Source organism: Lineus longissimus, chromosome 19 (genome assembly GCF_910592395.1).
Source record: "Lineus longissimus chromosome 19, tnLinLong1.2, whole genome shotgun sequence".
NCBI classification, from domain to species: domain Eukaryota; kingdom Metazoa; phylum Nemertea; class Pilidiophora; order Heteronemertea; family Lineidae; genus Lineus; species Lineus longissimus.
This window is the reverse complement of record NC_088326.1, coordinates 6,928,416-7,072,594: the sequence shown is the minus strand read 5'-3', so window position 1 is coordinate 7,072,594 and position 144,179 is coordinate 6,928,416. Positions and strand designations below refer to the sequence as shown.

Sequence of the window (144,179 nt, the reverse complement as noted above, 5' to 3'; positions counted from 1 at the left end):
ATCAACTATGTTTCAGATACTCAGTTGAAGCTGCATTGTTAAATATCCCAAAGAACACAGAGAGGGTAACAAACTATAACAGACCTGAATTTGACCACATGTTCAAAGGTCTAGAATACCCAGTTACCCTCAAAGATATTGACAAATTTGAGAAGAACAATCCTGACATTGCGGTCAATGTATTTACATTTATACCTAGACAAGTAGAGAATAAAAATGGAGAAGAAACTACCATTTATCCAATTTCCCCAGCTAGAATTTCAGAGAGAATTTTATCAGAAGACAAGTACATCAATCTTTTACACTACAAAGAAAATGACAACATGATAGACGATCCTAACGCTAGCGATAAGTTCTTCGAGTGTGAAAAAATAGAAGAAATCAAAGATAATGCCAATTATCACTATGCATGGATCAAAAATTTCTCAAGGCTTGTATCTGCATCTCATTCAAAACAAAAAGGAGCAGTTAAAATATGTTACAGATGCATGAAAGTTATATCGGCACCAACGAGTGAACTTCGCGATAAAAGATACCATGAACATCTTGATAACTGTAAACAATTTGAATGTGTTAAAGTCAAGATGCCTTCAGATGAAAAGAACACCTTGCTATTCACTAACTTAAGAGCACAACAAAAACATCCAGTTGTGATCACCGCTGACTTCGAATCTACATTAAAGAAAGTCAGTCAAAATCTTGGCAAAAAAACAATTCAAACACAACAACATATTCCAAACAGCTATTCAATCTACATCCAATATGATCAGCCACAAATAGCAGAGAAAAATAAAATATTTACATACATTCAACAGTCAGAAGATGAAGACATTGGTGAACACTTTGTAGATTCAATCACTTCTATCTGTGAACAACTTGGGGAAAAATTTCTATTCAACCCTAAGCCAATGGATCCTTTGACTCACGAGCAGAAATATAGTTTCTTTTATGCTACAAACTGCTATCTTTGTAACAATGTCTTCACAGCACAAAATTACAAAGTTCGTGATCACAATCATTTCACAGGTCAATACAGAGGAGCAGCACATAGAATATGTAATCTACACTTTAGCTCACCAAACGTCGTACCAGTGTACTTTCACAATCTGTCAGGCTATGATGCACATCTGTTTGTGAAAAATTTAAAAGGAAGACTGAATGTGATAGCCTCAAACTCTGAAAATTACATATCTTTTAGTAAATTTATTGATGTAAAGGAAAAGCCTTTTGAAATTCGCTTCCTTGATTCTTATAGACTCATGCAGTCTTCGCTAGCAAATCTAGCTAAGAATTTACCTAACACAGAGAAAAAATATCTGTCAGAAAATTACAAAGGTGAACACTTTGACCTCTTAACAAGAAAAGGTGTTTATCCTTATGAATGGGTAGATTCTTACGAAAAATTTGAACAGACTGAATTACCTCCAATTGAAGGATTTTATTCCGCATTCAATAATACAGGAATAACACAAGATCAATTTATTCAAGTTGAAAATGTGGTAGGAATGTTTAATTGTAAAACTATGTTGGAATATATTGAGTCATGTAAAAATGATTTCAATAATACCAATGACCAAATTTTGCAAATATTTAACTGTAATACAGATGAAGAACTGAAATATTTACAATATCATTTTGACTCATACAAACATGCACAACATGTGTGGCATAAGTTCAACTGTCAAACATTCAGAGATTACCACAAGTTATACCTTGAAACTGATGTTCTACTACTCGCTGACATTATTGAAAATTTTAGACAGACCTGCATGGACATCTATAATTTAGATCCAGCATTCTTCTACACATCACCAGGTTTGTCATGGCAAGCGATGCTAAAAATGACTAAAGTTGAAATTGAACTTCTCACAGATGTAGACATGTATAACTTCTTTGAATTAGGTATTCGTGGTGGAGTTTGTCAAGCAAGTCATAGATATGCACAGGCAAACAATCCATATTTAGAAAATTTTGACTCAGAAAAACCTACAAGTTATATCACATTTGTCGATGCCAACAACCTTTACGGCATAGCGATGGGACAAAATTTACCACTTAGAGATTTTCAATGGATAGCTGACAATGAACTTGAAAATTGGCAACAAATTCCATGCACACTTGAAGTTGACTTAGAATATCCTAAGCATTTGCACAACTTGCACAATGACTATCCTCCTGCTCCGGAGCACATGAATGATAAGCTCATTCCTAACTTACAGGACAAGAAAAAATATATAGTGCATCACAAGGCCTTGAAATTCTACTTGAGTCAAGGGCTCAAATTGACTAAGATTCACAGAGGTGTAAGTTATGAAGAGTCAAACTTCTTGAAAAAATATATAGACTTCAACACAAGTCAACATGCAAATGCCAAAAATGACTTTGAAAAGGACTTCTTCAAATTGATGAACAATGCGATATTTGGTAAGACCATGGAGTCAGTCAGGCGTAGAAAAGACATTACATTAGCTACAACTGCCAATCAGCTTCGAAAATCAGTCGATAGTAACAACTACAGATCACACAAAATTTTCAGCAAAGTTCTAGTCATCATAGAACGCCAAAAAGCAGAAGTCTATCTCAATAAGCCAATATTTATGGGACAGGCTGTACTGGATATTTCTAAAGAGCATATGTATGACTTCCACTACAATCACATGCTAAAGAAGTATCCTGAAATAGCTCAACTTTGTTACACTGATACAGATTCATTAGTATATAACATCCAGACTGATGATATCTACAAAGACATGCAGAAAGATGCACACTTGTATGACTTCTCTAATTTTCCTAAAGATCATCCATTGTTTGATGAAACGAACAAGAAGATCACTGGCAAGTTCAAAGACGAAGAGGCTGGCAAAGTGATAAGTGAGTTCATCGCTTTGAGGGCTAAATTATATTCTTATACAACTGACAAAGATGATGAAGTGAAAAAGTGTAAAGGAATTAAGCGTCAAGTTGTGAAAAGTGAAGTCACATTTGAAGACTACAGGTCTGTCCTTCTGAGTAAAATCCCAATCGAAAAAAGGATGAATGTGTTTAGAAGTCGGAATCATCAACTTTACACAGAGCAAGTCACCAAAGTAGCGCTTGACCACGCAGACGATAAAAGGCATATATTACCTGATGGAATTAAGTACATTGGCATTAGGACATTATAAAATTGAACAGTGTGAACAACATGAACAATGTGAACAAGAGTGTGTTGAACAACAAGCGCTAGCAACGAGCGCAGCGAGTGTGACTACTACAAGTGAACAAGAGTGCGTTGAAAAAATTTGAAATGTTAAAATAAATGGACTTTCCATCCTATTTAAAATATAAGTCAAATGTAAAGTATCCTTTGACCTATAAGAATAATTCTTTGACCAAAGATCCTTTCATTCATCAACAGATTACTGTGGACACTCTCGCTTTGCTCGCTCCACAAAGTTTCAACTATGATACAATTGATATTTTTCCTAACAAATCATCACCACGAATTTTTTCAACTTATGCACAAGTACAAGAGTACTTAAAAAATGCAACCATGGATAACTGGGAAAACCAATTTAAATTTGCATTATGTTGTGCGACATCTGGCTGTGGTGTATCATGGCATAATCATATTAATCATGCCGACCCTTTAGTAAGAAGCATCTTTAGATTTCATGTGTACTTTACCATTAGAAAAATTTTACACGAGCTAAAAATTCCTTTACCAGGAAATCCTGACTTTAATTCAAAAAAGAACCCCTATCACACACAAGCATATGAAAATTTAAAGCTTGAATTTTGTTCAGCGAGCGGAGCGAGCGTTGACTTCAATTATTTTCACAAAGGCAAAATGCAAGCATTAGATATCATGATGGATAATGGTAACTATTATTTAAGTGACCCTAGTAAGTTCCCCTTTAATGCAGACAAAAAAGGGTATGTGTATGCTGATCATCACAGGCTTTATATTGATACATTATCTTTCATTTATTCAGACGATTGGACAAATTTCATCGCTTTAGACGGTCAAGGATTGACAAAAGCAGGCATGAGTAGAATCAATGAATCGATTAGAACGTATGTGTATTGCATCCTGGGTGCACAAACCATGATCAGGCAAGATATTTTAGACTCCTTAGATGCACAAAAACAGTTTGGAATTTTAGTGGAAGATGCGATCCAAGGTCAAACGTTAGTCGATTCCATAAAAACATTCCAGTCGGCTAGTGTATTAATTCGCTCAAAACAATCGTATGCGAACGCCTTAGAAAAAGTAGGTACACGACTAGATTTTGCTGTTGGTTTAGGTTTACAACTTGTACCGAGTCATATGCGTTTACATATTGGTACGATAGTAGGGTATAATAATTCTCTGTTAACTGCCACGGAACATACAAATTTTGGCATCAACTCACATATCAATGTTAGAAAAAAGCGACAAGCGCTCGCTTCGCTCGCTACACCAAGTACAGCAAGCACATCAAGTACAGCAAGCACAGCAAGCACAGCAAGCACAGCAAGCGAGAGTAAAAAATCTATAGCGCTAACGACGAGCGTAGCGAGTGAATTAGCTACAGCGAGCGCACGAAGTGCTGCGAGCGTCAGTGAGAGTAGTCATCTACCTTTTACAATAGGATTAATTACTATAGGTCTTTTAGTTCAAAATATTCTCTAAAATAAATATGACATCTGTGACGCCCACGAGCCCAGCGAGTGTGCAAGAAGAATATGCGAAGTACTATTATCCATCTGCTTTAAAATTTTATAAGATCATGAAGAAGAAAGATCCTAGCATAAAATTTGATGACATTGATGCATTTGTAAAACAGCAAAAAAGTTATCAGCTTCACAAAAAGCAGCCACAAAAAATACAGGGGCACATTATAGCCTATCGTGAAAATGCACTATGGTTCATGGATCTTTTAGACATGTCAAATTACTCAAGACAAAATAAAGGTTACAAATGGATACTTCTTGCTATTGATACATTTACTAGAAAAGCCTATGCTGAAGCTTTAAAAAATAAGACAAAATTTTCAGTGAAAAATAGGTTTGAACACATGTACAAAGATTCAGGGGCAATAAAATTAATTATTACAGATTCAGGCAGCGAATTTTTAAACAGGCCAGTACAAGACCTATTCAAAGAGTTAAACATCAAGCATGATACAGTGGACATAGGAGATCATCATGCGCTAGGACTTATTGACAGACTTTGCAGAACCATTAAAGAGATGATATTCAAGGACTTTACAGAACGAAATTCAGTTAAATGGCTTGATCATTTGCAAGAGTACATTTCAGCTTACAATAGTAGGCCACATAGAGGAATTTTAAACTATGCTCCTAATGAAGTGAATAGCGCTGCTAGTGAGCGGAGCGAGCGTGATAAAATAGAGACTGAATTAGTTGAACACAATTTAGAAAAGTCTATGTCAGTTGAACACAATTTTAAAGTGGGTGAATGTGTTAGGAAAAGATTAAAAAGACCTATTTTTACCAAAGGGTACAAACAAATATGGTCCAATAGAACGTACACTGTAAAAAATATTGAGGGTGTTCATGCAATATTGAATGATGATGAAAGAGTCAGACTTGACGACTTACAAAAAATTACACTCGCTGCTAGCGCTAAAGATTTTGAGTCTGTTTCTTCTGAGGTTGATCGCGTTGAAAAAGAAGCTAAAATTGAGTCAACAATTAAACACAAAGAAGGCTTAGATCCTGAAAATATAATGGACTCACGGTTGAGAAAGAAGTAACTTTATAGATTGTTTAATACAGCCTATAAGGTTACTTCTAATTGTGTAATAAGATCATTTGTTTTATTTTCAACCTCTTTCATATATTGCAGTGTTGCTATTTCATTATCATTAGTTCTATCACGGGTAAGCTCATCAAACATTGTTTGTGTAATAGGGTAATTATGTGCTTTAAATAAGGTCAGAATAAGTGCTAATAATAATTTATATCTCACATTGTTAGTTCTGCTTGATATTTTCATTTGTTCTTGAATATCAACTAGTACATGGCCAACCTCATAATCCCACAAATTAAATCTATCTTTCATCTTGAGAATGTCTTCTTTAACCTTGTCTTGAATGTCTTGAATTTGATCATATAATTCTCTCATATCTTTCTCATATTCACGATCATTTGAAGAAAAGTTTGTAAATAAATTACTCATTTATTTTAATTATTTTTTTATATAAATAAATGGAGATGTCCTACGGTAAATACTTAGATCCTTATCGAACAACTAAAGAATCAAGAGGCTTAAAAGCCAAAAGAAATCTTGAGGTCATTACGCATAACCCTAATTCTGTGAATCCAGGAGAAACACTTTATGTGAAAATTCCGAAGCTTGAAAAAGGACAAGTGATTGTCCCTGAAAGCATGAAACTCACGTTTAAACTTTCTACCACATCAAAAGCAAGCAATGCAGCCAATGCAGCTGCTGCTACATTTGTGGCTAATGTAGGTCGAAATATTGTAGAAAGAATCACCACAAGCTTGGGTGGTAAAACCATGAGTGAGGTGAATAAAGCCTTCATCTACAACACCTTCAAGGATTTTTGGCTCACCGAAAAACAGCGAAAAAATCGTGTACAACAAGGGATTGTGAAAGATCAGAGAAAAGATGGCATTAAAACTGCCTTTGAGGATCGTTACTGCATCCCCATTGAATCAGAACTATTTGATACTCATGCGCCCTTTTACCCATCTGCGATTTTGGAGTCCATTGAGTATGAGATCAAATTCAATGAGGCTAAATATGTTGTCGCAGGAACGGCTACGAATAAAACCTATGCTGTGACTGATATTCAGCTAGAATATGAAACAGTCACCTCTGATGTCCTGGCTGAAACAATTGAATCTGTGTATAACTCTGAGATGAGATGGATGTTTGAAGACGTCCATCTTTTGAGGACAGAGTCAATTGGAAAGAATAAACGGGTGAATATCAATGTAGATGTCAATCGTGCCTCTACAAAAGGCATCCTATTATTTTTCCAGAAAAATTTTAGTGAGTATGATGCTGAAAATACAAGTTTTCAAAATCCTGACATCACTAATGAGAGCATTACTTCAGAAGGAATATCACATTGTATATTCAAGTCAGGGTTGAAAGCCTATAATCAGTTTGATGAAGTCAAACGACATTATATGACGGAAGACCTTAAGCACACTGAAGGGTGTATGATGGATGTCGAAAAATTCTACGACAAACATAAATATGCCCTGTGGATTGATCTGAGAAGTACAGAAGATAACACAGTGCATGGATCAGGAACAGCCATGAATAATATCAAACATGGTTTACAACTTGAACTCACCAGAAGTTCTGACACAGAATATGATATGCTTGTATATATTGTAGCAGATGGACTAGTAGGACTTGAGAATATGAAAGTGAAAGGCATTGTACATTAATGGTACTTACACTCGCTACGCTTGTCGCTAGCGCTTGTTCAACGCACTTACCAGTGACACAAAAATATTTCGCATGTGCTGACTTTCTTTCCTCGTTCTTCAAATTTGAAGAATGAGTTTGTGCTTCTTCAAAGGTAATTTCTTTGTAGTCAGTTCCTTCTTCAAAATGTTCGAAAAGTATGCGCTTGTAGCGCTTGTTGTTAAAATAAATGGGCGAATTTTATTGTGATGTACCTTTCAACATGCTAGTAATGACTGATTGTGGCAAGTCATATTTTATACTTGATTTACTAGAACATGAATTTCAAAAAAAATTTGATGACATCGTGATTTTTTGTCCAACGATTGACATGAACAAAACTTATCAAGATAGAACATGGATTACACAAGATAAAAATATACACATTTACCCATCTAAGTTAGTGTTAAGTGATTTAAATGCATGCTTAGAAGATGCTGTTAATGTTTTAAAAAGTCAAGATCATCAATCATTATTTATCATTGATGATTGTGCTAATTTGTGGGAAGCAAAGAATAAATGCACTAAATTGACTGAACTAGCTTTCTCAGGGCGACACTTTGGAATTTCTGTCTGGCTCAAAAATATAATGCAGTCGTAAAAGACTTTCGTGAAAATTGTAAACATATGGTCATCCATACTTTAAATGACCAATGTTCTCTGGATCAAGTGTTTAAAGAAAATCGTTGTATTCCTAATAGTGAAAAGGATACAGTGCTTGCGCAGATTGATGCAGGTAAGCGACTTTTACTGCGCAGAAAGATTCCTTTTGCGTACTTGCTGCACTCGTAAATGTTATAAAATTTTGTAATATAATAAATGGACACTACTATTGACACAAGTGTAGACAACCCGTGTGATTCTGTGACAGAGATGCGCTCAGAACTTTTAGCACATTATCAAAGCGGTCTTTTAACAAAATTAGGCATGAAAGTAAGTGAAGCGACTATTAAAAAAACAAGTGGGAAAAACCTTGAAAAAATGAGCAATGAATTTCAAGTCAAATATAATACACAGATTGCTGACGATTAAGTATCTAATTTGCTATTTGGATATACACAAGCTGTGAAGGTGATGTTCCCAAATTTAGACCAGAAAAAACTTCATGCCAAATTAAATGACAATGTTATCATCAACAATGAAATAAAGAAACAACTGGGTCAATATATGAATCCTACGCTTTTAGCTGCAGGTACAATTGTAGCAAATACCGCAGAAACTGCAATGGAAGCACCAGCGAGAAGTGTAGCGAGCGAAGCGAGCGAGTGTTGAAGACGCTCAATAATTTTATAAGGTCTAGCACACTTTATAAAATTAGTGAAAGTCGTTAATAGTTGTTAATAGTTGTTAATAGTCACTTTAATAGTTGTTAATAGTCGCTAATAGTGTCTTTAATAGTCGCTAATAGTGTCTTTAATAGTCGCTAATAGTCACTTTAATAGTGTCTTTAATAGTCGCTAATAGTCACTTTAATAGTGTCTTTAATAGTCGCTAATAGTCACTTTAATAGTGTCTTTAATAGTCGCTAATAGTCACTTTAATAGTCGTTAATAGTGTCTTTAATAGTCGCTAATAGTCACTTTAATAGTCGCTAATAGTCGTTAATAGTCGTTAATATTTTTTCATATAAATAAATGACAGACACTAAAGAGATTACAACAACAGAAGAAAAGTCAAAGAACCCTAAAAGAGTTGAATGGGGGAAGAAATTAGGTCAGTTGAAATAAGGAAAGAAGAAGCCTGTCCAACAAGACGTCACACTCGCTGCGCTCGTCGCTAGCGCTACGAACTACTATCCTTTAATTGTGGTAGGTGGTATTGGTTTAGCTGCATTTGTGTGGTATTACAGCACAGCGAGCGCAGCGAGTACTAGAAACTCATCAGAAAAGCCTATTGTAGACTCTCAACACGGTTAGCCTGCTTTAAAAAATAAGACAAAGCTTGAAATTTAATTATTTTTTATATAAATAAATGGGCACAGTGATCGATACGAAAAATATTGGAAATACAATTTACCACTCTGCAGTTTTAGCAGCACTTGTTGTTGGTTATGGAATGGCTGCTAAAAAGCTATTAAAGTCAAATATTGGAGATCCTAGTAAACCTGACCTAATGGAAGCTGTTAAGCTCACTGGTGCAGTGTCGCTTGCTATTATTACAAAAGGATATCTTGAGAAAAATATGAGTCTACCAAAGAACATCACTAATTAACTGAATTTTCCCTATAATAAATGGCTGGAATGATATTAACAACGATTTTTGGTGCTGTAGCTAATGCTACTGCTTTCGTTGGAGGTTCTGCCTTATTTCATGCATTTGATAAACAGAATGCTGCAGAAGAGCGTAAGCGTCATGACATAGCATTAGAAAAATTACAAAAACAATCTGCAACATGGTCGCAGAATAGAATAAAACATCTAGACTTCCTTGCAGAACAACGACAGAAAAAACATCAAGCAAAATCAGACATGTTAGACATGGAAGATTCTATTCGATATTATGACAGCATTCATCCTGAACCTACTTTAAACCACTTTTATACCCCTAGTCAGACTCAGAAAAAGTATGAACAAATGTACATTGCAGGCAGTGTCGTGGGATCTGCGGTTTTATCAAAATTTCTTTGAAATAAATGGACAATGTTATGGAAATTGAGAATCCTGTCTTTGAAGACAATGAGCCTGTATTTGAGGATGCGAAAGATACCTTAGGAGATGGTATGAATGACTATTTAAATCAACAAGGAGCGAATAATGATATTCTTAGAGATGAATTGGCTGGAGGTGTACCAACAGTTTATTCTCCTACTGTTGATATGCGTGTTGATGCCATTGTTGTAAAGACTAATTTTTTAGAGAAATTTATGGATAGTAATGGCTTTAAATTGAAGGAGGGGAAGACTATAAACGAACTGCGCAACAGACTGACAATTAAGGGAAAAGATATAATTTATCACAGGTTAGACGGGAAGGGGGTAAGGCTAACAAGAAATAATGGAGAGCCTTATGCCCTAACCTCTGTAAGAAATGTAGCAGGAGGACCAGACTTTTTGAATTTTTTTAGTGAAAATAAAGTGGGGGAAACTCCAATGCGCGAAAATGTGGGGGAAACAACAGGTAGAAGACAATTGTTTCCCGAAGATGGAGCAGGAACTAGTACACCAATTCCTCTAGAACCTAATGTTATTGATACTTCTGAAGACACCAACCTTGTACAAGACACCAATCTTGATACAAATGAAACAAAGTTTGTTCATGTTGACCTTAATGATGTTGATGACATTCAAGAGGCCACTTTGAATTCAAACGAACCAATGAAAACAAAGAATTCTAAATTAGATGAGATCATTGACTACTTCAGAAGACAGTATAAATCGACTAAAGAAAGATATAGACGAGCACGTGACAGAATAAAAGATAAAATAAACACATTGAGGCAAAGTGATGATCTTGAAATGGAGCCTTTAATTGAGCATGAAGAACAAAATCTAAAAGAAATCGATGAAGCAGAATCAGATGAAGTGACTAATTTGACTGAAAGAAGCAGGGAACATTTTAAACAATCAGCTGAAAATTTTCGGGATACAGTCAATGATGCAAAAGAATCCTTAGGAGACCGATTAAAAGCTTTATTCAAATTGAAGGGCTTTAAACTTGCTACTATTGTTAGTGCAGTTATTTTAGCTTTATCTGCCATTGGTGCGAGTTTCGTGTATGGTATAGGCTCTTTAGTAAAACCAAGTGGGCCTTCTAAGCCTGGACCTTGAAGACCTGGAAGACCTGGAAGACCTGATACACCTGGAAAACCTATAGGACCTGGAAAACCAGATACACCTAGTACAACTAATAAAATTACGCAAGGTCTGATAAAATTTAAAAATTGGTTACTTTCCTTAGGTTCAAAAGCTCTAGCAGCACTCCCTGGAATTCTAGGAACCGTTGTGTCCACTATCTTAAAAGCAGCTGCAGGTATAGTAGGTTTTTTAGCGGAGCATTTGATTATCGCAGTGGCTGTCACTATTCTTGTCATTGTTCAGGTATTGACAAACAATATAGGAAGCATTAAACATAGAGCAAATAAAATTTCTCGTAAAATAAATGAACATTAGGTTCCACAACACATTTAGATGTGAACTCCCTGTGAGCATACAACCATTTAAAACCGTAAAAGTTGAAAAGGCTATTATTCCTATGACTTACTATAATATTTCAAGGGAATTAAAAAATGACCATCTGCGATTTGCGTTTGCTAATGAAGGAGCCTATACGGAACCTGACTTAATCACTATTCCCAATGGATTTTATACTCCAGTTACCTACAATAAAGCAGTACAAGAAGCACTGAGTAAAAAAGGACATTCTGATAAATTTGAGTTAACTTATTTACCCAATGAAGGTAAAATTAATATTAAACTCGACCCTTCATTTGCAGTATATCTCCATAAAGAACTAAGTGAATTATTAGGTATAACTTTTGTAAATAATGCCTATCTACGCACTGAAATTACGGGTGATAAACCTTGTCAATTTTTACCTCATCATGAGTATAGAATTTCTTGTAATATTGTTGATGCGAGTAAAAATTTAGTGAATGGAAAGCGTAGTGAACTTATTACTACATTTGTTCCCAAAAGTAAATATTACGGAGATATCCATGAATATACCTCCCTGCAAAAAGCAAAGATCAATCAGTATGACTATTCTTATATAGAAGTTAAAATCAAAGATCAGAATGATGAGCCTATTGAATTTTTAACACATGTTTCAATTGATTTGTTGTTAGAATAAATGACAAACATTTGTACTGGACTTAGACAAACTAACCAAGACATCATTGAAGATTTAGAAGACCTTCAGATTCAGTGTAATTCAAACATTGATAATATTAATTTAGAATTTGACTCAATAAACACTCAAATTCAAAATTTTATAAGCAAACCTGTTATCACAATATATGCAGATGAAAGAGGGGTTCTGCATGGTGATATTGCAGATTTTAGCTTTGGTGATGGCAGTCAAACTAGTACAACAGGTTATACCATGATGACTCCTGGTAAAATTATTCGCATGGGAATTACTACAGATGCAAGAAAAGCCTATAAAATTCATGTTATTGTTAATGGGGTTAAACAAGCATTTACTAGAACAATGACAAAGCAAGTAGATGTTCCTTTAAATCAAAATGATGTGGTTAGTTTTCTCAATGAAATTAGAGCATCTGCGCGGTCAACGATTATCTGTCTATTGATTGAATTAGATCTATAAATAAATGGACGAAGCCGATGGTGTTGGGGTTGAAGAATTTAGACTTGAAAAAATTCAAGCCAAAATTAGTGAATTAGAGCTGAATATTGGGAAAAGAAAAAAATTACATAACAGATATAAAAAAGCCAGTCAAATCTTGCATGGTTGTGAAATTGGGATGTATATCACCAGCGTCACTGTAGCATCGATTGGTGCAGCGACAGTGATTGGAAATGTTGTTAGCATTCCAATTTCTGCTTTTTGTACAGTTTTAGGCTTGACTGGAAAAATTGTGGTCCCTAAGTTAAGGAAATGAAATGGCCAGGGCCATTGTGCTCACCTCATGTGGAGGAAAGATGGATAAAGAGCATGGTCTTGTGTCATGTAGTGTTAGGTTTGATGTAGGTCCAAGCAATTACAATTTCCCCAAAATGGCCAATTTACAGTACATTCGACCTCTGTGACCTTGAAAAGTAGGTCAAATCAAAGAAGACCCGGGTGACACATTGAATGGTTGTTAGAATTAGATGTACCTATGATATAAAATTGGTGCCAATCGGGCAAGTCATTACTAGGAATAATGGCATTTTGAAGAATTTAGGATTTGGCCCCTTCCCTGGAGGCCAAACGGCAAATCAGATCGCACCAAACTTCGGTACCTGAGATCACCTGACCAAGGGGTACATGTGTACTTAATTTGTGATCAATAGTCATTGCAGTTAAGAAACGTGCCATAGTTACGGCCCGACGGCGAATTTACGCCATTTGACCTCTGTGACCTTGACAAGAAGGTCAAATTAAAAACCTGTGTGACATATACTGTATGGTGGTTAGATGTACCCATGATATCAAATTGGTGGCAATCGGGCAAGAAGTTAAGGAATAATCACATTTTTAAGGTTTTTGGATTTTGCCCCCTGGTGGTCAAGTGGTGAATCATATTGGACCAAACTTCGGTCCCTGAGATCACCTGACTAAGGGGTAAATGTGTACCAAATTTGGTATCAATAGTCATTGCAGTTTAGAAACGTGCCATCGTTACATCCTAACGGCCAATTTACACCATTTGACCTCTGTGACCTTGAAAAGGAGGTCAAATCAAAAACCCGGAGGATATATGATGCACCTTTGCTAGAAGTACCTACCATATTTTTTTCAAAATTTCCCGACTACTATTAAGGGAGATATTGCATATTTTCACTTTTAACGTTTGGCCCCCTGGTGGCCAAACCATGAAACGAATCGGACCGAAACTTGGTCTCCCAGGTGTCATTACATAAGGGTACATGTGTACCAAGTTTCAACTCAATAGCTCTAACAGTTACGAAACGTGCCCTGCTAACGGACGACGGACGACGACGACGACGACGACGACGACGACGACGACGACGACGACAACGACGACGACGGACGACGGACGCCACGGTATGGGATAAGCTCACCTCTGCTAAGAGGTGAGCTAAAAAGAGAAAAAAAATCTAGATATTTTAACCAAGAAAAAAGCATGCTTAAATAATATCAATAATTTGCTTTCAAGAGTCATTGACAATGGAACTATTTCTGCGAGTGAATTTGAGCTCATCATTACATCCTAGAATCCGAAATGACATGACTTTCATTTGAGATAATCAGTTTGGGCTATTTTAGCGAGTCAGACAAAAGTAGTGTGGATGTAAATTTATAAGCTTACGAGCTTATAAAATTATTCCACCAGGTCAAACCCGTAGTAATTCTTACCATTGTGTCCCTCTTTCATACCTGTGGACCTTATATACTGGTGTTCAGGTGTGATTTTTTGCTTGATCACACTCGTTGACCACACGGTGACATTGTCACCTTTTGAATCTTCGAGGTTGAGCAACATTGACTCACCCACTTTCGTTGTTAAATTTGTGGTAGAGTTGATTTTGTACCATGTGTTCAACGGGAGCTCTTTCCACTTTAGATAATTTGTTGATCTTGTGATACGTGATTCAAGTTCTGCGTTTGACGGAAAATTTACGAGCGGGGTGTCCATTTTATTATATACAAAAAATAATTTTTATTAAGTTATGTATTTTGTGTCCTTCCCGACATTTGTGTCCATTTACTCTAATGGAGCGATGGCGACGAGCGAAGCGAGTAAGGTTGTGAACTTTTGAAGGATTGTTGTTCAGCGAGCGAAGCGAGCGGTTGAATGGACGCGGGTGAAGTGTAAAATAGTTTGACTGGTGTTTGACTGTGAGTCTATTCTTCAAAATTGAAGAGGGGTTTGACTGGTGTTTGACTGAAAGAAGTTGAATGATGTTTTGACTGATGTTTGACTGAAAGAAGTTGAATGATGTTTTGACTGGTGTTTGACTGAATAATTGTTTGACTAGGATTTGACTGAATAAAGTTGTAAAATAGTTTGACTGGTGTTTGACTGAATAAAAAGTCAGTCAAAACATCATTGAGTTAGGCTCCCTATTTATACCCTACTGGGGAATGGTGGTTGTGACATTTTGAGAGACAATGAATTTCTTATGCTTGGGAACAAATCCAAGAAAACCAAAGCTATGTCCCAGGATGAACTTGATATTCTGGCAAGGTTAGCAGTCAATTTAACAGTGAATGGAGATAATAAATCAACTGTGATCAAGAAAATTATAAAATGGTGTGGAGTGGGAAAGAAGACAATCAAGGGTATTTTTAAAAGATTAGACAATGGGGAATGGCCAACAAGCAGGGATAGGAGGGGAAGGCGACCTGCAGAAATTGACAGAAAGGCAGTATGGTATATCCATGAAATATGTCAAATGAAATGGCCAGGGCCATTGTGCTAACCTCATGTGGAGGAAAGATGGATAAAGAGCATGGTATTGTATCATGTAGTGTTAGGTTTGATGTAGGTCCAAGCAATTACAATTTCCCCAAAATGGCCAATTTACAGTACATTCGACCTCTGTGACCTTGAAAAGTAGGTCAAATCAAAGAAGACCCGGGTGACACATTGAATGGTTGTTAGAATTAGATGTACCTACGATATAAAATTGGTGCCAATCGGGCAAGTAATTACTAGGAATAATGGCATTTTGAAGAATTTAGGATTTGGCCCCTTCCCTGGAGGCCAAACGGCAAATCAGATCGCACCAAACTTCAGTACCTGAGATCACCTGACCAAGGGGTACATATGTACTTAATTTTTGATCAATAGTCATTGCAGTTAAGAAACGTGTCATAGTTACGGCCTGACTGCCAATTTACGCCATTTGACCTCTGTGACCTTGACAAGAAGTTCAAATTAAAAACCTGTGTGACATATACTGTATGGTGGTTAGATGTACCCATGATATCAAATTGGTGGCAATCGGGCAGGAAGTTAAGGAATAATCACATTTTTAAGGTTTTTGGATTTTGCCCCCTGATGGTCAAGTGGTGAATCATATTAGACCAAACTTCGGTCCCTGAGATCACCTGACTAAGGGGTAAATGTGTACCAAATTTGGGATCAATAGTCATTGCAGTTTAGAAACGTGCCAATTTACACCATTTGACCTCTGTGACCTTGAAAAGTAGGTCAAATCAAAAACCCGTATGATATGTGATGTATCCTTGCTAGGAGTACCAACCATAAAATTTTTATTGAAACGGAACATTAATAAGAGACATATCACACTTTTTATGTTTTAAGTTTTAGCCCCCTGGTGGCCAAGTCATGAACAAGACCGGACCGAAATTCAGTGTCAGAGTACCTCTGACCTGGGGGTCATGTGTACAAAGTTTCAAGTTCATAGCACAAGCGGTTAAGAAACGTGCCACACAGAAGACGGACGACGACGACGACGACGACGGACACAGGGCTATCGTATAGACTCCCCTAACGGTGAGCCAAAAATGTATGACAAACAAGTGAAGCCAACAAGCGAAAAATTCGAGAAAAGTTGGACTGGTATCATGGCATCATCATTGGCCATCACGCTCTTGTTCGGCTGATGCACAAGTTGGGATACCAGTATAAAAGGCCCTCCAGCTCCAACAAGAGATTTTTCGAGATGACACCGGAACTGAAGCTGCTCCAGAAAAAATATATTGCGAAGATTGGTAGCCTACGTCATGATGGCCGGGACATTATATATATAGATGAAACATACTGCAATGAAGGTCATGTAAGTATACTGCAAGTCAAGGGAAACATGTCAGAATTTTGTCCTATTTTTCCAGCTCCATGTTAGCTCTCAACCACATTATTTTGTTTAGGAGTCCGGGTGTATTTGAAAATCCACATTTACTGAGACTGTCAGATACTGATCTTACATTTTTTGTTTTATAGGTTTCTGACTTAGGATGGTTCCAAAAGGAAAGCTCAGTGAGAGTGCCCAATGGAAAAGGACAACGATGGATCCTACTCCATGCAGGATGTGGTCGCTATGGCTGGATCGAAGGATTGATGAAACTCTTTTCCAACAAGTCAAGCAAGGGAGATTATCACAACCATGTGAATGACGAGACATTTTATGAGTGGTTTGAGAGGTTATGCCAGATCCTACTAGTTGAAGAAATATTTGCAGTCATCGCCATGGACAATGCAGGCCATCACAAAGTCTTACAGGTACAGTAAGACATAAGTCTTCACCGGATTGCCAACTTGATGCATGTCTTCAAAACAGAAAGCAAACATGATGAAGGTCAATTCAGAAACCTGTCCAAAATCTTTATGAAAGGAGTATCTAATTCACCTTCCTAAAAAGCATCCTAGCATAGGGCTTACCGGGGTTATGACAACTTCTGATGTCCACAGAACGCCTCCTTGTGGCAAAAATATTAATCGCAGTGGTAATTTCAATTTTTCTAAATTTTAAAATGCATTTCTACAACCTCAGGAACCAGAAAAGCACAGAATCACTCACTGGTCAAAGATGTCTGCTGAAGATTTACGCACCAAGTGGAGCCAAGGAGACATCCCGGGTACGAAAAAGAGAACAGTCTTTTGAATTTGACGGTACAACCTCAACACACACCATCATTGAGCCAGAGTGCCCTCCTATTAAAAAGCTCATCCTTCACCACATCAGACAAAACCTAGATCCAAATCCTGGCTTGACAAAGATAGAGCACCAAGCACATAAGTATGGCCAAGATGTCATATTCCTTCCACCCTACATCCCTACCACCCACAACTGAATCCTATCGAAATGGCCTGGGGTATTGTCAAGAACCATGTTGCAGCAAAAAATGAACTGCACACTTCCTTTGGCATGGTAAAAGCCCTAATTGAAGATAGTGTAAAACATGTAACACAAGAGGTTTGGGCCAGGATTGATGCCAAGGTTCAAAGGCGAGAGGTAAAGCTCAGAGAGGACCATCCAACTGAAGCCACACTGTTAGAGGAATTCCGCCAAACCAATAGAGAGGTAATAATTCAACTTGGAGAAGACTCTGACACAGACCTCTCTGACATTGGGTGATATGAATAAAGACTAGCAAATGCTTTTATCTAAAACTCCATGTACATTTACACTAGGCCTTTCTGTACAAAATTGAAGTAAAGCATTTGCTAGTCTTTATTCATATCACCCAATGAGGATGACGACCAAGTTGATGGCCCCATCTATGATGGTCTGGATGGAGTGGACCATCATCTGCTGAATCTGGCAGATGATGACCCTTCCGAAGAATAACCAAAGGTAAATTTTATTTGATAAGAATTTGTTTAACTTGTGCTTTGAAATTAATTGTGATAATAATTATATTTAGTCTTTCTCATAAGGATACCTCATTGTAATCACTGTAATGAATGTTGTGAAGCTTGAATTTGGCATGACAGGGAATACAAAAGTATACCCTTGTCTTTCTTTTTAATGGCACGGAGGACATTTTTCTTACATTCCTTAATTCTATCACTTTCAGATGTAATTCATTTCCCTGGCAAGTTGAAAGACACTTCGCCGGGATGGAGGGAGCCTGGCCGAAGCCAATGTCATTCAACCTTAAGGTAAGTGAACTCAATAATTCTTTTTTCAAATATTTTGTCCACTTCATCATTTTTCTTTCATCAAGACATAATTACCCCATTATCTCTCCATACAGGAGTTGACATCTTCACTCAATGACAAAGTAAGACAGGGATTTAGAGCGATACATAATTAAAACAAGTAAGTATTTTTTCTTCATTGTTTATGTTTTTGGCAGGCCTCAAGTGCTTTTCAATGGTCTAACCTCAGTTTTGAATAGGCTCCCTTGGGATAAAAAAAGTTACCAATCACTTTCTTCATCGCTTTCCAGGCATTATTAATTTTTTGCTGTTATTATTACTTTCATATCAGATTAAAGCTCTGTGTGCACCTTTTCTCCAAGACAAGGACAAGGACTTGGCAACACTCGAGTCAAAAGTAAGAAAATTCTGGCACTGGCATTTGCATTTGATATTTGCTTTTTTCATGTTTATGTTTTATGTTGTTTATTCATTGTTATTTATTATACCCCTGGGTATATAGGACAGAATGACGAAATAAGCAGCATGGACAATACATTCTATTGTTGAGGCATCAATCCTTCCGATAAGGGACTCCAAGAAGCCTAGACATAGACAGGCTGGTGGTAGGGTCTAGGGCCAAGTCCAACTCAGATAAATTTTTGATTTTCATCAGATTACAGTGTCAGTGTAGACATTGTCGATATAGGTATACTAGTCGCCTACGTAGACCTTAAGGTACCTACCAGTCGGTAAATCAGCAGGTTGTGACAACCTACTGATTGATCGACTTGTAGGTATAGTTTTCATACACAGTCAGTGTCACTATCCATGGAGAGTGACTATGGCACGCCAAAGCGGTATTATTTCAACCCTGAAAAAATATTAGCAACTACAAATTTCTTGGCAACAGAGAAGGAATACTATTTAAACTTTCAAAAATATACCCAACAATCTTTTAAAAAAGATAAAATTTTTTAGACTCATGTCAACATTTTGAAAAAACAAGGCAACAATTTTTTTTCGTGATATTTCGAAAAATTCGTTTACATTTTTTTCTTCTCTTAAAAATATTTTCCACGCAATTTAAAAAAAAAAATCTTGACAAAATTTTACTGCAACATTTATTTTCGTTCAAGATTTTTTTCTTGGCAACATTTTTTTCGTTCAACATTTTTTCCGTTCAACAACGAGCGTCACCTTTGAACTGCTAATAGAACTCGCGCGCAGGGACGAGGTTAAGCTGGGAAGATCTCCGCAGTTCTCTCAGCAAATCTTCGAAATCGCTAGCTAATTTAAATTGTTTGCCATGATTGTAGGGGTTTAACTTATGTAATTAAATGACGGTAAAAATCTGACACTGACACATTCATGACGAGTGACAACCACGTGCGTAAGATATTCGTGTAAAGAAACATGCCAGAAGTACCCCGTAGCTAAACCTCGTCTCGAGGGGCCCGTAGCTAAACCTCGTCTCGAGGGGATATAGTTCAATTAGTTGTTCACAGGTGGCGCTCGATGTTGGACGAAAAAATTGTTGATGAAAAAAAATGTTGCAAGAAAAAATCTTGAACGAAAATAAATGTTGCCGTAAAATTTTGTCAACATTTAAAAAAAAAAGGTTGGCTTGTTTTCTCAAAATGTTGGATCTTTTTTTTAAATAATGCTTATATTTTGTACAGGGTTGAAATAATTTCGCTAATGTTGGCTTGTTTTCTGAAAATGTTGGATCGTTTTTAAAATGTTGCTAATATTTTGTACAGGGTTGAAATAATTCCGCTTTGGCGTGCCTTAACCCTTTCGCTGCGGATGTACGCATTTTTGCGACCAAAAAAAATTTCCGATCTGTGCGGATGTACGCAGAACTGCGACTTGGGAGAGACCTGAATCAGACGATGTTTTCAATAGCTTCTTCTTCTTCTTCTTCTTCGCGTTCACTCTGCCTCTGGAGGGGTCATTCTCCTGGGAGTATTTCCCCTCCAAGGCGGGATGAGCGGTAATGCGTGCCACTACGGTTTAGCGCCAATTGGGTTTATTGGCCTAGTGACTCCGACTTCGGCTTCGTGGCATAGACACCACAAGTTGAGGAGGGGTAGTCCACCACAAGCTACAGTCCACTTGGATGGGGTCTTTTACTTGCTCTGGAATAGACACCAGATACAAGGAACCTCGGTTTTACGTCTCATGCGAAGGACGGAGCAATCGAGGTAAATCAACTTGCTCAGGGTTGAAAGCAGACAGACCGGTGCGGGAATCGAACCCATGATCTTCGGATTGTGAGTCTGAAGCCCTAACCACTCGGCCATGCTGCCCCTTGTTTTCAATAGCAAATTAGTACAGAAACTTGTCGCTAGGTGTCCTGCCATGTTGTTTACCGCTAGAACTTCCGATTTCTAGGTGAAAACTTCGGTGTTTTTATTCAAAGTTTAGGCGATATTTTGAGTCCAAAGTTTTGTAAACAAATTTAAGTGCCTCAGTCACGTGTTCGACGAACTGCAGAATCAATAATTGATGAAATAGTGAATTCGAGGCGTTAGAAGACGAGTCTGATTAGTGATTATGATTCTGAACATAATGCCGATGTACACAGCGTGCATGGGGATTGAAAGTGTGCATGATTCAGGGTCCGAGGGGGATGATAGTGACAGCCTGGGTCAAGATGAAAAATGGTGTTTTTCTCCTCGTTGATTAATACTAATTAGCATTATTTAATTAATTAACATAATTTCAGGTGATTGACAAATGCATAATTTGAAAGTCCATGCTGTCCCCAACAACATTTTCCAATAGTCCAAAGCTCTATCTCTTCTCTTTCAGGCTGTATATTGGCCTAAAAGTTACCTATGTTAAAATTGGCTTTTACAGTATTTTGGGGGCAGCAAGGAATCAATATTGAAATAATTTTGAGCGGCGCAGCGAAAGGGTTAAGTGACACACACACTGTGTGGTGCAGTCCAGTGATGTGTATTATACATTCACATTCACATTGACATTGTGCCTGCTTTGCATGCTTCAAACATGTCATATTTACCCCCGACCTACCTGGCTACCACTTCTTTCAGGCTGGCAAGACATAGGGCAGTTCACGACACCATATTCTATCAAACAGACAAATAAATACCTCCATTCTCACCATATTCTTTGCATTATTCATTCATTTTTCTCAACAAGTTTCGAGCTGTGCCCTTGAAAAAACAACACATGCGCGAAGAGCATTAGGTTTGGGGTTTCCCCAGCACGGAAAACACGATAAATTTTTCACCGAGCCCCATCTGTAAAATATTCAGCAATTGCTGCATTACTTATAATTGATCCATCTTTTCATTTAGCAATTTCATTTTTGCTGTTTATCTGTCAATTTATCAAATCAACGGAGAATTCGGCGAAGTTCCAGCGAGCATGAAACGGTTGCGCTGCTGACCATTAGCGGGAACGCGCCGTTACAAGTTGCCGAATCACCCAACAGTGGCAACACCCTCCGCCAGCCTACCTCTCTGGCTGGGCACCACCTCCACAGCTAGGAACCTCTCTGACCAGGAACCACACGTGACTGGTAGTATCACTTCCAACCGTTTGAAGAAATGGCGGTGCTGTTGGTTGATATGTTGGCGTGCAGTAGTAGCTCAGCTCATGCTCCGCGTGCGGGTGTAAAAGAAATACTGGTCCCCATGAATCTAAGTCCAGTCTAGAATTCCTTTGTGAGGAATATTAGTTCTTGTGGGAAAAGGGAGATATATTGTTCCGCTGTGATAGAATCAAATGCCCTCCCTTTCCTGATGCCCGCCTGTATTGTTCTTCTTCGGATGAAGGGTCTTGGCCTCTTTAGAGTCCTATTGAATGGTGCCGGTGTAATGTTTTTGAGTGTTTCTAATTTTGAGTGTTTCCCCTCATTGTTTGGGAACGCTAAAAGATAGATTGACAAGTTTTTCTGTGTTTCCCCCTATTGAAAAGTCATGGTCTCTCTAGCTGCCTATTGTTTGGAAACACTGACACATCGGAAACAACCACAGATGTTACACCGGTGTTCTATTGTTGAGGGCATTTAATATCAGGGGGCATCTGATTCTATTACACCGGCACCTTTAAATCATATGTTAGGTTTCTTTGTTATAGAATATAATAGGGCCTACACGCAGCATAGCACCTTTCCTTATTGCCCTGCCCTTACTTGGAGTAAATTATACAGCTTATCAGCTAATTGATAAGTGAATCCAAGTAAAATAGGGCTTAGAATAAAGATAAAATACTACTGATTCCATTAAATGATTGAAAGTGATAAAAATCAATTTAAATGTAGTTGACGCTCTGAATGGTGCGTTTTCTTGAGGTCGATCACTTTTGTGATGCATTAGCAAGGTCCCAATCAATCGCGCACATCTATATAGTTACAAATTTTCTGCAAGGGGGTGTTTTTGAAAGAAATGTTAGAATTCTTTAAAACACCCGCACTTTGACTTTGACGTAATAGTTGTTTTATGGGGACGGGGACTAGCTTTCTGTACAATATGTCGATAAGATTCAAGCACAGGGAGTTGTACCAATACCATGGAGGGCTAATGCCCTCCAGAATGATTGGGGGCCGAAGGCCCCTTGTGAGGCGCTCCCACAAAATCAGTCGCTTGTCGCACGGCCCCGTTTCGAGAAACAGGCCATCAAAGTCGGGAATCCCGAACTGGGTCAAATTTTCATCAAACTTTTTTATCACATAAATTGATAGAAAAAGGTCTAAATTTCGCTATAAACTGTGTAATATTATCATGAGATAATTAAAATGTTGTCTTTACCGTGATTTTTGATGAGGTACCTTAAAAAAAAGCCTAAAACTACGTCTCAAACTGGGCAAAAAACATCGATTTTCAACCCGGCAGTTTTGTTATTGTCACGTGCCATACATCATGAACCTTGAAATGAAGCTTGTGACGTCAATTTTCCATATAGGGGCAAGGATGGAAACGCTTTTTTTCAAGCATACACAAAATGCAGCATAGGAAGCAATATTTCGAATATGCCACCCTCAGAAGCACACGATTTCGTACAGAAGATCAAACTTTTTTGCACATCAAACAGTTTTTTCGTCATTTTTTCGTCAAAAACCCTGAGCATTAGTAGGCCTATGCCACTTTTTTTACCACCAAAATATATCGTCATTATGCCAAAAATCGAGTATTTATTGAGAGAATTGGAATGGAATATGACAGCCAACTCAATTGAAAAAGTCACTCCGCGATCTTGGCATGCTTGGGGAATTCCTGATTGGTCTAATAATATAATTCATATGATTGGCTTGTTGCGTGAAGGGCGAAATCCCCTGGTGATTCCCGCTACAGGTGATCTCAGTGTGTCGCACGAATATGGTAGCACGTGTCTCCGAAATGTCGATTTGAATTCAGAGCAGCTGTGCATGCCATGCCATGGAAATAGCACGGACTGGTCACAGTTTGTTGCTAACTGGTCAATGTCGATCCGGCAAGACGTTTGTAATGAGGTAAATACAGATGAACATCGCCGCACTGACTGACTTACGCCGGAAAGGTAATTTCAGTGGGGGATTTTACAGCCAATAGACTGAACAGTGCAGCCACAGGCATGGTACCGGTACTAGTACTGGCCTACTACATGTACTAGGCCCAATCAATAACGTTGCTCCGTATGTATTTGTCATCCCATGGAGGTATAAAAATTCTTATTTATACCTCCATGGTCATCCTTACTAAATTCGAGAAAAGTTTGTTTGTTTGTTTGTTTGTTTGTTTGTGCGCTCATCTCCCATACCGAATGGCTGAGCGACCCCAGATTTTGCATGTAGCATTTAACGGGTCCCGAAAGTGTCCTTACGAAGCCCGATTTTGGGGGTGGGTGTGGGGGGGGGGGGGGGGTATATAGTTAGCATGATGCCATCATGGCAGTTGAAAGAAGAAGCAGTTGGCTAGCACACAATGGCAATGATGGCGAGTAGTTGGTGGTTGGGAGAGGGGAGAGGGGGGGGGATATAGTTAGGATGATGCCATCATGGCAGTTGACCCAATAGACGCTGTCGCAGTATAGAAAATAGGTGGGGAGAATGTGGGAAACTAAACACAACAGGAGAAGGATAGGTATTTTTGCCCGGAGATAAGTAATATAATGATCCCAAGACCCAAGTGTAAGATTTGAATTCAAAAATACCTTAGCCGACCCCCCTGTCCTGAAAAGTTTGAGGTCTCACTAGCCAGTGGTGATCAGGTGTTAATTTTGAAGTAATAAGGCATAGAGGTGAAATTTTTCAAATTTGCGCTATACAGGGTGTCTCATGCATTGTGCTACATCAGTCTATGCATGACTGTATGTCTAGACAACGTTGAAACTTGGTCAGATGTATTATACAAGCTATTCAGAAATGTATAGGTTTGTGTGAGAGTAAGGTACTGCCAAGTCTACAGCCGCTGGAACAGGGGTATGCATGAAATGACGTCGCCTCATTTTTGGAGGCAGGTAGGCCTGGCCTCCGCACCGGCTAGTGAAACCTGAGGGTAGTGCGCGCGTTTGAGTTAGTGCGCATGTGCTTTCTACGGAAAATTGAAATGACTTGTGTTGTGGACGAGTGGTTTCAGGTTTTACGGTGGGATTTTGTCATGGAAACGGGGAAATAGACATTGAGACCAATGTACTTTCAAGATTATTGCATTATAAATGGGACCAGACCGTCAACATCTTGCCACACCCCATGATATTGGCGAAATCGTCGTCGAAACAGGCAGCCCCGGACCGATCATGTTGGTGCGCATGCGTACTACGGAAAAGTTAGCAGACTCAAAATCTTTTGCGGAATTTTGCCAGTTCAAAGCACGATTTCTTCGCGGAAAGAGAAAAATAATCTCTGGCAGCAAGCAGATTGTTGTTTGATGCATTTCGATTCGCCCCAGGGTATCGTCACACTTTGATTCGGCCCTGTTTTGAAGAAATCTCCAACCGAACAGCGACCACTCTGCGTAAACATCATTGCGTCCCGCTCTATTGTTTTGGAAAAAGAAAATCTCTCCCCAGGTAAATTGCTGTGCATTGGCGTGTACGATTCGCGTGCAAAAATGTCACCTGGGCGTGGTGGAGGTTTTCTGGTTCCGGGTCAAGTTTTTTTTTTCGTTGACGGTATACACACACTCTCTAACCATATAGCTCGCTCAAAAGCGCCCTAATATGAGGAAGGCTCAGGCCTTGATAGGGAGCTCTTCGTTAATAGGGCTGGTGAGCGAGAAGACTCGGGTGCCGGGTGGGGGTGGGGGGGGGGGGTATATAGTTAGGATGATGATGCCATCATGTCAGTTGACCGAAGAAGAAGTTGGCTAGCACACAATGGCAATGATGGCGAGTAGTCGGTGGTTGGGAGAGGGGGGGGATATAGTTAGGATGATGCCATCATGGCAGTTGACCCAAGACCCTGTCGCTGTATAGAATATAGGTGGGGAGAATGGGGGAAGGAAACTAAACACAACAGGAGAAGGATAGGTATTTTTGCCCGGAAAAGAGCTCCAGGTCTCACTAGCCAGTGGTGATCCGGCCCCTGCGAAATGAATTTTACCTCAGGTGGATTTTGTTGGAAATAGCTGGAATTTCCAGCTCTTGGCTGGAATAAGCTGACACTTTGAATTTAGAGAGTTTCATCGAAAAGTTATAGCTGGCAAAAGCTGACAAAAACTGGAACTTTATCCATGGGGTGGAAATTCTTGGCATTTTCTGGAACTTTACTTTTCGTAAAAGTTCCAGCGCTGGAAATCTCTGTCACTTTACTATGAGATTGTCAGAGCTGGAATTAGCTGGAAATTTCAAATTCGATGTTTCTGATAATTGTTGGAAAAAGCTGGCATTTGCTGGCATTATGCAAATTGCTATTATGTTATGCAATTCTATCATGTGGTCTTATCACCTGACCTATCCCATGATGCATTACACCTCAGACAGGAACTAGTAGGTTTGAATTTTCAAGTCAAACAAAGAAATCATGCGGGAGCTCTTCTTATTTCTTGATTTTTACCCCGAATTCGATATCAAGATATCCAAAGTTTACACAAATTGAATTGGAACACATAAGGATTCAAATGAATGCCAAAAGGGTAATCTGGACAGGCCTTAAGGTTGTTTTTTTAGCATATGAAGAAGTCTGAATCAGTGCATTTGCTGTAAGCCTGTATTATTGTATGCATGATCGTGGACCCGGACGGTATCATAACTGTAAGATTTTGCATGGGAGATGTCCACAGCTCATGACTCATGTAAGTGATGGAGTCAATCAACAGCCGGCTTGCTCCATCGTTCTTTTCAAGGTCGTGCAGTGATGTTATTTGGACATCCAATTTGGACGTCAGTCCCCGTCTTTAACCCTGCCCTCCAGACATCAAAGTGACAGAGTGTGCTATGTGTGGTTAACATCATGTTGATGTCACGGTTCCAGTTAAAACGGCACCTCTTTTTTATTTGGCTCACCTTGTGAGCCTATGCGATGATGTGGCGTCCATCGTCGGTGGCGGCCGTATGTTAGCGCGGCACGTTTCGTAAAGTCTGGACTTAAAATTGGTACACATATGTTCCATTGGGCCCTGGGGCAATTCACACCAATCTGGTCAATCCATGATCCTCAAACTTACGAGCCTAATATTACAATGTGAATACTTTGCACTATCTATATTTTGAAACAAGAGGCAAAATTTTCCTGTCAGTGATTGTCAATGACGTCATCGTATCAACTGATCACAATTAGCTAAGATGTAAATGACGTGCTGTCTCCAGGATGGGCATTGAGCCCTGACGACGCCAGTCGGCATTGACGAGCACTCCAACCCAGGTCATGTGGCAACTTAAACCATCTGCATCTGGGGAAGTGTCCGCCTGGCAGAGGTGTCTGCAAGGAGCCTCTGAGTGAAGCAATAATCTTACGTTTTATATGATGGGCCTCTTATGCTCGTGTAAGTCTATTCAACACACACCAAGAATGATATTTACATTATAACAGTGTGACAAGATTGTGTCAGAAAACTAAGGGATTAGGTCAGTGGCATATGCTCAAAACTTGATAATGCCACAGCAATCATGTTTGCAAGTGACATAAATCACTTGTTTGCATAGATAATTTCAGGTGCCCGCAACAAGAACTGGTCATCCTAGCAACCTCTGTTCGAAGCAAAATCAACCTGCAACCTTTAATCATATTTCTGTGTGACAGAAATTGCTTGTTTGCAGTTATAATTGCAGATGCCATCAAAATTGAATTAGAAATGGAAATCGCATGGCCAGGGATCAAGCAAAATCAACATGCAATCATGTTTGCATGTGAAAAATTGCCTGTCTGTGGTGATAATCGCAGGTGCGTGTGACAAGATTGCAATCAGCAAAGTCAAAACCAAGCGATTATCGGTTTTACTCCACGACAAGAGATCTTCTTGTTGCATATCACAACGATTCTAATCATAGTCACTGTTGAGTGACAAAAAACGCCTGTTAATTAGTGTGCAGCGCTCTGATCGATTCAAACGTAGAGCAGGTCACATACTCAATATTAAATTTCCAGCTAATGTCAACTAATGCCAGCTATTTCCAATAAATGACAGCCCTGACATTCGTCGTTGCATGCTGAATTTGTAATTTCCAGCTAATGTCAACTAATGCCAGCTATTTCCAATAAATGACAGCCCTGACATTGGCATTCAGCTGGAAGGCCTGGGTCAAGATTTTTCCACCTAATTCCAGCTCTGGAAATTATAAGGTTCCAGCTAATGCCAGGTTATGCCAGCTTTTTCCAGAGCTGGCATTTTCTGGCACTGCCATTTACCAAAATACCGCCAAACTCCAGCCCTGACATTTTCTGGAATTTCCAGCTAATTCCAGCCTCCTCAGGCAAGGAAAAATAGTTTGGAATTAGGTGGAAATTGCCGGCTTTTGCCGACAATTTCCAGTCGAATTTCGCAGGGGGAGGTCGAGATTGTACAAAAAAACTAGTTCTTCAATCTCGAGTGATTACCATGGATACAGATGGGCCTACTCTATCCCTATTGCTACTTGTTCAAATGTAAATGTCCGATGTTTTTTGTTAAGGGGTGCTCTGACGATTATTTGGGGAATATACCAGTTTTCTCTGTGCACTTACGCGGTGAGCAGGCCCTGCATGCTATTTATAGCTCAAGAGGATGTTGACATCGACTGGTTCCTGTGAGATTGCATATGTTCTCAAGGTAAAATTTCGAGGGCAAAAAACTCAAACAAAAGACTCAACGACAGCCTATTTTTATATGAAAGATTGAAATAAGCGTCAATTGGCTTTCTCAAGGTGATGAGTAGATGTGTATGAAATTGTTTTTTCACCATCCTTGTTAATCTTGAAGTTATAAGGCATAGAGGTGAAATTTTTCAAATTTGCGTTAACATACAGGGTGTCTCATGCATTGTGCTACATCAGTCTATGCATGACTGTATGTCTAGACGACGTTGAAACTTGGCCAGATGTATTCTACAAGAGACAAGCTATTCAGAAATGTATAGGTTTGTGTGAGAGTTAGGTACTGCCAAGTCTACAGCCGCTCCAACAGTGGTATGCATGAAATGACGTCGCATCATTTTTGGAGGCAGGTAGGCCTGGCCTCTGCACCGGCTAGTGAGACCTGGGGGTAGCGCGTGTGTTTGAGTAAGTGCGCATGCGCTTTCTACGGAAAAGTTAGCAGACTCAAAATCTTTTGCGGAATTTTGCCAGTTCAATTCAAAGCACGATTTCTTCGCGGAAAGAGAAAAATAATCTCTGGCAGCGATGCAGATTGTTTTTTAATGCATTTCGATTCGCCCCAGGGTATCGTCACACTTTGATTCGGCCCTATTTTGACGAAATCTCCAACTGAACAGCGGCTACTCTGCGTAAACATCATTGCGTCCCGCTGCATTGTTTTGGAAAAAGAAAATCTCTCCCCAGGTAAATTGCTGTGCATTGGCGTATATGATTCGCGTGCAAAAATGTCACCTGGGTGCGGAGGTTTTCTGGTTCCGGCCAACTGGGTCAAGTTTTTGGCTCACCGTAGGGGAGTCTTTACAATACCGCAGTGTCCGTCTCCGTCGTCGTCCGTCGTATCCTAGTTCAAAAACAGTGGCACGTTTTTTAACCGCTAGGCCTATGAACTTAAAACTTTGTACACATGACCCCCTAGGTCAGATGACCCGTGACACTAAATTTCTGTCCGATCTGATTCTCTACTTGGCCACCAGGGGGCCAAATGTGGATATCTAAAAAGTGTGATATCTCGCTTATTAGTGACTTGTTTTCGATAAAACTTTTGTGGTAGGTACTCATAGCAAGGATACATCATATATCGAACGGGTTTTTAATTTGATCTACTTTTCAAGGTCGCAGAGGTCAAATGGCGTGAATTGGCCGTTTGAGTGTAACTATGGCACGTTTCTCAACCACCAAAGCTATGAGCTTGAAACTTGGTACATATAACCCCCTATATCAGATAACCTCTGGTGCTGAATTTCAGCCTGATCTGATTCTTGACTTTGCCACCAGGGGGCCAAAACAGAAAAAGTAAGAAGTGCAATAGCCTTCTTATTAGCAAATTGTTTTTGATGAAATTTTTATGGCAGGGACCCCTAGCAAGGTTACCTCAGATGTTGCACGATTTTTCGGATTTGACCTACTTTTTAAAGTCGCAGAGGTCGAATGGCGTAAATTTGCCGTTTGAGTGTAACTATGGCACGTTTCTCAACCGCAACAGTAATGAACTTGAAACTTTGAACAAATGACCACCTAGGTCAGTTGACCTTTTAAAGTGAATTTTGGTTCGGTCTGATTATTGACTTGGCCACCAGGGGGCCCAAACTCAAAACTCAAAAAGTGTGATTTCTCGCTGATTACTGATTTGTTTTTGATAAAAGTTTCATGGTAGGTACTCCTAGCAAGGATACATCACATATCTTAAGGGTTTTTGATTTGACCCACCTTTCAAGTTCACAGAGGTCAAAGTTGAAAACTTTACCGTTCTTGGTACGTTTTGTCGTTGTTCAATGTAAAGAGTTTTAATTTTGTGTAATGATGCATCTAAGAAGCCACTATTTGTATGCCAAGTTTCAGCCAGATCGGAATTCAAATATGGCCGAAATTGCATGTTTTGTGGGTTTTTCCTCGTATTGTGGCAATCCAAAGGTCGTGAGTTCAAACCCCGGTCAAGAACAGCCAAAAATATTTTTTATTTTTCATCTTTTCCTTTTTTCTTTTCTGAGTTCTATCTTACATTTTTGTTATGATATTACCTATTACTCGTTATACTAACCATACTAACCATATACCTTATATAGCTTACTAATCATCACGTGACCTGTATCTTTATATATCTTAGTTACTTTAATAAACTGGCTTATACCTGTCGACCGTTGTGCGTGTTGCATCTATGCCTGAGCAAGAAACAGAATATGGTGACAGAAGTGGTCACTCTTCGACGATCATAACGTTCTTAGGGTGGACTATCAGTATTAATGGACTATGTCATCCGATGACGAGACAGAGGAGGAAAACACGGGCCCACAAATAGTCATGGCAGAACGTCCAAATCTCAAGCCGCCGGCACCTCTTGCTCTAACGGGGAATATTTCGGCGAATTGGAGGCGATGGAAGCAGAAATTTACGATATTTCTAACGGCATCTCGGATAACGGAGGAACCTATCAAGGTCGCTCTTCTTCTCCACTCAATCGGAGATGAAGGACTGGAAGTTTTCAATTCATTTGGATTACCTGATGATGTCGAATACGCCCCGCTTATTCAAAAATTCGAGGAATATTGCACGCCTCAGAAGAATGTAACATTTGAACGCCATAGATTCAATTCAAGGATACAGCAGGAAGGCGAGTCCTTTGACTGTTTCCTCACGGATATAAAAATAAAAGCCAAGGACTGTGAATTTGACACTCTAAGAGACTCCTTAATAAAGGATCGCATTGTATTTGGCATACGAATGGATCGCACGAGGGAACGTCTGCTTAGGGAGAAGGAACTCACCCTCACCAAGGCGATAGATGTATGCCGAGCAGCTGAGTTAACCAAGGAACAGATGAGTTCGCTGTCTAACGAAAAGCGGCGTGATGAACAGACTGACAAAACAGTAAATGCAGTAGGCCGACAAGGATACAACAAAGCCGCCTCGGGTTATCATAACCAATCAACGTATAAAGGCAGCGGACCCAAGTGCGGGAATTGCGGGACTTTTCATCAACCACGGCAATGTCCTGCCTATGGCAAACAATGCAAGGGTTGCAAAAGGCTAAATCACTTCATCCGCTGCTGCAGGTCAACCAATAAACAAGTCCACAGCGTAGAGGAGGAGGACGATGACGGTACGTACGAGTCTTTGTTCATTGGCAGCATCAATCAGTTAAAGGGAACAGACGAGTCTGATCAACAAGGGCTAACGAAACTGAAGATGGGTCAGCGGCAGGTTTTCGTGAATTTGAAGATAGATACGGGAGCACAGGCCAACGTGCTGCCGTATGACCTATTCAAGCGGATCTGTAACAAACGAGATCTCATAAAAACGAAAATACGGTTAACCACTTACGATGGAACACCGCTACCGGTGGCAGGGAGTTGCAGGATTCGATGCATATACAAGGATAACACGTTTTACGAGGATTTCGTAGTAGTGGACAAACGCAGTGATCCGGTCCTAGGGCTTCGCACGTCTGTCAAGATGAATTTGCTTCAACGTATCGATGCGCTTAATAGGCCTACGTCCGATAGTGAATGCATACTCGACGAATATAAGGATATATTCGAAGGTCTTGGTTGTCTAGATGTGCCAGAGCATCATATTGAAATTGATCATCAGTGAAACCAGTGATTCATGCGCCGAGGAAATTTCCCATTGCAATGCAGAATAGATTCAAAACTCAACTTGATCGATTGGTAGGTATGAATGTGCTCAAAAAAGTGGATGAGCCCACTGATTGGGTAAATTCAATTGTGTTAGTTGAAAAATCAGATAAATCGCAACGTATTTGTTTAGATCCGAAAGATTTAAACACTGCTGTGAAACGGGAGCATTTTCCATTGATCACATTGGATGAAATTAGCACTAAACTCGCTGGGGCGAAGTACTTTACTGTTCTTGACGCGTCCAATGGATTCTGGCAACAAAAGTTGGATACGGAAAGTTCTATGCTCACAACATTCAACACATGTTTTGGGAGGTATCGCTTTCTCCGTCTTCCGTTCGGAATCTCCTCGAGTGCTGAAGTGTTCAATCAAGCAGTGACGCAAATTCTGGAAAATTTGGAGGGAGTCATCAGCTACATCGACGATTTGTTAGTCTGGGGACGCACGAAAGAGGAACACGACGAGCGACTTAGGAAAGTATTGGATCACCTACGGGAGAAGGGGTTAAAGCTCAATAGACGCAAATGCAGAGTTGGAATCTCAGAGGTTGTTTACATAGGAGGATTACTAAGCGCAGATGGGGTCAAACCGGACCCGCAGAAAGTGCAAGCAATCGTCGATATGCCTCAACCAGATTGCAAGGCCGCATTACACAGATTTCTAGGATTAGTAACATACTTTGGAAAGTATTTGCCGAACTTGTCAGACATTACGTCACCGCTCAGGCAGCTTCTTCCAGAAGATGCTGAGTGGGCTTGGCTGAAACAGCAGTCCGATGCTGTAGCGCAATTAAAAACAATGTTGACAACAGCACCAACGCTGAAATTCTATGATGTAACAAAACCAGTGACATTGACAGTTGATGCATCTCAGAAAGGACTGGGTGGCGCCATTTTGCAAGATGGGGCACCGATAGCTTATGCGTCAAGGGCATTAACGCCAACCGAACAGCGTTATGCCCAGATTGAAAAAGAAACATTAGCAGTTGTGTTTGGGTGCGAGCGTTTCCACCAATTCTTATATGCGCGGAATTTTGACGTCGAATCAGATCACAAACCACTTGAGTCAATTCTTAAGAAACAACTTGGGCAGGCACCGCCCAGAATTCAGAGATTTCTACTGAGGTTGCAAAAGTACACTTTCAACTTGCGTTTTGTGCCTGGTAAGGCAATGTATGTAGCTGACGCGTTAAGTCGAGCATACTTGGAGGACTCAGATCGTGATAATGAACTCTCACAGGAAGCCCAATTACAAGTTCATGCGCTAGTGTCTAGCTTACCAATAACCGCAGGAAAAGCTGATGAGCTAAAACGTGAAATACAAACTGACTCTGAATTGCAGACATTGTATAAAACTATAGAATCAGGTTGGCCGGAAAATTGTTCTGAAGTTCCAGATGTCGTGACACCATACTGGAACTGTCGCGATGAACTATACATTACTGAAGGATACATATTCAAAGGACACAAAATTGTGATTCCGCCATCAATGCGCAAAGACATGCTGCAAAAAGTGCATGAGGGACAAATGTGTCGAAGACGTGCGCGGGAGGTCATATATTGGCCAGGACTAAATAGTCAAATTGCTGAAATGGTCTCAAAATGCACAACATGTCAGAAACATTGCAATAAACAGCAAAAGGAACCGCTCATGTCGCATCCCATACCGCAAAGGCCGTGGCAAAACATATCTGGTGATCTATGTGTGGTCTATTGGAAAGACTACTTAGTGATAGTTGATGCGTACTCAGGCTATTTCGAGATAGCACTGCTTGATGACACTACAAGTGAAACCATAATCAAACATTGTAAATCTATATTTGCGCGCCATGGAATACCTGACGAATTCTTCACAGACAATGGTTCTAATCTAGTTAGCCGGAACTTTCAAGCTTTCGCAAAAGCATGGGAATTTAAGCTGGTGACATCATCACCAAGATTCCCACAATCAAATGGCCTAGTTGAAAAAGCTGTGCAGACCGTCAAGAAAATTCTCAAGAGAAGCTTCTCCACAGGAGAAGACCCGTATCTAGGACTTTTAGCATACAGGAGTACACCACGTGAAGCAGACATGGCATCGCCTGCCAAGTTGCTTATGGGTAGAAACCTGCGCACGAGGTTGCCAATGGCAACTTCACAACTCCTACCAGCGGATGCAGTCAAAGTTCAGCAGCAGATACAAACGCGACGGGATACGGCAAAGGCATTCTTTGATGGGAGGTCTAGAGCACTCAAACCCCTAAACCCCGGGGATAATGTTATCATAACCTCTCCGGATAAACAGGGATCCCCAGGAATTGTGGAACAGCAGACATCTGATCCGAGATCATATCTGGTCAGAACAAGGAATAACACTTTGCGACGTAACCGTAGACACCTCCGCCAGATGCCCAGGGGCAGTATCCAGGAAAATGACCTGGAACAGGAAATTGAAGATGTAGACTCTGACGCAACAATCTCTAATGAAAGACTAGAATCTCGTGAGAATGAACTCCTCATAAACACTACGCCTGACACCCCGCAGTTAGTTACAACAAGGTCAGGTCGTCTTGTCAGACCACCGGATAGATATGGTCATTAGTTCAACTTATGCTAAAGTTACTCAACTCAACAGATGTGAATAGACTGATTAATGAGAGCAGACCAGCCTCTAATCTCTTGTGTTTAGGTTTCGGAAAATGCGTGTGGTTCTTATATAACTTTTAAATGTTTATGTTTTAGTATTAGCGTGACCTTAGTTCAGTTCATAGTTATTTTCATTCAGACATAACAAGGTGATTTACTTGCAGACTATTTGGATTAATCTTTATTCAGCGTCTCGTGCGATGTGTGTTTTTGATGTTTGTAATTGACTCTTGGATTTGCAGTTAACTATTTTGTGTTGCTTTGCTTCCTCTCCGTAAGGGGGATGTTATGATATTACCTATTACTCGTTATACTAACCATACTAACCATATACCTTATATAGCTTACTAATCATCACGTGACCTGTATCTTTATATATCTTAGTTACTTTAATAAACTGGCTTATACCTGTCGACCGTTGTGCGTGTTGCATCTATGCCTGAGCAAGAAACAGAACAATTTTCTTCATTTTTTGATTTATTTGGTGCCATAGATTTAATTAGGCGGCCATCTTGGAAATCGTTTTTTGCCGATTGCTGTAGTGTAACGAGTGATGAAATTGGTATGGTCAGGTGGATGTGTCTACATCACATATCACCCTGGTTTGTTATTTGACCTACCTGTCAGGGTCACTGAGGTCAAAGTTAAATATATATTCACCATTGTCATACTGTAGCACTTTCTGTAACTGTCTACTAAAAATACTTACGGTGAGCACAATGGCCCCTGGCCGTTTCATTTTCGTTGATGGTATACACACACTCGACTCTAACCATATAGCTCGCTTAAGAGCTCCCTATTAAGCTTTGTCGGTTGCCGTATCCACCTGGCGTATTCGCAAGTAATAACTAACGAATAATGTTACATTTATATCGGCTACATGATTACACACTTATGCCTAAAGGAAGCCTCGACTGGAGAGTTCTGATTGCATAAGTTCAGCGAGAAAATATGTGCTAGTAGCACAGTGTCCGTACAACACAAAATCTAAATAAATAATAATAATAATAATAATAATAAATAATAAAATACCAGATATTATAGTGCTTCGATCATGCATTGCATGCTCCGAAGCACTTCACATAAAAGTAAAAGGATTATGTATATATTATTTAAAAGAAAAAAAAGAAACATTGATGATAAAAGATTATATAAAACATTAGGCCTAGATGAGGAGATAAAAAAAATATAAACACAAGTAAGAGCGACTGTCCAATAAAATATGTCTAAAGAATTGACTAGATACCATAGGTGTTCTTAAAAAGAAAAGTTTTCTAGTGGTATCTAGTGGTAGGCCTACGTCCATCTTAAGTCAGCTCAATATGAACAAATAATTCAAAATGAATTATGTGTGGGTAGCACGACAGCAAGTATATAGTGTCAGTATATGGGATTAGCGTTGCGACCCCCACCCCCCGCCGGCTGATCAATTGCAAAAAATGATAATTTACCCCTTTTTCCGTTCATCAATCCGACTTTCAACGATCCAACAGCTAGTTTAGGCAACGCTAATCCAATACTACAACCTTAAGTCGAAAAACACTAAAATACATCAGTCCTGAATTTCCCATAAAACCATCAAAACCAATCATCAAAACCATTTTCTTCACCAAAAACGTTAATCTCAAAATCCTACACATCCAAATCTCAAATATTCCCGACTTTTCCACGTCTGAAGAACGCTCCGAAAATGAACATCACGTAAACGCACCTAAGTCAGATATTTTACCAAAAATCCCAAACCTATCACACCTCTAACAACAGGGTTTCCGCCAGAGGGGGGGGGGGATGGGGGGATGAATCCCCCCCAAATATTTCAAGGTGGGATGTCCCCCCTTAATTTTGAGCACTAAAGTTTGTTTTACTGTCAAATGAGCTCTTATTTTACATATCAAATCATGAAAATTACTACATTTGGGAGCCAATTGTAGCGGTTTTAGGGCCAAAAAACGTCTCGGGAGGGGTCATATACCCTTTTTATGAAAAACAAAATTTTAGAAACAAATATTTTTTTTTAGAGAAAAAAATATTTCTTTTGCTCCCTCTCAAATTTAATCCTGGCAGAAACCCTGAACGAATAAAGATATATTCGTAGTTTTTAGCTCACCTCTCATGAGTCTGGGGAACTTACACGAAACCGTGGCGTCCGTCGTCAGTTAGCCGAGCACATTTCGTCACTGCTGGGGCTGGATGGCCTTATGGTGTGTTGGTAGCTTTTGGCAATATGCGCAGACATATTTTTCGTTTTCGCAATATGACCTTTTTTCTGGCCTCCAGGCGGCCGACTTGGTAATTGTTTTTTTTGCTTTTTTGAAGCTAATTGTTGTACGTAGAGTGACGATGGTGGGTATCTAATAAGGTTTTACATATCACCCGGGGTTTTGCTTTGACTAGGATGTTTAGGTCAGAATAAATCATTGCATATATAATTATCATTGCAGGCCTAATTCAAGTAGCAGCTATTATAAGCATTATAGCTTTTACAGAATGGAAAAATTCATGTCCAGTCCAAAGTTATAGACATTTGAACTAAGCAAGTTTGGGACATTTTGACCAAGGGGAGACAAGACCACTAATGAATATTCATAGGTTGGAGGGTTGAGGCCTATCAATTAGACGAGTGCATGTTTTTAACTCTCAAGTACATATTTGGAGAGGTATTGAAAAAATATTTGTTGTGGCAAGTCTACAGATATAAAGAAATTATTTGATGAAAAAATTAATTTCGAATTTTGCTAATTGGGTAATAGGGGGCGTGTTTTGAGTTTTTTCTGCCAGTTGGCTGAAAAGAGTGGAAATATCAAAGTCTGTCTAATTTGTCGATTATCAAAAAATTTCCGTGGTCAATCACCAGTTTATTTTTCACCATTTACTTGCCCGACTGTCCGGAATAACATAATCTAAATTTCAGATTCACAACCCCACGCAGTATTTGATGAGTCGCGGTCAAACATTGACAATTTAACTGCTAAAAGGCTTAAAAAATCAATTGTGGTCTTACCTCCATTTACACTACATTTTGGGTCAATTTAGTGAAAAATTTGAATGTGCTCAAATCACTCTAATTCATTTAGAATATTGTATTGCTGATAATTTAACCTCTTCAGTACCAGGGCTAAATGTCCCCAGAATAGTATTTTTTTGCATTTTTAGCTCACCTCTTAGCAGAGGTGAGCTTATCCCATACCGTGGCGTCCGTCGTCCGTCATCCGTCGTCGTCGTCGTCGTCGTCGTCGTCCGTTAGCAGGGCACGTTTCGTAACTGTTAGAGCTATTGAGTTGAAACTTGGTACACATGTACCCTTATGTAATGACACCTGGGAGGCCAAGTTTCGGTCCGATTCGTTTCATGGTTTGGCCACCAGGGGGCCAAACGTTAAAAGTGAAAATATGCAATATCTCCCTTAATAGTAGTCGGGAAATTTTGAAAAAAATATGGTAGGTACTTCTAGCAAAGGTGCATCATATATCCTCCGGGTTTTTGATTTGACCTCCTTTTCAAGGTCACAGAGGTCAAATGGTGTAAATTAGCCGTTAGGATGTAACGATGGCACGTTTCTAAACTGCAATGACTATTGATACCAAATTTGGTACACATTTACCCCTAAGTCAGGTGATCTCAGGGACCAAAGTTTGGTCCAATATGATTCACCACTTGACCACCAGGGGGCAAAATCCAAAAACCTTAAAAATGTGATTATTCCTTAACTTCTTGCCCGATTGCCACCAATTTGATATCATGGGTACATCTAACCACCATACAGTATATGTCACACAGGTTTTTAATTTGACCTTCTTGTCAAGGTCACAGAGGTCAAATGGCGTAAATTCGCCATCAGGCCGTAACTATGGCATGTTTCTTAACTGCAATGACTATTGATCACAAATTAAGTACACATGTACCCCTTGGTCAGGTGATCTCAGGTAACGAAGTTTGGTGCGATCTGATTTGCCGTTTGGCCTCCAGGGAGGGGGCCAAATCCTAAATTCTTCAAAATGCCATTATTCCTAGTAATTACTTGCCCGATTGGCACCAATTTTATATCATAGGTACATCTAATTCTAACAACCATTCAATGTGTCACCCGGGTCTTCTTTGATTTGACCTACTTTTCAAGGTCACAGAGGTCGAATGTACTGTAAATTTGCCATTTTGGGGAAATTGTAATTGCTTGGACCTACATCAAACCTAACACTACATGACACAAGACCATGCTCTTTATCCATCTTTCCTCCACATGAGGTGAGCACAATGGCCCTGGCCATTTCATTCAAGATTTGATATACAGTGGAACCTCCCTTAGCGGACACCCCTCTATTAAGGACAACCTGTCTATTAAGGACACTAGTTTTGGTCCGCAATTGGTACTTTCCATTCAATTTGACCTCTCTAATCAGGACACCTCTCTATTAAGGGCAGCATTTGTCAGTCCGGAGGGTGTCAATAATAGAGAGGTTATACTGTAGTTTGTTTGTAAAATCCGTAGCAACCAAGTCTTTGGAGATAGACCTAATAAAGTATACATTTTCGGAAAGGGGAAAGATAGGGCTATCGATTGGTATTGGTTGCTAGCTCGTATCTGTAAATTGGTGATCAATTACCAATATCGATTGATTGGTTTTTTGATTTTTGTGATTTTCATAAGAAAACAATGATTTTTTTGGTTAAACTATGACTTCTTTTATTCCTTCCTGAACAAAGAATCAATTATTGATAAGTCTGATCATGTACATCTACATGTAACAGAAATCGATTCGAAAATGTTCCACCACGTGGTAAAATTGGTTTGACTTGCACTGTGTATAACTGTGTATAGAGCTGGCATACAGCCGCCAAAACCCGGAACCGAGGCGCCATCTATCCAGGCAAAGGTCTAACTGGCCCTAACGAACATCAAACACGGTAAAACAAGCAATAGTTCAGCGTACCAGGCTCGAGAGAAACAAATTCTTTTGCGACCGACTTGTCGGTCGCTGGTAAAAAACCTTATTTGAGAACGACCGACTTGTCGGTCGGCGGTACTTAAGAGGTTAAAGGCCATAACTCAAGGTTTTTTTGCCATTTTCTGCTGTAAGACGATTTCAAATGTGTACCTAACACTTTATACAATACAGAAAACCAAATGCAATTAGCTCCATCCATTTTGAAGATATAGCCAATTATGTGTTTGACAACTTGATTACCTAATCAGGCTAGCAACTGGCTTGTTAGAGCCAGGCGGCGGGTTCAGCAAAAGTTGTGATGTAGATCAGGTTATCTGTACATGTCATGCAATCATAAAAGCAGGAGGGCCTTAATTAATTATGCACACCTGGAAGTAATGTGTTTCATTCACTATGGTGTATTGTGTGGCTCCAAATTGTGTCAAGGATAGCACAAAGAACAATCGAATGACGGATGGGACCCATTTTCATGAATTTCCAAATCCAGTTGAACGAGAGAGGAGGAAGCTGTGGATTCGGAAGTGCAAACGTTTGGAGTGTTGGAAGCCTGGGCCTTCGGCCAAACTTTGCAGTGATCACTTTATCGATACGGATTATCACATGAAGCCGGATATCTGCATCCAACTGAATATTAAATGCCACTTGTTAAAAACAGCTGTTCCATCTGTATTCGATTTGACCAACCCCACTTACATGCGACAGCCTCCAAAGGAACGTTCGTTAGCCAAAAAACGTAAACATCAAGAAGTGAGTTGAACACTATTTCATGATTTATACACTGCTGATGCACACAACACTCATACTACCCAAATGGCACATGTCATCCACTTTACAGTGGCTACACAACCATGTCAATTGCATTTAATGCCCGAGGCTGCTGAGGTCGGTTGTTATACATAATGTGTTCCAGCCATAGCAAGGTGACAGCGACACAGGTCAGTGTCAGTGACAGCCACTGTCAATGACAGATTATTGTCATCTGACATCTAGGCCTATCTAACGTTGCACGGCATTATATCGTCACGTCAAGATGATTGTGCATAATACCGTCACTTTTCAATAGTAGTTCAGCGTCATGACATAACTGGCGATACAACACAGACGAGGCGAAACAATATTGTGCAACATTAGTCTGTTCAAAAATCATACATGTTATGCATCTGCAACCGTATATCAATGTCTTCTTTGCTATATCGGCAGGTCTGCCATGCAAATTGATTAACCACAAATTCTAATCACTTTTGTCCGAATGATCACTCTCATTATGATCTAGTGATATTAATGGCTCGAACATGTACGGCTCAACGTTTAAATATCCTTCTGTATCGACCAAAACATCCTCAAATTCACTGCTCTCTCTCTCTGAACTGTATGCGGAAGCCATCTTGCTTTGTTCTGACTGGCCTGATCTACGTCATCAAAAAATCCCTAGCGGCCACATGTGGAACTAATCTAAAGTTGTGTGAGGTGGGAAATTCAAATAGTTTAAAATTGAAAATTGAAATAACTAAATAATGACTTTATTATTAGAATTTTTTTAATGTCTGGGATCTTGTTTTTTTAACCCTCAACATATTTCATGAGTATCAAGCATGTTTTCAAACCTTGATATATGGCCTTTAAGGTCAAAACAAGCTAAAATAATGAGAAAAAAACTTAATTTGACCCAAATATGAGTCAACCTAGCCTCGGTCTAAGTTCGGTTTCATTTTTACAAGTCTTGTTGTGTTGCCATTCCTTTTGTAATTTCTTTGAAACTACTTAAGCCTTGATTCTGAAAGTTGTGCCCTAAGCAGCAAAGATATTCCTTAATCACATCTTAAACTTTCAGCTCCATTGCTTGCTTATTCTGGCCAGGGCTGGTCTTTGAATTTGGTGCTGTTGGCTGCAAAATCATGACTTTTTGTCGATTTTGTCCTCTTTCGTCGCTTTTGGCACAGTGTACGACTCTTGGAAATGTCTCTCATTTCTCCCAAAATGTCCAGATATGACTTTCCTTTGTTGGAGAGTTGTGGGATGTCATGTACATTGGTTTGAAAAAATTCTCAAAATGTTAACCCCTGAAATGTACCTTCATTGAGACAAGACCACTAATGAATATTCATAGGTTGGAGGGTCGAGGCCTATCAATTAGACGAGTGCATGTTTTTAACTCTCAAGTACATATTTGGAGAGGTATTGAAAAAATATTTGTTGTGGCAAGTCTACAGATATAAAGAAATTATTTGATGAAAAAATTAATTTCGAATTTTGCTAATTGGGTAATAGGGGGCGTGTTTTGAGTTTTTTCTGCCAGTTGGCTGAAAAGAGTGGAAATATCAAAGTCTGTCTAATTTGTCGATTATCAAAAAATTTCCGTGGTCAATCACCAGTTTATTTTTCACCATTTACTTGCCCGACTGTCCGGAATAACATAATCTAAATTTCAGATTCACAACCCCACGCAGTATTTGATGAGTCGCGGTCAAACATTGACAATTTAACTGCTAAAAGGCTTAAAAAATCAATTGTGGTCTTGCCTCAGGGCTCCAAAGGGAAAATGCCTTACAGGGTCAAAGGTCAAATGCTTTCCAACATGGCTACCAGGGTGAAAAAATGATCAGTATTTTAGCTGTACAGGTATCTTATTTATGGATATTTGTCAGCAAAATTTTAGAATGGAGTCATATTAATATTATCAGTGCAGTGCCCTAGTAAGCGCGCAGCGCCTTTAGGTTGGGGGGAAACCCCCCAAACCCCCTGGTTGGGACCCTGCTATAGTTCCTTCCGCCAATTTTTTGTTTTGATAGACAGTTTTCTCCGTGTATCGCATTAGCAGTAACTCAACTCCATCGTCATATTAATAGCCGGCAAAGAAATGGAAAATGTCCCCCCCCCCGAAAGGTGTCGAGACTATCGTAGTCTGGGACTCTGGCAGAATCTAATGTAAAGTGCAAGCTCTATTGAACTCGCGCAACTGTCGCCATGGAGAGCCCCCCCCCCCCCCCCCCCCAACCCCCGTCCTTCTGACATGTTTTAGCCAGTGCATTGGGCGGAAGGCCCCTCAAGCCCCCTATTGGCCTCTCAATAAGTCCTTCCGAGCTGCTTACCCTGGGGCGCTCGAGTGGAACACCGAAATCTTCATGATGGTGCAGTCCTTTGACACGTTTAACCCAGAGCGAGGAAGAGGTACTCCTTTGATGGTACCCTAACTGCAACCCTCAACCATCATCACCCTTCCTTTTCACTGGCATGATATTGGCAAGACTCCCAAGAGGTCCTACCGGTGGCTTCCTTGAGACAATTGCTTGTGGTCGTACCTGGGCAACCAATTCAAGGGGTCAGGGATCCAGGGATCAGTTTTTTATTCCCCACCAACATGTTGCCGGATTGTTAATGCTAAAAAATTGGTTGGAAAGGGTTTTTGCTGGCCAAGAGACTTGAAGACACTTGACTCTTGAGGAACACCAGACTGATGAACAAAGAACCTGAGGATCATAGAACCCTCTTCATACCTGGGAGCATAAAAAGCCTGCTAGCGAATATTGATTATTCTTTAGAAAAAAACAGAAGATCTGCAAAACCAATGGTACCCCATAAAAACATACATTCCTCCTTAAGGTGTCTTCGGATCCCACCACGGCCCATGTGGAATTCGTTCAAAAGGTTTATTGAAATCTCAAAATAAATTTTTTTTCTCGCAACGCCTGCCCGTCTTTTGGTTCATTATTTCGGGATTATATCCATTTTAAGCATCTTTTGGATACTATCACTAAAGTATCAAAAATCAAAACACATATGTCGGGGGGTAAACCCCCTGAAATTGAAGTTTGATTAAAAAACAGTGAGAATAATCGTGTGGTTCTCTCTCGGAGCTCAGAATAGTCGAGTTACTACTTTCGCGCGTTTATCTCTTCTGGCGGCCATTTTAAGTCAAATTTAAGCCATTTGAAACGAATCCATGGACTTGAGAAACATTGTTTACATTGGATACGTCGTATGCACGTTAACCATAGTAGCGCTTCGCAGAAAAGCCTGCGGCTTTTCTGCTGCGCGCTTATGATGTCCGTCCTAACAAAATCAAAAATGGCCACCAAAATCCAAGATGGTACTAATAATCCAAGATGGCCACCAAAACTTTGCAACCTTTTCTGCAGCTCTGACTCAGATTGCAAGCCATAGGAGTAGTAAAACTTGATTATTATGGATCTTGGTTTGGAATTCAATATGGCGGCGTTCCAAGATGGCCGCCAATGACAAATATTGAAATATGGCCGCTAATGTAAATAAGGACGTTGGCAAAAATAATTTCAGTCTCTTAAACTAAGACATTGGTATGATATGCAGCTCGAGGTCAGTCTTTCTTTGAGACAAGACCACAATTGATTTTCCAAGCCATTTCCAGTTATTTCAAATGCCCGCCATCAAATAATGCGTCGGGTTGTGAAACTGAAATTCGGATATGATATACGGGTTAGTCTTGCGAGTAACTGGTGCGATTTAAACTGGTGATTGACCACGGAAATTTTTTTTTTAATTGACAAGTTTGACACAAGTTGACATTTTTACCCATTTCGGCCATTTTCACTCCAAATTTGAACCACCCCCCTATGGCCAGGTTGTCAAAATTCAAAATTATTTTTTTACCAAAAAACAATTTATATATATCTGTAGACTTGCCAGAGCAAATATTTTTTCAATACCTCTCCAAATATGTACTTGAGAGTAAAAAACATGCACTCGTCTAATTGATAGGCCTGGACCCTCCAACCTATGAATATTCATTAGTGGTCTTGTCTCAATGAAGAGGGATCATCTTGAGATATCAATGAAATATGCCTTTTCCCAAGCATTTGAGATGTCCTGACTAACATAACCAAGTTTCATAAAAAAAAATGGCCAGGGCCATTGTGCTCACCTCATGTGGAGGAAAGATGGATAAAGAGCATGGTATTGTGTCATGTAGTGTTAGGTTTGGTTTGGTCCAAGCAATTACAATTTCCCCAAAATGGCAAATTTACAGTACATTCGACCTCTGTGACCTTGAAAAGTAGGTCAAATCAAAGAAGACCCGGGTGACACATTGAATGGTTGTTAGAATTAGATGTACCTATGATATAAAATTGGTGCCAATCGGGCAAGTAATTACTAGGAATAATGGCATTTTGAAGAATTTAGGATTTGGCCCCCTCCCTGGAGGCCAAACGGCAAATCAGATCGCACCAAACTTCGTTACCTGAGATCACCTGACCAAGGGGTACATGTGTACTTAATTTGTGATCAATAGTCATTGCAGTTAAGAAACGTGCCATAGTTACGGCCTGACGGCGAATTTACGCCATTTGACCTCTGTGACCTTGACAAGAAGGTCAAATTACAAACCTGTGTGACATATACTGTATGGTGGTTAGATGTACCCATGATATCAAATTGGTGGCAATCGGGCAAGAAGTTAAGGAATAATCACATTTTTAAGGTTTTTGGATTTTGCCCCCTGGTGGTCAAGTGGTGAATCATATTGGACCAAACTTCGGTCCCTGAGATCACCTGACTTAGGGGTAAATGTGTACCAAATTTGGTATCAATAGTCATTGCAGTTTAGAAACGTGCCATCGTTACATCCTAACGGCCAATTTACACCATTTGACCTCTGTGACCTTGAAAAGGAGGTCAAATCAAAAACCCGGAGGATATATGATGCACCTTTCCTAGAAGTACCTACCATATTTTTTTCAAAATTTCCCGACTACTATTAAGGGAGATATTGCGTATTTTCACTTTTAACGTTTGGCCCCCTGGTGACCAAACCATGAAACGAATCGGACTGAAACTTGGTTTCCAAGGTGTCATTACATAAGGGTACATGTGTACCAAGTTTCAACTCAATAGCTCTAACAGTTACGAAACGTGCCCTGCTAACGGACGACGACGACGGACGACGGACGCCACGGTATGGGATAAGCTCACCTCTGCTAAGAGGTGAGCTAATGAACTTGATTTGAGCGAGCTATTAACGTTTTAAAATTTTGTCCGATACGGACAACCTACCTTATATTTCGTCTTCAAATTGTATACAGACTGTCTTCAAGTTAAGCGACATTAACTTGTAGGATTCTTAATCGAATTGTACCGAATCTTCGACAAGTCACCAGTGGTCTACAGTCAATTTGAAATAGGAATTTGAATTGAAACAATTTTAATTCATGACAAAAATTTCAATTTTTTGGAAAAAAGTTGTCTTTTTAAAGGATGTTCCAAGGTTGTGACAGTGGTATCGTGCTCAAAATGTCAAAATTTCAAATCGAACAATATTAACTTTGTCTGAAATTTGAAAAACAACAAATATGTGATGCATTATAAGCATGGAGTCTTGTTAGTTAAAAGTAAGGTGTGAAATGACAAAAAGATTAACCCATATGTTATCTCCCTGTCTGTCACATCCAAGTCTGACACTTCCACAACAGCAACCATTGTCATCGCTATTGTCCTATCAACATCCACCCTTTTGTAATCTCTTGTCCTTTCTTGTGTATTTTCAGTCTGTTGAAGGAAGCATCCCGAAATAGACATCTCCTAGGAGTACGATTTTAAGCAAAGAAAGACAAGTTACGAAAAGAAATGACAAGATGAGGACAAAGGCGAGGAGGTTGATAGGAAAACGGGGTTGTACGAGGCGCCATAGGGCATCGAATGCAGCAATGAGAACAATGTTCAAGAGCGGACATGTGCGGAGTGGAGGTGTCGAGGTGGTGAGCGACGACGAACGAGAAGAAGGCCTACAACCTGCATGAGAGTTTCGTTGTTCAGACAACCAAACTGATGGATGTGCTCAACGACGTTAACAGGGCCCATAGTGAATATCACGTGAACTGTCACCCGATATTCAAATATGGAGAGGTACGGAAGCAGGGCGTATGTTGTTCAGTCACTATGGTGTGTAAAAACTGTGTAAAAACTGTGTGTTGAAAATGTGACAGATGAACACAAAATCATTGACATTGAGGTTAAAACAAAACTCTGCTGGATAGGGGCTGCAATGCGGGCGAAAGGTTTCGAAGTTAAATGTGGTGCCACTGGCACAAACGTTGACGAACGACACTCGAAGTTCACGGCTAACTTTCCTGAGGCAGATGCATTCAGAGAATATGATCTTGGGGTTGCATTTGTCGAGACTTTTGAGAAACAGGGCCTACATGTAGAACATTTGACTACAGATGGTGATTCCAGTTTATTCAAAGGGTTAACTGATGCAACAAAAAAGCTCTTCGGTGGCTTGTTCACGGTGAAGCATCAACTTGACTCTATACATTTGCATCAAGCCCAGACGCGTGCAGGACATAGAGCTGAATTCAGTAAAGGTATGTTCCCGGGACGTACTGCAGAGGAGAGAACACTGTTAAAAACAACGTTTCTGAATGATCTTAGGGTAAGGTCATCCAAGATTTTGCAATCTCTATTCAAGCGCTGCAACGGTGATCTCGACAGGATCATGGGATACCTGTATGACACTGTTGCCTGTGTTGTGAACTGTTATGGTGGTGACTGCACTGGTTGTCCACAGAACGAATTCTCACTGTGCTCAGGCACAACTGGTTTTCGGTGGCACAAATCAACACGATGGTCATCTTACGGCGAGATTCCCAAGTTTAAAATGACAGTGATTGACAAGAACTTGGTACATCTCGTTTTGGAGGTATGCCTTAGTAAAGGAGCGTTGCAACAGCTGAGTCTTGGAGTGACAACCCAGGGAGTCGAGTCCAAGAATCGAGGTCTGTCGGCCAGCGATCCTAAGATTGTGACCAGGAGCAGGAACTCAACCACTCGTATCCATTCAGCAGCCCACAGAATGAACCATAACATAGCCGAGAGCGGGCGACGGAAACTAAAGTGGTTCAACATCGAAGTCGATACTTGTTGCCGCCCAATGATAGCGCTGGACAGAATTGCAATGAACAGGCAGTACACAGTCAGGTACAAACGGAGTGCTAGACACCAGAAGTTATCTGGTGTTTTGAAAAACATCAGGGCAACAGATTACTTCACAAAGAAGAAAAACAAAACCAGGGGTGGTGACTACAAGAAACATGTGATGATAACAATGCCGGACTTGCGAAGGAAGGCTGTCAAGAAGGCTGTTGCACGACGAGACAGACCGCCTGTACCAGAGTGGAAATGTCTCGACCCAAACAGCAGAAACTATGACCACTCCTACTTTTGGCGATCCTTCAAGGTCCAACCAGCCATCAAGACAACCAAGAGGTTGCCATCGCGGTAAGAAAACTTTCAAATGTCAATTCAATATAATGATATTTTCTTTCTACTTCAACACATAGCTTACCAGGAAAAACGCATTTAGGCCAGTTGCCATGGCCTGCACAAACTTTCTTGGCATTGCACCTTTTTCTACTTTGATTGACCCTTCCTCTTTCTATTGTTAAGTGCTCGACTTTCACGCACAGAGGATTATGACACAGATGACTTATATGATAACCTGCGCTAGTTTTGAATTTCAATTCATCATGGTCACATAAAAACATCGCACGGTGTGCTGTCATTGTGACCGGCTTCTCCAAAAAACTTACTTTAACAAACCCGTATGTGACCCCCCCCTCTTTTTTTGTTTAGCCCCCTCCCAATTCAAACAAAAACCGTCACTTTTAGTCTTTTCTAACATTATCGCTCGTAATTCTGATACTTTTCTCTTGAATTCACCTGCTGAAATAAAAAAATTAGTGAAAGCTTGGTACCCTGCCAACCAACGTGCTCTGTGCCCGAAACCTCCCAAAATGAAAATAACATGCAAAACCATCAACACTCTCATTACTATTCACAATTGATGATTGTTATGAAACATATCTAGCCCAAAAAAGTAGAAATTTTTTTAATTATTTGAATTTTTTTGAAAATTTCAATTTTTGGCATTTTCACTTAAAAGCCCTGTAGGACGGGGGGGGGGGGGGGGGGGGTAAATTTGAGAATTTTCTTTTTTTCCTCATTTTCCAATTTCCATGATACGTCCACACATTCTCAACACATTTCAGCCAATTCCAACGGTTTTTGTGGATTTCAGAGCTCATTTACTATTTTTGACCTGTAACACAAAACCCTCTAAATGGAGACAAGACCACAATTGATTTTCCAAGCCATTTCCAGTTATTTCAAATGCCCGCCATCAAATAATGTGTGGGGTTGTGAAACTGAAATTCGGATATGATATACGGGTTAGTCTTGCGAGTAACTGGTGCGATTTAAACTGGTGATTGACCACAGAATTTTTTTTAAAAATTGACAAGTTTGACACAAGTGGACATTTTTACCCATTTTGGCCATTTTCACTCCAAATTTGAACCACCCCCCTATGGCCAGGTTGTCAAAATTCAAAATTATTTTTTTTACCAAACAATTTATTTATATCTGTAGACTTGCCACAGCAAATATTTTTTCAACACCTCTCCAAATATGTACTTGAGAGTAAAAAACATGCACTCGTCTAATTAACTTTCGTTAACTTTTGACAAAATCGTGGCACGTTTCTTAACCGCTTGACCCAGAAAGTTCATACTTGTGTGTGGGTACCCCTAGGCAAGACCTTCCTTCAGAATGAAAATCAGCGCAATTTGACTGCTGGTCTGCCATATAGGGGGTGCTCTTTGAAAACCTATTTTTGTCATTTTGAAGCTTATGGTTAAAGCTAGAGCGATGAAAATTTTATGGTGGGTGTATCCAATAAAGGTACATCACATATCACATGGGTTTTTGATTTGACCTTCATTTCAAGGTCACAGAGGTCGAACTCTAAAATTTCTTTGATCATGGCACGTTTTTTTGCTATTGGTCATAGACTCTCTAAATTTGATATGTAGACACCTATTGGGCATCTCTACATGTTGACACAGATTTAGGTCAGTGTGACCTACTATTCAGATAAGATAAGATAAGATAAGATAAACTTTATTTTTCATCGGTATGGGAATACATAAAAAACGTGAGCTGTGGTGGGCTCTTCAACCGATATCTAACATGATTAAAATAACAAAAGAATAAATAATACAGAGTTATCACAAAGATTAATTTACAAATAGTAAAACAATAGCCCTACAGGGTTATGTCTCTAAAAGGCAATAGTACAAACACAGTTTAAAAAGCGCACATAGCACATTTACATTTATCACCCTTCCAAGTTAATAAAAGTTTACGAAAAATGGTAAAATTATTGGCATCACGGATATGGTTTGGCAGGTCATTCCAAATCCGTGAGGCTTCATATATAAAACTATTTTTACCATATGATATACTGTTAAAATGATTGATCTGCACATTATTGCTACGAAGGTTGTGCGAGTATAAGTAGGTCAAGGTTAAAAAACGCCCATTTTCTTTATTCCAGCAGATTGAAGTTTGAAATGAAGTTTAAGAGGTCGGCCTGATATAGAGGTTTCGATATTAAATAGATTAATTTCGTTTCATATCACTAGGTGGCGGTATTGTGCAAAAATGTCAGTTGGCACATTGCCAGCAGTTTTGAATTTCGCGGTTCGAGGCAATCCGTCGGGATATCCCAGATGCGCAGTATTGTACTGCGCCACTAGATCTGCATACTACAAGTATGGAAGACAGCCATTTTATGAATTTTGAAGCGAGAAGAAGAAGGAATTAAATCACCTTGAATTAATGCTAAAACTTAATCATCAGCTCTTCGGATGAGGTCGTATGTGTTGATTACATTCCTGTGATTGGTTTGAGATTATTAGTTTGTCCTCATTGCCGGTTGTTTTAGAAAATTTTGACTGTGATTGGAAGGTAAAATGAGAAACTTGTCACACTGTTCTTCGGCTTGGAATGGGGATAGTCAATGCAGAGCCAGTTGGTACAAGCTGCCTTGCGAATCGGGGTGGCGTAATAATACTGTGAAAGAACAATAAAATGATGAATTGTAGCAGTGTGTGTCAGAAATTATGTGATTTCCATTGCATTTGACGATCCCTAAGTTTCGAGAGTATGGCAAAATGGCGGCTGCCGTCAGTGGAGATTAGCATCAAGCCGGAACCTTTCGTTACAATGTGGGCTCTTAAACACAAGTTAATTGTTTATAATCACCCAGACGCTACTCATTTGGTAAACCTCTACTAAAAACACTTGCTTTAATTTTTGTAAACATGTCACGAGTGCTTAAAAAGAACCATTTTTGTGATCGTTTTTCGTCGCTGTAGAAATGTACACAGTCGGAGTCAGTCAGTGTGTCAACACAACAACGGTGTTTTTAGTATACACATGAATCCATGATACACGGAGACACGAATGTAAACATTTGCCTGTTGGGTCGGAAGGAGTTCACCGTTACCGATCACTGCCCCAAGAAAGGTCATCTGAGCTGGTTGACTAAAGTAGATGATGATAATGATGAAAATGTAGCGTAACTGTCATCAGTGCTTTTATAGTTAGGCCTATAGTCGGATTCATAAGTAAATGTCACTGACTGCCCTTTGGGTCGCTGTGCAAAAACTATTGGGCCGATTTCTTCAAAGTTTGGTTTTTCTTGAATCTAATTTTGGGACCCAACCCAATTTCCAGGTTAGAGATTTGCAAATTATAAAGAAAAAAATTGTCAACTTTGGAGCCCTTTGGCCATTTTGGGGGAATCTGGAGGGCCCGATATTTTTTTATGGATAGTTCTAAATGAAACTTGGCAGCTTTGAAGATACACACGAAAAAAAATTAACCTGAACATTTCAGCAAAATGCATCCAGAAATAAGCAGTACAGAGGAGAAAATGTCAAAATCAATACACTACGTCAATGTACACCAATACATACAAAAAAAAATATTTCGTAACCATGGTTACTGAAATATGAAAATCCTCTTGGGTTCCGAAATTAGATTCAAGAAAAACCAAACTTTGAAGAAATCGGCCCAGTAGTTTTTGCGCTGTGGCCCAAAAGGGCAGTGACATTTACTTATGAATCCGACTATAGGGCTGTCTTGTAACTATGTTATTGTCTCAAAAATGAATACAAACTGCTACCTAGTTACTCAGTACATCATATTCTATACTGTGCATTCCTTGCTTCAATTGTTCTTGTATCATATTTTTCAACATTTCTCTCTAATCGCAAGCCGAGGATAAATACTCCTCTCAAGATAGCGTAATCACACGCAATTCCACAGGTACATCCCATTCATTTGAAATTTCGGCCAATGACAGCAGGTTTCACAAAATATAAATGCGCTGTTTATTTTCAATAGTCACTGAATAGCTAAGACACATGTAAACCCGTCTTAATTGACCAGTAAAACATCTCTCAGCTTCTCCCACAAATAACGATTCACTTATTCCAACGTCAGTAACATGTGTACGCGGAAAACAATACGACTAACTCCACTTTTTCAAGACAAACCACACCATCCCACAACTATTGCATGATTAACCCCTAACAATGACAAGTTGTTCCTCATACTCTCCCTTTCATATCGACAGGTGAGCACAATGGCCCTGGCCATTTCATTTTCTTTTCTGCCATTGAGCCAAGAAGAAGAATATTATTCAATGGAATCAAAACTTGTGAAACTAGCCAGAAACTGTTCTCCCCATATCCAGTGCAAATGACATGCATTACATTATCCGAGGTGAGCACATGGTCCCTCGACCATTTCATTCATTTCCCCACGTGGTTGGTAAAAATCTTTTAGTTCCGGTTTCTTCCTATGTTGCACTCTATTCTCTGGGTGAAGTTCGTTGTAGGGAACAAAAAATGCACCAACACTCCTAAAATCAATCGCACTTTCATTTTCTCTTTTCAATTGAAGTTTAAAGAAATCAATGGTTTGTTTTCGATGTTCATCCCGAGTCCATCTGTTCAACTATACCCCGACGTTTTGTAACGACTAAAACCAGACACTTCAGATTTATAGTAGTTGTAGATCTTGGTGAACTCTGATCAGAAATAAAAAATGAGCGCGATTCGACCTACTTCCTGCGAGCGAGACGCCGTAAAAGAAATTGGCCTATCTCGGCCTAGGCACATCAGAATCAGTCACAATATGCTTTAATATTATGATAAAAATTTTATATAATTATAAATTTTTAAAAAAGTTGAAATTTTGATCAGGAGGGGGTGCAACTTGCTTTAGAATATTTTTCGTCAATTCAAATTCCCGCCCAATGACGTCATCTATCGACAAGGTTTACTATTCGCCAGGTATCAAAATGGCGGCTGCAGATCAACGCTTTCGTTGTTGATGTGGTAAGTAAAATATCAAATTTTTATCCAGCTGTATCTTCGATGTTCATGACCATCGGGTGCATATGTTTTTATCAAAATGTCGAGTAGTGATGGATCTTTTCAAATTTGCCTATAGTTTTTGGCTCACCGTAAGGGGAGTCTATACGATAGCGCTGTGTCCGTCGTCGTCGTCGTCGTCGTCGTCGTCGTCGTCGTCGTCGTCGTCGTCGTATCCTAACAGTGGCACGTTTCTTAACTGCTAGGGCTATGAACTTGAAACTTTGTACACAGAATGCCCTAGGTCAGCTGACCTCTGACACTGATTTTCGGTCCGATCTGATTCTCTGTTTGGCCACCAGGGGGCCAAATGTCGATATCTAAAAAGTGTGATATCTCGCTTATTAGTGACTTGTTTTCGATAAAACTTTTGTTGTAGGTACTCATAGCAAATATACATTTTATATTATACGGGTTTTTAATTTGACCTTGTTTTCAAGGTCACAGAGGTCATATGGCGTAAATTGGCCATTAGAGTGTAAACTATGGCACGTTTCTTAACCACTAAAGCTATGAACTTGAAACTTGGTACATATAACCCCCTATATCACATAGCCTCTGGTGCTGAATTTTGGTTTGATCTGATTCTCCACTTTGCCACCAGGGGGCCAAAAGTGGATATCTAAAAAGTGTGATATCTCGCTTATAAGTGACTTGTTTTCGATAAAATTTTTATGGTAGGTACTCTTAGGAAGAATACATCACATATCTTACGGGTTTTCAATTTGACCTACTTTTCAAGGTCACAGAGGTCATATGGCGTAAATTGACCGTTAGAGTGTAAACTATGGCACGTTTCTTAACCACTAAAGCTATGAACTTGAAACTTGGTACATATAACCCCCTATATCACATAGCCTCTGGTGCTGAATTTCAGTTTGATCTGATTCTCAACTTTGCCACCAGGGGGCCAAAAGTGGATATCTAAAAAGTGTGATATCTCGCTTATAAGTGACTTGTTTTCGATAAAATTTTTATGGTAGGTACTCTTAGGAAGAATACATCACATGTCTTACGGGTTTTCAATTTGACCTACTTTTCAAGGTCACAGAGGTCATATGGCGTAAATTGGTCGTTAGAGTGTAAACTATGGCACGTTTCTTAACCAGTAAAGCTATGAACTTAAAACTTGGTGCATATAACCCCCTACATCAGATAACCTTTGATGCCGAATTTTGGCCTGATCTGATTCTTTATTCGGCCACCAGGGGGCCATAATGGAAAAAGGAAGAAGTGCAATATCTTGCTTATTTGAGTGAATTGTTTTCGATAAAATTTTTATGGCAGGGACTTCTAGCAAGGATACACCACATGTCCTACGATTTTTGGATTTGACCTCCTTTTCTAGGTCACAGAGGTCAAATGGCGTAAATTGGCCATTAGAGTGTAACTATGGCACGTTTCTTAACTGCTGAAGCTATGAACTTGAAAGTTGGTACATGTAACCCCCTACATCAGATAATCTCTGACACCGAATTTTGGCCTGATCTGATTCTTGATTTGGCCACCAGGGAGTCAAAACTGAAAAAGTAGGACATGCAATATCTCGCTTATTAATGACTTTTTTTCGATGAATTTTTTATTGCAGGGACTCTTAGCAATCACACGATATTGATCTTGTTGATGTCATAGACAATTATTGGTTGGATCATAAACTTATATATACTGCCCTGTCTTATTACTTGACATCAATACACATCTAAAAAAAGTCTTCATGCCTGATTGTGTTCACCATATTCACCTCTAAACTAAGCATGATCCTGCCTACTAAAAGATGTATACGGTGAGCACAATGGCCCCTGGCCGTTTCATTAATCAATTGAAGCCAGAGGTTTTCTTTTGGTACCCGGTTTTATAATTTTCAGAAAATTATTGAAGTGGTGGTTGGTATTTTAGGTGAAATAATTTCGACATTTTGTCAGTAACTTTGCGTTGGATCCCCATCAATTATTATTTTAGCATTAAGGGTTGCATCAAAATTAGAAATGGCCAGTTTTTACAAACACGACTGAGTGGCGCATGAAGCGGTAATGGGGTAGTTTGGATCAGACAACGAACGAGAAAACAAGTTTATCAGTGATATCAACAGAAACCAAGCAACAGTCCTGTGTCGGATCTGCATAATATCGTTATTTCGCCGTCCAAAGCATGATTCAATATTTATTTTGTTATTTTACTGTTATGTCATGGGTAATAATGTATCTGAAAATACAAACATTTTCTTATTATTTTGAGATTTAAAGAAATACAGACTTAGACACCATGGTCCGCAATCAAGTGTTTGGTCATCCACTGATCGGCAGAGTTTGTATACACGGCCCGAATTTCCCAGAATGCTGCATTCTCTCCACCATTATTTTTCCTCGTGGTAAGTCATTGTTTTTGTGCAGTGTTTCATGAAGCAATTATTGTCAAATTATGTTGCATTATGTCCTGATGAATTCGTATATTACGAAGACTAAGATTGATCAATAACAGACTCAATTTCTATTCCTTTAGCTTCGACCTTCTTCAAGACATCATATCATCATGACAAATTTGGCAATGCATATAATAGGCCTATCACGTGTGGGCTGCACTGTATCAGATCAGCTGATCGATCAGTGCATACACTGTGCACTGCGTGTGTGTGTATTGCGGTTATACTGTTATACTAAACCACGACCAATAGAAAACATCTGATAAGAGACATGTAGCCTAAAGGCCTTCGCTTATCATGCATCTGAAGAAATGCTGTCAGTTTTGGAGCTTAGGTTTTTGGCTCACCCTGACATTGAGTTTTGGTCCGGTCCGATTCTCGACCTGGCCACCAGGCCAGGGGGCTAATTGTCAAAACTGAAAATATCGTTTTCTCTCTTAATACTGGCTCAAAAAATTTGTAAAGAATATGGTAGGTACTTCTAGCATCACATATCCTCTGGGTTTTTGGCTCATCGTTAGGGGAGTCTATACAATAGCCCTGTGTCCGTAGTCGTCCGTCGTTGTCGTCGTCGTCGTCCGTCGCCGTCCGTATCCTGTGTGGCACGTTTCTTAACCGCTTGTGCTATGAACTTGAAACTTTGTACACATGACCTCCTAGGTCAGAGGTACTCTGAACTGAATTTCGGTCCGGTCTGGTTCATGACTTGGCCACCAGGGGGCCAAAACTGAAAACATAAAAAGTGTGATACAGTGAGTGCTCTGGGTAGCCAAAGTGTAACTGATATCCAAAGTGACCCAGTTGCTGGCAGATTATAGCCTCGGTTTAGTATACCTGGTTAGCATAAACTTGGCCGCCCACTGACATAGATTCATGCATAATATGTCCTAGTTTACCTATATTAGGTATGTAAACAATAATAGTGCCATGCATGGAAAGTGGAGTTGTCCATCTGAAATGTGCATTGAATTCACTATTGCAGTACAATAAATAAAATCACCCTCCCAACATCCCTAATCCATTGAATCAAGAATATCCAAATATCCAAACAATTATTTCATTCCATATTCCTTTTTTGGTCGAAAAATATAAATCAAAGTAAGGGTCACTGAATGAATATAGGCCTACACATGTGAAACATTAATAATCCAAAAGAAGTTAGAATATCATCCACCAAAGGAACAACAAAATAAGTTTAACCTGTTCAGAAGAACTGGAACCAGGAAAGATGTAACAAAATTGACAAGGCAGGAAGCACTTGATCTTCACCACCACGTGTTTCATCATGGTTACTAGGCCAATATGCTAATGAGCGGCTGATAATGAGCTGGACAAGCAACATCAAAAATGTGATAGCCACTTCGTTGATGACCAGAAAGGGTGTAAATTGTACTCATTCACTACAGTAATACATGGTCAACACCATGGAATTGACCTTCTGCACTTGAAGTATCAGAAACAAAATCTATCCCTATTACAAGATCAAAGGAATATGCCGCCTTGCAAACAAGCAGCCTGCTGAGTTTGAGAGATTATAGCAGACAAGTGTATAAACAAATTAACCCAAATGTGTGTAATTAATCAAGCAGAAAGGTCCCTGTACCAGGCTGTATCATGATACCATACACAAGTTGACCACCAAGAATGTTATTGACAGTTTAGTTGAGGGGGAGGGGGCTGTGCTGGGTGGACTCCAGCCATTCATAAGCCTCATACATCAAGGGATGTGCATATTCATTGAGAAAAGTGGTTGAATTCCACAGCCAAGATGTCAATCAAAGGTCTCCCATCAACGGTCTCTTGTTTTAGACATAGAAACTTTTTCTATCCCAATTAGAAGTTGGGGGTGGGGTGTGTGTTGGACAGTACTCACAATGAAATGCATTTTATGCTCTCAAAAGTGCTTAAATGGAATACATGTTGCATTAGGATTGTAGTGTGGTATGTATCTAACAATATTAAGCATGTTTATTGGGGTAAAAAAAGATTTGGGCTGTGTCAGAGTCATTTCAAATAATGACCCAAGCTATCAAAGCACTATCTGAGATCATAGTGCATTGAAACTGGAATGCACTAGATAGTACACAAACTAGGTCAATCCAGAACGAGGCTGACTTTGGCCTATTTTGTATAAGTTTTGACCCAGGTTGTACACTGATATGTCTCCTATTAATGATCCGTTTTCAATAAAACTTTTATGGTAGGTTCTCCTAGCAAGGATACATCACATGTCATACAGGTTTTTGATTTGACGTACTTTTCAAGGTCACAGAGGTCAAATGGCGTAAATTGGCCATTAGGATGTAACTATGGCACGTTTCTAAACTGCAATGACTATTGATCCCAAATTTGGTACACATGTACCCCTTTGTCAGGTGATCTCAGGGACCGAAGTTCGGTCCAATATGATTCACCACTTGACCGCCAGGGGGCAAAAATCCAAAAACCTTACAAATGTGATTATTCCTTAACTTCTTGCCCGATTGCCACCAATTTGATATCATGGGTAAATCTAACCACCATACAGTATATGTCACACAATTTGACCTACTTTTCAAGGTCACCGAGGTCAAATGGCGTAAATTGGCCGTCAGGGCATAACTGTGGCACATTTCTTAACCGCAATGATTATTGATCACAAATTAAGTACATATGAACCCATTGGTCAGGTGATCTCGGGTACCGAAGTTTGGTTTGATCTGATTTGCCGTTTGGCCTCCAGGGAGGGGGCCAAATCCCAAATTCTTCAAAATGCTATTATTCCTTAATTACTTGCCCGATTGGCACCAATTTTATATCATAGGTACATCTAATTCTAACAACCATTCAATGTGTCACCCCGGTCTTTTTTGATTTGACCTACTTTTCAAGGTCACAGAAGTCAAATGTACTGTAAATTGGCCATTTTGGGAAATTGTAATTGGTTGGACCTACATCAAACCTAACACTACATGACACAATACCATGCTCTTCATCCATCTTTCCTCCACATGAGGTGAGCACAATGGCCATTTCATTGATTTGACGTACTTTTCAAGGTCAGAGAGGTCAAAATCTGCCAGTGGCGCCGCCGCCGTTAGACAAAGGCGGCACGTTTTGGAACTGCTGGAGCAACTGAGCTCTAACGTGTTACACACACACTCCTAGGTGACCGCTACTCAGAGACAGAATTGCGGCCTCATATAATTCGCAGTTTGGCCACCAGGGGGCCTAATGTCAAAATTGAAAATCTGTGTTTACTCCCTGCAGATACTGGCCCGAAAAATTTGAAAAAAATATGGTAGGTGCTTCTAGCAATGATTCATCGCATATCCTCCGGTTTTTTGATTTGACATATTTTTCAAGGTCATAGAGGTCAAAATCTGCCGATGGCGCCGCCGTTAGACATAGGCGGCACATTTTGGAACCGCTGGAGCAACTGAGCTCTAACTTGATACACACATACTTCTAGGTGACCGCTACTCAGTGACAGAATTGCGGCACCATTTGATTCACGGTTTGGCCACCAGGGGGCCAAATGTCAAAATTGAAAATATGCGTTTTCTCCCTTAATACTGGTCTTAAAAAGTTGAAAAAAAAATATGGTAGGTACTGCTAGCAGTTATGCATCATATGTCAATCCCTATTTTTGATTTGACATACTTTTCAAGGTCACAGAGGTCAAACTCTTGAAATTTCATCGAAAGTGACATGTTTTGTCATTATTTGTGGTGTATTCTACAAATTTAGTATGTAGACACCTATTAGGCAGCTGTACATCATACATGTTGACCAAAAATTAAGTCAGTAAGATGTACTTTTCAAGGTCACAGATGTCGAACTCTTAAATTGAAAAAGTAGCGCATTTTGTTATTATTTGTCAATTTGCTGTGTAGACACCATTGGCATCCTTACATGTTGATTATAAATAAGGTCAATGTGACCTACTTTTTAAGGTCACAGAGGTCAAATGATGTAAATTGCCTGTAGTTAATCTAAGGATATTCTTGTCTACCATTAGAGTCGACCATACAGTGAGCACAATGGCTTCTGGATGTTTCATGCTACTTTGCTTTTTATGTACAGATTGCCTGCATGTTATTTTCTGGCTGTAGTCAGGTGTCCACTGACTGAGATTTAGATTCCAAGTCCAATCACGAGAAGCAGTCGCTGCTAAGTGTGCCGTGTTTCACACCCACAATTGCCAACTTATTTGTGAGATAAGCGTTAGCACTCACAAATATTACTAACTGTGAGAGAAGCCTAAAAGCACTCACTGTTACCAACTTATTTGTGAGATAAGCGTTAGCACTCGCAAATACCACTAACTGTGAGAGAAGCGTAAAGCACTCACTGTTACCAACTTATTTGTGAGATAAGCGTTTGCACTCACAAATACTACTAACTGTGAGAGAAGCATAAAGCACTCACTGTTACCAACTTATTTGTGAGATAAGCGTTAGCACTCGTAAATAACACTAACTATGAGAGAAGCGTAAAGCACTCACTGTTACCAAAATTACAAATAAAAAATACCAATTGAAGATCACAAATTGAAAATCACAAATTGAAAATCACAAATTGAAAATCACCAATTGAAGATTACAAATTGAACATCACAAACTGAAGAAGTTGAGAAACGCTGGATGTGGACTATTAGATCCATTACACCGCACGGGTTGAACACACATTGCTGATCCCTTTCTACTATGCTACTCAGTTACTTTAATCCTCTTACCTGGACTTTTCCTTATGTTATATTGTTTAGACTCTGCTTGCCTCTTTGTTTTTCACACCTTTTTAGTTTTCCTTTATTATTGTATTGTATTTGCTGCCGTACTAGTAGTTTACTCTCGTGATAGTGCCTGAAGAAGGCCCTTATTTAGGGCCGAAAATTTGAACTTTTTGTATGACTTTATCTCAATACCTATCATGTGTTCATACAAGGTGCTGTTTATTTATTGGACAAACTGAAATCATTATTGAAAGAATTTTTTATTGGACTTGGAATCTAATTGCTCAATCATTGAATCAATATACTTGAAAAATCGTTCTAATCATGGGTAATGATCTTTTTCAGTATCGGTCTGCAATTGGCTGTTATGTATCCAATGCACAAAGAAAGAGTCAGCCAACTCAATTGACTGCACATGCTGAATGTGGATGTCGCAATTACAATTATATGCTAATAAGTATTAATTGCTCATATTTCAGGCAAATGAAGACATAGGTTACAAAGGAATTGATCGCATGATTAATTTGTTGAATCAAAAAACTAACAGAATCGATGACAAGTCTACGTGGTATTATGCATCCATATGGTTTTTGCTGGCATTCATTTGTAAAACTAAGAATTGGTGCAAAAATTGTCAGCAGTTAAGGAATGATAAGATGAAGCAACAGGAATTGCAAGAAAGAATGAATTCGAAAAAATAGTTTGCTAGAAAAATGGCTAATTATAGAAACAAAATCAAACTCCAAAACACAAAGTCACATGATGATGCATCGCTTGTTCAATACGACTCCAAACAAGACAGTATAAGCAAAGAAAGTCATTATTCATTTTCAAGTATCGAATCATTCTTATTGTCTATATTTCTTCATGCTATGTACTATCTGCTGTACAAATGTAATATTCTCAAACAGTGCAATGATATTGAATCCAATCCTGGCCCCCTTGATCAATTCAATGATGTTCTAGTGAAAAATGTCACCCAAGGTTCATTTCACCAAGGCAATGAAAAATATTCGGAAGCTTCTATTGGGAAACAATGTGTGGCAAATGCTGCAGTTGCTCTGATGTATTCAGTTATCATTTCACCAGCACATTGGCAATCACAAGATCTTGATGATGTTTTAGATGAAGGTGACTTGTGGTATCTTCAAATAAAATCAAAATTACCCACACTAAGCTATCTAGCAGTTGATCAACTACCACCTTATCATTCATGTTTCAATGAAAATTTTAAGCTGAAATGTGTCAGTCCTTCGCATAATGTCTGTTTTTACCACTTAGCAGTGCCTGCCATGAGAAAAATCCACGGGCACCATCAGTCACTCCCGCAACCCTTTCCACAGGCACTATTTTTTTCACTCCCGCCAGCTGTCCAGCGGGCGGGCCATGCCAGTAAACGGGCGCGATCACGCCCGCGCCCGTGATCACGCCTGCGCCCGCAAACTACTGCCAGGAAACGGGCGCGATCACGCCTGCGGCCGCATGAGACGCCTGTAAACAATTCCAGAGTAAAAAAATTTCTGGGCAAGTCGCAGGACTAAGTCATGCTGCCCGTCGGGCATGGCAATTTATTACATTATGAATAAGGAATTTAGACAAAAAACTAGTTTTATCTGCTATGCACTTTTTGCAGCCAACTCCCGGCGAAGAAACATTCTCAAAACGCCTCCAATCCACTTTGTAATGCTTAGTTCCATCCTGATTCGATATGCCATTACCGCGCACTGCAGCAACCGCCAACTATAGCGAAGTGTACAGCCTGGCGTACCCAGCGCTAAACGGCATAATTACCGCGTTGAGTGAGACTCTAGATTTCCGCGAAATGGAACTCTGGAATCCGGGAAATGAATCACGATCGTGCTGGGAATCGGCGGGCGGCACGCGCCCCTCAAGTGTCCGGCGGGCGTTATGGATAGCGCTCGTGCAGAGTAGTTTACGGGCGTTTGCGGGCGCGGGCGTGATCGCGCCCGTTTCCTGGCATGACTGACTTAAAAAATTTGCCTGCTATATCAATGGAACAGTTTATGCATAAATTGTCATCACAATATGGAGTTATTCTTATAATTGGGTCGCAGTTTTTTACTGTTATGCATGTTAATGAGAGGTATTATGTATTTGATTCTCATAGTAGAGACAGGTTTGGCGACCCTGTGTCAGATGGGTTTTCCATTTTAATCACATTCTTAAATGCTTCCCAGTTAGATCAATATATAAGGAAACATGCTGCAAATCATAGAAAGGAAATTTTGAGGCAACATTTTACAAAGTACAGCTTGTGACAAATGATGCTTTACGACTTGGTCTTAGAAGGCTAGATCCATCTAATGTACTGATATGTGGTGCTTGCACAGACAATTCACATGCCAAGGTGGCTCCATCTAAATCATGTAAGACCATTGACTTAGACAAACATGTAGAAAAAACTTCAACTAAAACTCAATCAAATGAATTAATTAGCAAATAACTTGATGATCAATCTAAAAAACAAAAAAAGGCTCAATGTTATAAACTTTATTGGCAGTCAAAAAGAGAAATGGAAGATTTCCGCAAAAAAAAGAACAAAAACGACAACAGAATGCTAAAAAGAAAGCTTGGGAAGATCGATGTAAACGCAGCCAAATCCGAGAAATTGAAAAACTCTCTAAACAAAGAGTCAGGCAAGATGACAATAAACGATATAAAATGCAAGAGGTTACCAAATTATCATTGATGCAAAAAGCTAGACACGATGACAGTAAACGTGATAAAATTCAACAGGTTACCAAATTATCAATGCGAAAAGGCAGGCAAGATGACAATAAATGTGATAAAATCCAAGAGGTTACCAAATTATCAATGCAAAAAGCTAGACATGATGACAGTAAACGTGATAAAATTCAACAGTTTCCAAACAATCTATGCAGAAAGCCAGGCAAGATGACAATAAACGTGATAAAATTCAACAGGTTACTAAACAATCTATGCAGAAAGCCAGGCAAGATGACAATAAACGTGATAAAATTCAACAGGTTACTAAACAATCTATGCAGAAAGCCAGGCAAGATGACAATAAACGTGATAAAATTCAACAGGTTATGGCCGCTGTACACGGTCAATCATTTTCATCAAACCTTTTCATCAATCTTTTTGGTCAAATTTGTATGTAGAGGGTCCCGCCATACACGGTCAATCATTTTCATCCAATCATTCACAAAATGGCTCCCGTGCAGTCAAGACTGCTTGTGGCCGTTGCTGCGTCAGCTGCCGTTGCTGCTATGGCAATAGCCATGGCCGCATTGAAGAAGAAACGACGACGACGACGCCGATATTGGACACGGCCATGGATCCTTCGAAGAGCATCCAAAGGGGCATATGCCATGCTAAACGAGGAGCTCAGGCTGGAAGACCCCGCTTCTTACAAAAACTATCTGCGTATGGATGAAGAGATATTTGCTGATCTCGTTGATAGAGTCACTCCATACGTTTATAGGTCAGACACCAATATGCGCCAGGCAATCACTCCTGTCGAACGTTTAGCGGTGACGTTGCGTTTCTTGGCAACTGGAGAAACATTTCAAAGTCTAGAGTTTTCAACAAGGATTAGCGCCTGCACGATAGGTAGAATTGTTCCAGAGATGTGTGATGCCCTCTACACGGTTTTGAAAGGCGATTTCATAAAGGTAATACGAACACTATGAAAATGACACTGCAATGTTTTCCTTTTAACCATTTTTTATTTCTTGCTGTAGCTGACTTTACAATAACAAAATACTTAAATGCACAATCATTCAGTACTGTAAAATGTTTGCATCATGGCATTACCAAGAATATCAGCGGTGTTCCCCATGCTACATGCATTTGAAGTTGTTACATTTGGAAAATCTTTACGACTAGGCTGACCGTTATACGTCATGATGGAACACTGCTGGTTGTAACCATGTTTTCCAGGAGGAACTGTTGCATTATTAATGTGCTGCGGAGGGACTCTTCTAGTCAACTGAGTATTTCTGCCCAACTCAGACTCTTGCGCATCAAGAAGCGCCATGTTTATTTTCATTTTTGCACTTTGCCTTATGTCAGCATGCTGCAGGCTGCGCATTTCGCAATCCACAAATTTACCAAAAATATCAAATTGGTCCTCGTTCTGCGTTGGTGTACTAGTGCTTTCATTCATGTTTGAGCTGACAACAGCATCTTTCAATTCAGTCAAATCATCAGCTGCTGTGTGCAACATTGACTCCTCTACAGAACGACTCTTTTTCGCCCTTGGTTTAGGTCTACTCGGTTCCTGGGATGTGCACGGTTTTGCTGAGTATCCTACCGATGGCGTTCCAGGACGTGGTGATTCATCATGCAACTCTTGGTCGGAGTCGTCATAAGCAGAGGAGTCCTGAAAGTGGAGGTTAACATTGCAACTTTTCCTTTTTTCAGATGCCAGCGAACGCACAAGAGTGGCTTCAGGTTTCTAGAGATTTTGAGTACAGATGGAATCTATCCCACTGTCTTGGAGCTATCGACGGCAAACATGTGACTTTTCGCCCACCTCTGAAGTGTGGATCGTACTTTTTCAACTACAAGAATACCCATAGTTTGATTCTATTCGCTTTGGTTGATGCAGACTATAAATTTCTTATGATTGACGCAGGGACAAATGGCCGTGTGGGAGATGGGGGTGTTTTTGCTAAAAGTGACCTAAACAAGGCTATAGTAGACGGAAGTATAGATTTTCCAGATGCTGAACCCCTGAAATATTGTACCGCCCCAATTCCTTATTTTTTGGTAGGAGACGATGCATTCCCTCTGCATACTTACATGATGAAACCGTACCCGTTCCGAAACCTTGATATTGACCACAGAATTTTTAACTACAGGCTGAGCAGGGCGAGACGCATTGTTGAGAATGCGTTTGGGATTCTGGCAAATCGCTTCAGAGTCCTTCTTGCACCGATGTTATTATCACCCGATAAGGTAGAGAGAGTAATCCTTGCTACATGCGCCCTTCACAACTATCTCCGCACGAGGAGCCCTGCTCGGTACTTCCCTCCTAGTTCCATGGATAGAGATGACATGAGCAGAGGCCAGGTAACAGATGGTGATTGGAGAGAGGTGAGAAAGTCGGAAGTAGCATATGAACGCATCTCATCTCAAGCTGGCAACAGGTCTACAAATGCGGCTCAGGCTCAGAGAGACTACCTTTGCTCCTATGTCAATAATATTGGTCGAGTATCGTGGCAAGGTAAATTTGCAGCGTAGAATGAGGCAGCCATTCTTGTATACCTGTGTGTGTATACAGTCAGTGAATAATTCTGTTGTAGTCAGAGAAATAAAATGATGTTAAGAATTAATTACCTTGTCAAGTGTTTCATTGCAATCTGTGCCTCTCGACATTGAGCAAGAACTGGGCCTCGCCTCTACGTGGTCCTTAAGAAAGAGCAGCTTCTGGAACCACCATACGGTTGGCTTGTGCACATCCTTTGCCGCAGCACCACTTCTTTTGGTCTTGTTTATCTTCTCCATTTCCCTAGCAAAGTTGCTACGTAGCCCGTTCATTTTTTTCTTCACGTCATCAACCGTGCAGTCACTCTTTTCCTTGCAGACATCCTCAAGTACCTCTTGGTAGGCCAGTTCCTTCTTAACGCGATTGTGGTACAGGGCATCTTTGGTGTTGTATAGGATTGGGTGGGCCCTATACGACTCTATCATGATTTCCACTGCCCTCTGCGTCCAGCCCATGTTGTCGTCTATGAGAGGCAAACTGTGGAATCTAGGCCTTGCATTACAAACCCGTCAAATTGCATAACCACCGTCATCATGAAGGAGGAATGGACGATCATTGATTTCGGTGAACCCACGAACAATTCAATTCAATAGGGTTAATTGTTCAATAAATATCCATGCCCGCTGTACACGGTCAAATTTTATCAATTCGTCATTCAAAAATAGGACCGGCTCTATTCCATCAATCTTTGATTGATGGAAAATATTTCATCCAATTTCCCACCATACACAATCAATCTTTTCGGTCAAATTTTTTTCATCCAATTTTGAGGGATCGTGTACAGCGGGCATTACTAAACAATCTATGCAGAAAGCCAGGCAAGATAAGAATAAACGAGATAAAATTCAACAGGTTACTAAACAATCTATGCAGAAAGCCAGGCAATAAGATAAGAATAAACGAGATAAAATTCAACAGATTGCCAAAATATCTATGCAGAAAATCAGACAAGATGACTTGTATTATAACAAAGAAAAAGGGTGTAACAAACTTGCTCAGCAAAAAAGAAGGCTAATAAGATCAAATAGTGGTCATGATAATGCCAACGTCATGGAGATGTCTTCATATAAAAAAAGAAAATACGGCTCTACTTTGGATGCCAGTATTGACATATTCATTAAATTAACGTACCAAGGTCCTATCTATGTTTGTACTTGCTGCCACCAGACATGGTTTAAGCATTCAGTGTGATCTTCAGAATCATGGCCAAATAATTTCAAGTCTGACTTTGTTCAAAGTACATTGACTGGAAAATCTTCTGTTAATGGCAAACAATGGCTCTGTACAACATGCATGTCTCCACTCAAGTCTGGTGAAGTTCCAAAACTAGCAGTTACAAATGGTTTGAAGTTTCCACCCAAGCCTCCTGAATTAAATTTGCATCAGCTCGAGGAAAGATTAATCGCTTTAAGAATACCATTTATGCAAATTCGTCAGTTGCCAAGAGGATCACAGTTGTCAATGAAAGTTGCTGTTGTAAATGTACCAACAGATGTACAAACAACAATTAAGTGTCAGTCCATGATACCACCATGCAGAGGGTGGCAAGGTGGGGGTCAACCGTTTTTAACGAGATTAGGTATGCAAGATCCTTCCACTAAGACATCATTACACAGCAATTGATGACTCTCAAAAATCACTAGCAACCGAGTTAGGGGCAGGCCTAGTTAGGGGGCTTGTTTTAGCTTTTTTCCCCCTATTTTTTGTGTATTTTTGGGTCAATGTTGGGCACTCCTGCAGAGACTAAAAAAAATAGCTGGATTTTCCCCCTTTGTATGATGGAAGTATTTGATGAGATCTTCCATTCTGCAACAGGTCATTGAGTAACACTTCATACTTTGGTCGTGCTAGGCCTAGTAATTATGCATACCTAGGGGCAGTGCTTAGGAAGAGCTCTCTATCGACGCTCATATCTCCAACACTGCAGGTCTTTGAATGCTGTGGCTTGCACATGATAGGGGTAATGATACCTACTTTCAAAATCAGAAATAAAATTTCCGGCCGCTTTTACTGTTTTCCCAGGATAAACCAAGGAAAAAGTGCTATTTTCCACCAAAATGACACTCATTGGCTAGTGCTGCCACCTTGTGTACACTTGATGAATTATAAAATAAATGCATAATGAACACATAATTTATGCTTGGTGCTGGCCATAAGGATTAGTAGTTACTGTCAACCACCATGATCACCCCCCCCCCCATGCCTAGGCCTACTAACCTATTTTAAGTAGGCCTACCGGTAAATAACTCCACTTGCATTTTTCCCCCAAAAAAAGAACAAGCTCATCACTACAAATTTGCCCTTGATGAAAGCCCTTTGGGGAATTGGGCCCCATAGGTCCTGAAATGCTGATTTGAATTTCAAATAACATTTCGGCCTTGGCCTACCTGATGGCAACGTAATTGAATAAGCTACATGTAGGCCTTCTTACAGTCCGAAAACCTAAAGAAACCCCCCTGTTGGTGAGGATGCTAATGTTGACCCATTCATTAGCCTGTGTCATGCTGCCAGAGCATGTTGTAGGGGTTGGACCCCCCCCCCCCATGGCTAAGGCACCTGAAGGGCATGTGGTATGACCTACTAATACATCTTTATCAACCCATGCAGGGATCATCCTGTTCCTAAGAACCTTGCAGAAGTGCTCATTTCACATACTAGTAACACCTTCCATTGCTAAGGAGCCAATTGACCAAAGGTGCAGTTCCTACTGTAAATACTGTTTGATGAGGACAACCCTGCAGTTGGCTGCACCGTCAGAGTACTGCTATTGGAAGTTTTTAGCTCCTTGGTTGGCGGTGAAATGTTCTCCTGGAGTTGCTCTGGCATTGGCTAAATTGTACATATACATGTACTGGAATGGAGAAGTTTTTCATGAACTGAGTTACGGTACTGTCCAGTCCCTTAGGAGAGATCACAACTTTCCACATGCTACACTTGTACCTGTCTGCAGAGGACAGTGCTGCCACCTAAGAAGCAGGGACACTTTTTTTTTACAAATGGGTGATTTAATTACAAGCTAATATAATGATACATAGAAAAAGGCTATTTTGCAGACAATAGCCAAACCACTACTAACCACTACTAGGGAGGGACCAATACTAGTAACACCTCATTTACGGTACTACATGTCAGGCCCAAGTGCAGGATAGTATCAGGAGAGAGTCGCACTTTCCAGTAGCAGGCTTGGTTGTTCAAAACTGACATTAGCGCTACTAAGTATACTGACATTAAAAATCTATCTTGGCATTTACAATTGTTTACTAAAAGCCAAAGTTCAAATTTATCCCAAGATATCGCTATAAAATCTTCTTTTTTTTCACCAAGCCCCGCATTTTACCTGATGAACCATCCGCTAGATAACATCAAATCTGGATGTCCTTCATATTGCAGGTTATGTTAGTCAAGGGAGACAAAAACACAGCATGAAACAGTTTTAGGAAATTCACCATGTATTTTTTTTAGAAAAAGAGAGATGTATTGTAGAATGCGAACAATGCATTTGCAATCAATGGCGTGGAAAATCTCAGGTCAAGCCTGATGAATGTACATCCAATAAAGTCGTACCCTTTCATTCAAAATCAAGAATTCTTGATGTGTAGCTGACAACTTTCACTGGGCTAATTCTGCACAGTCATGACTCAAAGACCAACATTTCAGAAAATCTGTCTCCACCCTCTTATCATTTCTCTCTCCCAGCTCAAGAGTGCTTGACCAGCAGTCCTTATGATACTGTTGCACAACATTACCCATCAAATTATTACTCATCTGAGATCATCTTAGATGATTATTATTCGGAGTATGTTGCAAAATACAAATAATACCTCAGTTCGATTATTCACAACTAGACTAGGCAGTTTGTCCCAAAACATCCAAATACATGTAGTACCTTACGAATCCGCATGGGACGCATTAACAATAATGTTGCAAAATGACTGTAAAAAATTGGTCGCACTGATCGTAAACATTGTCTTATTTTTCAAGATGAGAGTATGTTGATGATAAGAAAACGTACACCACAAATAATAGACCAGTATTCCTTAAAGGACCAGTATAGTAACTAAGGGCAATATTACCAAGCCCTCGGCTGCCTAGTCACCTCCTATTCTGCACAAAGTTTCCATCATCAAACTGCACAAAAAAGGGAAAAATTCAAAAACTGACGAAACTATCACGTTTCTCCGATTTCATTTCTGAGGACAGCCTCCCTGCAGAGATAATTTTCCTACAGATCAATACACTGTGACGCGCTGCGAGGGGTTTGAAAACTACAATCGGGCGTCATGGATGACGTCCGATTGTAGCTGCGACGTGAATGGAAATGACGTTACGTCGTAATAGCGGGGTGACGTGAACTCGGGACTTCGGCATGCACTGACGTGGTGCGAAACGTCTTTTGCGCCAGAATTGTGCGTGCTAAAAATAATTAAAAACGCGTTTTTATACTATTTGAGAGTAAACATTTTTTTTGAAAAACGTCAAAAACTTCAGGAAGTATGGTTGCTTAAAGAAAAAAAAGAGAAGATGAACCGTACTGAAATAATAATTAAAGAACTCCTTTAAACCTTGCAAGTGATTTGGGGTCCTTGAAACTCCTTATATTTATCAATGAAACCTTATTCCCACCTAAGGGTTTGACCGGGCAGTCCAAAACTCCCCATAAACGCCGTCTACACTAACGAGTAATGAATTGGTGTGGATGAAGGCTGTCAGTATTGAGGGTTTTCTAAGATATACGTAGTTGCAGTTTCAACCTCCTAGACTCAATGGTGAGCAAACGTGCCACCATTTTTGACGGACGGACAAGACGTGACGACATAAGCTCACCCAGGTGAGCTAAAAATCTACAGTCCTGTCTGGTTGATGACCTTGTCTCTGAGTTGGCGTCGTGTTACTGCAGCAGCAGCAACAGCGAACTCTGCATCAGATTCCTCAACCACAGCCGCCTGGGTACCATGGGGAAGACGTCCACACTTCTGTTTCGTGGAGAGACGACTGAAGTAACCCATGACCTGATGAGATGTCAGCCAATCCTCCTTACCGAAAGCAGCCTTTATACGGGAAGACACATTGACTGGATTTTCTTTCATTCCACCGACTCCCTTCATAAATTCCTTTTCAAGGAAGGCTCTTATTTCGGGGGAATAGCGACGGGCAGTCCTCTGTCCTCGATGCGCCCAGCCAGCACTGACCTGGGTATCAGTGTCCTCCATCTGCAGAGCGGATTGCAGTTCAAGTGAACTTGAGGCGTCCCTGGGCTTTCCGACTGCCTCCACTCTTCCTGCCCATTTCCTCTTTATAGCATCCATCCTGGTGTCTTTCAGTGGCAGAAGATCATGTACACCACACGCCATGTGGGTGGTGAGGGCCTCCTGGGTGGGGAAGGTCTTGCTGCACCCATTTTCTGGACAGGGTACTTGGACAACCTGTGTTGGATCAAGGTTGCCAGCCATTGCTCCAGTCACTTTTGCTGGCTTTGTGTAATCACCAACAATGACACCTGATGGTCCTTGCTTACACTTTTTCAACAGCTTATTGTAACTATGAAAGGTGCCTGGACCAATACCATAAGCCTTCCACACACGAATTCCTTCATCCTCAAATTCAAAATTGGTAAAAGACGTGATGCCAGGCCATGTTCCTCTCTCACTTGTAGGTGCTGCTTTCAAAGTTGCAATGGCGACATGGCAGCCCCGTACCCCGCCATACGATGCCAAGGCATCCCTCATTTGTTTGGCGTTTGTGACATCATTCCCCTCATTGACATATCTTTGAATGTGAGATTTCATGGGCGCAATTTTTCGGTCACAAATGTCCTTTCCTGCCTGGGCCTCACTGAAGTCGTAGCGCTTGATGGTGATGCCTTTTGACTTTGACAGGACAGGGAGAGATAACAACAAGGATGCATTGTGGTAGCACCCTGCGTTGTCGGATCTGAGAAACACCTCTGTCACTTGTGGCGACTCTACCATAAGTTTGCTGAGACTAGCGTCGATGACGGAGTACACACTGTGCCAATCCTGTTTGCACTGATCCAACAAGTGGACGAAGCAGTGAATCTGAAAAATAGACAGAAGACATGCTAAGTTGGCAGTATGAAATGGTGTACAATAGGAAATCTTATGGGGCCCCTCTCTCATCCTCACGGATCACAAGTTTGCAGTTTTTACTAGAAGAACACAAGTATATGGAAATCAGTAAAACAGTACACTGTATCATCTGATAAGCAGCGGTAAAATTAATTGACTTGTTGGGTTGGCTCTTCAGTTCCAGGTGACAGAGTTCAATGGTATTCTCTCCTTGCAGTAAAATGTTGTTCATGTAACTAGAATGATATCAGTGTACATGTGGCGGCACTGAACACGATAAACATTTGAAACACATACCTTGTACTCGCTTTCAGCAATCTTTGATACAGAGGCCGTCACATGCCACGAAATACCCTTCTTGGCAAACCAGTCTTGTTGTGCTTCCCTGAATTTCATTGGCAAAAATTTCATCGCCCAATCCATGGTAAGCAAGGCTTGATGTGGTTCCAGAGTTTGGAGAAGGCTGGTCTTTGCTCGTTCTTGGTTTTTAGCCCGAAGAATATGTGACTTAAGTTGGAGGATCTTTTCTTTTGCTGCCTCAAAATCGAATTGTATTTCATCTTTCTGTTTGCTGTATCTGAAGTAAAATAACAATATGCATGAGTCATGAAGCAAGCAGAAGACTGTAACTAAAAACGAACATCAGCTTTGAAGCTGACCTGAAGCCTTGCAAGGTCCATTCTGGTCATGTTATGTGGAGGACAACTCTCTTTTGACAGTGCAGTTTCCTTACGTGTGCTACAGTGTCTGTCTGACAACATTGCACCACCCTTTTCCTCAAAATGAATGCGTGACATTGCAGATGATAGAGACAGCCCCCTCCTGTGGCAGGGAAGTATATTGATTATCTGCCATCAAAATTAAGCATGTATATTGCATGTGTAAACTGTTCCCAAATACATCTTTACATTTGAAAGGGACATAAAATTAATGACTGATTGCCTCACCTGTAATTATCGAGAGGTAAATCCCTGAAGGCCAACTCAATGGTTTCAAATATGAAGACTATCTCCTTGCATCTTTCACAGGACATGTCGTGGTCATGCTTGCACGCTGAGGTGCTTTCAGCTAGAGCATACACGATGCAGTGATCGGGGCACTGACTGGCTTCACTGATGTGCAGTTTGTAATCAGTCTTCAGATACATCCTTGCTGACTGTATCTTTGATTTCAAGGCCTCGACAGTTGTAGCTGAATATCCTGAAAATATGGGAATTGGGTAAGAATCTTTCTCATGTAATCTGAGATCAGTGCTGCGTTGGACATAATCCTATCATTGAAAAAGGCTGCCAGCCACAGAAGTACAATGTCACACGTGTCGTCGAACGATGCTGCAGGAAATGAACTAGGCCTGGACAAATCTGATTCTGATATTATTTACATATATGTATTCATGGAATTAGCAGTTGTACTCATACATACCACATTCTCCGAGCTGTTCCACAACATGTATGAGGCTATCAAATGCCTGGGAACCTTCAGCAGCAATGTTGTCAAGTCCGGCAAGGGATTTCTTTTGTGATGCAGCACATACCTAAATGAAAGGAAACAAATTTTATAACTTTGTACCATCAAAATACACACCCATCCAGCGTGACTACTAAAATTCTGATGGATCAACGATGTAATCAAAGAAAAACGAGAGTCTGACTTCACAGTACCGAAATTTGCACCAGCTTTCATGATTAGATTGGTTCAAAGGTTCCAAATATAAGGCCATGGATTCGATAATCTGCCAATTGTCCACTTTCAGGGGATTATTTTTCAGATGATATATATTTGGCCAAAATAACCAAGACAAATAAATCTTGCAAACAGCAAAAGTCAAGTACCATCACTATCAGAAAAAAGTAATGAAATACAAACTAAAATCAAAACACAACTTTTCCCTTTCACCAACACAAACAACAAAAAATAAGCTGAAGTTCTCATACCTGTATTATTGAGAAGAGCGTTGATCGTTGTAGTGGGTGGAAGTCAGTCTCTTCACAGTAGGCCTGATACAGTTGGACCACTCTTGACACAATTGTTGTTCGCACTATGTTTGGGATCTCAATCTTTTCTCCATTGCTCAACTTCATGGTTCGGGTACCATAGGCCACATCCTGGACAAATTCTGGCCTAGATATGAAGTCCAGAAAGTGATCCACCTTGACGTTGTCCAAGCGAGATCGGGTGATTGGCTCAAGTGGAACTGGCTGAGCTTGACCAACATCTCTGGCATGCTTGCGAGCTTGGTCTATCCTGTAGACAGTCAAGCCAGGAATCAAATCCTGCAAAAGAATATGGACTATTCAGATTTTGGAGTCAGCCAATTTTGTCGCTACCTAAAATATCACACTATAGTAAAATCAACCATGTCAGTACAAGAGACAAGGGCTGATTCAACACCATTTTGTCCGTCTCACCCTCAATGGTGTGTCAGATTGTGAAAGGGACAAGGGACCTCAATCTATGTATATCAGATATTTCATGTTTGGCATACCGGTACCAGAAGTCTGTGACTATGTAGACTTGGAAGGTAATTTTGCATCTGGCATAATCAGTCGTGCTCATACTTCAGGTAAAATCTTTGAGAGAGGGCCTCTCTGAACTGACGTAGGAGTGAAATGTACTTGTCCTCAAAAAGGTTTGACACTGAAAATGAAATGAACTCACTGTGATTTGGTTCGATTCACCGCAAGAATTGAGAGGATCTGTCTTTTTGTAAACCAAGTGTTTGCCTCGTCATAACACTTTATAACAGTTGCAGCCAACGAGTCGTCAATGTTTGAAGGTACAGGCTGAACTAATGCCATGAGTTCATCTTCTTGTCCTGGGGCAAGCAGATGGAGAACAAGGCCAAAAGCTTCCTTGGCTTTTGATTTGTAGTATCTGATTGTCCTTTGAGAAGCTTCGTCAATTGCAGTTTGGAGCTGGCCTTCTACTGGTGCACATCCTCCCTGCTGCAGAAACCTATTCAGCGTGGCAAGCTCAAAATTCTTTGGCGCTGGGGTTGGGGCCCACGTGATGTCTAGTATATCACGAGCATCATTATTCCCACTCGTGGTCTCTGTGCTAGGGGTCGAGCCACCATTCCCTGGTAAAAAGTGGCGACCCTGAAAAAAACAGATAATACATTTTATAAGATAATATTTTTTGGAAAGGCCGCTGTATAGAGGGTGGCCTCTCTGCAAAGAGACAACATAGGTCTTCAAATGGCAATCATGCACTATGAAGTTCTCATTAACAGAGCTTCTGATACTGTTCATTTACCAATTACGTAAAAAGTGACACACCTCATCTCGTAAAGTGGTCACGAAACTTTAGAAGCAGAAAGGATAATTTTACCACCCTATCAGACTGTGCTCTCAGTAGTTCATATCTCACCTTGATAAGCAAATCTGTTTCAGAGGAAGATCCATCACCTTCACCACCACTTGCTGATTGAATCTTCATTGGATACTGAACATCTCCAACTCCTCCCTGAAAATATCAGCATAGTATTTGGCAAGTATGTGTATGATATATAACAAACTCAGAAATGCAGCGCCTCTCGCGGACAAAGATAGAACAAATCGACATTTTTTGCACCGGTTTTCGCTGCTCTTGCGTACCAGCATCATCTTTTGTTGATTTTCGCTTTTCGTTCGGCTGGCTGTGAGTATTGGGATGTGTACCGAACCAATTTTCAGTTTCAGGACACCCTGTATAGTACTTGGTGGTCTAGTCAAATCAGCTCGAAATGCTTGCAATAAAAAACTTCATTAACCATGCGATGACTAAACACTTACCTCATGGCCTACATTTACATGTATATCTGACTTGAGAGATTGCCCTTCTGTCCCGTCTGCTGGGTTTTCTAAGGCGTCGGCTGGTTGAACAGAGGAAGAGGCAACAGCAGACTGAAAAAAGATATTGATGGAGAATCAGGTTTGGCTTAGAATCCCTCATTGCCAAGGAGATGGGAGCCAGAATGGCATCAAGGTTTTCAGCTTAGTCCCTCCTCTCTCATCAGTGACCTTCTTACATGTAAGTCAGTCGCTGCAGGCAGAATTAACCAATATTCACTTTGGCTTGCCCCGAATCTTCTCCCCTTTTTTTCATTCAACTCACCTCTGTATCCATGGATGCTGGTTCTACTTCTGGTTCTACATTTGCCACAGATACTCGATGTTTAGCCTCACATCCTTTACACAGAGCTGAAAAGGCACCAGATTATGGGGGTAATGATAATATGATGTGCAATATAATAGTGTGAGGACATGATGATGGTGATAGACTTGTTTTGATAATGCGACCAGCCATGCTGATTTTGTACGGCAGTGAAGCATCACCTCCAGTGGCACTGGCAGGGAATCATAACTGGGACTTCCTGATCATCAAGCCAAGGCTCCAATCAACTTTCTAGGAAGAAAACAAGTGAAGTGGTAAATCGTTATCACTCAGTTGGTTTTGCACCAAAGTTAGGTTTAGTCAGAGTGGGTATCATTACAGGCCTACTGCTTCTTTTCTACTTCAGTGATTTTGAGACTGATCCCTTACCTGAGCCAACTGGGACAAAAACTCCCCACTTGATGTATATTTCCCGAGACATCACTCGATGAACTGAACCACCATCTTTTCTGGGTTTCCGACTTGTTTTAGAGGGTTGATGAAGTGGGTGCTGGCATCTCCTTTGCTGATTCCATGATAAACTCAACTTGTATCGGTGGTTCGGGCATATTGTGGTGTCCAGAACTGGAGAACTCATATCAAACACGCCAGCACGAAGTGCTATGAGCTCCCATTCACTTTTGACTCGACTGGCTTTTCTGGAGGACATCCAACGCATCAAATGGGAGTGCACGTCCTTCTTACATCGTTTCAAGGGGATCACACTCTTGTCATTGGGGTATGAAGCGTCAGTACCACACTCGATATCCTTGGATATGACAGCAAATCCACATTTCAACTGTGATTTTTCAAACTCCATTTTCAATAGACTATCACACAATGTACACGTGCATGTACACAATGCATTGTAACTGTAACTGTTGTTGTTGTTGTCGTTGCTGGTGTTCGTTTCCGCCTAGACCGCTAAGCCTCCACAGGGGTAATAAAGGCCTCTAGGTTGTTTGAGGGAGTGTGTGGGAGGGGCAAGGGAGAGGGGGGTTCACTTACATCTAAAAATGTAATTTTATTTGGAAAGCATGTGTATTTCGTCAGTTATCTGAGGGAATGGGCAAAAAATGGGCACCAGTGAGAAGGGCGCGACTCGACCCCCCTCACCGGAAAACCGTAAGGGCGGCCGGATTTTTTTCTTTTGCAAATTAAAAAACAGCATTCTGACTTCCTTACCTGGAAGTGGCATCACCTAAAAAACTGCAGTGTTGAAGCTAAAGGAGAGTTAAAATTGCCTTTTTACTGAAATTTGAGATTGCATTGTTTTTGGGACGTACTGTACCTGTCATTAAAATGTACCTGGGGCAAAACAAAAGGCATGAAAAGGTAGCTCAGATCATGTACTTTCAATTTCAATAGGCGGTGTTTAGTGATAATTCTGTTTGATGCACGAAAATTGACAAAAGACTTAGCCTATTTTGAGGGATAATGCATGTTTTTTTAAAAGGAAAATGAGTAGGAAATGGTTAACAGCCGTACCCCAAAACTGTGGGGTTATTTTCGAAACCAATCCACCAGCCTTCATAGTACCCTAGGATAGGTCTGTGGTAGAAATTACAACTAGATCTGTTGACCCCCCACCTTGCCACCATTTGCATGATCCTGCATGGTGGTATCATGGACTGACACTTAATGTTCTGCCAAGAACAGTTGATAATACATGCACCATTCCAATTAGATTAAAGAGGAAGTTGTCCTATACACATGCTGTTATTACACAGAATGTGCGACCTGCAGTAATTATAAATGCGCTGAATTATTTGCTGGCCAATAGTGAATTGTATAAAAATGCCAATATAACTGTGAATGGTGGTTGGCTGCAGACATTTCCTGTTGCAGATGACTCGGGTGGTCTGAGTGAATCAGAAAGAAATGATGATATTGATTGTGTCGATGTTGACGGCCTAGTAAATGAATTTGAAACAACTAATGAAAATGATAAGGATGGTGATGATGACCACTTTGAAGAAACGACAGACAATGATCAGACAGGCAATCTTGATACATTATTAGATGAACCAGAAATATCAACTTCACTAGTTTATTCATTTGCTCCTGGTGAAAATCAGAGACCACTGGGCCTATTCCAAGACAATGATTCTGAATACCTTGCGTTTCCATCGATATTCATTGGACAACACTGAATAGATAATAAGGAACGAAATGTCCATGTTCATTATAGTGACATTTGTAAATTATGGGAACTTCCAGCTGAGGACAGACGAGTTGCTACTTCGATGCCAAATCTGTTCTACAAAATGAAAAAGTTACAAATCAAGCAAATATCAGACAAAGTTCAACTTGCTATGAGAAGATGTAAAACTCAAGGTAAAACATATCATGCCAGTGATTTACTCAATACAAATGTTGTAAATGATATTACAAGGCTAGGTGAAGGTTACCGCATTTTCAGGACTATAAGAAGTTCACCACCATATTTTGAGGCAAGGGAAAGAAATCTTTTTGCAATGATAAGGCAATTAGGTTTGCCCACATGGTTCATGTCACTATCTGCTGCTGAAACAAGATGGCCTGATCTACTTCGCACGCCAGGAAATCTGTTGGATAATGTAAATTATTCTGATGCAGAAATTCTTGATATCCATTGGACTAAAAAAACAGATTTGATTAAGTCTGATCCTGTAACATGTGTTAGATTTTTTGATCATCGTGTCCATACATTTGTTCATAATGTCCTATTGAGTCCACATAATCCAATTGGCAAAATTTCAGATTATTTCTTTAGAGTAGAGTTCCAACAACGAGGAAGTCCTCACATTCACATGCTAGCTTGGGTTGATGGTGCTCCACAATTAAATAAAGATTCAGACAAAGATCTAGTACAATTTATTGACAACTATGTATCTTTTTCATTGTTTGATGTATCAGATAACTCTTTCATTGAATTACAAATTCGCAAACACAGTATGACCTGTAGAAAAAATGGAAAAGCAATTTGCCGTTTTAACTTCCCGTTGCCTCCTATGCCAGCTACTTAAATATTACGCCCCTTCGAGGTCAATCCAGAAAACATAGAAGAACATAGACAGAATTATAAAAGAATTACTATTTTGTTGGACTCAATGGGTGATGGATCAGACATATCCTTTGTCGACTTTCTACATGAATTAGAATTATCTGAAGAAGAATATTACTCTGCTCTCCGAACTTCAATTAATGGTCCTTAAGTTTTTTTAGAACGTCAACCGTCAGAAATACGAGTTAATGCCTACATGAAATTATTAGTAAATGCTTGGAAAGCTAATCATGATATACAATTTGTATATATATTTTCAATATATGAATACTTTTAAAAAACCTGCAATTTTGTGGGTACTGCTCAGTGATAAAGAAATTTGAAAAAATACAAGAGCCACTAACAGAACATATTTCTCATCAGATATTCCGAAGGAATGGACTCCAATTTTTGCTGTAAAACGAACATTTTATCGAGGCAAAAATTATACTCCTATCACTTGAATACAATTTCCATTAACCATTGGTGCTGCAAAAACAATGTGGAAATCGCAAGGCAACTCCTATGAAAAAGTTGTTATTGATATGACATCTCGCAGAAAACTTAACCATGTCCACTATGTTGCATTAAGCAGAGTTACAAATCTCAATAGACTGTTTATCTTGAATTTGCAAGAGGATAAAATTGCAACTGATTCTTTAGTAGCTCAAGAAATGAATAGACTTCGAAACAATTGTCAGTTAATACCAAATTACATCATACCCTCATTGGTAAGACAAAACCATCTGAAATTGCTCTTCCACAACACAAGATCCTTAAAATTTCATTTAAAGGATGTCGCTGCAGATCATCACTTGATGGCTGGAGATATCATTCTTCTTGCAGAATCTCGTCTAACTTCCACAGATCCTAATGAAACCTTTGAAATTCCAGACTTTCACCTCTTAAGAAATGACCAAATGTCTATAACTGGCAGAAGACCACCTCATGGTCTAGCAATATATCTATCAGATGAGCTTGTGAATTTTTCAACAATCCAACATGTCTCAAGTGATATATTCGAAGCCTCGTTAATTTTACTTTCAAAACCTATATTCCTTCAAGTTATGTGCCTTTACAGAGCCCCTACATGTTCATTCTCAGAACTTACTTCTAAACTCAGAACAATAGGAATATGAAATATGACATAAAACACTGCGCAGATTATTACACAAACACAAACACAATTTATTCAAGATGGTGGACGCAGATGAATACTGTAGAATCGTTCAAGAGCCGCCACACCAACCAGGTGGCAGCACCCTTCCTGCAATGATATGGGTGTGAGTGCTGCCACCTGGCAAGACGCAATGCCCGATGGTACAGTAATTTAACAATAGTTTAACTAATTTCACTGTTGAATGCACATTGTACATATTGAAACCTAGAAGACCAACAATTCTTTATTAATTGAGGTGTGAAATTTAGTGTATTTGCACATGGTGCAGAAAGCAACATGGCCACCAGCAGGACAGGCATGGACCAAAACTAAGTCTTCTTAAAACACATGTGTTGTAGGCCCTCATGCCTCATAACTTCAACCATAATTCAGCATAAACAACAATAAAACACTTGCTAATTTGCTAACAGTCTCTAACATTTTAAACTGCCAACAATTGATAAATGAAATAACAACTGATTACAACTCTCTAATAGATATGACATTTTCTAACATACCCAATCTTAAAACATCCACTATTGAAGGATCTTGGTCTGATCATAAAATGTTATTCATTGCATATCCTAATACAAATCCACAATAAATAAGATATGAAATTAAGCCTCTATAAGTCACAAGCGCAGCGGAAGGGGAGGGGGGAGACAAATGACTGGGGGTGGTGGGACCATGCATGTATATTTTTGTATGCAGCATAAGTTGCAGGCACATTATGCCCACTCTAGCCATTGACCATACATACTGTAAAATTCCGCCTGTCCCGCCAATTAACAGTGTTGACCAAGCTCAAACTGTAAAATTCCACCTTTCCCACCAATTTCCATTTGCAAAGACTAGGATCATAGTTTTCATCTGCAATACTCCTTAGATGGAAGTGGATGGGTTTAAGAGGTAAATGGAACCTGCTATTGTGTCTAATGTCCACGATAACAATATTATTCATAAAATTGCAGGCTTTAAATCTGGCGGGAGAGGCGAGATTCTACAGTAATACTAAATAATATAATTGTGAAATTATGAACATGCATAAAAGCATGTGACAGGTTATTTAAAGTGGTGCTAGAAACACAATACAACTAGAGCAACATAAGGCTATTATTACATGTAATATAATGAATGGTATATGTACATGTATGGTTCCTTGGGATAAATAACCGTCACCTTCCATGCGCTGACACTGTCGGCTGAAGTGAAACATTTCTAATCCCATTTTCACTCAATACCTTTGCAAACTGATGGATCCAGTGACATATTTATAGTCTCCACCTGCAGCTAAAACATCTTACACTGCAGCTGCACTCTTGTTGCCGGGTTGGGGAGGTGATGAATTTTTCTTCAATTTTAATTATTGTATAATAATAATAAGAAATCGTGGCTATTCTGTATAATTAATTATAATGTTCCTTTATGTAAACACTTCACTGCTAAGTGTACTTGGTGATTCTTGGAAAACACTTATTTAAGAACATAGACACTCGAACTCCAATCTGCAAATTGTTTGAGATTTCATGTATCTGTGAGCAAGGATTGTTCAATGGAAATTGTTTTGGGTGTCAGTATTGTCTTCGGGGGACAGCACGGCCCGCCTGGAAGGCACATGTTTGTCGTTGTTGTGGGACGTGAAAGTTTTTCTAATTTTCTGCTCAAAGATCATTTTATATGCATTTATACTAAGTTGAATGTCCCTCTACTTGAGGTGAGTGAATGAATAGGTTATCTGTGTAGGAATCACAGTTACTGTATAGAACTTTTAATCGCCTTAAACCACACAGTTTGACATTTACTGCAGCCAACTTTACCGCCATAGGTGTCACATGGCTTTGTAGTGCTTGGTTTGCACAAAGCCTTATTTCTTCCATCAGTATGAGTTTAATCTGGTTGTATAGGTACCTGAATGTGTAGAAAATCATGTCTTTCTGTCAAATGTAACTAATGCCAAGGGTGTCTCTGGATGTGATGATTGTAGGACACACCTGGCCAGTTTTGGGCTATTTTAGTTCTGATTGCTAATGCCAGGTGGCAGTGCCCACTAGATGTGTCTTCAGAGTCACAACCTATTCTTGTCACAACCTGTCCTTGCAGGTTTATTGATTTTCATCTTTTAAGTTTGAAAGTAGGTTGATAAGGGTTGTTGTCAACAATTTTGTAATGTTGTGTGTAATTTTGTATCGTTTCAGTTTACGTTCAATTATGAGGTCTTATTAAAGCGTTCGTTGTATGAGGAACCACATAGTTATTGGCTTTGTTTGGTGAACATCTCGGAGACCGTTACAGAAATATTCTGTGGATCATTAACAAATTATCAAAATGAGAACAGATTCATGTTGTATCACTATCAGTGACCAATGAAAATGATCTAAGTGTGATGGAAATTTTCTGTGGAATAACAAATTATGGAATTGAGAACTTAATTTATTTTAACTGCCCTGGATATCATGTCATTGTCCACACAACTTCAACTTCTGAAGGATAATTCATTCAATGAGGATAGGATATCTACTCAATATATCTGGAATGCAAGAACTGCTATATTCATACTCCCCTTGGTCATTAGCTTTCTACAGATCCTGAGTGAATGGACAGCATGAAATCTGATCTTCAGACCAACCACTACATCAATATGTAATTATTTCCTTTTCACTCTTAAACCTTTACATTTCCTTATCAGGAGCCCCTTTCATGAGGGCATACGCATTGTCATACTCATATTTGATCATTATGACATTGACCTCTGGTTCATGTTATTTTGCTTTTTATTTACAGATTCCTTGCATGTAATTTTCTGGCTTAGTCTGGTGTCTCCTGTATAAACATTATAGTTAGTACCCATTCTTTATTCCTTATTCAGACAAAATGTCTAAGCGCAAAGCAGACGACAATTCCGAGTGCATAGACTGCACCTGCTACATCCACAACGCCTCCCCAGTTAAAGGAAATGCAGAGCAAAAATAATTCTTCAAAGCAACATGCCAAGTCAACAACAACGAGTACAAGAACTGCTTATGCTATGCTCCTCGTCTACACAATGATTTTAAGAAAGCAGAAAATGCAACGTTAGTACTAGTATTACCCTTGTTTTGTCAGGGCCTGTATCAAAAAGACAAAATAATATATAAGTCTTGTAGTAAAACAAAATTTTGCCTTGCATTTGCACACTGAACTCAACAATCTGTATTTACAATGATGCCAGTCTTTGGATTATCAGGCCCCAGTCTGCATTACACTTCATCCAGATCAGTGGTTGTATTACCATGTGTAAATGTAAGGACAGCACTGGGGCCGAGTATAACCACTGTCATGTTTGATAAGCTATCCTACAGGCCCAGAGTGCTTATGCGCGCTTTGCTACATGTGTATGTAAATAACCAATTGTTCATATTAATCTATTTTCAGAAGTCCTGTCAAAATCAAGAACGTTCAATTGATTCCTAATAATCAAGACAACACGAAGAAGGACTTCAAGATAACAAACAATTCAACAATTGAAACGCAGAAAACAACAACCTTACCATTTAAGATGAAAACACCAGCAGTTGACCTAAATACAATCATCGATACACCACTGAAGGATTTGAAAAGTTTACAGATTGGCCAAAAGGTATGGGATTCTTTATACACTTCTTCAAACAGGATATGTATGAGAAGAATGCAAATGCTTATGCTATAGGAGCCTTGAAGTAGATTTTACAACGATGTGTGCACCACTACCTTCTCAATCTGAAGTTGGTACCCTTCTTAAGACGTGTTGGGTACTACAACCGCTTTCATACCGAATTCCCCAATGGAATGCAAGTTGAATGAAGAATGCTCAATTGCTCAATGAGTTTGAAAACGGTTCACAAATTGACTTCGATAAATCGTTTTGGATGGGTGCCGAACCGATTCCTGTAGCAACACTAATTGTGGACCACATTAAATGTGCTATAGTTCTCTAGTGTGAACATGGCTTTTGTATATGAAGACAATAAAAGCCTTCAAGGTATTATCATGATTGTTGTCATGGGGACATGGCCAAAAAAATCATCCTCAGCACTATTTTTCAAACTTATTGTCTCACTTCATTATATACATGTCTTATCTTTTCAGGTACGTGTTGTTGTAACAGTAACGAAGTTATCAGATGAAATCCAGCAGAAGGAAATTTATGGATCAATATTGAACCTACAAGAAGCTGTGATTTCCGATCAGACAAGTGCTGTAAAACTAGCTCTTTGGGGCTCTTACATTCAACAAATTGAATCGGGAAAGACATATCAACTTGCCAGCCTCTCAGTAAAAGACTACAATTCTGTTAGATGCCTGTCCACAACATCAGACACAATCATAAAGGCTCACCATGATCTTGCCGAACTTGCAAATGACCAAGATGTTGAAATCAGTACTTCGCATAGTATTGAAAATAGTACAATCGATCAAGTATCTGTTAATTTCAGACATGCTTGTCGTTGTGGAACCACAATTCCAGAGAATTCTCTACTATCTGAAACTTTAAAATGCACATCTTGTGGAATGTGACAGAGAGGTACAGATGCCAAAAAGAAAATGTGAGTAAAATTTGACATTAAGAAAGATACAGAAATTCATCAGTTGACTGCTTCTGATGAAATAATCATCAAATTCCTGTCCGTTGAAAATTTCTTCATAACAAACACCACTTCCAATGAAGAAATTGAAGAATTTCTGCTAAATTCAGAAACCATTCCATTCATTTCTTGCTCCACTGATGGAATGGTGTTATCATTCAATGTGACAAAAGTCTGAAATATTTAACAGGTGTTTCTAGAAACTCCCCGCACCAAGTGACATAGCACCGAAAAGTTGATAGTAGACACTTTAATTTCAACAGAAAGTACTTTAAGTGGTTGCTTAAGTGTGTGGAGATAAGGGCATAATAAATAGTAGTAGTGATTAGAACGGTTTATTTTCTCGCACAATATATTTTAGTGAACAGAACATTCAATAATTATTGACGTAAAGTTGATTTTTGAACAGCAATCTAATTGTAACTCATGTAAGGGAGCATACTTTTAGTACATACGCACATTTTCCCGATTTTTAAGACCCCCCTCCTCCCCTGTACGAAGGCATACGCAGGACAATGGACCCCCTGTGCGTTCGTATGCATCGACATCGAATAAATGCAGCGCGGGAAGCCGACTTGAGTTCCGACAACACTTACGGTTCTCACTAGGGTCACTCTAACTGAGCATCAACTACCCAGTAAACTAACAACATAAAACTTTTGACTAATATGGAGCTTTATTCACAAGTAAACCTCAGGATTACTGATTGATTTATATATATGTAAATTTATTAATCAATCTTATGATTAAGAGGAGGCATGAAAAAAGCAATGCTTAACGCTTATATATATATATGTTTATTCGTACTACTTTCCGTTGTACAGATAACAAAAAAAAAAAAAAAAAAAAAAAAAAAAAAGGTGCAATAAGACAATACAGAGTTGGGTGCAAATACAAGTTTACGATAAGGCAAACAAAGTAAAAGGTAAGACTGAGAGTCGAACCCGAAAACCTCTCATTCTTGGAGATGATCCTGAATAAGTTACATTAGTATCTTGAACTATCACAATAAAACTAACACCAAAAACAATACTCCATCAAATTAACCTGTACACAAAAAGTTAATTATCGTGTCTATTTCCTCTTTTGTGAGAATATGATTCCCTGCCTCCCGCATTTCAAGCAATTCCCTAACTTGGATGGCAACCCTTTTATGCCCCAATCCCCCAAATTCTCTATTGATGTCCCTTAGCATTATACATTCATCAGGCAGCTGATCCCTATTCCAGTTGTACTTTTGTAACACCATAGTTAGACTTTTCCCCACTGATGAGACGCTCCCGGCAAATAATAATCCAACTGTAACCTTTACGAGTGTATTTCCTGATTTCCGCAGTCCTTTGATGAATTTTACGAACCTTTTCTCCAATTGAGTTTGAACGCTACAGTCCTTTATAATGGCTGGTAACAGGTCATTATGAGTGCGATATGGCAAACACAAAATCTGACGAATACATTTACGCCATGCAATATACAATTCTTCCATGTATGGTTTTGAACAATCTAGCAACTGGTAACCATACAGCGGCATACAAAAACTTTTGAATAACTTATATCTGATTTCAAAGTTGGCGTACCTAAACTGAGCCATAAGCATGTTGGTCCGTTTGTACAGATCATTAACTAAAACCTGAACCCTACTCCGACGAACATCAGGACCAAGAAGAATGCCCAAATGAATTTCTTCATTAGAAATTTGAACCCTTGTACCCTCAAATACAATCTCCCCTGGCGGGTCATGTGACCCGAAGACTAAATATCTACTTTTATATGCGTTGAAGGATATTCTGAATTCAATAGAAAATTGACGAGCCGTGTTTAGCATCTTATTTAACCCATAGAACGATGGTGCTAAGAGAATAACATCATCGGCATATGCAAATACACCGCAAAAAATGTTGCCAACATGGCAGCCGAAACCGTCAGTTTTTATACTCGTAATAAGCTCATCCAGATAGATTCCAAAAAGAACGGGGGAGAGCACCCCACCCTGCTTAACTCCATTGGATACAGTAAATTCACCAGACATATGCTTCCCCCACTGAACCTGTACACGTTGTTGTGTGTAGATGTTGGCTAATAGCCTAGCCGCTAATGGACATAGCCCTTTTTTGATCAAAATTCGAAATAGCTTCACAAAATGAACACAATCAAATGCTTTGCTTGCATCAAGCATTACGCAATACACTGCGGTGTTGCAACTGTTATAATAATTAATTACTTCAGCCGTGCTACACGTAGCTGTGGAGAGACCTGCCTTGAACCCAAACTGGGCATCAGATGTACTTAGTTCATTCTCGTACTTTTTTAGGAATATATTATCCATTATTTTGCCAATAACGCTACTTAGCGAAATACCTCTATAATTATCGGACGTATTCAAAGACTTTCTACTGTTTTTTGGAATTGGAACTACTTTAGTTCGAACAAACCCCATCGGGCAATATCCGTGACTCATCATGGAGCTCACTAAAAAAGGCACGTAAACATGTAATAAATGATCCCCATTTATAAAGTGATCTGACATAATTTTGGGGTTACTGTCTTTTTTACCTCGCTTCAGACACTGTACTCCCTTCATAACTTCGTGCACACTCAATACATGATCATGATTATTGTCAATACAATGTCTGGTAATACCCGTATCAATATCTCTCTTCACATCATTCATCTCATTTATATCATACGATACAGAATTATACAAACGTTTAAACTTCTCACCAAAAAGTTCACAAGTTGCGTCCGTACCCTTCACATTATCCATACTAGAAGGGAGTACAGTGCCTTTTCCTTTCACCTTTTTTATTTCTTTCCAGAAGTCGTCATTCTTGTTATTACCTAGGGACTCAGCTAATTTATTTGCAGCAGTCCTTTCCTGATTTTTCTTATTTCGTCTCACAGCCAGATGGTAGAGGGCTCTGGTGTGGCGGCGTATGTCGGCTATTACCCCAAGCCGCGGCCTACCATTTACTTTCCATAAATCGTGCCAAAAAGTGGCCCTTCTTTTAAACTCCCTCACCTCGTCATTCCACCCAGCTCTACCAGGCACTCTACCATTACTTCTAATACTAGGAGTTGTTTCCTCGCTAGCATCAACGCACGCCCCGATTATTTCATCATGAAATCGCTCTATCTCCTGAAAATGATCAGTACAAAAAAAGTTTCGACATTGAATAGCATCCATTGGTATATCTATATGGTCTAATTTCTGATTGAGGCTACGCCTATAATTAAATAAATCCTCAGGGGTTGCTCTCTCCCATACCTGGGTGTGGTTGGGCTCATTGGCAAGGTTATCGTCATTGGGGACCATATGCTGCATATTCATCTCAAGTCCCATATGCAGACTTGAATGATCTGAGATGTTGTAGCCTTTATGAAGCGCATTGTAGTTTCTTATTTTGTTATGCCCCCTCATTACACTCTTTACAAATTACATAAAACACAAGATGGACAACTGTAATTGACCGAGGTCAGATATCACAAGATATAATGTGCAGAGATATCAGCGAGTAAATCTGCGTGTTCTTTCAATGTAAGTTTGAACTACTACTACTACAGACACAATCATAAAGGCTCACCATGATCTTGCCGAACTTGCAAATGACCAAGATGTTGAAATCAGTACTTCGCGTAGTATTGAAAATAGTACAATCGATCAAGTATCTGTTAATTTCAGACATGCTCATCGTTGTGGAACCACAATTCCAGAGAATTCTCTACTATCTAAAACTTTAAAATGCACCTCTTGTCGAATGTGACAGAGAGGTACAGATGCCAAAAAGAAAATGCGAGTAAAATTTGACATTAAGAAAGATACAGAAATTCATCAGTTGACTGCTTCTGATGAAATAATCATCAAATTCCTGTCCGTTGAAAATTTCTTCATAACAAACACCACTACCAATGAAGAAATTGAAGAATTTCTGCTAAATTCAGAAACCATTCCATTCATTTCTTGCTCCACTGATGGAATGGTGTTATCATTCAATGTGACAAAAGTCTGAAATATTTAACAGGTGTTTCTAGAAACTCCCCGCACCAAGTGACATAGCACCGAAAAGTTGATAGTAGACACTTTAATTTCAACAGAAAGTACTTTAAGTAGTTGCTTAAGTGTGTGGAGATAAGGGCATAATAAATAGTAGTAGTGATTAGAACGGTTTATTTTCTCGCACAATATATTTTAGTGAACAGAACATTCAATAATTATTGACGTAAAGTTGATTTTTGAACAGCAATCTAATTGTAACTCATGTAAGGGAGCATACTTTTAGTACGTACGCACATTTTCCCAATTTTTAAGACCCCCCTCCTCCCCTGTACGAAGGCATACGCAGGACAATGGACCCCCTGTGCGTTCGTATGCATCGACATCGAATAAATGCAGCGCGGGAAGCCGACTTGAGTTCCAACAACACTTACGGTTCTCACTAGGGTCACTCTAACTGAGCGTCGACTACCCAGTAAACTAACAACATAAAACTTTTGACTAATAAGGAGCTTTATTCACAAGTAAACCTCAGGATTACTGATTGATTTATATATATGTAAATTTATTAATCAATCTTATGATTAAGAGGAGGCATAAAAATAGCAATATGCTTAACGCTTATGCCCCCTCATTACACTCTTTACAAATTACATAAAACACAAGATGGACAACTGTAATTGACCGAGGTCAGATATCACAAGATATAATGTGCAGAGATATCAGCGAGTAAATCTGCGTGTTCTTTCAATGTAAGTTTGAACTACTGAAAATATAGATATACTGTGGCCGCTCAGTTAAGTGGTCTTCTAGTCTATAATACCTATTTATAATATCGCCAACCCATAGTTCCCTTGCTGGCACTGGATTGGGCAGATAATTTGAGTAGGCATTGGTCAAAGATAGAAGACATGGATTGGCAGGCGGCCTCACGAAAATTGACACAGTTTTAGTATGGACAGGCTGCCCTTGGTTTATAATCATGAAATTAACATCTAGGGCTTTTGTGGCCATATGTTGACCTGTTTTCCATACAATTGGCCATGTGAGGTTTGTGGCAAATGTCATGGAGGAGTAATTCATGGCCTCCGTAACAAAATCTTGGACAAATGAACCCTTCAATCACAGCTGCAGAATTTTTGCTTCGAATTCGTTTTCTGCTAAGGTACGGGTTTTTGTTCACATTCTTAACCGATTGACCTATCAACTTAAAACTTGGTGTGTGGGTACCTTATGGTAACACCAAAACTTGCAAACCAGAAACCAGGCAAATAAAATCACACTTTGGCCTGTAGGGTGGCGCTTTGTAAAATCTCATGTCTCATGAATGCTGCTAGCGACAATCATGATTTCTTGGGTTCCTCTCATGAGAACAATGATATAAGCATTACCTATGTTTTTGATATGACCTACTTTTTAAGGTCACAAGTCACATTCGAAAACCTCCACAAATGTGTCACGTGTTGTTGCTATTTGACCCTGATCGTTTCAAACATAAGGTGCTTCTGGGTAGCTCCTACAAAAACTCAACAAATAAGATTTGGCAATTGAAGACAAAAACACCTAAGGCAATGAATCCATATTAATACAACCTTTATTGATATCAATATCAAAGCGCACTCTCTCAAGTCTTCATTTTCACTGTCTCATATCAGGTTCAACATCAAACCGTGTGTCCTCATCATCATCTGACAATTCTTCCTCCGCGAGCAACAGATCTTCAGCAGGCTGAGCATCTAACAACTGGGCTGCCTGAAAGGCACGATCTGGCACTTCAAGTGATACGTCAGCCCAAGCTTCACTCACAATGTTAATCACGTCTGTTAATGTAATCCGTGGGAACAGACCATCAGCAGCTGTGTGCTGCCGTTTCCATAGCTTCCATTTGCTCCTTACGATGCATTCAAATCCACGGATAACCGTTAAATCCAAAGGTTGTACCAAGGATGTACATCGGGCCGGTATGAAGTCGACAACAACACCTGACTCAACTAATGGAAGGTTAAAGTCCTCCGCCTGATGTGGACGAAACTGGTCCAGAAGCAGCAAAGTTCTTCCGGGCTCAGCATCCTCAAGTTGTGGCAAAAAAATATCGTGAAGCCAATGTTGCATTGTTTCCGCATTTTGCCATCCACTACGAGATGACGTTACCCTTACGTTGTCGGGGATGTTGTCCAATGCTCTTATTTCTCTGATGAAACCAGGCTGTCTAAATATGATATGCGCAGGAGCTTTACCCCCATTCGTCCCGATCGCAAGAGTGACGGTACAACCCAGCTTATGATTACCACGACTGGTTTTGATATCCACATTTGTGGTTCCTTTAGTTTCGGCTGTATAGAGCGGGCGAAAGTCCAACTGCATGAATGTTTCATTCATATTCCAAATTGTTTGAATTTCTAAAGCGTGAACAGTGTCTCTCACTCCGTCACGGAGGTTCTGTACCCGTTCATTGGCGTCAGCGGGAAGTACCGTAGAATTTGTCGTCCGGCGACGGAAAACAATGCCTTTCCTCTGCATAAACCTGGTGGTCCATCCATCGCTGGCCCGAAACAACGAACGCTGAGGTCGATTTTGGTATAGTTCTTGTCTCTCCTGTAGCGGCAAGTCGTCCACCCAGTCTTGAAAGATTCGAAGGGGCACATCGCGCAAGTCACTCCTTGAGACCGGCAGTGCAATTCTCCTCTGATCAATAAATGACTGATGGACATTTTCCTCCAATTCCGGCCAACACACTTTGTGATCTTCTCTGACTCGTCGAGAATGGGAATTTCTTTCCATCTGTTCCATTAAATTGTCGATATCGTTTATCCATCGTCTGAGGGTGGTGAGAGGTATGTGGTACTGTCTCGCGTATTCTGCAGGGTTAAGGAGTCGGCCTTGTAGAATTAAACCCTGGCACTCCAAGACATGTCAGACCTTGGCCTCCACCGTATAACTATGGTGCCTCCTTGGTAGGCATCTTGGAGCAACATCCCCGTTATTTGGGTCCATGAGCCAAGCGGTTGCAAGAAATGTAACCAAAAATATCGCTGTCAACTTTAACGTCATCTCTAAAATCTTTAGCATTACAGAATGGGACATATACTGCAGGTGGAAGCCTGTGGTCATTACAAAAACTTCACACAACGACCTGGGGAAAATTACCAAAAGATCTTCCTTATTCTTATTCATAACCAAAATGACTACAACAAGTAGAAGTGGGATGAAGGCACATCGATTTCATGCTAGCACTGAACTGCCGGGTGTAAATTTCGTAAGGCCGCCTGCCAATCCAGGTCTTTTATCTTTGGCCATACCTACTCAACTTGTGTGCCCAATCCCGTGCCAGCAAGGGAACTATGGGTTGGCGATATTACAAATAGGTATTGGACTAGAAGACCGCTTAACTGAGCGGCCACAGTATTTGTATCATGGGAGTAAGCCTCGTTACCAAAAAGAAAATCCTGTACAGTATACGGTAAAATTCTAGGTGGAGGAAATCTATCCTCGAGTTCAAGTACCAACTGATGTCTCTGCGCAGTATACCGAGTGCAGTGAAAAAAGTAATGATATGGATTCTCAACTGGCTTGTCGAAACAATAATTACAAGACGGGTCAGCAATGACATGATTTATAAATAAATGATAATTCAACCCGATTACTGATTGATTAACCTGAAGATCGTTGTCTGCATTTAATTAAAGGCATTAACGGGATGAAAATAGCATATTTAGTGAAAGTTGTTTCTGGGTCTGGAACCCCCCCTCCGTATACGCACCCGTACGCAAAATAGGCCCATTTTTTCAGACCCCCTCCCCCCTCGTGCGTACGTACTAAAAGTATGCTCCCTAACTGGAATATAATATTTTAGTGAAAAGAACATTCACTAATTCTTGACATAAAGTTGATTTACTTCATTTGTACAGCAATCTCAATGTAACTGGAATATATTTTAGTGAAAAGAACATTCACTTATTCTTGACATAAAGTTGACTTACTTCATTTGAAAAGCAATCTCAATGTAACTGGAATATATTTTAGTGAACAGAACATTCACTTATTCTTGACATAAAGTTGATTTACACACCAAATATGAAATGTCTAGGCAAACTCGTTCAGAATGTAGAGAGGTCACAAGGGATTTGGAAGTTTTACAACAAAATGGCTGACAGTCGGCCATCTTGAGTGCAAAATCAGCCATTATCAAACTTGGCCTTGATAATCACCCGATACACATGCACACTAAATATGAAATGTCAAGGCGAACTCGTTCAGAATGTAGAGAGGTCACAAGGCATTTGCAAGTTTTACAACAAAAAGGCCGACAGTCGGCCATCTTGAGTGCAAATCAGCCATTATCAAACTTGGCCTTGATATTCACCCGATACACGTGCACACCAAATATGAAATGTCTAGGCGAATTCGTTCAGAAAGTAGAGAGGTCACAAGGCATTTGCAAGTTTTACAACAAAATGGCCGCCAGTCGACCATCTTGAGTGCGAAATCAGCCATTATCGAACTTTGCCTTGATATTCACCTGATACGCGTGCACACCAAATATGAAATGTCTAGGCGAATTCGTTCAGAATGTATAGAGGTCACAAGGCATTTGGAAGTTTTACAACAAAATGGCTGACAGTTGGCCATCTTGAGTGCAAAATCAGCCATTATCGAACTTGGCCTTGATATTCACCGGATACACGTGGACACTAAATATGAAGTGTCTAGGCGAACTCGTTCAGAATGTAGAGAGGTCACAAGGGATTTGGAAGTTTTACAACAAAATGGCCGCCAGTCGGCCATCTTGAGTGCGAAATCAGCCATTATTAAACTAGGCCTTGATATTCACCTGATACACTTGGATACTAAATATGAAATGTCTAGGCGAACTCGTTCAGAATGTAGAGAGGTCACAAGGCATTTGCAAGTTTTACAACAAAAGGGCTCCCAGCCGGCCATCTTGAGTGCGAAATCAATTATTATTGAATTCGGCCTTGATATTCACCCGATACACGTGGACACCAAATATGAAATGTCTAGGCGAACTCATCAGACTGTAGAGAGGTCACAAGAGTGTGACATACAGATGGTCGGACGGACAATCCTGATAAAAACAATATATTCGAACTTTCTCCGAAAGTGCGGATATAACAAGGCAAAAGTAAGTGCCCTTGCTTACCATGTTGAACATACCAAACAACATTCTGCAGCTATTCAAAATGAGCTGATACGTTGGGTCTCAATGTTTGCCAAAGCTCACGATGAGAGCGTCTCCACAAAAGACGAGGTGATATTCAATGCCTTTCTTTTAGCTTATTGGTTGATGGAAGAAGAATTTGCCAATAAGAAACTCTTCTCACTGCTGAAATTGCTGCAGGTCTCAGGCCTTGAAATCATGAAGTATCTTCCATACACCTCTAGAACTACAGTCAGGGAATTCTTCATTTTCCTTGGTAGTGTCATAAAAAAGAAGATTGTAACTGATGTCCAAAGTGCCAGGTGCTATGGAATTCTTGCAGATGATGTCTCTGATATCTCGGTCAAAGAAGTGATGATTGGATTTGTACAGTATGTAAAGAATTCAGAGGTTATGGTCAGATTTCTGTTTATTGAAGACATCCTGCAGGATTCAACAACACCTGATGCTGAAAATATAACAAAGGTTTTGAAAGAGGCCCTCAGTGTTAGTGAAATTGATCTGAAGAGCATATCCTCATTTGTTAGTGATGGCGCTAGTGTTTTCCTTGGGCGCAACAATGGAGTTGCTCAGAAGCTGGGCAATGGCGTGCCTTCTTTGATCAACATACATTGCATATGCCATTGCCTTGCACTTGCCTGTACTGATACCCTATGTGATCTAGCTTATGTAAAGGAAGTGCAAGACACTCTATGCTTACTATTGAAACGGGCACCAAAATTACCTTCTCATTTTCGTAACCTTTTATGTAAACCTAGTTCCAGGCACAACGGTTTATTTCGTTTATTTTCGGACAAATTGTCAACAACTCTTTCTATCCATTTCCTGGATGCGTCGCCATTTTATCGGTCATGTGACCTGGACGGCGGCCATCGCTATTTACAATTTTTTATCGTATTTTTATTGGTTCTTCCTATCACGTGAGTGGCTGAGGAATGCGTGGGTTTCCGAGCAGACCGGCTCAGATGCGATTAGACGCAGACGTTTTTCTCCTCTTGCTAAGAGTCAAGCATTGGTACACTTTTTTCATCTCCTCCTTTCTTCGGGAGTTGAGGGTACCCTTTTGATTCCTCTGTCTGTGGAGAGCAGGGCTGCGTACCTGTATGGAATGGCCGTATTTTGGTACAACTGAATTCCCGACTTTACGGAATACGGTTTTTACCGTTATGGTACGGCCTTTACAGTGCTGAAAATACGTTTTTTTTCAACTTAAAAATACGTTGTAAAATGTTTGTATACGGTTTAATTCTTGAAATAAACATTCAAATTTCTAGTTTCATTTAGTTTCTTAGCCTTTAAACCCGATATCTGATCCTGGTGGGCCCGATATTAGAAGTTCCCACGCCCGTTGCCAAGGAGAGTTTTGCTTTATTCAGTACGCAATATACTGATTAGTCTCGTGCATCGCTTTTTTAAATATTTTTCCATGCCGGTCTCCTGAGGATTAACCCCTGGCCATTCTGCCTTGGTTTGCAACAGTTGCTGACTGTTGCCCTGACGTATATCTGAAATGATTGTATTGCCACGGATGAGTGGCCTGTCTCCCTGATGTTTCATGAGGGACCATTTATGTGCGATTATTGTAACTGTATTGTGATGTACCTGTATATATCAATGTTGTAACCGGGTGTGGGTGGGGTGATCATTGAGGATAAATGCCGTATATTTTAACTGTTGGCCTGGACTTTATTTAATTGGATTACCCGCCTGATGTCAGTGTATATCAGGGGGCGTCATTTTGGGATGAGATAATTTATAAGGAGGATCAGTAAGTTTGGCCAGAGGCTCTGATCTGGAGGTCACCACTGGTACTTTTAGCCCCGAGGTTGTGACATTTTTGGTGACAGCTGTGGGATCCAGGTATACTTTCTGGGTCCAGTGATGCGAACCTCCCCTTGATGCCAGTGATACCACGATGCCCAGGAAGTCAGTGGGATTAAGAGCCAAACGGAAGAATTTCACCCCGATCTGATTGCTACCGCGAGAGATTCAATCTGAATCTGATGAATACTTCACTGAGGCTGAAACAGAGATACCAGACGAATACATTGACGAGGTATACCAACGCATAATGTTGGCGGAAGATAGTAGTGCAGGTAGGCCTGATCAGGGAGCCAGTAATCTCCCTATCTCAAGTTCTAGTGCACAGGGAGCTGGGCCCTCTATGATGCCGTCCCGGGTGACGACTCCTACTACCACGAGTGTAGTAATGATGAGGAGTGGTACAAGTGTGGTGATGAGCACCACTCGAACCATGGCTGGGGCTGTGGCCGGATCAACAATGATGTCCGTGGCTGGGCCTACCTTACTGAATGCCGTATCAATGCCGATGCCAGCATTGAACACATCCAGGGGCGAGCGTATGCCACCATGGACGGCAGGACAAATCCCACACCCCAGTAGTTATGCCACTCATGGCCACTCCCAGATGGTGGGGACGAGTTATAGCCAAATGTTTGGGATGGGTAATCCCCAGATGTCGTTAGGCCCGCAGCAGTACCCTTTGATGAGTACTAGTAATGGCTATGGCTATGCCTCATGGACCCCGCAGCCGCCCGTACAGCCAACCGTGCTGGTGAGTTATTCAGCCAGCCCAAGCCAGGACCATGTGTCCTCGCCTCAGGCACCAATTGGGGATGGCGCTAAAATGAAGAAAGAGCCACAGCAGACTCCCCATGTCCCCAGGTCCAGTAAGGCTGTGCGACGGCCTAGGAAGGCTAGTCTTTCCAGTTCAAGCTCTGAGCGGCCTAGGAAAGACTCATTAGATCGCTGGTGTGACAGCGACACTTAGGATGAAGCCCCAAGGCCCCGTCATCAGTTGTCAAGGGGCCCTAAGCTACCGCCATTCAGAGACACCACCAAGGAATCTTGGGAGGCATACTATAACCGATTTTCAGATGTGGCCAGCCGATGTGGCTGGACCGTTGTGGAGAAGCTGGACCACCTCCTCCCTAAGCTCCAGGGCGTCGCGGCTGAATTTGTTTACGGCCAGCTGGACAAATCAGTCAGGGGTGATTATAGGGCTTTGATTAGAGAGCTAAATCACTGCTTTAGGCGGATTGAAACAGCAAAATCATATGGAGCCAAATTTTCGTGTCGCTCCCAAAAAGCAGGGGAGTCCGCCTCCGAGTTTGCTGCTGAGCTAAAACGGTTGTATTGCAAGGCCTATGGGTCAAGGGATGCCGAAACCAGGAGTGAGGATCTCCTCGGAGGTTTCTGGATGGCCCCCATGATGATGATGTCCGTTTTCATGTTGAATACATTAAAGACCCAAAGAATATCGACCAAGCTGTTTATGAGGTAGTCCGATTCAAGGACACACAGCGAGTTCAGCGTAAGAAGCCAGTTAAAATCACCCGGGAGATTGACTTTGAGACGGAAGAATCTGATGAGGAGAATGTGCGAATGGCTAAAAACCATGGGGCCAAACCACAGACTCAGTCTCACAAGAGACCGACCAGTAATGGGACGGGTAATCAGCAGCCTAGCCAGGATGCATCACCCGCTGCGCCCCCTAGTGAGGTGATGACAAAAATTGTTAGCATGATGACAGATGTGATGTCACGGCTGAACAATCTTGAAAAGAAGGGCTCATCCCAAGGCTGTGGGGGTGGCGGGCAACATGGTCGCCAGCAAGGTCGTCCCCGGCAACCAAAGGAGAATGTCCTCTGCTTCCGTTGCCGACAATATGGGCATTACTCGCGAGAATGCACCAACCCCCCAGTTGTGATGCAATCTGCACCACCAGTGGCTGCCCAGGCAGCACGGACCGCCATTAGTCCTAATGCGCCCACATTTACCCCACGGAATGATCAAGCCCTACAGCAGGCGTCAAACTGCAACGGGCTACCCCAGTAGGCCAAGGGGCAGCCCGCATTGATGTAAATGTTGGCCAAGAAACAGAAGCATTGTCAGACTCAGAGTTAGCACTTGAGGTTGAGGAAGGTGATGGAAGTGAGAGCGATATTGGGGATGGGGAGGAGGCCGACCTGGAGGCGATCAGGCGGCAAAAGCCTTCATATGCAGGAATATACATAGAAGGTCACATCCAGGGGTTGGATGTAACGTTCACTGTCGACATGGGGTCGATTAAGACTATAATGTCCCATGCCATATATGAAAATTCCAGAACCGGAGCGACCGGTATTAGTTCCACCCTCCAAGAGGGGCCTACTAACAAATGCTGATGGGGGGGTCCATCACGTACTACGGGAAAGCGCTGTTTTGGATGGACTTGGGGCCATTAAAACTCGAGAAACCATTGTTAGTCACTGACATTGAAGACGAAGTGCTGTTAGGGGCAGACATTCTACAGCGGGACCCTGATGTCCCAGCGGACATATTGCTGTCCCAAAACAGGATTATGTTGAAGGGCCAACTAATCCCCTTGAAGCAAATTGGATTACCAATTACAGCACGACGGGTGCGTGCTGCAGATCAATTTATTATTCCTGCTATGTCAGAGGTTATCATCCAAGGCCTTGTGGACAGAGCAAACAAAACCAGGAAAAAGGATGCCTGTTTATTGATTGAGGCTAACCCCGTGATGGTTCAGCATTGCAATATTGCCGTTGCTCCAACACTTGTTGATGCCACCAAGGATTGCACTGTCCCAGTAAGAGTAATGAACCCCTTCGAATCCCCAGTCTCCATCAAGCAGGACATGGTGATAGGAGTGGCCAGGACAGTTGGGAAGCCAAAAGCGTCTGTGCTAAGGCATGAGTCTGGTCGCCATGACAACAATGATACTGTAAGGCGGATTCAGATGTGCCCCAAACCCAGAGTCACTGATAGAATCCGAGCTGTAGGAAAGGGCTCTCCTATTACTCCAGCCCAAGACGTGACATTACCTGAGTACCTACAGCCAATGCTAGATGGCGCCAAGGAGGCTCTAAAATCACCCCAGGAAGAGACCACACTAAAAGAACTCATACTGGAGTTCTCTGATATCTTTTCGAAGGATGATGCCGATATAGGAAGGACTCACCTGGTTGAGCATGAAATAGATACTGGGGATGCTAAACCCTTCAAGTAGGCTCCCAGAAAAGTTCCTATGGCCTTTGCCGGAAAGGAGTTGAAGTCGCTGAAAAAGATGCTGAACCAAGGCATTGTGAGGGAGTCGACCTTTCCGTGTGCCTCTGGGGTCGTCTTAGTTCGAAAACGTGATGGTGGCATCCGGCCATTGTGTTGACTATCGGATGCTCAACAAATTGACAACTAACATTCAAGCGACACCCCTCCCCAGATGTGACACCCTGATTGATAAACTGTCTGGGTCAGTGTACTTTAGTGCCCTTGACGTCACGTCGGCCTACCACAAAGTCCCCACTAGGGAGCAAGATATCCAAAAAACTGCTTTTGCCACAACTCATGGACTTTTTGAATACCTGACTATGCCTATGCCGATGGGCCTGGCAGGCTCCCCGATGACCTTTCAGCGGCTAATTGAGCTGGCCATGAAAGGGCTAGTGCCAGAGGGGGTATGCGCTCTCTATCTTGACGACATCATCACTTTCTCAGTGGATTTTGAATCACATATCGTGAAGCTACGAAAGGTTTTTACCCATATCCATGATGCCGGTTTTAAACTAAAGCCCTCAAAGTGCCACCTCCTGCAACTCGAAGTCAATTTCTTGGGTCACACGGTATCTAAAGATGGGGTCAAACCCAATGCGCAAAATGTGCAGAAATTGAAAGATTGGCCCGTTCCTCGAAATGTCACTGATGTCCGAGGGATCATAGGCCTGGGTTCATATTATAGAAGGTTCATCAATGACTTTTCATCCCTGATGCATCCCCTCATCCAACTGACCAAGAAGGGGGTCTCCTTTCACTGGAGTGGAGAATGTGAGGCGGCATTCAAAATACTGGTTGAAAAACTTACAGGCCCGGAGGTCATGGCTTACCCTAGGCCTGAGGACACCTTCATACTAGACACTGATGCCTGTGATGTGGGAATAGGAGCAGTACTGTCCCAGGTACAGGACGGGCGGGAGCGGGTGATTGCCTATGCCAGTGCAACCCTAAATAATTATTGTGTCACAGACAGGGAATTATTGGCCGTGAAACACTTTATTGAGTATTTCCGCCAGTATCTCCTGGGGAAGCCCTTCAACTGCCGCGTGGCCCACATGGCATTAAAGTGGCTCTTTTCCCTCAAGGTGGATCGAGATCTTGTCAGCTTACCAATTTACCCTGGAATGGAGACCAGGCAAAAAGCACCAGAATGCTGACAGCATGAGTCGCTGTCCCAACCCGATGGACTGGGCCTGCCCTACCAATTGCGAGGACATCCCCTGTGGGTTATATGCCAAATGTGACAAGAAATCGGTTGACATGCAAAGTACTATGTATCCTTGCACCCAGCCAGTGCAGCGAATAACGCGTGCCAGGAACAGGCCTAATGCTCAGGCCCAGCCTAGCTGGGCGCTGCCCTATGCCCCACCGGACCTAAGACGTCATCAGGCCAAGGACCCAGACATAGGCCCAATTCTAAGTTGGTTCGAAACAGGCGCACAGCCATTTGGGGTGGTTGTATGTGAAACCAGCCAAGCCACCAGACATTATTGGAACTGTTAGGACAGCCTTACCCTCACTGACGGCATTCTGTTCAGAAAATTCAGCAGGAAAGACGGGACGGGTCACCACGAACAATTCCTTGTTCCCCAGAGTCTTGAGGTCAGAAGTCCTACGAGAGATGCATGATTCTCCATTGGCTGGTCACCTGGGAAAGAAGAAATACCGTGAGAAAACATTGCAGCGATTCTACTGGTATGGGGTGTGGAAAGATGTTAACCTGTGGGTGTCCCGATGTGATCTCTGTGCACAGATCAAGAAGCCCCCAAAACCCCCGAGAGCCCCGATGGGAAAGATGACTGCAGGGGGGTAATTAGACAGATTGTCGACCGATGAACTGGGACCCCTCCCCACCTCAGCGCGTGGAAATAAATTCATACATGTCATTACTGATTCTTTCAGTAAGTGGGCGGAAGTATTTGCCACGCCAGACCAGACTGCCACCACCACGGCCAACCTCATTCTCAACGAGGTGATTGCCAGGTTTGGAACACCAATTGACCTCCACTCAGATCAGGTTCGAAACTATGAGAGCAACATCTTCAAAGAGTTGTGTAGGTTGCTTGAGATCAGGAAGACAAGGGCGTCTCCTGCAAACCCCCGCTGTAACGGACATAGGAACGTTTCAACAAGACCCTGATCCGCATGATCAAGGCCTATCTGAAGGGTCAGCAAGACCAATGGGATGTTAGCTTAGGATGTCTGGCTGCTGCCTACCGAGCCACTCCAAATGAGTCGACGAAGTTAACTCCAAACCTGCTCATGTTAGGCCGTGAGGTTCGACTACCGGCAGAGGTGATGTTCCCGTACAGACCTGGCATCGAGGATGATGAGATAACGTCTTATGGCGAGTATGTTGACAAGTTGCGTGACACGATGGTCCATACCCACGATGTCGCCCGGGAAAATTTGAAGGCCGCGGCTGAAAGACACAAGCAGAATCATGATGGCAAGGTCGTCTTTAACAAGTATAAAGTTGGGGATGGCGTCTGGTACCTCACAGATATAAGTCAGCTGGAGATAGCCCCAAAACTAAGGAAGGCATTTCAAGATCCATATCTAATCATCAAAAAGGTGAACGACCTTGACTGCGTCATCCAGATGGATAAGCGGGGAAAGACCAAACTGGTACACCACAACAAGTTGAAACCATATGAGGGCCAGAGTCCGCCGTTGTGGTTTAGGAGCGTCAGGCGGAAGTTGCCTGAATGATGTCATACGCTGTCATGTATAGAACATGTACACCACTGGTATACATGCTGTAATTGTTCTGTTTTGAATGCTGTACTAGTAGCCCTTTCTATTGATGTTTTTGGCTGACAGTACTTGGAACTACTAGTACTACTATATCCACTGTAACTACAGTCATGTTGATGTCACTTATTATGCATATATATAAATCTGTATTTTGGGTTTGACCAGGCCCCCCCCCCTCTGTGTTGAGTTTTCGTATATTATTGATGTGCTGGCTGATGCTGCTGCCATCCATGGTAGATTGATGTGAGGGTATGCCAGGCCCATGATGTCTTCATGGCCAACTGGGTCACTGGTATAGCCCAGGGTGGTGTTCCAGTCACCTAGAAGGGAAAATAGAAGACCATATTACAACTCAGGAACTGGATGATGGTTGTTTTTCATTCACTATCCATACTGATGTCCGGTCGTAGTCGACTTTTGGCCGATACTCTAAACACAGGGTGTGGACTTTAGCGAATATGACATTCCGATCCGAGGGTGCATGGCTGACGCATGATGTTATTTCCTCTGATATGTTTCACCTATGTAAATGATGAATATGTCCGGAGATATGCTTACGCTTCACTTCTCTCGCTTCCAGATGGACACCCTCGCCTTTGACCTTGAATTGGATGCCTTCTTGAACGACGACTACCAGCCAGAAGGCCAAGAGGTCCTCGATTGTCTCCTTTCCTCGCCGAAGACGGGCTCGACCGAGCAAGTCCCACGGGGAGCCACCCCACCACCCGCCAATCCAGCTCCGTCTCACCTGTTAAAGGGGCGGCGATTGATGAGGCGACTTTTCCGCCCGCTCCCCAGCAACTGCAGGTGCTGGATGCAATCTTCCGGCTGAGCACACAGGTAGAGGGAATTCAGGCCATGCTCCAAGACGTGCTGGCTAGAGGTGACCCTCCAAAGCAGGCGGAAACCAAGAATGTCAGTGTCAGGAATGAGCAAGACACCCCTGCCTCACTTTTATCACCAACTGTCCAGCAGGAAGTTGTCATGGCAGGACCAGAGCCGACCCTGCCACCAAAGAAGCGGGTGCGCCAACACTCCCCAGTAATGCCGCCCCCAGCTGAGCCACCACGACCCCGCAGTCAGCGTGAACTAGACCTATCTATTCAGCAGAGACACCAGCGACAACAAGTCAGGAGCACCGTTCGAGTTGCCCACTCGACTGGCCGCGTGGCAAGGGGGAGACTCCCGGAGGTTAGCCCCGCTGTGGAGGGATATCACGATAGGATGCGAGGACAGAGGTTTTATAGTAGTAGTTTCTGCAACAACGAGCGCTGAATGAACGATGTAAAATTATTTTGTGTTGAGCAATAAATATCAGTTTTTAACGGAACAGATCGATTTGTCGTGGAAAAGTGGATGTTCATCGAAACAAATGGTATCTAGAGCGTAGTTATATAGAACGTTTAATGACATAAAAACCAGTATGAGACCAGGTGACGCCCCGCCAAGTGACGATGATTCCGGCGATGATTGCCTGTGGCGTACACGTGGAAGCATTACTCGGCCGCATGTAAATGTTAGTGTACGTGGAAACGCACAGGTGGCGCCACAGGGAAGTGCACCGCCGTCACCCACTGCATTTGCCCTGGAGATGCCCCTGATGGAACGAGGGCCTAGCCCTAGTGCTGAACTGACTTTAGAGATACAACGAGTTGAGGCAAGTATTGAGGAGTTGACGAGGTCAAGGTCACAGAAACAGTTGCGCCCGAGAGGTAGGCCTAGTTGCAGATCGAGACCATCCCATACTAGTATGCCAACTGATTTTCGCAGTAACGTTAGTAGGATAGTACAACAAGACAACAATGCCAATGACAATGTTTCGAAACCAGTAGAGTCTGATTTAAAGGACAGTGTTAATGCGCCACCGTTCATTCCAAGTCGTCCTGTCTCGGCTCCTAGTTCAAATCAAGTTGAGACTCCCGAAACTAGATCAGCTGAAGATGTAGTGGAGGATTTCTTGGGAGTTATGCAGAACTTTATGACCACACTACGTGCAAGCAAACAGCCTGAAGGGTCATTGGTTAATAAAAATACACCGCAGCACCAAAGCCAGGAGGTTCAGCAAGACTACACCGTTCCTCAACAGCAACAGATATTTGCTACAGCATGTACACCAGGACCCCAGGGGTACATACTTCCTCAACAGCAACATATATTTGCTACAGCATGTACACCAGGACCCCAGGGGTACATACTTCCTCAACAGCAACAGATATTTGCTACAGCATGTACACCAGGGGTAGCGAGCATAAAGAGGTTGTAAGTCAGGGCCTAAAGTCGGTCGTAACTCTGGACGTAGGACCAGGTGTAAATATTTTTAGTCGGTGAGCATAAAGGTTACGGCCCTGATTTAGAAGGAGAGCATAAAAGCGGTCGTAATGATATAACGCTAAGACGAAACTATGAATGGCGCGTTTAATCGATTACCTAAGCCTTTCAGAATGGGATGGTAGAATTTTATAATGGTATGAACAAGGTTTAACAATAGATTTACCTTGTCGTGGCTCTTCATATGGACCAATAATAATGTTTAATGGTGTATGGGCCACTTATGGGCAATGGTGTCCATCTGCGTTTATATTAGGGGGCATTCTGAATGCGCCTTGTTCAGGAGACGTTAAAGGATGGCCGAGCGTGGCAAAAGAAAGGCGAATTTTTCACAGGAAGAAAAGCTATGCATTGTGGAAGAATTCGCGAAGTTCCGCGAGGTATTAACGTCCAGACATTCCAATACAGTTACGAATACCCGGAAGAATCAAATTTGGACGGAAATGACTAACAAAGTGAATGCGCTGAATCCACGGGCGAAACAAGAAGTAGACGAAGTCCGGAAAAAATGGAAAGACATGCTTTCTGATGCCAAAAAAGAGGTCACAAAAAACAAGAACCCACCCACAGGAGGACGACCAGCAACTCCAATTTCTGATATTTCGAATAAGATTTTGGATGTCTACGGAGATGATGCTGTATCATTCACAGGCTTAAAGGGCGTTGAGAGCCGCACACGCCATACCAAAGCAGCAATACTGCAAAGTCAACCGATGTCAAAGCCTCCTAGATCGGCATCTATTGCTCAGCAGAAAAAGATCACATCACCCTCAACATCTCGTTTACCACTGTCAACCCATGGGTCAAGAATGACCATACCCGTGACAACTCGCCCATCAATATCTAACCAAGGACCGAGGATGCAAACGGCTACTATATCTCGTGCACCGACATCGACCTTAAGACCTGGGATCACCACAGCCTTGATCCATTCGTCAGTATCTGCCAAACGACCGAGGATGCCAACGGCTACTATATCTCGTGCACCGACATCGACCTTAAGACCCGGGATCACCACAGCCTTGATCCATTCGTCGGTATCTGCCAAACGACCGAGGATGCCAACCGCTACTATATCTCGTGCACCGACATCAACCTTAAGACCCGGGATCACCACAGCCTTGATCCATTCGTCGGTATCTGCCAAACGACCGAGGATGCCAACGGCTACTCGACCTGAGGCACCGGCGTCGACCTCGGCAGCAGACATAATAGAAGGTATGTCAGTACAACCAATTTTTGACAACGTCCAATTTTCGACCAAGGCGCGTTTTTCTTATGTCTGATTAAAAATATTTGATTTTTATGTGGAGATGACATGCACATGAAGGTAGAGCTTTCATGAAATCGAAAATATTTTGATCAACTGGAAAGAATAACACCACCTGGTCGAAAATTGGAGGTGGTAGAAAATTGGTGGCATCATCCTATATGTATTTTACAAATTGGAAACAAGACGAAACATTTTCATAGAAAAAAGTCGACAAAAATAATTTTTTGAAAATTTTTCATGCGGCAGTAACATGTTATTAACTCTTTCAATACAATAGGGTAGAAGCAGTATAAAGTTCAGTAATAAGTGCTAATCATGTTAGAATGTTATTTTTATCAGCAGCACTTGCATATTTTAGGAAATGTTTCTTATTTTACTTTAAGCCACATCAGATGATGGTGCAGATGAGTCCGCCTTCACCCAAGGCAACCAGTCCCCACACTGCGACTCCAATAGTGATGGAGAAGCCTCATTCAGTTCCTCACATCACTCGGAAGAGGATGCGTCTGCAACTCCTGATACCGCCCGCAGGTCCGTACCTTACAGCAAGGTGCTTCAGCTGGAAGAGAAGAAACTAAAGCTGGAAATGGACAAAATTAAGCAAGAGCGTGAAAAGCTGAGGGAGGAGAGGCGACTCATAATGCTTCAAAAAGAAGTAATGGTACTCAAGAAGAGAAAGTTAGAAATGGAAATAGAACAACTAAGTCAATAGACTTTATAATTAATCATTAACTATAAGAATGACGGACTGATTGGTGTTCTTACTTTGACAAACAAAGTGGCAGATGAAATATAACCTTGTCATCGGAATGTATCATTGATATGAAAGGCGTGGTCTAATCCATTTGTACGCATTGATGATAAATAATGATTTTGTTTCCATAAAATACGTCACCTTGTTAGAGAAAGTTCTGAAAGGACATAACAACTTAGGTTGTAGGGAGAGCTCTGATGTAATTACAAAAGCAGATTTTATGTGCATTTCTGTCAAAATGATAATTAAATGTTACCTACGCAAAAACGTTGTCAATGAGCTGTCGCCTTATTTCTTGTCCGTTTTCCTGTCCGTCGTATTCACCATGTATATCTTCCATTTCATCTGGGATTTCATCATCAAAATCTGGCAGTCCCTTCCTCATGGCAATGTTGTGCAATACCATAGTTGCAGCGATCACTACGCAGCATCTCTCTGGTGTCATTCGTAGTTTGTTATGAAGACAATGGAATCGACGTTTCCATATGCCGAATGTGCGCTCGATAACACTACGGGTTCGCTTGTGTGACGTATTGTATCTCCTCTCCTTCCGATTTGCTGCCACATACAGTGGCGTCATCAGCCATTGTCGAAGAGGGTACCCACTGTCTCCGATTAGGAAGCCACTTATCCGTCCAGTTTCGAAGTCGCGGGATATTTCACTGTTGGTTAAGATGCGGGAATCGTGGGTACCGCCAGGCCATCGAATCACACCATTCAGAAATATGTTTCCCGAGTCACATATTGCCTGAGCATTGATAGAATGTACCCCTTTCCGATTCACATATTCAAATTCATTTTGACTTGTGCTTGAATGGGGATGTGACTGCAATCGATGGCACCGCATACGTTTGGAAATCCTGCTATATCAAAAAAAGCGGCCTTTATACGCCTCACGCCATCTCCCTCGGGTAGAAAATGAACGTACTCGTCCAATCTGCGTGCCAGAGAGTCCGAAACCCGTCTGATCATTCTTGATGCAGTGGTTCGATGTATCCCGAACAAATCTCCTGTGACAAGGTGGTAATTGCCAGTTGCATAGAATCTCAGTGCCGTAAGAATGCACAAAACTGGCCGAATCGAATGGTTTCTGTTAGTTGGACTTTTAATTTCATCCCCTAGCATGTCCGTCAGTTCGAAGGTGTCTTCCCTCCGAAATCGAAATCGGTCATAGATCTCGCTATCATCGTACCGTTCGAGTGGATTCGTTCTATCCCTGAAAACCCTCTCACGTCTCATCTGACGACGCCCCAACTCATCCGCAAGCCGTATAAGTCTGGCCATTATGAATTCATAGGCAATTTGATTTCGAGAAGTACATGCATTCCCGTGTATTGTAAATGCGGCCCAAATCGGCGCAGTTAAACTCTATTCCAAATGCACCTTCTTGTATACGATATGAAAAAAGCTAGTAAATGCTTTTACTTGAATTCGGCTGTACATATGCATTGGTGAACCTCGTAAAATTCTTAAATAAAAGCATTTACCAGACTTTATTAATATGACCCATCGACTTACGACTGGTCTGAAATGACTTACGCCTCCTACCAAGCAGGCGTAGAGGTACGACCAGATTTATACCCAGGCGCAGTTTACGCCCACCTTTATGCTCACCATATTAGCTCTACCACCTCTTCTACGCCTGGCTTAGTCCTGACGTAGGCTTACGACCCCTTTATGCTCGCTACCCCAGGACCCCAGGAGTACATACTTCCTCAACAGCAAGAGATGTCTGGTACATCTGGCAATACACCAGGGTTACAGCATATCCTTGATGCATCTTGCACACAACCGACACCCGAGGAGCCAGAAAACAAGAAGATAGGCCAAGACCTGTGGAAACAGCTGAAACGCGTGTCGATTCCGACTTTCACTGGTGACGTAAGAACCTATGAAAATTGGGAGGCTGCTTTCCTAGCTTGTATCGACAAAGCTCCAACTACGCCCGAATACAAGCTTCTACAGTTGAGAGGCTGCCTTTCTGGAGAGGCATTGAAAACGATAGAAAATTTGGGACATTCCCGAGTGCGTATATTGCGGCCAAAGAGAGGCTGGAGAGAAAGTATGGAGGTAGGAGAAGGCAAGTCACACTGCAGTTCGAAGATCTTACAAGCTTTCCTCAGATTCGACCGGGTAATGCAAAGGACTTGGATAAATTTGCTGATCTGTTAGATATTGTGGTGATAAACCTGAAGGACGCGGGATTTCAGTCCGAGCTCGACAGCCAGCTCCTGTATTCAGTGCTGTTCAAGAAGATGACTGTGACAATGGTCGCTGATTACCACCGATGGGTTAAGGAGCGAAATGAAAAGGAGTCAATAGAAGTGCTGCGCCGCTTTGTCATTTCGGAGTCAGAATATCGGACAATTGCAACAGAAGCGGTTAAAGGGTTAATCCAGTCAAGAGATGGTCAGACTTCAACCATGTCAGATTACAACGGATCTTCAAGGACTCATTTCACATCACCGTCAGTCATCCAGTCCCACAACCCGTGTCCTGTCTGCAGTAAGGATCATGGCATCTGGAAATGCGATGACTTCAAGGCCAAAGACGTGGCTGCCAGATGGAAAATTGCCAAACAACAGTCTCTATGCTACAGATGTCTGTCGAACCAGCACATTGGCTCCCAATGTGATCGAGGACGACCTTGTAACATCAATGGATGCAAGCAAAACCATCATCGGCTGTTGCACCAAGAAAAAGAGACTTCTCAACCTGCACAACCACAGAAAATAGAAGCACAGCAAGGAAAGACGAAGTCACAACCACAGAAGACGGAAGTGCAGACTAAGAAAAAAGATAGATCCCTCGCTACTGTTACCATGGCAACTAGCACAAGGGAGGCCAAGACAGAGTTCATAGTCTTAAGAACAGTACCAGTCATCCTCAAAAATGGGGCAAAGCGACTGAAGGTCAATGCCCTTCTAGATGATGCAAGCACAGCTACCTACCTCAATGCAAGCGTTGCAAACGAACTAGGTTTGACGGGCCCTACAGAAAACACAACCGTGCATGTTTTAAATGGACGCTCATCATGTTTCAAAACCACTACCGTTGAAGTCGGCGTTGAGAGTCTAAATTGCCGAGTCGATGCTACAATCATCGCTAGAACCACCGAGCAGCCAGTGACAGGAGATCTACAGGCAGTTGATTGGAACAAACACGCGCATAAGTACGACCACCTCAAAGAGATAGTCTTCCCGAAGTTTGGGAAAAGAGAGACTATAGACCTGTTGATTGGCCTAGACAACCAAGATCTGCATTTCTCTTTACGGGACGTAGCCGGGAAGAATGGAGAGCCAACTGCAAGGTTAACACGTCTGGGCTTGACTTGCATCGGGCCTGTGACAACAGAACAAGGCAACAGACCATCAACCAAGTTCGCCAGGAGTGGCCCAGAGTTTCTGGTGAAGGAGAAAGCTGACTGGCCGATCAACCGCTGTGAAAGCAAGAACATCGATAAGAGTGAAATGAAGAAGGGAGAAAGGACCCTGGTCACGGTGCCATTGAATGAACAGCAGGATGATGAAACCATAGTCCCAGAATGGCGTCTCGATCCATTACGTTATTCAAGTTGGCACCGGCTTTGCCGAGTACATGCATGGGTATACTGCTTCTTAGAGAACTATCGGCGAAAAAGAGAGGAGCGTCAGACAGGGGAGTTGACGCCAGACGAGCTACAGCAAGTTCAGAATATCATCATTAGCGAAAGTCAGAAAAAAGCCTTCCCAGAAGAGTACCGGGCGATGACAGAAGGAAAGCCAATCGGAAAGTCAAGCAAAATCCTCAGTCTTTTTCCAAGAATAGACGATGAAGGTGTCATACGCTGTAATGGCCGTCTCAAGCATGCAGAATTCTTGTCATTTGACACCAGACACCCAGTCATTCTGCCACGAAAAGATCACATCACCAAGTTGATTGTAAAAAGCTACCACGAGCAAGGTGGTCACATCACAGGAGTAAACCAGACCTTGGCAGCTTTATCAAGTCTATTTTGGATTGTTGCTGGGCGAGAAGAAATTCGAGATTGGGAAAGAGACTGCAATGAATGCAGACGGAGAAAATGCAAAGTTGCAACTCAGATAATGGCTCCTCTACCCAAGACCAGATTAAAGACATCAGTTCGTGCATTTACAAGAACCTCTGTGGACTTTGGAGGGCCATTCATCACAAAACAGCTGCGCGGAAGGGTACAGTTAAAGAGATATCTCTGTCTCTTCACTTGCATGGCCTCACTGGCTGTGCACTTAGAAATGGCCTACGGACTTGATACTGACTCCTTTCTAAATGCCTTTAATCGCATGGTAAACAGGTGCGGAGTTCCTGAAGAGGTCACATCGGACAACGGTACCAATTTTGTCGCTGGGAACAAGAAGCTGAATGACCTAGTAGAAAATGTGGATCAAGACAAGATCAGCCGCGCAACAGCACGGAGGGGAGTCAAATGGTACTTCAATCCACCATTGGGTCCTCACTTTGGTGGAGTGCATGAATCTCTCATAAAATCAGCAAATAAGGCAATCTACGCGGTCCTCGGAAAAGCTGACATTAATGATGAGGAGTTAGCTACAGCCATCTCCGGAGCCGAGGCCTTGCTGAATTCCCGCCCTCTTACATACCAAGCAGCAGACTCACAGGACACACCGCCGTTGACCCCGAATCACTTTTTGTTTGGCCAGGTTGGGGGTCAGTTTGCCCCAGAAGCAGTGGACAGCATCAAGTTCAATCCACGCAGAAGATGGCGGGTAGTTCAGCAGCTGATTAAGCATGTCTGGGAGAGATGGCTGAAGGAGTGGCTGCCAATGTTGCACCAAGAGCCAAATGGAGGGAAGAAATGAAGGATCTTGAATCAGGAGACCTGGTTGTGGTAGTTAGCCCAAATACACCGAGGGGACAATGGCCTCTGGGCAGGATTTTGGAGGTCCTACCTGGCAAGGATGATCATGTCCGCGTCACAAAAGTCAAGATTGGAGACAATGAATTCCTGAGGCCAATTTCAAGGTTGTGCCCCCTTAGATGTAAGCGCTAAGGACAATTTAGAACATTCCCAGGGACCTAGGAATCATTAAGGGTCTCCTGGGCTATCATATTTCATAATCTGCTGTAAATAATCTGAGGATAGGTCATTGAGGACGGTGAGGATTTAAAAATTGGACTTACTGCATACAGGAGGACACAAGGGCATTGAGGACGAGGGAGGAATCTACATCCTAGAGGACCAACCGAATGAAGGATGTCTTGAAGATCAAGAAAGTGTAGCAAGCAGAACTCCATTTTGGCTTGATCACCCAATTTGGTCAGTCTGCTGAGGTTCGAAAGTAAGGCGACCCTCCCCTTAGCCAGCCTCACGGGGCGCTTTTGGGCAAGGCGTAGCACCCGTAAGCCCCCCTTGTCATGGTTACTGACAAACAACAAAGAATCCAATCACAGGAGATCCGACGTCCATCATATGACATTTCAAAGACGATCATCGTGATTCAAAACGGCCTATAGGGCATGGAACAATTTATCAGTTTTGTGCATGTTAGTTTAACAACTCCAAGCTCAACTGCTTCGGGTTTCTGTTCCATCAGATTTTCTGCACATTCATGCAGTTTGGTTGGTTTTTTTTTTTAATAGCGTTTATGATGACAAATTGGAACAGCCTATGAATTAAGGGCATTTTCTAACAGAAACCAGGTCATTTGGGTTTGAAAGAGTTAAATTGACTGCACTGTGTGTGTGTAATAATCAGACATTCAGTGGATTATAGTATGGAAATAACTATAGTACTAGTAGTGAAAAATTGGTTATGGCAATGTGTTTTCGAGTAAAAATATTCATAATCGGAATATTGTGGAAATATTCATTATAGGAATATTGTGCGAGTATTCATTATAGGAATATTGTGCGAGTTACCATGCAAACGGACTCTTGGACTGATAAAGACTGTGGGTAAACATGGCCAATTTACTCCGCAAACCTCAACATCTGAGATGAATAAAGTCTAATTTGTGCTCTAACCAAAGAGGGATTGGGTTAGCCAATCAAAAGTTATTGTTTTGTTCCGCTTTAACCATTACAGGGTTAATATTGATCTACTATTAACATGGGCTCAGTGTACTGAAATATTTGAATCATAATGATACTTAATTGTTGCGCAAAGTATAATTTAGTTTTTGGACATGCCAATTGGGGGCGTCTAAGAGTAGTCAAGGATGGAAGCTGAGATTGGTACTCGATTAGCAAGCTTATCGAGGGAGGGGAGAATGAGTTGAAGGACATTAGGTTGTGACTTGAGGACGTCCAGCGAGGACAGAGGTTTTATAGTAGTAGTGTCTGCAACAACGGGCGCTGAACGAACGATGTAAAATTATTTTGTGTTGAGCAATAAATATCAGTTTTTAACGGAACAGATCGATTTGTCGTGGAAAAGTGGATGTTCATCGAAACAACCTCCTTTCCTACAGCACCGCTAAAGTCAAAATTACATTTTTACTTCTCTCACAAAGACATCTTTTAACGTACAAATTTGGAATTTATCTCAATTAATCGTAGGTTTATTTAATCACTCCTTAGCATGTGCCTCGAGCTACGGTGTTTTAAGTTATATTCAGTGCGATCTCTGCCAGGAAACGAAGGCTTTTGTATCGGGTTGCTTGGTGATCTTTTCATATTTTAATTGGGGGTGTCTTTGTGTGCGCAGTGCATTGTGGATCGGAATGTCAGTTGAATTATCGTGTGGTCACGTGGACTTCTGGTATTTAAGGGAATAGCGTGGGTTTCCGAGCAGACCGGCTCAGATGCAATTAGACGCAGACTTTTTTCTCCTCTTGCTAAGAGTCGAGCATTGGTACACTTTTTTCATCTCCTCCTTTCTTCAGGAGTTGAGGGTACCCTTTTGATTCCTCTGTCTGTGGAGAGGCCAGTGACTTGCTCAAGTCTCTGACTGTATAAATTCATTTTTTTTCTGCATACCCCTCGTGCTGCTAGTGGATCACTGGGGCCTTGCGGTCACTGCAGACCATTTCGAAATCGCTAGACCTCCCGATATGCGTGTTGAGCTCGCGTAATTTTCTTTGGAACCAGTTTTTTTGCTTCTGGCGAGCTCACCAGGTTGGACTGGTAAACGGGCCCAGAATCTCCTGTATTGGGTAACTTAAATCGTGGCAATCTTTCTGTTTTGCTGGGGCAAAACTTTTATACACCTGGAATCGAGGTGTGGCTTGATTCTTCTTGGAATAATTTTATTCCAAGAGCTCTTTAGCTCACCTCTTAGCAGAGGTGAGCTTATCCCTTACCGTGTCGTCCGTCGTCCGTCGTCCGTCGTCGTTGTCATCGTCGTCGTCGTCCGTTGTCCGTTAGCAGGGCACGTTTCGTAACTGTTAGAGTTATTGAGTTGAAACTTGGTACACATGTACCCTTGTGTAATGAAACCTTGGAGACCAAGTTTCGGTCCGATTCGTTTCATGGTTTGGCCACCAGGGGGCCAAACGTTAAAAGTGAAAATATGCAATATCTCCCTTAATAGTAGTCGGGAAATTTTGAAAAAAAAATATGGTAGGTACTTCTAGCAGAGGTGCATCATATATCCTCTGGGTTTTTGATTTGACCTCCTTTTCAAGGTCACAGAGGTCAAAGTTTGCTGATTCACTGAACAGTAGCATGTTTCCTATCTATTTTAGCTAGAAGGTTTTAAACCAGTGTGGACATGTATCTGGGGATTCTCTATTCTACTTCTAAAATTTCGGCCGTTCGGACATCAAATATGGCCGCCAGGCAGCCATCTTGAAAAAAAAACACAGTACTATTACTCCGAAACTAATGATCGGATTGCAACCAAATTTGATCTGGATGTATATGTATATACTCTCTACTAACTCCTTGATTTTTAGCTCACCTGTCAGGTGAGCTAATACGATACCGCGGCGTCTGGAGTCCGGCGTCGTCCGTCGTCGTCGTCCGTCGTCGTCGTCGTCGTCATCGTCCGTCGTTAACTTTTGACAAAATCGTGGCACGTTTCTCAACCGCTTGACCCAGAAAGTTCATACTTGGTGTGTGGGTACCCCTATGCAAGACCTTCCTTCAGAATGAAAATCAGCGCAATTTGACTGCTGGTCTGCCATATAGGGGGTGCTCTTTGAAAACCTATTTTTGTCATTTTGAAGCTTATGGTTAAAGCTAGAGCTATGAAAATTTTATGGTGGGTGTATCTAATAAAGGTACATCACATATCACACGGGTTTTTGATTTGACCTTCATTTCAAGGTCACAGAGGTCGAACTCTAAAATTTCTTTGATCATGGCACGTTTTTTTCCTATTGGTCATAGACTCTCTAAATTTGATATGTAGACACCTATTGGGCATCTCTACATGTTGACACAGATTTAGGTCAGTGTGACCTACTATTCAGGTAGAAGTAGGTCAAGGTTAAAAAAGCCCATTTTCTTTATTCCAGCAGATTGAAGTTTGAAATGAAGTTTTAGAGGTCGGCCTGATATAGAGGTTTCGATATTAAATAGATTAACTTCGTTTCATATCACTAGGTGGCGGTATTGTGCAAAAATGTCAGTTGGCACATTGCCAGCAGTTTTGAATTTCGCGGTTCGAGGCAATCCGTCGGGGTATCCCAGATGCGCAGTGTTGTACTGCGCCACTAGATCTGCATACTACAAGTATGGAAGACAGCCATTTTATGAATTTGAAGCGAGACGAAGAAGGAATTAAATCACCTTGAATCATCGCTAAAACTTAATCATCCGCTCTTCGGATGAGGTCGTATGTGTTGATTACATTCTTGTGATTGGTTTGAGATGATTAGTTTGTCCTCATTGCCGGTTGTTTTAGAAAATTTTGACTGTGATTGGAAGGTAAAATGAGAAACTTGTCACACTGTTCTTCGGCTTGGAATGGGGATAGTCAATGCAGAGCCAGTTGGTACAAGCTGCCTTGCGAATCGGGGTGGCGTAATAATACTGTGAAAGAACAATAAAATGATGAATTGTAGCAGTGTGTGTCAGAAATTATGTGATTTCCATTGCAATTTGCATTTGACGATCCCAAAGTTTCGAGAGTATGGCAAAATGGCCGCTGCCGTCATTGGAGATTAGCGTCAAGCCGGAACCTTTTGTTACAATGTGGGCTTTTAAACACAAGTTAATGGTTTATAATCACCCAGACGCTACTCATTAGGTAAACCTCTACTAAAAACACTTGCTTAATTTTTGTAAACATGTCACGAGTGCTTTTAAAAAGAACCATTTTTGTGATCGTTTTTCGTCGCTGTAGAAATGTACACAGTCAGAGTCAGTCAGTGTGTCAACACAACAACGGTGTTAGTATACACATGAATCCATGATACACGGAGACACGAACGTAAACATTTGCCTGTTGGGTCGGAAGGAGTTCACCGTTAGCGATCACTGCCCCAAGAAAGGTCATCTGAGCTGGTTGACTAAAGTAGATGATGATAATGATGAAAATGTAGCACAGCTGTCATCAGTGCTTTTATAGTTAGTCCTAAGTAGTATAGTCGGATTCATAAGTAAATGTCACTGACTGCCCTTTTGGGTCGCTGTGCAAAAACTATTGGGCCGATTTTTTCAAAGTTTGGTTTTTCTTGAATCTAATTTCGGGACCCAACACAATTTCCAGGTTAGAGATTTGCAAATTATAAAGAAAAAAATTGTCAACTTTGGAGCCCTTTGGCCATTTTTGGGGAATCTGGAGTGCCCGATTTTTTTTGATGGATAGTTCAAAATGAAACTTGGCAGCTTTAAAGATACACACGAAAAAAATTAACCTGAACATTTCAGCAAAATGCATCCAGAAATAAGCAGTACAGTTTAATTTAATACCGGCCAAAGTTGACTGTCGACTGGTTGATTTGTATTTTGTACCTCAGGCCATACCTCAGGCCATGGAGGTAATATTAACAGTGCAGTGCCCTAGTAAGCGCGCAGCGCCTTTAGGTTTGGGGGAAACCCCCCAAACCCCCTGGTTGGGACCCTGCTATAGTTCCTTCCGCCAATTTTTTGTTTTGATAGACAGTTTTCTCCGTGTATCGCATTAGCAGTAACTCAACTCCATCATCATAATAGCTGGCAAAGAAATGGAAAATGTCCCCCCCCCCCCGTAAGGTGTCCAGACTATCGTAGTCTGGGACTCTGGCAGATTCTAATGTAAGTGCAAGCTCTATTGAACTCGCCCAACTGTCGACATGGAGAGCCCCCCCCCCCCCCCACCCCCGTCCTTCTGACATGTTTTAGCCAGTGCATTGGGGGGAAGGCCCCTCAAACCCCCTATTGGCCTCTCAATAAGTCCTTCCGAGCTGCTTACCCTGGGGCGCTCGAGTGGAACCCCCAAATCTTCATGATGGTGCAGTCCTTTGACACGTTTAACCCAGAGCGAGGAAGAGGTACATCCTTTGATGGTACCCTAACTGCAACCCTCAACCATCATTACCCTTCCTTTTCACTGGCATGATATTGGCAAGACTCCCAAGAGGTCGTACTGGTGGCTTCCTTGATACAATTGCTTGTGGTCGTACCTGGGCAACCAATTCAAGGGGTCAGGGATCTAGGGATCAGGTTTTTCCCCCACCAACATGTTGCCGAATGGTTAATGCATAAAAAATTGGTTGGAAAGGGTTTTTGCTGGCCAAGAGACTTGAAGACACTTGACTCTTGAGGAACACCAGACTGATGAACAAAGAACCTGAGGAACATAGAACCCTCTTCATACCTGGTACCTGGGAGCATAAAAAGCCTGCTAGCGAATATTGATTTATTCTTTAGAAAAAAACAGAAGATCTGCAAAACCAATGGTACCCCATAAAAACATACATTCCTCCTTGAAGTGTCTTCGGATCCCACCACGGCCCATGTGGAATTCGTTCAAAAGGTTTATTGAAATCTCAAAATAAATTTTTTTTTTCTCGAAACGCCTGCCCGTCTTTTGCTTCATTAATTCGGGATTATATCCATTTTAAGCATCTTTTGGATATTATTACTAAAGTTTCAAAAATCAAAACACATATGTCGGGGGGGGGGGGGGTATACCCCCAGAAATTGAAGTTTGATTAAAAAACAGTGAGAATAATCGTGTGGTTCTCTCTCGGAGCTCAGAATAGTCGAGTTGCTTCATTCGCGCGTTTATCTCTTCTGGCGGCCATTTTAAGTCAAATTTAAGCCATTTGAAACGAATCCATGGACTTGAGAAACATTGTTTACATTGGATGACTGTTCTGTTTCTTGCTCAGGCATAGATGCAACACGCACAACGGTCGACAGGTATAAGCCAGTTTATTAAAGTAACTAAGATATATATAGATACAGGTCACGTGATGATTAGTAAGCTATATAAGGTATATGGTTAGTATGGTTAGTATAACGAGTAATAGGTAATATATCATAACATCCCCCTTACGGAGATGAAGCAAAGCAACACAAAATAGTTAACTGCAAATCCAAGAGTCAATTAAACAAACATCAAAAACTCATATCGCACGAGACGCTAAATAAAGATTAATCCAAATAGTCTGCAAGTAAATCACCTTGTTATGTCTGAATGAACATAACTATGAACTGAACTAAGGTCACGCTAATAATAAAACATAAACATTTAAAAGTTATATAAGAACCACTTGCATTTTCCGAAACCTAAACACAAGAGATTAGAGGCTGGTCTGCTCTAATTAATCAGTCTATTCACATCTGTTGAGTTGAGTAACTTTAGTATAAGTTGAACTAATGACCATCCGGTGGTCTGACTAGACGACCTGACCTTGTTGTAACTAACTGCGGGGTGTCAGACGCAGTGTTTATGAGGAGTTCATTCTCACGAGATTCTAGTCTTTCATTAGAGATTGTTGCGTCAGAGTCTACATCTTCAATTTCCTGTTCCAGGTCATTTTCCTGGATACTGCCCCTGGGCACCTGGCGGAGGTGTCTACGGTTACGTCGCAAAGTGTTATTCCTTGTTCTGACCAGATATGATCTCGGATCAGATGTCTGCTTTTCCACAATTCCTGGGGATCCCTGTTTATCCGGAGAGGTTGTGATAACATTATCGCCGGGGTTTAGGGGTTTGAGTGCTCTAGACTTCCCATCAAAGAATGCCTTTGCCGTATCCCGTCGCGTTTGTATCTGCTGCTGAACTTTGACTGCATCCGCTGGTAGGAGTTGTGAAGTTGCCGTTGGCAACCTCGTGCGCAGGTTTCTACCCATAAGCAACTTGGCAGGCGATGCCATGTCTGCTTCACGTGGTGTACTCCTGTATGCTAAAAGTCCTAGATACGGGTCTTCTCCTGTTGAGAAGCTTCTCTTGAGAATTTTCTTGACGGTCTGTACAGCTTTTTCAACTAGTCCATTTGATTGTGGGAATCTTGGTGATGATGTCACCAGCTTAAATTCCCATGCTTTTGCGAAAGCTTGAAAGTTTCGGCTAACTAGATTAGAACCATTGTCTGTGAAGAATTCGTCAGGTATTCCATGGGGCGCAAATATAGATTTACAATGTTTGATTATGGTTTCATTTGTAGTGTCCTCAAGCAGTGCTATCTCGAAATAGCCTGAGTACGCATCAACTATCACTAAGTAGTCCTTCCCATAGACGGCCACACATAGATCACTAGATATGTTTTGCCACGGCCTTTGCGGTATGGGATGTGACATGAGCGGTTCCTTTTGCTGTTTATTGCAATGTTTCTGACATGTTGTGCATTTTGAGACCATTTCAGCGATTTGACTATTTAGTCCTGGCCAATATATGACCTCCCGCGCACGTCTTCGACACATTTCTATTCCTAGATGTCCCTCATGCACTTTTTGCAGCATGTCTTTGCGCATTGATGGCGGAATCACAATTTTGTGTCCTTTGAATATGTATCCTTCAGTAATGTATAGTTCATCGCGACAGTTCCAGTATGGTTTCACGACATCTGGAACTTCAGAACAATTTTCCGGCCAACCTGATTCTATAGTTTTATACAATGTCTGCAATTCAGAGTCAGTTTGTATTTCACGTTTTAGCTCATCAGCTTTTCCTGCGGTTATTGGTAAGCTAGACACTAGCGCATGAACTTGTAATTGGGCTTCCTGTGAGAGTTCATTATCACGATCTGAGTCCTCCAAGTATGCTCGACTTAACGCGTCAGCTACATACATTTCCTTACCAGGCACAAAACGCAAGTTGAAAGTGTACTTTTGCAACCTCAGTAGAAATCTCTGAATTCTGGGCGGTGCCTGCCCAAGTTGTTTCTTAAGAATTGACTCAAGTGGTTTGTGATCTGATTCGACGTCAAAATTCCGCGCATATAAGAATTGATGGAAACGCTCGCACCCAAACACAACTGCTAATGTTTCTTTTTCAATCTGGGCATAACGCTGTTCGGTTGGCGTTAATGCCCTTGACGCATAAGCTATCGGTACCCCATCTTGCAAAATGGCGCCACCTAGTCCTTTCTGAGATGCATCAACTGTCAATGTCACTGGTTTTGTTACATCATAGAATTTCAGCGTTGGTGCTGTTGTCAACATTGTTTTTAATTGCGCTACAGCATCGGACTGCTGTTTCAGCCAAGCCCACTCAGCATCTTCTGGAAGAAGCTGCCTGAGCGGTGACGTAATGTCTGACAAGTTCGGCAAATACTTTCCAAAGTATGTTACTAATCCTAGAAATCTGCGTAATGCGGCCTTGCAATCTGGTTGAGGCATATCCACGATTGCTTGTACTTTCTGCGGGTCCGGTTTGACCCCATCTGCGCTTAGTAATCCTCCTATGTAAACAACCTCTGAGAGTCCAACTCTGCATTTGCGTCTATTGAGCTTTAACCCCTTCTCCCGTAGGCGATCCAATACTTTCCTAAGTCGCTCGTCGTGTTCCTCTTTCGTGCGTCCCCAGACTAACAAATCGTCGATGTAGCTGATGACTCCCTCCAAATTTTCCAGAATTTGCGTCACTGCTTTATTAAACACTTCAGCACTCGAGGAGATTCCGAAAGGAAGACGGAGAAAGCGATATCTCCCAAAACATGTGTTGAATGTTGTGAGCATAGAACTTTCCGTATCCAACTTTTGTTGCCAGAATCCATTGGACGCGTCAAGAACAGTAAAGTACTTCGCCCCAGCGAGTTTAGTGTTAATTTCATCCAATGTGATCAATGGAAAATGCTCCCGTTTCACAGCAGTGTTTAAATCTTTCGGATCTAAACAAATACGTAGCGATTTATCTGATTTTTCAACTAATACAATTGAATTTACCCAATCAGTGGGCTCATCCACTTTTTTGAGCACATTCATACCAACCAATCGATCAAGTTGAGTTTTGAATCTATCCCGCATTGCCATGGGAAATTTCCTCGGCGCATGAATCACTGGTTTCACTGATGGATCAATTTCAATATGATGCTCTGGCACATCTAGACAACCAAGACCTTCGAATATATCCTTATATTCGTCGAGTATGCATTCACTATCGGACGTAGGCCTATTAAGCGCATCGATACGTTGAAGCAAATTCATCTTGACAGACGTGCGAAGCCCTAGGACCGGATCACTGCGTTTGTCCACTACCACGAAATCCTCGTAAAACGTGTTATCCTTGTATATGCATCGAATCCTGCAACTCCCTGCCACCGGTAGCTGTGTTCCGTCGTAAGTGGTTAACCGTATTTTCGTTTTTATGAGATCTCGTTTGTTACAGATCCGCTTGAATAGGTTATACGGCAGCACGTTGGCCTGTGCTCCCGTATCTATCTTCAAATTCACGAAAACCTGCCGCTGACCCATCTTCAGTTTCGTTAGCCATTGTTGATCAGACTCGTCTGTTCCCTTTAACTGATTGATGCTGCCAATGAACAAAGACTCGTACGTACCGTCATCGTCCTCCTCCTCTACGCTGTGGACTTGTTTATTGGTTGACCTGCAGCAGCGGATGAAGTGATTTAGCCTTTTGCAACCCTTGCATTGTTTGCCATAGGCAGGACATTGCCGTGGTTGATGAAAAGTCCCGCAATTCCCGCACTTGGGGCCGCTGCCTTTATACGTTGATTGGCTATGATAACCCGAGGCGGCTTTGTTGTATCCTTGTCGGATTACTGCATTTACTGTTTTGTCAGTCTGTTCATCACGCCGCTGCCCGTTAGACAGCGAACTCATCTGTTCCTTGGTTAACTCAGCTGCCCGGCATATATCTATCGCCTTGGTGAGGGTGAGTTCCTTCTCCCTAAGCAGACGTTCCCTCGTGCGATCCATTCGTATGCCAAATACAATGCGATCCTTTATTAAGGAGTCTCTTAGAGTGTCAAATTCACAGTCCTTGGCTTTTATTTTTATATCCGTGAGGAAACAGTCAAAGGACTCGCCTTCCTGCTGTATCCTTGAATTGAATCTATGGCGTTCAAATGTTACATTCTTCTGGGGCGTGCAATATTCCTCGAATTTTTGAATAAGCGGGGCGTATTCGACATCATCAGGTAATCCAAATGAATTGAAAACTTCCAGTCCTTCATCTCCGATTGAGTGGAGAAGAAGAGCGACCTTGATAGGTTCCTCCGTTATCCGTGATGCCGTTAGAAATATCGTAAATTTCTGCTTCCATCGCCTCCAATTCGCCGAAATATTCCCCGTTAGAGCAAGAGGTGCCGGCGGCTTGAGATTCGGACGTTCTGCCATGACTATTTGTGGGCCCGTGTTTTCCTCCTCTGTCTCGTCATCGGATGACATAGTCCATTAATACTGATAGTCCACCCTAAGAACGTTATGATCGTCGAAGAGTGACCACTTCTGTCACCATGTTCTGTTTCTTGCTCAGGCATAGATGCAACACGCACAACGGTCGACAAGTATAAGCCAGTTTATTAAAGTAACTAAGATATATATAGATACAGGTCACGTGATGATTAGTAAGCTATATAAGGTATATGGTTAGTATGGTTAGTATAACGAGTAATAGGTAATATATCATAACAATGACGTCGTATGCACGTTAACCATAGTAGCGCTTCGCAGAAAGGCCTTCGGCTTTTCTGCTGCGCGCTTATTATTAAGATAACTGCAGACCATGGAGGTATTATTAAGATACCTCCATGCTCAGGCATTCGTTTGAGAAGGGAGACACTTAGGCCTACATGTAAGGTTTTATGTTATCTTCTCATTATAAATACTGTTTTATATTTCAGGTTATCCCCTAACACAGCTTGCTGATGGACATCCAACCTGAGAGCAATGCTTTTGAAAATTAATGATTGATCAAGTACATTTGGTTGTAATCTTGCATCCGGATTTACTTAATGAATAAAGAGATACATCTAATAACTAAGATTTTATTATACGTTTATAATTATTTTATTTATAAGAACATCCCAATAGTATTTACATTTCCTTGATATATATGATTACACAATACAATGTTTATGATATTTACACTTACAGTCGCACAATATTGTCATGGAACTTAGTTTATTCACCAATTAATGATAATTGATAATTGGTAATTGGTAATTATATGTAAATTAGCGTTCTGTCATAGTGATCATTTCACCAAAAATTATCAATGAATATTAATCATGATAATTAGTAAGTGCTAAAATTGGCTTGTGTCAAGTCAAATATGAACATATCATCATCTCAGAAACCTAATTAGCAGTGGTAGGTAATTAATGCAGCCATGCCTTTGATAATGTGAACAGATCTCACTATGACACTTTGACCAATATTTTATACTGACCATCATCTCAGAAGCCGCTAAGGCGGCCATGCCTTTAATAATGTGAACAGATCTCACTATGACACTTTGACCAATATTTACTGACCATCATCTCAGAAGCCTAATTAGCAGTGGTAATTAATGCGGCCATGCCTTTGATAATGTGAACAGATCTCACTATGACACTTTTTGACCAATATGATATGACTTCATGACTTATGATATGATCTCACGTGAATACTTGACTTGCCAAACTCAGAAATGCAGCGCCACTCGCGGAAAAAGAAAGAACAACTCGACATTTTTTTCACCGGTTTTCGCTGCGCATGCGTACCAGCCATCCGGAAACTAATAATGGCGGCAATCTGAACTTGTTTTGTGTAAGTTTTTGAGAGTTCAAAAAGTTCTTTAAGGCTCATGATTTAAGATAATTTAGCAATCTGATAACTATTACGTGTTAAGAAACAGACGTACCACAGTTATAACCAGTTTACCTGTGTGAATTTGCTTTCACTGCGTGTAGAACAGTTGTTTTTCTCGTCCGTCGCCGCGAAAGATGACGGCTGGTACGCATGCGCAGCGAAAACCGGTGAAAAAAATGTCGAGTTGTTCTATCTTTGTCCGCGAGTGGCGCTGCATTTCTGAGTTTGGCAAGTCAAGTATTTTGCAAGTCCTGATTTGTCGACCGGGTGTCAAGAATCACTCGCCTTAATTTAGTTCAAAGATCGAAAATAATATCTGAACTTAGTTTCAAATAGCCTACGCAATTATCATTTCGGTGATATATAATGCATGCATGTAATAATTGATTAATCTGCCTAAAACGCGCAATTAAAACGGCGAAAGATCTTGATAAACACTCTGGTGGCGGTCGCACTAAATAACGACCGGTAGGGCCCGAAGTCTGGCGGAGAAAAATTAAAAAGGTAGCGCCCGGAGGTTAAAACGGGATTTTTATGCACTTTTAACTGTATATTTATGTTGTTTAGATGTATTTCTAACAGTTCTGTAACTTTGATGACCAAGCTTGCACCCAAAGTTGGTAAAATTGATGCTTGTTTATGGACTGCGCGAGCGACCGGAGAATTCGCCGTCGGCCATTTTGGCTACGGTCCCTGAGTTGTTGTGGTTAGCAATTTTGCAACAAATCTCGCCATTTACGTTTGTTTTCTCCCTGTATGGTCATTGGCCGTGAAAAAATTATTTTGAAAGTCACATTATGACATCGTAGTATGAATTCCACTGCAGTTTCGTTAGGCAGCAATGCTCATGTTTTTGGTTTGCAATCCTGTACTGCTGTACACTGCGCTGTGCATGGTTGTACTGTTGGCTGTAAAAAAAGACAAAAACGATAGCCTAAGAGGATAACTCAACAGGCCCTCATGATTCAATTGATGGACACCTTATTTGATAGTACCTCATCATTAAGTCCACTAGATCCTGTTCTGTCACATGTCGTAGACGATAGACAATTTTCAAAATGTAGTACACCACTCGCTCATCTTTAAGCCCAGCTCTTGGCTCACATCATGTGGGCACGGTTGGCTGTTGAGTGTTATGGTTCAGTCTGTGAGACTAATTTAAAGAGGTTACACTTTTATTTTGAATTGGAAAACAGCCCACAGGACTAACTTTTCACTGAGTAATAAGTGTGCCCTTCAAAGGTTAAGTCTCTTTCTGGATTTGCTTCCATTTCAGGATATCATCTGACCGATGCCTGGTCAAGCACAGACTGTATCCGGTGGTGTACATTTCCCCGTCTATGTCACCCTTTTTTATTCAGTCAGTGTTAATTTCTCTTCTCTTTTTTTACAGATTTACTGTTGTTGGTTATTGCAAGAGGAGTCGTTGGCACATTTCAAGTCCAGGAAAGCACTTGCTGTTCCCACATTCAGAGTAAGGTGTGCTTACTCATTTTACTGCTTTCCATTCCCGGAGAGCGTTATCAAATATCTGCCGCAAGGCAACAAATATCTGCCGCAAGGCGCTTCAAATATCTGCCGAAAGGCATCAAATATCTGTCACACCAATAAAGTTCATTTTGTTAACCAACTCTTTATCTTCTTTTCTTCACATACAAAAAAGACCGTCCCAAACATTTGGCTGCATCCACTTCATCAATGTCCAGACAACAGTCGGTTCATTTGACCATTGTAAAGCACCAGGCCCCACCTCACAAAATACACTGTAATAATTATGTACCTTGTGTCCATGTGCATGTTATTAGTTCCACCTACGCTGCATGAAGACAAGGACTCCACTCTTTGACGTCACCACACAACTCCTTGACGTCATCACACACCCCACTACTGCAACGGCAACAGAAATGACTTTACGTCATATAGCAGGGTGACGTCAACTCAGTACTTCAGCATGCACTGATATAGCAAGAAGGTCTTCGCACCAGCACTTCTGCGTGCTAGACGTTATAGCTTCACGTTGCCTCATAATAACGGTACCGACACACACTTGGCCCTTGCCTTCACCTGGCCATTTCAGCTGAGCGCCAGGCCCTTGGGCCTCTTGTTATATTGACAGGCACAGACTCCCAATCTCTAATTACACATGGCACAGTTGACTTGCTAAATCTTGCAGATGATCTAGGGGGAAGTACATAGTCTCGCTGGGTCCTTAAACGGCCAGGAGGCGCCCGATTACGATAAATGTCAAAGATTTCATAGACATAACATGGTACCAAATTGTGTTGTACCTCATACATAAGCACCAATCTTTTTTCCCTACGCCGAGCAGAAAGTGTCATCCAATCCAAACATTTTAAAACCTTTTGGGTGTTAGTCCCATGAATACAACCACTGACTATAATGGCACCCCTATAATGGATTTTATCTAATTGAGAAAGTAATCCCTGATTGGTAAAGTCAAATATAATAGATCCATATTCAAGATGAGGTAATATAAATGATAGATACATGCGTTCAAGATGCCTTGATTGAACCGTAAACTTCAAAGCATTCGGTGGATTTAACATGTTGTTACATTTCACTACAATATTGTTGATATGCATGCTAAAAGTCAAACACTCATCAAGTGGAACACCAAGGTGCTTATGGAATGCGCCCCTGGGAATAACTTCCATACCCAAAGACAGAGGTGGATGGTTATTGATAGTTTTACGAGGAGAGTGAAATATGACCTCTTTGCTTTTTGACGCTTTAAAATCAAGTTTCCACACATCCGACCAAACTGACAAATTGTGAAGGTCATTTTGAATAAGAGTATGTCAATGGAATTCGGCAAGGCCGGGAAAAATAAAGAACTGTCATCAGCATAAAGATACAAGATACAATTTTTATCAACATCACTTAGATCATTAATATACAATAAGAAGAGGAGCGGGCCAAGTATAGAACCCTGTGGAACACCACTATTTATATAACCTGTCGGGCTCAGATCCGAAGAAGAACTTTCGATCTTTACCTTAACCTTGCGGTTTGAAAGATACGACCTGAGCAGTTCAAGAAGTTTTCCCCTTATACCATAGGCATTAAGCTTTTGAAGGAGAAGAAAATGCGGAACAGCATCAAAGGCCCCCGCAATATCAAGAAAAACCCCTCTAGTTTCCATACCATTTTCAGAATTTGAAAGAATCATATTTACAATACTTAGAAGCTGCTTATCAGTACTATGACCAGGAAGAAAGCCAGATTGAATAAAAGCTCATTGAGCTGCAAATGATCATACATAGATGAGTACACAACCTTTTCAAACAACTTAGACATGGAGTTTAGCAGGGTAACAGGACGGTAATTAGAAGGACATGACTTACTCCCTTTATTCTTATAGATCGGCACTATGATGCCTAATTTCCAACAATCAGGAAAACTGCCATGCTGTAGGAGGACATTAAATAACTCAGACAGTGGTTTTGCAAGAGAAGAAGCTACAAGTTTGAGCATTTTATTTGTTACACCATCGACGCCGCCTTGTTTTGAGACGTCCAAGTCCAATAGAAGTTTTCTGACCTCGAGTTCAGTGGTCCTCAGGTCACTAATTGATGCCATTGTCCTTGCAGGGAAAACTGGGGACAAGACCTCATTGTGGTCATGATGAAATTTGACCATAAACTGTTCCAAGAATAGCTGGCACTTTTCCTGCTGGGAAACATACATATTATCATTGTGAACAATACATGGGATACCAGAGGCAAACTTTTTACCGAGCAGTTGCTTAATAATATGCCAATAGTTTTTGCTGCTGGACGAACTGGTATCAAGAGACTTACATACATTTTCATGAAATGTCTTCTTAGCTGAAGTAACTAGGTCAGACACACACTTGGCACAATCTTTGTATCGAGCAAAATTGCCAATACTATTGTTCCTTACAAGTTTCCTATACATTTTGTCCCGTTTATTTACAGCTTTCTTAATCCTACTGGAGAACCACGGCATGTCCTTAGCTCTGATAACTTTGTCATGATGCGGTATCTGCTCATTGAATATACTGGATAACGCCTCAACAAAAGAGGAAGTGATGTCATTTACATCGTTGCCAATAAACACTCTTTCCCAATCATTGTCAGCGACAGCAGCATTTAGGGCATGGCGATTTAGCGGATCCTGCGGATTCTGCGGAACCTGCGGAATCTGGGCGGAATCAGCATAAAAACAGCTCGAGAATATCGATATTATGATAAATTATCCTTATAATAAATATTTGTAATATTCCATAACTGTTAAATTGTCTAAACCGCTAAGATTATCAAGCATTTCGGAAAAACCCCAACATGCACGAAAAAAATGTCTGCATTCTATTATCGGAGGATTTCCACATTGGTCTCGTTAGGGAGTTTTTCCCAAATGTACGCGATGATGACGTGCCCCATTAACAGGACGTAACATCTATTTTAAAATGCGTTTCCAAAGTGAATGCACGAGGACAACCCATTTGTGTCGTATATCACTGGAAACGCCCGATTCCCCTGATTCTGCAGGATGTTAAATCGGGCATTTTATTTCTTTAAATAAATCATAAGCGTCACATTTGCTCCTACTTTGTTCACCATCCCAAATGGCAATATTCATATTGCCAATTGGGCCGGACAATCACGAAAACCCCCAAATATTATACATTTCTTCCTGAATAATTCTAACAGTGACCATTCTCCCATGAAAGACAGTTGCTTACGCTACACAAAAATCAAAAAAAAATCGAGGGTCAACCATTGAACTTTTGAGATATGTTGAGTTTTGTATAAATCAGCGAAAAACGCACCAACTGGCACGGGACGGCATTTCAACACGGGGCCGACGCACATCCCAAGTTCAGTGTACACATACGTCGGCAACAACAGTATAAATGCGTAGTTTCTTGTAAGCCGCCTATTGAGTAGCGCTCTAGGTTTCAGAAACTCCAAAAAAACATGTCTTTGCCAAAACAACTGCTGAATCAACACTGACATACTGTAAGGACCGAGAAATCAATGATTTTAGGAACTACGGTGAGGGGGCCGCGCATGAATAAAAAAAACCCTCCCTAATGAGACCATTGACCGTGATCTTATAACCCAGGCCGAGTTGGTAATAGGCCGAGTTGGCCCGTAATCGTGTAAGTCGTTACGCACCCGAAAAACACACGTCATTTTCGCTCATTCGTTAATTTGTTAATATCGTGCAGAATACAATAGGGACGGACACTTTTTCCAGGGGACATTTTAAACTTCTACACTGGCCTGGTTGACACGTCTCTCTTTATTTTACAACATCGCAAAATTGTGCACGAGCAACATACGATTGCCTTGATGATCCATCATTAAGATATTCAAGTCACATGATGACTGATGATGTCCAGGACTCCCAGATGACAAATCAGTTTAAACAGAGAATTTCCCACTCTCATGATAATAAATAAAAGATTTTTCTAAGACGTCCACCCGAGTCAATCATCCCACTCTTGATGACCAAACAGCCAGCAAGATCATGCGATGACAGGTGACAAGCCCGAGATCCTGGCAACGATCTTTAAACCACACCAAGTCCCAGGAGGCGAAACGACTAATTTTTGGGTAGAGTGACTCTCAGACACTCTCTTGATTTAGCTTGATTACATTACATCACGGCAGCGGCCACCTTCAGTGCCACACGTGGGGCCTAATGGTATTAGGCTAAGTTTGGGGGCAAAAATGCTGGGGGCGAAAACGTCAGGGAGCGAAACGCCCGGATACCAATCCGCTGCAGACCAGATTCCGCAGAATCCGCAGGATCCGCTAAATCGCCATGCCCCAGCTCCAATTAATGTAACATCTACTTTTGATTTAGAAGCCAGGGTACAACTCCTGTCAAACTCAGCAAAGTAAGCGTCCCTTGTCGCTTTATCCTGCGAAGGTGAACGATAAAACACCCCTAAGAGAAGTGTTCGCCGTCCTATCTTTACATCCAACCACATACAACCTTCATGTGTCTCCAGATCAAATCGCCTATCGACAACAAGAGAATCATGAACATAGACCATTAGACCACGGGCACTTGCCTTGTAAAAGTTCTGTTGTTGTATAACTTGGGGAGGGAGTCCAGATAGCGATACAACCATATATACGCTATGAAAGTTGCTAACATCTTCATGATGTAGACGTCTACATCATGAAGATATACGCAATGAAAGTTGCTAACATCTTCATGATGTAGACGTCTACATGATGTAAACGTCTACATCATGAAGATGTTAGCAACTTCATTGCGTATATATGGTAACTTGTATCGCTTTCTGTTGTTGTGTTTGCCAGAAGTTTTGTTCCCTACCAATTTCAAGTTTTGGGCAAAAATCGTGTTTTGTGAGTTTTTTATCGAGGTCATTTTCAAGTGTGATGATAAGAAAACCAAACGAGTGGCTGATCCGAATCAACACGACCTGCGGTCTATACCTTGAACCTGATACCTTATCTTGGATTTTCATGTTAGCATCCGCTATGGTCAGATCTGTCACGACTTCCTCCTGACCATTCTCAGAGGCGTAGATTAGTGCTGTCCTAATACTCTAAATGTCAATGATGAAAGACAACATGTTAATTGCATTATACTTGTTCTGAACATACATGTAGGGAATTTAAACTTGCTGGGAATATTTTCGTTTTATGTAATTGAAATTAAAGTTCCTTCAAATTTGTTTTTCGACCCTGATATTTCAGCCATCTTTCTTTTTATCAGTACCATGAACCTGATAATCTACCTTACTCTTGGTGCTCACGTTTGCACCCGCTTTAATCATTTGTGCTACGACTTCGTGCGAATTCTTAAGGCGGCGCACATCATTGCCGTCCTGCCACTCTAAATGTCAATGATGAAAGACATGACATATAGTTGCATTACTATACTGAACATAGGTAATTTAAACTTGCTGTGAATATTTTCGTTTAACATGCAATTAAGATGAAAATTCCTTCAAATTAGTTTTTCGACGTTCATGGCAAAAGTTTTTCATCCCCTCCTTGTCCGCTACGGTCTTTAGGGATCTCCTGGACAGAAATCTCTGCCCGGTTCGGGCATTGAAGTTCTATGTTGATAAGACCAAGGAACTTGCCAAGGAAAGCGCCTCTTTGTGTCTTATCAAGATTGGTTTACTAGGGAGATAGCCGCTGCTACGGTCGCTAGGTGGTTAGTGGCCACCATCCGGCTGGCTTATTCTATGAGTCTCGTTTCTCCAGAGCTTTGCCGCCTGGGCAGCATAACGGCCCACGAGATTTGTACCATCTCTACTTCTTGGGCCAAGTATAAGTGAGTGGCGCTAAAGAAGGTTTTAGATGCGGCTACGTGGAGTTCCCACTCCACCTTCTCCCAGTATTGTATGCGTGATTGTTCCCCTTTAACAGACGGTCCAATTGTCGCAGCTCAGCACGTGGTCTAGGTGCTTCCCTGCCTAGTCCACTCGTCGAAAATCTCTCTCTCCCAGTGTCTTCCTACCCCCCCCTGAGTCTCAGAAGAGCGGGGGGGACATAGATATTTGTCCGGGCTGTTCTGCCCGCACATTCGCCCCGTCCGGGTGTCTTAGGGTTATGCCGCCTAAGACTCTTGGGGAGTTATTCTGTGGGTCCCTTTTTTGGGTTCCCCCTATTTTAAATCGCTGCATTTCTTGTAATTCCACAGTTTACGAAATGTGCTGAGCGTTTACCATGTGAGCTGATCAAAATGTCAAGTTGTGGTAAATACATGGCTGGGATGGACCAAAGTGGAATTAATTCTCAATCTGTGGTTGATTCTTAATCTATAGAGTCAGGCCATCACAGAAATATGCTTTTTGATAATATATTTAATATGTTAATATATTTATATATATTTTTTTCTCAGGCAATCGTTATTGGAATGTTTTTAAACTTTATTATGCTATTGGCAAAGGGTTCTTCTTGACACATATAAAATTTTGTGCAGATTGATTGGTCCAAGGTGTACTTTTTTTACCAAAACTTATGCACAACAATGTACACGTAATGTACACAGGTTTTAATAGAGGGCTCTGGCCTAGTAGTCAAAATGGTTGACCAAGCATGAAAAATTTAACACTTGCACACACATTTTATCTTATTTTCTCTATTCTGCACGTCCTTTTCATTCCTTTTTCTTGTAGTTGAACCAATATTTATGGCATTATTGTACATATTAACCCTTTTCAGCCGCAATCATGGATTCAGACCTTTAAACTGAAAATAAACCAGAACAGCGAACCTGATCTGTAGTCGAGTAGTGTAAACTGTATATTATGGACTGGGTATAGTCAACAATGTTAGTATCCTCAGTTGGTATAACATCCGTATTGTCCTTTGCAGCATCCTGTCCCCTCCGGCGAAGTATCCTCAGTGGGCTGACTGTGTTCTCAACCGTCGGTGCATAGTTTATGTCATCCGATCGCTCACGCACAACATTGCTGTAATCCTCATTACTGAAACGAGACCAGCTACCATCGGTTTTCTCTGGAGGCATTGTCCTGCTGTAGGGCGAGTGGTAAGAGTGACCAACTTAACCACGGCTTGGCTTTTTGCTTAGTTAGGCATCTTGAGTTGAAGTTTACTCTGTGGAGTCCACATGTAAAGTGACCCCCAGAGCATACCTAGTTGAAACTTGAGGATTTTGGGATGGTTCATCATTGTGCTTGTTAAGTGTCAGTCCATGATACCACCATGCAGAGGGTGGCAAGGTGGGGGTCAACCGTTTTTAACGAGATTAGGTATGCAAGATCCTTCCACTAAGACATCATTACACAGCAATTGATGACTCTCAAAAATCACTAGCAACCGAGTTAGGGGCAGGCCTAGTTAGGGGGCTTGTTTTAGCTTTTTTCCCCCTATTTTTTGTGTATTTTTGGGTCAATGTTGGGCACTCCTGCAGAGACTAAAAAAAATAGCTGGATTTTCCCCCTTTGTATGATGGAAGTATTTGATGAGATCTTCCATTCTGCAACAGGTCATTGAGTAACACTTCATACTTTGGTCGTGCTAGGCCTAGTAATTATGCATACCTAGGGGCAGTGCTTAGGAAGAGCTCTCTATCGACGCTCATATCTCCAACACTGCAGGTCTTTGAATGCTGTGGCTTGCACATGATAGGGGTAATGATACCTACTTTCAAAATCAGAAATAAAATTTCCGGCCGCTTTTACTGTTTTCCCAGGATAAACCAAGGAAAAAGTGCTATTTTCCACCAAAATGACACTCATTGGCTAGTGCTGCCACCTTGTGTACACTTGATGAATTATAAAATAAATGCATAATGAACACATAATTTATGCTTGGTGCTGGCCATAAGGATTAGTAGTTACTGTCAACCACCATGATCACCCCCCCCCCCCCCCCCCCATGCCTAGGCCTACTAACCTATTTTAAGTAGGCCTACCGGTAAATAACTCCACTTGCATTTTTCCCCCAAAAAAAGAACAAGCTCATCACTACAAATTTGCCCTTGATGAAAGCCCTTTGGGGAATTGGGCCCCATAGGTCCTGAAATGCTGATTTGAATTTCAAATAACATTTCGGCCTTGGCCTACCTGATGGCAACGTAATTGAATAAGCTACATGTAGGCCTTCTTACAGTCCGAAAACCTAAAGAAACCCCCCTGTTGGTGAGGATGCTAATGTTGACCCATTCATTAGCCTGTGTCATGCTGCCAGAGCATGTTGTAGGGGTTGGACCCCCCCCATGGCTAAGGCACCTGAAGGGCATGTGGTATGACCTACTAATACATCTTTATCAACCCATGCAGGGATCATCCTGTTCCTAAGAACCTTGCAGAAGTGCTCATTTCACATACTAGTAACACCTTCCATTGCTAAGGAGCCAATTGACCAAAGGTGCAGTTCCTACTGTAAATACTGTTTGATGAGGACAACCCTGCAGTTGGCTGCACCGTCAGAGTACTGCTATTGGAAGTTTTTAGCTCCTTGGTTGGCGGTGAAATGTTCTCCTGGAGTTGCTCTAGCATTGGCTAAATTGTACATATACATGTACTGGAATGGAGAAGTTTTTCATGAACTGAGTTACGGTACTGTCCAGTCCCTTAGGAGAGATCACAACTTTCCACATGCTACACTTGTACCTGTCTGCAGAGGACAGTGCTGCCACCTAAGAAGCAGGGACACTTTTTTTTTACAAATGGGTGATTTATTTACAAGCTAATATAATGATACATAGAAAAAGGCTATTTTGCAGACAATAGCCAAACCACTACTAACCACTACTAGGGAGGGACCAATACTAGTAACACCTCATTTACGGTACTACATGTCAGGCCCAAGTGCAGGATAGTATCAGGAGAGAGTCGCACTTTCCAGTAGCAGGCTTGGTTGTTCAAAACTGACATTAGCGCTACTAAGTATACTGACATTAAAAATCTATCTTGGCATTTACAATTGTTTACTAAAAGCCAAAGTTCAAATTTATCCCAAGATATCGCTATAAAATCTTCTTTTTTTTCACCAAGCCCCGCATTTTACCTGATGAACCATCCGCTAGATAACATCAAATCTGGATGTCCTTCATATTGCAGGTTATGTTAGTCAAGGGAGACAAAAACACAGCATGAAACAGTTTTAGGAAATTCACCATGTATTTTTTTTAGAAAAAGAGAGATGTATTGTAGAATGCGAACAATGCATTTGCAATCAATGGCGTGGAAAATCTCAGGTCAAGCCTGATGAATGTACATCCAATAAAGTCGTACCCTTTCATTCTAAATCAAGAATTCTTGATGTGTAGCTGACAACTTTCACTGGGCTAATTCTGCACAGTCATGACTCAAAGACCAACATTTCAGAAAATCTGTCTCCACCCTCTTATCATTTCTCTCTCCCAGCTCAAGAGTGCTTGACCAGCAGTCCTTATGATACTGTTGCACAACATTACCCATCAAATTATTACTCATCTGAGATCATCTTAGATGATTATTATTCGGAGTATGTTGCAAAATACAAATAATACCTCAGTTCGATTATTCACAACTAGACTAGGCAGTTTGTCCCAAAACATCCAAATACATGTAGTACCTTACGAATCCTCATGGGACGCATTAACAATAATGTTGCAAAATGACTGTAAAAAATTGGTCGCACTGATCGTAAACATTGTCTTATTTTTCAAGATGAGAGTATGTTGATGATAAGAAAACGTACACCACAAATAATAGACCAGTATTCCTTAAAGGACCAGTATAGTAACTAAGGGCAATATTACCAAGCCCTCGGCTGCCTAGTCACCTCCTATTCTGCACAAAGTTTCCATCATCAAACTGCACAAAAAAGGGAAAAATTCAAAAACTGACGAAACTATCACGTTTCTCCGATTTCATTTCTGAGGACAGCCTCCCTGCAGAGATAATTTTCCTACAGATCAATACACTGTGACGCGCTGCGAGGGGTTTGAAAACTACAATCGGGCGTCATGGATGACGTCCGATTGTAGCTGCGACGTGAATGGAAATGACGTTACGTCGTAATAGCGGGGTGACGTGAACTCGGGACTTCGGCATGCACGGACGTGGTGCGAAACGTCTTTTGCGCCAGAAGTTGTGCGTGCTAAAAATAATTAAAAACGCGTTTTTATACTATTTGAGAGTAAACATTTTTTTTGAAAAACGTCAAAAACTTCAGGAAGTATGGTTGCTTAAAGAAAAAAAAGAGAAGATGAACCGTACTGAAATAATAATTAAAGAACTCCTTTAAACCTTGCAAGTGATTTGGGGTCCTTGAAACTCCTTATATTTATCAATGAAACCTTATTCCCACCTAAGGGTTTGACCGGGCAGTCCAAAACTCCCCATAAACGCCGTCTACACTAACGAGTAATGAATTGGTGTGGATGAAGGCTGTCAGTATTGAGGGTTTTCTAAGATATACGTAGTTGCAGTTTCAACCTCCTAGACTCAATGGTGAGCAAACGTGCCACCATTTTTGACGGACGGACAAGACGTGACGACATAAGCTCACCCAGGTGAGCTAAAAATCTACAGTCCTGTCTGGTTGATGACCTTGTCTCTGAGTTGGCGTCGTGTTACTGCAGCAGCTGCAACAGCGAACTCTGCATCAGATTCCTCAACCACAGCCGCCTGGGTACCATGGGGAAGACGTCCACACTTCTGTTTCGTGGAGAGACGACTGAAGTAACCCATGACCTGATGAGATGTCAGCCAATCCTCCTTACCGAAAGCAGCCTTTATACGGGAAGACACATTGACTGGATTTTCTTTCATTCCACCGACTCCCTTCATAAATTCCTTTTCAAGGAAGGCTCTTATTTCGGGGGAATAGCAACGGGCAGTCCTCTGTCCTCGATGCGCCCAGCCAGCACTGACCTGGGTATCAGTGTCCTCCATCTGCAGAGCGGATTGCAGTTCAAGTGAACTTGAGGCGTCCCTGGGCTTTCCGACTGCCTCCACTCTTCCTGCCCATTTCCTCTTTATAGCATCCATCCTGGTGTCTTTCAGTGGCAGAAGATCATGTACACCACACGCCATGTGGGTGGTGAGGGCCTCCTGGGTGGGGAAGGTCTTGCTGCACCCATTTTCTGGACAGGGTACTTGGACAACCTGTGTTGGATCAAGGTTGCCAGCCATTGCTCCAGTCACTTTTGCTGGCTTTGTGTAATCACCAACAATGACACCTGATGGTCCTTGCTTACACTTTTTCAACAGCTTATTGTAACTATGAAAGGTGCCTGGACCAATACCATAAGCCTTCCACACACGAATTCCTTCATCCTCAAATTCAAAATTGGTAAAAGACGTGATGCCAGGCCATGTTCCTCTCTCACTTGTAGGTGCTGCTTTCAAAGTTGCAATGGCGACATGGCAGCCCCGTACTCCGCCATACGATGCCAAGGCATGCCTCATTTGTTTGGCGTTTGTGACATCATTCCCCTCATTGACATATCTTTGAATGTGAGATTTCATGGGCGCAATTTTTCGGTCACAAATGTCCTTTCCTGCCTGGGCCTCACTGAAGTCGTAGCGCTTGATGGTGATGCCTTTTGACTTTGACAGGACAGGGAGAGATAACAACAAGGATGCATTGTGGTAGCACCCTGCGTTGTCGGATCTGAGAAACACCTCTGTCACTTGTGGCGACTCTACCATAAGTTTGCTGAGACTAGCGTCGATGACGGAGTACACACTGTGCCAATCCTGTTTGCACTGATCCAACAAGTGGACGAAGCAGTGAATCTGAAAAATAGACAGAAGACATGCTAAGTTGGCAGTATGAAATGGTGTACAATAGGAAATCTTATGGGGCCCCTCTCTCATCCTCACGGATCACAAGTTTGCAGTTTTTACTAGAAGAACACAAGTATATGGAAATCAGTAAAACAGTACACTGTATCATCTGATAAGCAGCGGTAAAATTAATTGACTTGTTGGGTTGGCTCTTCAGTTCCAGGTGACAGAGTTCAATGGTATTCTCTCCTTGCAGTAAAATGTTGTTCATGTAACTAGAATGATATCAGTGTACATGTGGCGGCACTGAACACGATAAACATTTGAAACACATACCTTGTACTCGCTTTCAGCAATCTTTGATACAGAGGCCGTCACATGCCACGAAATACCCTTCTTGGCAAACCAGTCTTGTTGTGCTTCCCTGAATTTCATTGGCAAAAATTTCATCGCCCAATCCATGGTAAGCAAGGCTTGATGTGGTTCCAGAGTTTGGAGAAGGCTGGTCTTTGCTCGTTCTTGGTTTTTAGCCCGAAGAATATGTGACTTAAGTTGGAGGATATTTTCTTTTGCTGCCTCAAAATCGAATTGTATTTCATCTTTCTGTTTGCTGTATCTGAAGTAAAATAACAATATGCATGAGTCATGAAGCAAGCAGAAGACTGTAACTAAAAACAAACATCAGCTTTGAAGCTGACCTGAAGCCTTGCAAGGTCCATTCTGGTCATGTTATGTGGAGGACAACTCTCTTTTGACAGTGCAGTTTCCTTACGTGTGCTACAGTGTCTGTCTGACAACATTGCACCACCCTTTTCCTCAAAATGAATGCGTGACATTGCAGATGATAGAGACAGCCCCCTCCTGTGGCAGGGAAGTATATTGATTATCTGCCATCAAAATTAAGCATGTATATTGCATGTGTAAACTGTTCCCAAATACATCTTTACATTTGAAAGGGACATAAAATTAATGACTGATTGCCTCACCTGTAATTATCGAGAGGTAAATCCCTGAAGGCCAACTCAATGGTTTCAAATATGAAGACTATCTCCTTGCATCTTTCACAGGACATGTCGTGGTCATGCTTGCACGCTGAGGTGCTTTCAGCTAGAGCATACACGATGCAGTGATCGGGGCACTGACTGGCTTCACTGATGTGCAGTTTGTAATCAGTCTTCAGATACATCCTTGCTGACTGTATCTTTGATTTCAAGGCCTCGACAGTTGTAGCTGAATATCCTGAAAATATGGGAATTGGGTAAGAATCTTTCTCATGTAATCTAAGATCAGTGCTGCGTTGGACATAATCCTATCATTGAAAAAGGCTGCCAGCCACAGAAGTACAATGTCACACGTGTCGTCGAACGATGCTGCAGGAAATGAACTAGGCCTGGACAAATCTGATTCTGATATTATTTACATATATGTATTCATGGAATTAGCAGTTGTACTCATACATACCACATTCTCCGAGCTGTTCCACAACATGTATGAGGCTATCAAATGCCTGGGAACCTTCAGCAGCAATGTTGTCAAGTCCGGCAAGGGATTTCTTTTGTGATGCAGCACATACCTAAATGAAAGGAAACAAATTTTATAACTTTGTACCATCAAAATACACACCCATCCAGCGTGACTACTAAAATTCTGATGGATCAACGATGTAATCAAAGAAAAACGAGAGTCTGACTTCACAGTACCGAAATTTGCACCAGCTTTCATGATTAGATTGGTTCAAAGGTTCCAAATATAAGGCCATGGATTCGATAATCTGCCAATTGTCCACTTTCAGGGGATTATTTTTCAGATGATATATATTTGGCCAAAATAACCAAGACAAATAAATCTTGCAAACAGCAAAAGTCAAGTACCATCACTATCAGAAAAAAGTAATGAAATACAAACTAAAATCAAAACACAACTTTTCCCTTTCACCAGCACAAACAACAAAAAATAAGCTGAAGTTCTCATACCTGTATTATTGAGAAGAGCGTTGATCGTTGTAGTGGGTGGAAGTCAGTCTCTTCACAGTAGGCCTGATACAGTTGGACCACTCTTGACACAATTGTTGTTCGCACTATGTTTGGGATCTCAATCTTTTCTCCATTGCTCAACTTCATGGTTCGGGTACCATAGGCCACATCCTGGACAAATTCTGGCCTAGATATGAAGTCCAGAAAGTGATCCACCTTGACGTTGTCCAAGCGAGATCGGGTGATTGGCTCAAGTGGAACTGGCTGAGCTTGACCAACATCTCTGGCATGCTTGCGAGCTTGGTCTATCCTGTAGACAGTCAAGCCAGGAATCAAATCCTGCAAAAGAATATGGACTATTCAGATTTTGGAGTCAGCCAATTTTGTCGCTACCTAAAATATCACACTATAGTAAAATCAACCATGTCAGTACAAGAGACAAGGGCTGATTCAACACCATTTTGTCCGTCTCACCCTCAATGGTGTGTCAGATTGTGAAAGGGACAAGGGACCTCAATCTATGTATATCAGATATTTCATGTTTGGCATACCGGTACCAGAAGTCTGTGACTATGTAGACTTGGAAGGTAATTTTGCATCTGGCATAATCAGTCATGCTCATACTTCAGGTAAAATCTTTGAGAGAGGGCCTCTCTGAACTGACGTAGGAGTGAAATGTACTTGTCCTCAAAAAGGTTTGACACTGAAAATGAAATGAACTCACCAGTAACTGTGATTTGGTTCGATTCACCGCAAGAATTGAGAGGATCTGTCTTTTTGTAAACCAAGTGTTTGCCTCGTCATAACACTTTATAACAGTTGCAGCCAACGAGTCGTCAATGTTTGAAGGTACAGGCTGAACTAATGCCATGAGTTCATCTTCTTGTCCTGGGGCAAGCAGATGGAGAACAAGGCCAAAAGCTTCCTTGGCTTTTGATTTGTAGTATCTGATTGTCCTTTGAGAAGCTTCGTCAATTGCAGTTTGGAGCTGGCCTTCTACTGGTGCACATCCTCCCTACTGCAGAAACCTATTCAGCGTGGCAAGCTCAAAATTCTTTGGCGCTGGGGTTGGGGCCCACGTGATGTCTAGTATATCACGAGCATCATTATTCCCACTCGTGGTCTCTGTGCTAGGGGTCGAGCCACCATTCCCTGGTAAAAAGTGGCGACCCTGAAAAAAACAGATAATACATTTTATAAGATAATATTTTTTGGAAAGGCCGCTGTATAGAGGGTGGCCTCTCTGTAAAGAGACAACATAGGTCTTCAAATGGCAATCATGCACTATGAAGTTCTCATTAACAGAGCTTCTGATACTGTTCATTTACCAATTACGTAAAAAGTGACACACCTCATCTCGTAAAGTGGTCACGAAACTTTAGAAGCAGAAAGGATAATTTTACCACCCTATCAGACTGTGCTCTCAGTAGTTCATATCTCACCTTGATAAGCAAATCTGTTGTTTCAGAGGAAGATCCATCACCTTCACCACCACTTGCTGATTGAATCTTCATTGGATACTGAACATCTCCAACTCCTCCCTGAAAATATCAGCATAGTATTTGGCAAGTATGTGTATGATATATAACAAACTCAGAAATGCAGCGCCTCTCGCGGACAAAGATAGAACAAATCGACATTTTTTGCACCGGTTTTCGCTGCTCTTGCGTACCAGCATCATCTTTTGTTGATTTTCGCTTTTCGTTCGGCTGGCTGTGAGTATTGGGATGTGTACCGAACCAATTTTCAGTTTCAGGACACCCTGTATAGTACTTGGTGGTCTAGTCAAATCAGCTCGAAATGCTTGCAATAAAAAACTTCATTAACCATGCGATGACTGAACACTTACCTCATGGCCTACATTTACATGTATATCTGACTTGAGAGATTGCCCTTCTGTCCCGTCTGCTGGGTTTTCTAAGGCGTCGGCTGGTTGAACAGAGGAAGAGGCAACAGCAGACTGAAAAAAGATATTGATGGAGAATCAGGTTTGGCTTAGAATCCCTCATTGCCAAGGAGATGGGAGCCAGAATGGCATCAAGGTTTTCAGCTTAGTCCCTCCTCTCTCATCAGTGACCTTCTTACATGTAAGTCAGTCGCTGCAGGCAGAATTAACCAATATTCACTTTGGCTTGCCCCGAATCTTCTCCCCTTTTTTTCATTCAACTCACCTCTGTATCCATGGGTGCTGGTTCTACTTCTGGTTCTACATTTGCCACAGACCTCACATCCTTTACACAGAGCTGAAAAGGCACCAGATTATGGGGGTAATGATAATATGATGTGCAATATAATAGTGTGAGGACATGATGATGGTGATAAGACTTGTTTTGATAATGCGACCGGCCATGCTGATTTTGTACGGCAGTGAAGCATCACCTCCAGTGGCACTGGCAGGGAATCATAACTGGGACTTCCTGATCATCAAGCCAAGGCTCCAATCAACTTTCTAGGAAGAAAACAAGTGAAGTGGTAAATCGTTATCACTCAGTTGGTTTTGCACCAAAGTTAGGTTTAGTCAGAGTGGGTATCATTACAGGCCTACTGCTTCTTTTCTACTTCAGTGATTTTGAGACTGATCCCTTACCTGAGCCAACTGGGACAAAAACTCCCCACTTGATGTATATTTCCCGAGACATCACTCGATGAACTGAACCACCATCTTTTCTGGGTTTCCGACTTGTTTTAGAGGGTTGATGAAGTGGGTGCTGGCATCTCCTTTGCTGATTCCATGATAAACTCAACTTGTATCGGTGGTTCGGGCATATTGTGGTGTCCAGAACTGGAGAACTCATATCAAACACGCCAGCACGAAGTGCTATGAGCTCCCATTCACTTTTGACTCGACTGGCTTTTCTGGAGGACATCCAACGCATCAAATGGGAGTGCACGTCCTTCTTACATCGTTTCAAGGGGATCACACTCTTGTCATTGGGGTATGAAGCGTCAGTACCACACTCGATATCCTTGGATATGACAGCAAATCCACATTTCAACTGTGATTTTTCAAACTCCATTTTCAATAGACTATCACACAATGTACACGTGCATGTACACAATGCATTGTAACTGTAACTGTTGTTGTTGTTGTCGTTGCTGGTGTTCGTTTCCGCCTAGACCGCTAAGCCTCCACAGGGGTAATAAAGGCCTCTAGGTTGTTTGAGGGAGTGTGTGGGAGGGGCAAGGGAGAGGGGGGTTCACTAACATCTAAAAATGTAATTTTATTTGGAAAGCATGTGTATTTCGTCAGTTATCTGAGGGAATGGGCAAAAAATGGGCACCAGTGAGAAGGGCGCGACTCGACCCCCCTCACCGGAAAACCGTAAGGGCGGCCGGATTTTTTTCTTTTGCAAATTAAAAAACAGCATTCTGACTTCCTTACCTGGAAGTGGCATCACCTAAAAAACTGCAGTGTTGAAGCTAAAGGAGAGTTAAAATTGCCTTTTTACTGAAATTTGAGATTGCATTGTTTTTGGGACGTACTGTACCTGTCATTAAAATGTACCTGGGGCAAAACAAAAGGCATGAAAAGGTAGCTCAGATCATGTACTTTCAATTTCAATAGGCGGTGTTTAGTGATAATTCTGTTTGATGCACGAAAATTGACAAAAGACTTAGCCTATTTTGAGGGATAATGCATGTTTTTTTAAAAGGAAAATGAGTAGGAAATGGTTAACAGCCGTACCCCAAAACTGTGGGGTTATTTTCGAAACCAATCCACCAGCCTTCATAGTACCCTAGGATAGGTCTGTGGTAGAAATTACAACTAGATCTGTTGACCCCCCACCTTGCCACCATTTGCATGATCCTGCATGGTGGTATCATGGACTGACACTTAAGTCCATCAGGAAGGATCAATAATGAATATGTTTTTAATTGTACGGGTGCATCTCTTTTATTCTTTTTCTTCAACAGTTACTGTTAATACACCGTAAAAGACTGTAAAATACAAAAATACAATTTCTAAGTAACAATGTTTTGTTAAGGTTCAGTGCACACGCATCAACACAGTAATTAATACTAATCACATCCTTTCTGGATATTTAAGTATGCTATACAAATTACATGTACACATGCATTCTATATGCATGTATATGCCTTGTGTATATGGCATGGTCTAATACTGCAGCTTGGGCAGAAATACTCCTACAAAACATACATGAACTACACACCAGTCTTTCAGGATCAAATATAAGTACAGGAGGCACAACTCCTTTATAGAAAGTACAGACAGTTTACATATACAGCAGTTTCATCTGACACTGAACATATGACTGGATTGAACAAAGAAATGGCCCACATGTGTGAGGGTACAAAGTTTTAACCCTTAATAAAGTCTGCATTTTTGTATCTCATATCAAAATAACATATTCAGTAGGTGCTATGACTTAAGTATACTTGTACATACCATTGTCTCACTTGATAGAGATCCTGTAAACTTATGGATTTGACCGGATTTTAAATTTAGAAAATAAAATAATCTTTCTTGTCTGGAGTATGCTTCTTAGGCGTAAGGATATAAAAGGTTCATGTTTACATGATAAAATGTCAGAAAGACTGTTCATAAAGTCTATAAACTCTAAATAAACCTCCAATTATCTAAAACATACTAATAACTACATTTTACTGACGAAAAGGAGAATTATAGGTAAAGCTTTTAACCTCTTAGCAAGGAACTACCTTTTGTAAGGGAGTAAAAAAGAAGGCCCAAAAAAGGTACTTGCTATATAGCAGATCGTGAAAATACTAATTGTCTCAGTGGCTGCTACACTCCCACCCAAAATCCCTGTGATTTTTTTTTAACAACGATAACGAGAAGGAAAATCGCCGAACTAAAACATTTTTGGTCAAAGCAGAATCAGTCTAAATGCCAAAAATACCACGCATCCAGCACGGACATCCGATGATGCTCAGCAACCAAGGCTGGGCCGGGCCCAACTACTGATTCTGCCTTTCTATCAAAACTGTGACCTTATGTATGGGTCGTTCCAAAAATCGTGGGTTCTCGCTAACACGCTTTCCTTGTCTCGTTCGTTCTGAGGGCATCCTAAGCTTGAGTTTGCGGATCAGCCCATCACTGCTCTTTAAGGCTTCTTCTACTACTGCCATTTCCCAGTGTCCACGTGGAAGCTCTTGATCATGCAGAATGACCACATCACCAACTTCAATCTCTCGCTTGGTCTTCTGCCATTTCTGTCTCGATTGGAGATTCGACAGATATTCAGCTTTCCAACGAGTCCAGAATTGATTGGCCAAATACTGGACTCTTTTCCATCTTTTTCTGGCATATACATCCTCTTTGACGAAGTTACCAGGTGGTGGTAGAAGGACACTTGATTTCATTGTCAAGAGGTGGTTGGGGGTGATTGGCTCAGGTTCGGTAGGGTCGTTGATAGTGTCTGTGGCTTTGTTGTTAGGAAGGTCTGGTTTCTCTTGTCAAAACGGCAAGGGCATGGTGACAAACCCATCCTCCTCCTGGTAGGTCCGGTTTTCTAATATTTTCATGACTCTTGTGTCTTCCTGTGACCAAGTTTGCTCTTTTGGCTCTCTCTCGTGGAAATCAGAGGCGAGGATGTTGCCAAGATCTTGTGGGGTCAAGGGTTCTTCTTTGATCGATGTCTTCAAGACGAACCGTACTTCACTGATCTGGTTCTCTGGTGAACGAACATCCTCGGGAACCGCTTTGGCGACTACGGAATGTGTAAGGCTGATCGCATCTCCGGAATCTTCCTCTTGTTCCCCGCCCCCAACAATGCTCCATCCTAAGTCTGTTTCAATTGCGAATGGCTGATTACCTTCCCCTGTGACACA

At 41.3% G+C, this 144,179-nt stretch overlaps 4 protein-coding genes and 1 long non-coding RNA gene across 6 annotated transcripts; 2 read left to right on the top strand and 3 right to left on the bottom strand.

Annotated features, from left to right (window-relative positions):
• The first annotated feature begins 47,722 nt into the window (after positions 1–47,722).
• On the top strand, positions 47,723–125,229 carry LOC135503218 (uncharacterized). The gene is made up of 2 exons (XM_064796680.1): positions 47,723–48,302; positions 124,564–125,229. Exons 1-2 carry the CDS (start codon positions 47,878–47,880, stop codon positions 124,646–124,648), a joined length of 510 nt encoding a protein of 169 aa, XP_064652750.1. The 5' UTR covers positions 47,723–47,877; the 3' UTR covers positions 124,649–125,229.
• LOC135503493 (uncharacterized) lies at positions 55,556–84,641 on the top strand. Of its 2 annotated transcripts, none has more exons than XR_010449904.1 (4): positions 55,556–55,676; positions 82,969–83,173; positions 83,514–83,718; positions 84,554–84,641. It is a non-coding gene; the product is annotated as an uncharacterized LOC135503493 (long non-coding RNA). The 2 variants fall into 2 exon arrangements; XR_010449903.1 differs by lacking the exon at positions 55,556–55,676 and adding an exon at positions 82,324–82,742.
• LOC135503381 (uncharacterized) lies at positions 70,540–75,891 on the bottom strand. Its single transcript, XM_064796940.1, has 9 exons — positions 75,880–75,891; positions 75,558–75,668; positions 75,154–75,249; positions 74,443–74,882; positions 73,719–74,028; positions 73,207–73,318; positions 72,732–72,984; positions 72,082–72,361; positions 70,540–71,754 (listed from the first exon to the last, which is right to left on the bottom strand). The coding sequence occupies exons 1-9, from the start codon at positions 75,889–75,891 to the stop codon at positions 70,540–70,542; spliced, it is 2,829 nt and encodes a 942-aa protein (XP_064653010.1).
• Positions 105,830–107,345, bottom strand: LOC135503380 (putative nuclease HARBI1). Its single transcript, XM_064796939.1, has 3 exons — positions 106,990–107,345; positions 106,322–106,870; positions 105,830–105,866 (listed from the first exon to the last, which is right to left on the bottom strand). Exons 1-3 carry the CDS (start codon positions 107,343–107,345, stop codon positions 105,863–105,865), a joined length of 909 nt encoding a protein of 302 aa, XP_064653009.1. The 3' UTR covers positions 105,830–105,862.
• A 9,960-nt stretch (positions 125,230–135,189) lies between the features above and the next one.
• LOC135503437 (uncharacterized) lies at positions 135,190–139,350 on the bottom strand. Its single transcript, XM_064797012.1, has 6 exons — positions 139,093–139,350; positions 138,369–138,707; positions 137,857–137,968; positions 137,382–137,634; positions 136,732–137,011; positions 135,190–136,404 (listed from the first exon to the last, which is right to left on the bottom strand). Exons 1-6 carry the CDS (start codon positions 139,237–139,239, stop codon positions 135,190–135,192), a joined length of 2,346 nt encoding a protein of 781 aa, XP_064653082.1. The 5' UTR covers positions 139,240–139,350.
• Positions 139,351–144,179: the final 4,829 nt, after the last annotated feature.

What these genes read in the sequence shown, in the direction of transcription:
- LOC135503437 (XM_064797012.1), bottom strand. Translation starts at nt 139,239, where the DNA reads ATGGCATTAGTTCAGCCTGTACCTTCAAACATTGACGACTCGTTGGCT. An exon ending in GAACCAAATCACAGTTACTG is followed by an intron (nt 138,708 to 139,092) that starts GTGAGTTCATTT and finishes ATTCTTTTGCAG; the next exon opens with GATTTGATTCCTGGCTTGAC. An exon ending in GGAACAGCTCGGAGAATGTG is followed by an intron (nt 137,635 to 137,856) that starts GTATGTATGAGT and finishes CCATATTTTCAG; the next exon opens with GATATTCAGCTACAACTGTC.
- LOC135503380 (XM_064796939.1), bottom strand. Translation starts at nt 107,345, where the DNA reads ATGGCCAGACTTATACGGCTTGCGGATGAGTTGGGGCGTCGTCAGATG. An exon ending in CTGGCACGCAGATTGGACGA is followed by an intron (nt 106,871 to 106,989) that starts GTACGTTCATTT and finishes TCCCCATTCAAG; the next exon opens with CACAAGTCAAAATGAATTTG.
- LOC135503218 (XM_064796680.1), top strand. Translation starts at nt 47,878, where the DNA reads ATGAACCATAACATAGCCGAGAGCGGGCGACGGAAACTAAAGTGGTTC. An exon ending in ACCAAGAGGTTGCCATCGCG is followed by an intron (nt 48,303 to 124,563) that starts GTAAGAAAACTT and finishes CTTTTTTTACAG; the next exon opens with ATTTACTGTTGTTGGTTATT.
- LOC135503381 (XM_064796940.1), bottom strand. An exon ending in TTACCTCTCGATAATTACAG is followed by an intron (nt 72,362 to 72,731) that starts GTGAGGCAATCA and finishes ATTTTACTTCAG; the next exon opens with ATACAGCAAACAGAAAGATG. An exon ending in TTGCTGAAAGCGAGTACAAG is followed by an intron (nt 71,755 to 72,081) that starts GTATGTGTTTCA and finishes TCTATTTTTCAG; the next exon opens with ATTCACTGCTTCGTCCACTT.